This window comes from Taudactylus pleione, unplaced genomic scaffold, assembly GCF_031769625.1.
Source record: "Taudactylus pleione unplaced genomic scaffold, aTauple2 ptg000518l, whole genome shotgun sequence".
Taxonomy (NCBI): domain Eukaryota; kingdom Metazoa; phylum Chordata; class Amphibia; order Anura; family Myobatrachidae; genus Taudactylus; species Taudactylus pleione.
Window position 1 is genome coordinate 10,132,821 of NW_028284920.1, and position 144,179 is coordinate 10,276,999.

The following is a 144,179-nucleotide window of genomic DNA, read 5'->3' on the forward strand; positions in this document are numbered from 1 at the left end:
AGCATTGGCGCCCCCTCATTTTTCAAAGGGTCATGATGCAACCAAAAAAGGGGAATGGCCTCATGGGAAAGGGCCAGGGAAGAGATAGGGGAGGCCAGGAGATGCTGGGGATGAAATAAGAGGAAGTTATAAGTGAGAATAATAATAAACAGAAATTTGACAGGCCCAAACAGCGCCCCCTGACCTGTGGTGCCCTGTGCGATGGCACCGGCCGCACTACCCTAGCTACGGCCCTGGTGGAAACTGTATCAAAATCCGTCCAGTGGTTCTTGAGATTATCCCGAGCAAACAGACAGACACCTACCAGGGACTTTACATTATACTGTGTATAGAAGATGTATTCTTTGTAAACGCAAGCAACTGTCCTGTGTACTCCTCCTGTTAGTGGAGGTATTCTTCAACAACCTTACCATGGAACTGGGTTGGGTACGAGATCCCAAAGGTCAGGATGCCAACGGTCAGAATCCCAACAGATTTCTGTAAGTATTATAACCTTTACCCTTTCCCTACCCCTAATCCACCCCTCCTGCAGCCTAACTCTAACATCCCCATGGAACTTCCTTTCTGCCTTGCATCGGAAATTGCTGTCCTTGTGGAACAGATGGTATCCCATGTTCTATTCTCCTGCAATGTATTAGTGAGAGTTAAAAGTAGCTCTTTCATATAAAATATTTTTTTATCTACAGTTTTCCACTAATCACATAAATGCAACTGCAATTGCTAGAAGGTGATTGTCAGGTTGCGGCCTAGGATCGGCCGTTACTCGTGTGGTCAGATGCCAGGTGCGGCAGAGGGTGATGCGCTGAGTATTATTCTTAGTGCCATGTAGACTGCCTTGGTTGTGCTGTGCCTTGGTTACTGCGGTCACCGTCATGGACGCAGCCATGACCGTTTGCATCACCTGACTACCCTGTTACCAATGGTAGCATGATGGTGCTCAGCTGACGCTGTCCACCAATGATCTGCTACTGCAGGGTCAGTGCCAGATTAAGGTCCGCATGGGCCTGGATCTGAAAATTCTGAAGGGCCTTTTGTGTTATGCCACAGGGGGTGTGACCAACAAGGTGGGGGGGGAATGGGTCTGTACCGTGGGATGAGCATAAGGTCCAGGGTGGGTATTGAGCTTGGCAATGATTAAGGGCCTCATTTATCAATTAATGTAATCATTCACAACGAGTGGTAAAATTCATTGTGTATGATAATGGTGCTCCAGACAATCAGCTCTCAACTGTCATCTGTTTGAAAAATGACAGTTAGGAGCTGATTTGCTTGAGCACCATTTATCATACGCAACAAGATGATAAAACTTGTTGATAAATGTGGTCCTGAGTTTTTATGCATCCTGACAAAAATCTTTATCTTGCACCTGCCCCTTCCTATCTCATACAAATATTGCGCATTTATTTGTCATTGTTTCAGACATCGACAAATCATACATGCTCTCTACATATTTTTAATTTAAACACATATATATTTATGTTATATACACATACATATATTAATTGTAGGTATTATATACATATGTATATATATATATATTTATATATATATATATATATATATATAATAATAATCAGGGTACTGATCTCAGCGCTAAAGCCAATTCAAGGTGTAAAAACAGTCAATCTTAAATAGGCACTTCCACTTTCAACCACTATGTATCCCAGTTCCGGGGACAGCTGCTCGAAGTTTCCCAGACAAGGCTCTTGTTGTATGGTCCTCAGAATTTATGAAAAAAATAGAAATGGAAACAAGCGCACAATAGTGTGAATCCTTTAAAACAAACGGTGAGACGCACCACACGTATAAGTTCTGCGTACCGTATTGCTCTAATATCAGAGCATGTAGTAGGTAGTATGGATACTCTTATAGGTGTACCCCTTCTGGTATCTTCAATGGTTCAAAATACAGGGTGTCACAGATCTCAGGCAGTATGTGGAGAAACACAGAGTACTCTCATGGTTTAGTATTACACACAATTTATTTCACATACATAACACACATAAAAAAATGCACAATTGCATTAAATTAATTTGTGATAGGCTTATCTGATAGCTGACCACGTTAGTAAGCAGGGGGAAGAGTGACCCTGTGCAACGTTGTCGCTTCTGAGTGTATCCTTGGTGTTACCTCGTTCCAGGTTCCTCTGTGATTCCTTGTGAAACCAGTGTCAGATCTTTGTGCAACAGTGTGTCCAGAACATCTAGCCTGTGTGCTTCTATACCAACTCGTTGTGCTACAGTGCGTCCAGAACATCTAGCCTGTGTGCCAGCTATACCAACTCGTTGTTCAACAGTGCATTCAGAACATCTAGCCTGTGTGCCACCTATTTCTACTCTCCGTGTAGCTGTGCCTTATCATCTTGCTAGTGTACATTGCTCATACCAGATTCCGACGCAAAGTAGCGTCAAGAACCCCTTTCTGGTGTATCTATCTGTGTGCCTCTCTCAGCGCAGTATTGCGTCAAGGACCCCTTTCCGGTGTACTAGTTATAAACATCTTTTAACACAGATTAGCGTCTAGACTCCTCTCCAGTGTACTACCCTCGATTGCTCTCCTTTTCATCACAGGACACCTACCACTATCAGTATTATAGTACATATAGCTATCCTGTATTGGTGCTTCTTTTTAGAAGCATATCTCCTGGGCCATTTATATCTGTCTCTATTCCCACAGTATCAGACACCAGTCCAAAGGGCCGCGACCTGCCAGTTGGGTGCAGCTAAAACCCACATATCTGATTGGTGGGGTCACTGGAGAACACCTCCCAGCTGGTTAGACTCCGCACCTTTTGACTGGCCTCATCAATATTTGACATCCGTGGATGAGGAGATCATATATACAGGCCCCATGCCTCCGATTCTTCCCTCAACCCGAGACCTCAGCTTTCACTCCCTACAAAGGGGAATCCTCTGCGGAGGATGTGACAGTGATCAAGTAATCTGCCACCTGCATTGCTCTCTATTACATACTATTTTCTACCTCTCAACAAGTTCCTGCTACTCAAAAAATATGTCATGAAAAATTGGGGGTGTTGTTGTCACAGAACGTAGTGGGAGGGGGGACTTCGTTTTTTGGGAGATTCCTATTTGACTAGGAATTCCAGCCTTGGGCTGACCTGTCTAGGGCTGGTTGACATTATGGCAGGGGGACCCCACGCTGGCTGTCTTCCTGCTATAGAGTCACCAGCCATTGCTGGTTCAGCCTAGTGGGGTGTGGTACAAAACATTGAAATTCAGAATGTAGACATGTTCTGAATTTCGACTTTCAGCATGTCAACATGGATGGGAGGTCAAAATGTCGACAATTACATAATGTTGACATTGCTGGAATGTAGACGTTGTGAATGTTGACGGCCAGCATATTGATCATGCAGTTTTCCAATGGCAAGGTACAGCAAGTATCCCTAACACTAAGTGAAGCCTAACCCTACTCACACCCTAACCCTAAAATGTTGAATGACGGCATTCTGAATATTTATATTCTGATCATTTATCGCCTCATGTTGGTTAGTGAAAAATAGGGGGTCCTCATGCTGTTTTTCCCATCACTTACAGCCTAGGCTTAGAGGTCTAAGGTCTGGTTGTCAATCTGCGAGGGGGGGGGGGGGGGGGGGGGCGGGCCCATGCATGCATGCAATTATTTTATTATTATTATTTTTATGTTTTACGGGTTTCTTTCCTATTGATCTGTGCAATGCTTTCTTCAAACTCATGTAATTTATTCGGGTAGGTTTAACAGTATTTGGATTTTTAGTTTTTTTTGGTTTTTTTTTGGGGGTGGGGGGAGATTAGTAAATCTGAGGTTTTATTCCTGTAATAGAAAAAACATTGATGGCCATTCAATGTTTATTTCTCTTGTATAGTGTGATTCCTCTGTAGTTTCCCATAGGTTTGGGCTTTAGTAAATCTACTGATAGCAAAACCCCCGGAAATGTAAAACCGCTGCTCAGTTAACATATCCTACATTTAGTATCCAATACTGATGTATGCGGTATATTGGTGTATAAACTGACAGCATCCACCCAGTCCATAACTGTGGGTCCTGGCACGGGTCACACCCCCTCTGTATGATGTCATGTGGGGGGGCAGGGCCACAATTGGCGGGAATTACAGCAATGCCCAAAGCATCCTTAGGATGCTCTGGGGGGCTGCAAGGGCAGCGGTGTGCACGTCCTACGGATGCTCTGGATGGCACTGCACCAGAGATTCTGGCTGCAGGGTGTCGTTCCATGCACTCTGCTAGCCAGATGCAGGGACCGTGGATGAGTGGCGATGCTGCCCACAGATAAGTGGAGTCTGGGCCTGATTGAAGCGGGTCGATGGCTGGGCAGTGCGCACGAGGCCTGCGCGTGCGCGAGCCCCGGAGCGAACGAGAAATCACTCGCTCCGGGGCTTGCAACAAAACGGGGTGGCTGTCGATGTTGATCGACAGCTCACCCTGTTTTGTAGGCGGGGAGGGGGGGGTGACTGTACAAACGGGGGCATTCCCGAAGGAACGCCTGCCGTTTGAGGGCGGCCCTACTGACATCACTCGTGATGTCAGTAGTTGAGCTTCCTGCTCTATTAGAGCAGGAAGCTCACTGGGGCTTGCGGGAACGAGACCCTACCACAAGGGTCTCGTCAAAAGCCCGATGGTCGTGACCATCACCTAGCCGCTCGCAAAAGCTGTGGGTAGTCACCCACAGCCCTGCCACTTTACTGTACCTCCTCAGCTCGATCTATCCTGAGACCCCTCCTCTCTGCTGCTACCTTGTCCCCTCTTATCTCTCTCTCCTGGGACCCCGGCGCATAGTGTGCATTGAGGTTGCTGGACACCTCCCACCATATCTGGTTCCACTTAAGACAACCTATTTGGGGACTCTTCAGATAAACTTGTTTTTATTTCTTTGATCCTTACATTATTTAGGGTTAAAACATTTTTTCTTAAAACTCACTTCTTCCATATGGATGAACTGGAGATGACTTCACTGCACAGTTTTCTTTGATTGTTGATTGGCACATGGATCACACAGATAAGCACATTTATCTTTAGCTCTGGTATGAGAATATTCACCTCATTTATGTTGTTTTTATGGTCATAGGCGCACATAGGACACATGGTCTCAGAAATGTGTTGAAAATTGAGTGTTTCTGGGTGTGGGAGGCAGAGGTGGTCCTCTGCAGACATGTTGCCTCTCCAGCAGTAGCGGTGGGTACTGTGTGGGAGGCAGTTGTGCCGCTGGCTGTTAGCATCACCATGGAAGCATATCTGCAGTCCGGGTCCTCTGCGTACATGTCTAATCCAGCAGCAGTAGCGGGTACTGTTTGGGAAGCAGTAGCGCCGCTGGCTGTTAGCATTACCATAGGAGAATGTGTGTGGTCCAGGTCCTCCATTACTAAGTAACAGTTTACTAAAGCATTACATTTGTAAGAAGTAGCAGTTTAAGGGGTCTATTTACTAAGCCTTAGATGGAGATAAAATCGACGGAGATAAGGTACCAGCCAATCAGCTCCTAACTGTCATTTTTCAAAGACAGCCCGTGACATGGCAGTTAGAAGCTGATTGGCTACCTTATCTCCGTTGACTTTATCTCCATCCAAGGTTTAGTAAATAGACCCCTAAGGGCCGGATTCAATTAGATGCAAAGAGCCGAAATCGGCGAAAAAGTTTCGCCTATTGCCGCTTTTCGCATGTTTGCGTCTTATCTCCAAATTCAATTCCAGGATGTTTTCACCTAAGCGGACACTCAATGCACTGAAACAGGTTGAAAAGTTTCTCCAATGAACGGCAGGTGGAAAAAAGTGCAAAATCTCTATTTTGAGGTGCAAATGTGGGGAAATCATTCAGAACTCTTTGGACACCCCCCCCTCCCCAAAAGGACAAATCGTCAAAAAAATAAAAAATTACATTAGAACACCCCCGAAAAAGAAAAAAGTGTGGGGACAAGGATAAAAAGTATCGAAATAGGTTTCTTGGGGGGCTGTGTGGATGGGGCAGGTGTTGTTAGGATTGCAGGTACATGCAGCAGGTGGCTTTTTCAAATTTTTTAAAAGTACACTTTAGAAACACAAATATGCTAGCACCCATTTTCAAGTATCCCAAATTTGACAGGACTATTTATTTTCCACCAAAGATACTGTTTTCTATAATTTTTCACCACTTTTACAAATATGCTCCTAGAAAGCTTTTAACACTAAGTAAGGACACAAAGTACTTATATTAGGGCTAATAGTACACATCTGTAATGATTTCCAGTGTCAGTGCATCTTATTTTCTGGTACAGACTGATTACCCCAATCTCTTTAGTACTTTCCGCCTGCTATGCATTCGCCTACTTGCGTTTTCGCCTGTTCTGTAATTGAGTAGGGCGAATTGCTTGTGCAGCCTCCGTTTGGGCCCCCTCCTCTCTGACTGCGGCTCAGCGACACTGAGCGCTGTAGATTCTGGCTTCATGCTAGAATCTACAGCGCATGCACGGGTCTCCGGGAAAATGGCGCCCGCGCCTACTTTCCCAGGGATATTTCCTCTAGGCATGCGCAGATCACTGGGAAAATGGCCGCCGTCATTTTCCCAGTAAGTGTTTGCTGCTCCACAGCGTCGGTCTGGTGCTGCGGAGCAGCACTTTGGGAATCGGCGGAGAGGTAAGTATAATTACCTATGGGTGCAGGGTGTGCGGTGTGGGCCCCCCTGGACCAGGGGGCCCGTGTGCCCCACACACCCTGCACCCATTACAGATATGCCCCTGATGCTAACCCAGGGGGGCGCATGCACTGAACTCTCTCTTCCCCCCTCCCATAGGTTTACCATATCATCTCTGTAAATTGGAACACTCATGGATTACACAGGTTCTGTGCCTCATTAAAACTAAGTGAAATCCAGGCTTGCAGCCAGCCAGCCACAAAACCTGTGTAATTCATGAGTGTCCCGGTTGTATACATAGCTATATTAAACAAATTTATATGTATTTGCAATGTATGCTACACAGGCATGGCTGCTCTGAGACATAATTATCTAAATGAAAATAAAATATATATGCGAATAGGTATATACCATGTCAGAGTGACGGATGGCGGTGACGTCACCACGGGACAGGTATGTGCAGGAGCCGAGACTGTCTGGAGGGAGTGTGTGGTTACGTCATGTGGCTATCGCAATCTCTCATTGGTCCGTGAGCTGGGAGCGGCGGCCATATTGAATGTGTCAATCAGTGTGAGGCTTGGAGCTGGGCGCAGAGAGGGAGCGGCTGTGCGAGGTGACGTCCGGTCCGGTGCTCAGTGTGCGCTCCACTGAGCTACTGTACAGCCGGGTCCCGGGACACAGCGGCCGCACAGATGTGAGACGGCTCTGTACAGGTGAGTCCCCGAGCAGGTCATTGGTGATAGCGTAATGCTTTATACATGTAGCAAAGTGTGAGAGTTTCATAGGGGTGTGTAGTAAGAAAGACAGGAAGAAATAAATGTATAGGCTTTGAAGTTTAAAACCTACATAGACTTGTACGTTCACAGGCAGCTTATAAAGGAATCAAATAAACTCCCAGGCTGTCAGGGAGACAGATATGGATATAGGACCTCATTCAGAGTCGGTCGTAAGCGGCCGCTTGGTCGTACCCAGCAATGTTCACTAAACTGCGCATGCGTAAGATTCGCAATGCGCGTGTGCAAACTAGCTGTTGCGATTGGAAATTTCTCCTTGAACACAGCCAGGTCGTTAGTTTGAGTGACAGAATGAGGCGTTTGTGGGAGGTAACAGGTCAAGGTGCTTGCAGGGCCATCTCTTCCATTGGGCTTGTAGGGGCCCGCCAATCCACCGCCAGTTTGTAAATTTGTGATATTTTTTTATAAACTGGCCACCGGTGCACTGTATTCCGGTCATGCAGGAGGGTTTAATTTTATTGACCATTTGCATTTTTTTCCCATGAATGGATGGGTAGGGGCCCCAGTGCGTTGCTTCGCCCAGGGCCCACACTGCTGTTAAGACAACCCTGGGTGCTTGTGAACAGGGGGAGTGGAGATCCGAACTCAGGCGTGCCTGACTATGCCTTTACACTGGCTAGATCGTAGTGTTTGATTGAGGGTATGGTCAGCCTTAAGCTCTGCGAGTAGCTCCGATGGGTCCCGATGGTCTCGATTAATCCTTATATCCCCGGAGATGACGTGTGTTGCGATCGCAAAGGGGGCGTGTTTTTAGTCTTAAAGCCGCTTCTTACTCTCGCTCGTTCAGCTAGCGAGCCCATCTTGCTATCGCTTCATTTGCATATCCGGCCTCTTTTCCATTACGATAGAGCGGACCTAATGAGCGACTCTGAATGAGTTCATAGAGCCTTGGGTGCCAAAGTAGGCTGCAAGCGAGACCCGTGGGTGCTCGAGCAATCGGGCAGCAAGCGAGACCCGTGGGTGCCCGAGCAATCGGGCAGCAAGTGAGACCCGTGGGTGCCCGAGCAATCGGGCAGCAAGCGGGCTGCCTGAGCAATCAGACAGAATGAAAGATGGACAGTGGCTCATGGGTGCCCAAGCAAGCAGCAAGAGCGATGGATTGAGACCCATAGTTGCCCAAGCAGACTGCAAGAGTGTACAGTGAGAGTACAGTGGAATCGGTGTGGATGACCGGAGGACGGGATGCCGGCGGTCAGAAGACAGACAGTGGCATCCCGTTTTGCAAATCTTGACAGGGGCTGGCAAGTACACTAACCCCAACCTAACCCCCCCGGTGGTGCTTAACCCTAACCTCCCTGTGGTGGTGCCTAGCCCTAACCCCCCTTCCTGCACCCTAATTCTAACCCTCCCGGGGTAGTGCCTAACCCCCCCTCCCTGTAGCCTAACACTTTCTAGTTGGTCTAACCCGCATACTTACCTTCGGGATGCTGACGTCGGAATCTTGATCTCTTTGAGATAGCGGCGGCGGCTGCATTTTGAAGGGCGTCTGTATATTGATGTCCGGGATCCCGTCCGCTGGCATTCTGACCGCATCCCTGTACAGTGACCCATAGTTGCCCAAGAGGGCAGCAAAAGAGACCCATGGGTGCCCAACCAATCAGGCAGCAAGAAAGATGGATGTATATTATATACTTATAGGTGTCCAGCAAGGCAGAAAGTGTTAGGGACATAGAACCATAGGTGTTGAAGCAGGCAGCAAGAGATCTAAGCATAGCACTATAGGTGCCCAGGTAGCCAGCAAGAAAGAAATAAAGATGGACATAGACACCTATTTGTACAGGCAAGCAGCATAGGAGGTGATCAGTTAGTGTAGTGATTAGCCTCAACATCAAATCATGCAGTGTATATACAATACTGTGTGCTTCTGCAGAAGCAGACAAAGCTTTGCACATGCACACATGAGTTAAACTTCAGAGTGTCTGTAGCTGGATACAAACAGGCAGCCATTGGATAAGCAACATCCGATGGCTGGTGTCCATCAAAACCTGATATTTAATGGAAAAAACATTTCTATCGAATCGGAGTAATTGAAACCAATGGTTAGCAATTATCAGATATCCATACCTAAATAGGCAGGTAGCAAGAGAAGACCCAAAACTATAGGCTCAAAGCACTGCAGCAGTAAAGTCACACTTTCACTTGGATCGCAGTGTTGTAGCAAGTGAATCGGACAAAGGGACTAATTCAGCAGTGCACTGCTGAACGCAGATTCCCGACTCGGGAATCTGCACATGTGCAGGACCCATTCTGCGAGTGTGCAGAATGAGTCCTGCTAACACGCATGCTAGCCCTTGAATGTCTCTGCCTGATTGACAGGCAGAGGCATTTAAGTGGTTGTGCGGGGGTGGATGGTGTTCCTGGAAACGGGGGCGTGTCTGGGAGTGGTCAGCCCAGAGACACTGTGGCAGTCTGCTAGGCTCACAAGCCGGCCAACCTGAGTAAGCTGAGGCTTGCTCATCTGGCCGGCCGCATGGCGCCATCCACCATCACGGCCATCGACCACCAATGGTCACGTTGGTGATCCCAGCACTGCGACCTGTCATACACCTCCTGCTGCATTTCCATGATTGCAATGATCGCATTGCAAAGCTGCCTGTGTGCAGCTTTGCAATTGCGATCCTTGCTGAATCAGGCCCAAAGACCTCTTGGTTTACAGTTATAAAACAAGGAAGATGGACCTGTAAGTGTACAGGCATGCTGCAAGAGACATGCATCTACAGCTAGTGAGGCAAACCTAGATCCAGACGTGCACAAGCAGGCAAACACAAGCCTTTAGGCTCATAGCCCTATGGGCTCACAGCCAGGCAGCAAGATGGGCAGACTTAGCTCATTCAGACCCACTCGCTAGAGGCTTTCGCTCGCTCCCAGCGTATGCAAATCTAGCACACGTCTAGCAAGGCAGGCGATCGTACGGCAAGGCATTGGCACGCCCACAGTGTCTTGGCATGCGATCACTTTGTGCCCACCAGCCATTCATAAGATGCCCACTTGTGCACGTCATCTCCAGGAAGTGCATGAAAACATTGGTACATCGAGCACCATCGGATGTGCTCGCAGCGCTTGAGGTTGACTATACCTTGCCGCAAGCACTGCGATCACTTCAGTGTGAAATACAACCAGGTGACGTGTACTATGACCCTGCCTGTTAATTATGCACACCTCTGAAATGGCGTTGAAACACTCGGGCATGCCTGCATTCGTACCTCCACTCCTCAGTTTCTAGTGGCCTGCCCCTGTTACCACCCACAAACGGCTAGTGACTCATTCAACTGGGTTGTCTATGCTGGGCAAGCGAGCGCTTCCCGACATTTCGTAGTGGTTCGCACACGCGCATTGCAATGCATGTGCAGATTGCAAATATCGGCCAGATATGAGAGATACCATCCTAGCGAGCGCGTCTGAATCAGCTCCTTTAGGCCTAGAAGTGTACATGCAGGCAGCACAAGAGGAAGACCATGTTTGCTATATAACTAAATATTATCTATCCAACTAGTTGGCTGGTTGGATTGAAAATTTGGTAATGTGTGGGAGAGAATAACAATCATTTGCTCCCAAACACTGGAAAATGGTTAGAAATTGTCATTCAGACAAAACTGTTAAATCTATTTTATTTAACCAATTTGCCTGAACAACCATTTTTGGGAGCAAATGTTCTGTCATTTTCTCCCATACTTTACCATGTTTTTCTTTCCAACAGCCAACTAGTCGGATGGTTGGAAAGATAATCTTTAGGTGTATGACCAGCTTTAGGCTAATAACCCTACAGTAGATAAAGACCCTTGTACTTGCAGTTATACAATAAGAGGGACAGATATAGACCCATGGGTGCACAGAGAGGCAGCAAAATAGGCAGACCTAGGCGCACAGGCAGGCAGCAAGAAAGATGGACCCAGACCCATAGGTACACAGACAGGTAAACGTGGGACCCATAGCACACAGACAGCACAAGAGGCTGACGTAGACCCATAGGTAGCACAGGCAGACAGCAAGAGTGACAGACCTAGGCCTAGTGATGCACAGTCAGACATAGCCCTATAGGTGTACAGGCAAGCCGCAAGAGAGAAACACCTAGGTTATCAGCAGTTCCGTGAGAGGCAGGCTTAGACTTGCAGTCATGCAGCAAGAGAGGCAGACTTGGGGGTAAACTTACTACAGGGGCTGGCTGACCTATTTTATCCTGGGGGCAAGGCCAAAGCACTGGCCCATCCTTAAAAGATGGTTTAGAGTTTTGAATAAGAGGTGATTTATGAAACATGAATAGCAGTGTTTGCTGGCAAAAACTGATGCCTTCATTGGCACACATTCTCTTTGCCATATGGGCCTGATTCAAACAGCAGCAATTCGGAGAAAGCGGAGTTAGATCGCTGGTGAGCTACAGTTGTGGCCATGTAACATTAAAAAACTAAGGGTCGAATTCACTTAGCCACGAAAAGTGTCGTTTGGAGAAGTTTTTAGCTGATTTGCGCTTTTCGTCTGTTTTCTACTTTTCTCTATTCAATTCCAGGATGTTTTCACCTACGCGAAAACTTAACATGGAAAAATAGGCGTAAAAGTTTCTCCACAAATAGGCAGGCGAATTGGAAGTGCAAAATTGCTATTTAGGGGTGCAAATATGGTGATTTGATCCAGAACCTTTGGACACCCCCCCCCCCCCCAAATGACTAAGCAGTCAAAAACACTTTTTTTTTTTAAAAAGTCTTTGGAAAATGGGTAAACACTGGGAGGCCTGGTATTTTGGGGGGCCATATGGATGAGACAGGTGTTTTTGAGATTGCAGGAGGCTGCAACAGGTGTATTTTTAAGTTTGTTTTTTTTTTGTTTGTTTTTAAAAAATTTATTTTTTTTTTTTTTTATCTTTATTTCAGAGACCTCAAAATATACTAGTACCTATTTTTATGTACCCCAAATTTAACTACGGTACTTATTTTTCTGAAAAAACATTGCTTTCCATCATTTTTCCACACATATGCAAGTGTGCATATAACAGCCCTTTGCCTCAAAATAAGTTCACTAAATACTTTTATTAGGGCTACTACTACTATTCTATATTGATTCCCAGGGTCACTGAAGCTTTCTATGGGGTAAAGACTGATTCCTCCCCCCCTCAAAAAAAATAGTCCTTTTTCTCTAGTTTCGCTTTGTAAAACATTCGCCTATCCACGTTTTCGCCTATTTTACAATTGAATAGGGCGAAAATGCTGCTCCCACTGGCCTAAACGCCTGGGCAGACCCACGGCTGCTCCCACTGGCCTAAACGCCTGGGCAGACCCACGGCTGCTCCCACTGGCCTAAACGCCTGGGCAGACCCACGGCTGCTCCCACTGGCCTAAACGCCTGGGCAGACCCACGGCTGCTCCCACTGGCCTAAACGCCTGGGCAGACCCACGGCTGCTCCCACTGGCCTAAACGCCTGGGCAGACCCACGGCTGCTCCCACTGGCCTAAACGCCTGGGCAGACCCACGGCTGCTCCCACTGGCCTAAACGCCTGGGCAGACCCACGGCTGCTCCCACTGGCCTAAACGCCTGGGCAGACCCACGGCTGCTCCCACTGGCCTAAACGCCTGGGCAGACCCACGGCTGCTCCCACTGGCCTAAACGCCTGGGCAGACCCACGGCTGCTCCCACTGGCCTAAACGCCTGCGCAGTCGATGTGAGAGGCAGAATAGTAGACTGGCGAAAAGTCACAGATGGACATTAAACATATGCATGTAAACTCACAATGGATAGCAAGTGTGACAGGCTGTCAGTAACAGTTGATAAACTCTTTGGGATACAGACAGAACATACAGGTTACACATAGAGCTGATCTTGCAGACTGTCTGCAAGGTAGGCAACACTATATTAAAAAAAAAAAAAAAAAAGGTTGTCGGGTCTTTTAGTTCCTGTTAACGGAAACAGAAACATAATGAAAAGGCATGCAGAAGGTCATATTAAAACTGCATTTAACTTGTGAACTCTTATGGATTGCTTTAATGTAGTAGAACTGGTTTACACCTGTTGAACAGTAATTGTTTTGGTGAGATATTTTTACACGTATTATTTATTGTATTTTTTTCCAAAGCAACCCATCTAAAGTTTGACATCTGCCTATGCTTTCTGTGCAATATTCTGCAATACATATAATGGAACCTTTTATGCTTAGACCTAACATATTGCATGGATTAGAGAGTAAAAGTGCACTGATCAGCTACACTTGCATTTCGTGGGTTGAACCTTTTTGTGATATTGCAGCTTTATCCATCAAATACTTCATTCCTCAGAGCAGTCACTGGCTCCTAGTGAACTGATAGGATAAGTACTGGTTTGGCCTATGCAGTGCGGTGGGTACACTGCTGTGACTATGCTGCTAAATTCCTGAGCCAGTGTTACTGGTATATGAATAATTGTACTATTGAACCACAGTATAGTGTTCTGTTGCTTTTGTGAATGTTGTCCACTGACTCGCAGGCTTCCGTTCAATTAGTGATAGCCACACTTTTCCATGACTGCTGATAGAAATCACTCTGGTTGTTGATTTTTCGAACAGATTTATCCAGATTGGGTGTATTCAGCATAGATTCTGCATTATTACAAATGTTTCCCTCTCTGAACATTGTGGAACATTTGTAAAAAGTAAAAACTGGTTTACTGGAAAGATTCAGTAACCCGCTAGAGAGCCAAATGTGTGCTCCCCCCACCCCCTATCTGTACCGCAAAATAAAGTAAGAATGTCACTAGTGTCACCGGTTTTTATGCATGGTGTGTGCAATCTACAGACGCAGGCGGATGAACCTGACTGTGCAGGTAGTTTAGCTATTCATAAAGATTCTATTGCCCCAATAATTGAGAGAGCTATTGTAAGTTTCCTATGCAAAACATGCCTGAAAATATTGCTCGTCACATTACAAAATAATATCTTATGGCTGAATTGCTTACAGAATGCACAATGTACACTGACCCACACAGCAAGCAATTCATTATCAGTTTGTATCTGTCTAGTGGGGGTAGCTATGTTAGTGCAAATATTGCAGCTAAATGTATTATTAGTAAATTAAGCCTTTATTAAAAGTGATTTATGTAGTGCACATAAGGGGGTGATTCAGCAAGGATTACAACCGCAAAGCTGCACTCGGGTATCCTTGCAATTACGTCCTTGCTATTATGCAAATGCAGCAGGAGGCCCATCCGGTTGACATGAGAATGTTGTCATGGCCGAACTGTCGACATGCTGCATGTCGGCTTTGTCAAACTGTTGGCAGGGACCATGTCAACATTCATCATGTCTACACGGGTGATATGTCGACATGACAAACCGTCCCTGGTGGCTCAGTGGTCACATGCCTTCTCCCAGTGGCAGCAGAGTCTTCTGTGATAATCGTTTCGTGCGGGTACCTCCAATGCCAGAGCGTTCTGGTGAGTATTTTTCCCCTTAACCCTAACCGTCCTCAGCAAGTCGACATTTCACGTGGCGACAGATGTTGAATAGCCCGGTAAGGGGTTCCCAGAGCTTTCCAATTCAATTAACCACGATGTTATCCCAACTAAGGATCTCTTCTCGCGCCCTCCTGAGGGTGCGAGCATAAATCCGACTAAAGTGCCGGCCACAAGGCTGTTTTGCGGCATTCGCCGACTTAAGTCGTTATAGTCTGACTAAACGGCGCGCTAAATTGATTAGCTCCATGACCAACTTCCCAGCGCTGTTCTCTTCGCGCTTAATTAAATCGCCCTCTTTGAGTCTGCCTATCTATGTTGCAATTTCAGGGTCCTTTCATTAGACTTTGTACATATTGGGGCATAATTATTTTCAAGTCTAATGTCTAATGACAAATGATTTATAACAAATGTTATTTTGTCATTATTAAAGCAAGAAAAACAATACGCCTGCATGAAAAGCTATGTGTTAGAAAGTGAATGCACTCTCATTGCTTTCATATTAAGAAAAATGGCAATTTGATCTAGGTGCTGCTATTGAAGTACAAAAATGATTTGGTCATTAGGAAGTGCCACTTCCTTTATATAAATTAGCAGTACTGTCTGAATATTTCAGGTTTGCTTCAAGGAAGAATGTAATAATTTAAGAGAAACAATTGCTGTCCATTCTGGAAACTGTTATGAGGCCAATTGAAGTCAGTCATTCTACAGTTACATTTTTTTTTACAAATGGAGGACATTGGTGATAGCTGCCATTCTTCTCATGTACTGTATGTGGTTTTTCTGCAAGTTCACCCGAATATCACATTCCAAAGATCACCAAAGCTTAATCCAGAACCTACAGGCCTCTGGTCCACAGGGTACATGTTAAAATACACGTCATCAGTGATAGACTGAACAAATAAGATTTTCATGGAAGGGTAACCAGACAAAAAAAAAAAGTTTCTCCAATAAAAATAAATATTGCCATATGGCTTAGGTTTGTGGAGTTACACCTGTATGGAATGCAAGAATTCTGGTCAGCCCAGATCAAAGTATTCACAACACGATGGGCCTGAATCTAAACTGGGAGTAGAGCAAAAAAGAGCAAGTAAATGTGCACCTTGGCAAAACCATGTTGCACTGCAGGTGAGCTAATGTAAAATGTGCAGAGAGAATTAGTGAGAGAGGAGTGTGTCCAAACACAAATCTAAATTGCAGTGTAAAAATAAAGCTGTCCAGTATATTTGGGCTACATGCAAAAGCAGCCAGTATTTACCCTGCATGCAAAAAAATTAAATGTATTTGCACCCCTTGGTTTGTCTGGGTACACAGTAAAGGGGCCTATCCATTTAACGACATGAAAGTCTGAACGTCCAGCATTCAGACTTTCATGTCGCTGAAGTGCGGGCACCGCACTGAACGTCTTCAGTGCAGCAGCCCAACCTCCCTATCTATTAACATGCCGAACCTGACGACCGTCATGTTCGTTAAATAGTCGGGGTCGGCAAGGACCCAGCGTGCATGCGTATCGCTGGTTCTTGCCGGCTATCCACTTGCAGACTTTCTGCACGTTCCAACCAAAATCTCCTGGTTTTGGTCGCATCGTGCAGAGAGTCGGCAAATGGATAGGCCCCTTTATTTGCTCTTTTTTGCTTTACAGCCGACTCAGTCCCTATGTAGTAATGCCACAGAAAATGTCATACCAACCATCAGGGTAAGCGATGTACGGGTTTCTGATTAACCAAAGTCCAAATGTAGTAGTGTGAGAGTTTAGAAAATGTGAGAGTTTAGCAGTAAATTCTCACAATAGCCTCCCCACATAATATCAGGTTACCTCAAATGCCTTACAGATGCACCATGGCAAGTTGTAATCATATTGTCATTACTGATAATGCTTATAAATACGTTAGTTATCTTGCATAGCCAATGGGTGCAGTGCTGAGGGTAGAGAGGGGCTAAGGGTAAACAGCAGTTGGGACAGTGCAGGGGGTGGGGTCAGGTGGTAGCTTGGGCAGTACTCAGTGCAGGTAGCAGTTGGGGTAGAGCTGGAGGTGAAGGCAGGCAGCAGTTGGGGCAGGGAGGAGTGGTTAAGGACAGGCAGGTGTTGGAGCAGAAGTTGGGGTAATGCTAGGGGTATGCAGCAGTTGGGGGTAGAGGAGTGTGAGGGCATGCTGCAGTTGGGCCAGGTAGGGAGTAAAGGTAGATGGTAGTTGGGGTAGTTCTGGGTGCAAAGAGAGGGTTAGAAGCTGGCAGTGCTAGGGGTAGGGTGGGGGTAAGGGAAGATAGTAGTTGGGGAAGTACTGGGGTAAAAGGAGGGGGGTTAGCCATGAACTATCTAAGCCACCAGGGGGTCTATATACTAAGCTTTGTTAGGAGATAAAGTGAACGGTGATAACGTACCAGCCAATCAGCTCCTAACTGCCATTTTTCAAACAGCCTGTGACATGACAGTTAGGAGCTGATTGGCTGGTACCTTATCACCGTTTACTTTATCTCCTAACAAAGCTTAGTAAATAGACCCCCAGATTACATAGGAGACCCCCAGCCCTGTACAATGCACAGTATAACAGACAGCCTTAGAATGAACCAATACACTACACGTGTCCCATTTTGCCAAAGAACCTGGTTAGATACAGACCTGACCTTTGCCATTGTAATCTCAGCCCTAATGCTGGGTTATCCAAGACCCTCTGTTACGTTCACACCCCAATATTGTCAGACCAGATTTCAGGGAAGAACTATCCTAATATTGCCTGGTCAGGGGGTAGGTCATAAGTAATCCAATATTGTCACATGACCCCCCTCCTTCACCCTTCCCACATCAGTGCCCAGGAAACAGTGCTCTGCATTACCTATTAAGATGCTCTCTTTGGTGATATTTCCCCCAGAGCCTGGAGTAAAGTTGAAGCTGTGGCTGCACTGGGAATCCACGGCCAAATAAGTACATTGGCGTCCAGGGTCGCTGTGGGTCATTCCTCTGTGGCTCTCCCACTCTGGAGATGATGCGATCCTGGGCAGTGGCAGCTCCCATCCCATGGTTAGCCCTGCTCAGTAGCCGGGTTGCTCCCTTGCTTTCTGCAGTGGTCCTGGTGGCGAGGGTGGACAAGGGTACACAGCCAGATCATATATGTTAATCACAGCATGTCCTGTGGGAACTGCTTATTTTTCAAAACTGCGTGCCTCACTACCTACAGTGCATAAAAGACACGCTATAGAACGTAAATGTGATACCTGGGCAAAGGCCAGCTGCTGTAGGTGACAACCTGGTTTCTATGAGTTGGCAAGCTGTAATATACTGTACTACACACCATGACTTAGACTTCCATGGTTAAAAACCCTGAAGGTTGTCGCACAATATATATACACTGAAGTGCCAAAAGTCATAGGATAGATGCCTAGTATTGTATAGGACCCCCTCTAGACCGGCGAAGTGCAGCATCTCAACGTGGCATTGATTCCACAAGTGGACGGAAGAGACTGAGAGCTGTTGACTCATGCCGTCTGGATAGCTTCCCACACCTGATATTTGTAGGTGCAGGAACTTGGGTGCAAATGGACCTCTCGTCCCATAAATACTCTTATTTTATGTCAAGCGAATGTAATGACCACACCATTTGTCGGAACTCTGCACAATGCTCCTTGAACCAATTCTGGACAACTTGGGCCAATGACACAATGCTTTATCCTGGTGGAATATTCCATCGTTGTGGGGGCACATGAGGTCCATGAAGGGCTGCAAATGGTCATCAAGCAATACAACGTAGCGATTACTGATCAGTGACTTGTTAAAGCGGACCCAACTCATGACGTGAACAAACCCCATTATGGAACCACCACCAGCCTGCAATGTGCTTTGTCGATAACTGGGGTCTATGGCCTCATGGCATCTGCATCACACTCGAACCCTAAAATCATCCTGAGACAACTGGAACAGAGACTCATCGGACCGCGCCACATGTTGCCAGTCCTCCACGATCCAATTGGCAGCTTCACAAGCCCAGGTGAGGTTCTGTGTCCTGTGTTGTAGTGTTAACAGGGACATTCTGGTGGGTCTTCTGCTCCCATATTACATTGTAGCTAAAGAACAGTTCACTGACCTGCTGGATATGCGTCTGGTACCTCCTGCATTGAATGTGGATGTGATTTGAACCAGTGTTGCTTGTCCCTTACCAGAGACCATTCTGTTCAGATGACGCTGGTCACAATCATTAAGCACCCGTGGTCGGCCACTGCACGGTCTACGGTGGATGGTAATGCCTTCCATGAGGTAGACACTTGACACCATAGATCAAGGAATGTTGAATAACAGCGCAACTTTGTTAGTGGATGCCCATCCGTCAGGCATCCACTATCATGCCATGTTCGAACTCCACTAATTCATGTTGCCTTGCCATGAGCAGCCTAGCCAATGATCAAACTGACTCAAGATATGTCAGATTACAACTGATGCAGGTCTGGGTATTTCCAAGATATCACAGTACGATGGTGCCACCTACCATTACCTTTTACATACTGCTATCCCATGACTTTTGGCGTTTCAGTTTGTTATATTGAATTTGTATGCTAAAGAGAACAAACTATTTAACTCTAACTTAACATAAGCAACTCTTATAAAATGTAGTTGGTAAAGCATATAGATTACAAAAGCTGGAGTAATTTGTTTCTTTTTTTTTCTACCAGCTGTAAAAACAAAGCTCTATTCAAGTATCTGTCTGCGTGGGAGTGAAGACCTATCGGGAACTCAATGGTGTAAATCGGTTTAATGATTTAACTAAAACAAAAAATAAAGTGAAAAATTGCCTACATTTAGAGGTTGAGTGAACTCTTGATAGCCCTATCCCTCCAATATGTTTTTGTAGCTTAATGATAATACTTTTGGAATTGTAACTTCAAGCATATATGTGGGTTTTGGCCACAGCTCTCCAGAGACAATAATAAATGTGTGACCTGCCGTCATTGTGGCAGATATGACTACAAATTGTGTGTTTTTTAAAGGGGCATTCCATGTCACGCACGGGACATAAAGGAAACTTCTACTTGATAATTCAGCTCAACTCTTTGTATATAGAGCTTGTTATTTTAATTTTTTTAAGAAAACCGAAAGAGAGAGAGTGAGCTATAATTTAACTTAACCTATGTTGAAAACTCAAGATACACAGCTAATGATTCTTTGGAGTTTTTTCAGTGTCATGTTTGGGACATTTCATGGAATGTCCCAAAAGTGCGTTGCACCCTTCTTTGGGCTGAGCATTGGGATATAGTAATCATCATGTAAAATTTGTTGACTTTACAAGAAAAGGGGAATTTTTAGCAATTTTGCTATACCTTACAGCTTTGCAAAAAAGCCCATATTCACAGAACGGGTGAGCTGCCACAAGAGCCACTCGCCTGTACTTTTTGGCCTCCCTCATATATGTAGTGACACCTGCCTCTCCTCTACAATAGCGCATTATTCCCCCCCACCACCACCACCACCACCACTACACACACTCACCTGTAGCAGCACATTCCCTCCAACCCCATGATGACACTGCTGAATACTGGGAGACAGTACTGTGTTTAGCCGCCTTGGGGGTGATCCAATTCATCGCAATGCACATAGCATCGAGAAGGAGTTCTTGGAGCTATTCAACTGACCGCGCTGTTAAGTCCGACAAGAGAATTTCTGCTCAAGTTCATCTTAATTGCCGGCAGCGATGCTATTTTCCTGCTTAACGCAGCGCTAACAGCATCTCCAGACTAATGCCGCGTATCCACTATGTGACATTACTGAGCGGTTGCACAATTACGACTTCGTAATCGTGCAATCGCTCAGTAATCAGTCGCAAATTGTGTAAATTAATATCGGAAACAACCAGCGATGCGCGCTCCTGTTGGTCGTTTCCAACATCAATCATCGCTAAAACAAATTGAATCACGCTCCCATTGGAGTGAGTGAGCCAGTTCAATGGGGGGGGGGGGGAGAGACTATGACTGATGTAGGATACCTGAGATCGCAGAACCTATACCGTTAGTCCCTGGACTGAAGTATAATGGTGCCCACACACATACCGACTTGCTCCCAATCAGCCGATGTACACTATTTCCCCTGAACTCTCCCCAGGCAGTCGTGGTCACGATTTGGAGTTAAAAAGTCCAATCTGACTAAAGATCTATCTTGCAGCCAATGCATTGTATCCCAGATTGGCTAATCTGCCCTACAGCACGGCAGATCTGAAGATGCGAGGTACGACGAGTGGGGACGCGCATCGGCATCGTGATCAAGAGTAGAAACTCACGATTTTACCATTTTTTTACATGATCTGTCGTCACGATTCGTCGAAATCGGCAAACTTGGATGAAAAGTCGGTATGTGTGTGGGCACCTTTACAGCTGTATCTTTGTCTCTGTATCCTATGTCTACCTGTATCTGTTCTGCTTCTCCTGGGCCACAAACAATGTCCTTGACGCCAACAATTTGGGCCATCAATTTTTTTCCTGCCATTGATACAAACCACTGATGGCACCATTGATAGCAGACCTGTCAATGGGGCCATCCCTACTCCCTCCTGGGATCCCTCCTCTCTGCCATGGTGCTTTGTCCCTTCCTTTCTCTCGCTCTACCCATGCACCTTGTCCCCTCCCTTTTTTTTTTTTTTTCTCTTATGGGACTTTTTCTCTCCAACACAGGCACCTTGTCTCCTCTCCTCTGCCTTGGCCCCTCTTTTTGCACTCTCCTGGGACCTCTTCTCTCTACACAGCCACCTTGTTTCCTCTCCTCTGCCCTAGCACCTTGGCCCCTCTTTTCGCGCTCTTCTCTCTAAACAGGCACCTTTGCTCTCTCTCCCCCTCACCGGCACCTTGTCCCCTCTCCTAGCTGATGATTCAACATAGAAGAATGAAGGAAAGCAGTTGGTCAGAGATGCAGAGAGGCATACACAAGGCAATGCATATAAAGTCCTCTGCTAAAAGTGTGATTCCCCTTTTTTAAGTTATCAGTAGGAATAACAAAAAACCTAGAAATTGTGGGCATGAACATGCAAACTGTTGTATTTGCGTCTCCCTACTAGCTGTTCCATTAATGTCTGATGTTTTTGCACCTTTAAACGTTTGACCATTAATTCATGCATCGATGACAAGATGTCCAACCAAGTAAGGCATTGGCTTTACCTTTATTAAGAGCCAGGAAAATTGTTTTTCTTTTAGCCAATTAAGTTTGGCCTTAGTTGACAACACTATGTTGTAATGCCAAAAGAATCTCATATCAGCCTTAAATACGATGGAAGGGTTATGATATGGGGCAGTTACAGCCACGGGATGCAGTCGGGAAACTGACGGTCGAAATGTCGACTACCGGCTTCCCGACTGTGCAATCCGAGCAGGGGTCTAATAATGGGCGTCGAAATCCCGACGCCTATCATTATCCCTACGCTGGGAGCCCGACGCCCGGCATACGAATGAAGGTAAGCCGGGCGGCTGACGCGGGGAGGGCTAGGTTAGGGGCTCCCGCGGGGGACTTGGGGTTAGGCATCTCCCCCCCCCCCCCGAAAGGGTTAGGCTAGGGGAAGAGGGGGTTAGCCACCCCCCTTGGGAGACTTAGATTTAGGTTGCGGGGATGGGAGGGTTAGGGTTAGGCGCTAGGGGGAGGTTAAAGTTAGGCACCCTTAAGGGCGGGTTAGGTTTAGTTATACTTACCTTTTTTTACCTGTCGGGATCTTCACTGCTAACGGTCCTCCGGTGTCCGGATTTGAACCGCCGGACATACAGATCCTGTAGCCACAGTACCAGGTGCCTTGAAGTCATTCATAAAGGTGGATGTTAAACGTCAAAAATGGTTAAAAAAAAAAAATTATAATTTATTTCTGCAGTAGATACTCTTTTGTGTTTCTGTAAGTTCTTTTATAGTGGAAAGTTAAATATATCTTTGAAGTTGTTGTATAGCTTTTTGTGACTTTTTATTGCCATATGTAACCAAATGATTAAATAACACCACCGTATGCTGTCACCTTTAGGTCAGAGATGCACATTCTGTGGTTTGGAGCACAAGATTCCCAAAATCTGGTTCCCTGAATGTCTGATATGGAACACATTTTATTGGGTTTTGCCTTTTTGTTTTTGTTTCCCAGGAACATGTTGGCTCATACTGCTCAAATTTGTAAGCTAGCTGACACTAGTTTTAAGTTGGCAATTAATGTTAAAATGCAGTCCCACTATTGTCGAACAAGCCCTTCTGATCCATTGTCAATGGAAAAATTGATCTTTTGTGGCAAATTGTCATCTAAAAGTGTCAGGATTAAGGTGCTTTCATTGTATTTGTACAATCCATGTACAGTATGTCTGGCAGGACAGCTGCAGTAGGTGTGCTGTATCGCTTTGACCAGAACCGTTTCCTAACTTTTTCCCTGTCTAAATGTTTACAAAGGACCAATAATGTGCTTGCGCTTATTCACAGCACCCCCCCCTAATCAGAGTCTGTTTTAGAATGGGTTTGTGTTTGTTTAACAAGTAAATGAGAGCCCTCCTTCTTTCTAGTTTATTTTATTAATTGCTCATAAATGTGATTTCATGAGTTATAATTAATAAGAGACTAAAATAGTAAGTGTCCCTTGAGGTTACCGAGTCACAAATTTAGATCCTAGAACTACAACTGTCCGGCTTCTTTTACTAGAAGGGCATGCAGGAAATTGTAGTTCCACAGCTGTCTGAGTGGTCTACATTTCCTATATATGCACTGGTCTTACAAACAGCTGTTTGGAGCACTGGTAATCTTGACCAGTTCACTCATCACATCGTATGAATGTGTAAAGATCTAAAATTGTTGGTGACTGTTCCAGTTTATATAGAACTATTGATGCCCATACAGTCAATGACTTGAAGCAATGTGTGTTTTTTTTAACCTTTGACCCACCAAGGCGATGATCCCTTTTTCCCCAAAAAATCCCCGGTCTGACCCGGGATTTACCCCGTTTCCCGGGTTGACACCGTTCACAGTGCACCCAGGTGCAGTGCTGGCGCTTGCCGATTTTGTTATCACGAAGCACCGGAAACTCCAGGTCTCCCCTGAACGCCGGGCCGGCGACCAGGGGAGATAGTCCTTCCCTGGGGGAGGCTGTTTGTGACAGCTGTCACCGGGCAGGGAGGAATTGCAGGCTCCATATATGAAGCGGAGATGGGGTAAAACCCGTAACAGTCCGGACCGGGCTGTAATCTCCCCCTCCCCGGTGATAAACAGCCTCCCAAATGACAGCCAATCACCATGCGGGAAACTGGTTCCAGGTTGGAAGACCGGGTAACCCGTTTCCACTGAGCCTGAGCAGGATTTTACCCGCATAAAACCCTGCTCGAATCTTGGGAAGAAATGTCGGGTCAATCAACCTGGGATTTTTTCCTAGGACCCTTTTCCACTGAGCCTCTACCCGGGTTGACACGGCAATAACCCCAGGTATTTTGGCCAGTAGAAAAGGGGTACTAGATAACTGGTGTGCCATTTGTACCATGAGAAATAATAGGAAGCTGTCTTTTGTGTCAAGCCATTAGAAATATGCAAAGTCATATTGTGTCAGTGTTTGGGCAAGAACTTGCATGTTTGAAATTGCAATGAGACCGATGCCTATGTGACTGATCAGCTACAGTTTGTAAATCTCTTTTGGTGAGAAAACATCAAGCTAACATCCTGATATAGCATTTGCAGTCTAGGGCTCATTCACGCCCAGAGTGGTTCTCAGTTATGTAGCATTTACATGTTGTACCTGCCTAAATAATAACACACATTTGGCTGGGACATTTTTTTTTTTTTTTTTCAAATATATTTTTTATTGAATGCATCAAAGGCATAAAAATCAATGAACTCAGTAGTATGGGTACAGAATGTGAAGACAAACAAGAACCATGAACAAAACCATCTGATGGCTTTGTACATACGACTGAAATGGTTTAAAGGCAATGAGAGTCAAAGGGGGAAACTCAATCGTGTTTTTTTTTTTTTTTTTTTTTGGGGGGGGGGGGGCGCCCGACTAAGCTACTCAATTGTTGTGCCATTCCCTCCTGAGAAGTGTGCAAAAAGTCTGACTGTTGAGCACCCGAACTGCATTTTCCACTACGCGGCCCATAGTTTCAACTGGTCTAGTCGCTTTACGCTTCTATGCGCTATGCATTTGGGCGCGAAAAGTAATGATTGTAAAAAATAATTGAATATCCCAACCTTCAATCTCTTGCCACTCTAGACTGAGAGAGGGTGCGAAAAATCAATTGAATTGCCCCCAAAACATGAAAATTGTCTCTATGGCATGCGGGTGGGACCTGCGGTCTCTGGTCCGATTAAGCGGAGGTTGAATTGTGGGGGCATTTATAAAATAACTGCGCAGTAAATGTTCAAAATTTGAGAAGCAGAAACTTTAAACAAAAATGTCCTACATTTACAGAACCTATACTAACCATTTACACAAATGCCTGGTCCCCCTCCTAAATGTCACCTTGTAATGACTGTAGTACATATCCGCAGTTTCCCCTTACACCACTGTGAATACACTTTATAAATGTGCTTTTACAGGGAACGTTTAATCCCTCTCAGTAATCCATGCCCTGTTGGGGGTTGCAGTCTGACTTCTCCACCTACAGCACACATGGTTACATTTAGGGGTAGATTTACAAAAACATTTCAACTATTTGAATATTTCTTTATCAACTACTTCTATTGAACTTGCTCGATATAAATCGACCTTTAGTAAATTTGCCACTGTTACCAGTAGGCCGGTGCTGTGGTACTCTGGCAGGGCACAGGAGTTGAATTTGGAAATAAGGGGAGCAATTCAATTGAATGTGATGTTTAATAGTGACTGAAAATACTGTTTACCGTGACCAAACTCCCAGCACTAGGTGCTGTAAACTGCATCCCCCCCACTCAAGTGCTGGATGCGATAGGGGCAATTGAATGGCTCCTGGCGCTATTCAACATTGCATTTAATGGAATTGCCACCAAGAAGCTGGTTTGCATAAAGCAAGTGCCTCTCTCCTTTAAGCGCTGGTCAGCTGCTAACACCATTAGAAAGACAGGGACAGACCAGCTTCTGAACATGTATAAATATTGATGAGACAACATCCCATGGCAACTGCCTCACTGATGAACTTTGTGGCATACGCAGACTTATGGTATGCACAGACTTTAGTAATGATGTAGCTTTCAAGACTGGCTCTTAATGATCACATGAGTTTTGTGACTGCAGTTATCTGAAATTCAGTGTATGGCATGATAACGGGGTGTTTAAAGATGGATTTTAGAAATTATTTTTATCAAGGATGGTCTGTTAATTCTTTTTTTTTTTTTCATTGCAATTCGGCTTTTGCTCCAACTCTACTATTGATGTTGAGTAACTTACATGAAACACACAAAACTGAGTGATGTAGCGGTCTGCTCTTATCTGCTGTCAGACGCTGTGTTTCTATTCCAAGTGAATGAGCTATTGTTTGTCGTTCTCCAGCACTGTACACAGGATAGGTTTCATTTAGCAGTTTTGCCTCTGAAATTTGAAATGTTATGAATATTCATAGTGCTTTTCAGAAAACCCGCTTTGTTCCCTATGGAACCATATCAGAATGAAGGGAAGTGACTATGTGCCTGTTTTCCATATCCTCCATCCAATTCCTAGCTGCGCCCCCAGTTTCTCCAGCATGGACTGCCGGTCTTGAAGCCTTGTCTCTAAGGGGTAATTATCTGTAGCTGTGTGCTGGAGGAAAGCCCCAGGATGAAGGGGGAGAGAGTTGCGTGTCCTGCAATTGTTTCCTTGAGTCGGAACAATGAGCCTAATGTATGGTGCGCTAATAGTATTCAGTTGCAGAAAGAAATTCATTGATGGAGGGTCTTTGTCCTAGTGTGGCCCTTTAAACGGAGGATACATGTGCATGTTTCTAATGAAGGTCTGTTCTCTCACCCATGGTGTGTTTTGTGGCTACTTTTCCTGGAAGTAGATTAAGGCATCGATTGTTCTTGCTGTATAAAATACATATCATTTTAAATGTTTGGATGAAGCTTAAACATTGACTTCAGTGGAAAGAAAATAAATATCTTATTTTGAGGAAGTTGTAATGTTAATTATGTTTTTTTTTTTTTTTTCTTCATTTGCTGGAACATTTCTATTTAGTACTTTAAATAGTGTCTTCCTGCATTGATTGCTTCTGCAGCATTTCTTTTTAACTTTGTGTTTCTTCTTCTCCTATAATCAAGAATATTTTCTTTTCTAACATCATACACTACATAGTATGAGGGAATCTGTATGAAATACTGATGGACGGGATGCTGGCTGTCAATACACTAACAGCGGCATCCCGATGGTTGAAATCCCTACAGGGGAACAGTAAGTAATGTTCCCCTGTCCTATTTACCCCCTAACCCTCCTTTCCTGTACCCTAATACTAACCCTCCCTACCCCGCACCCTAACCCTCCCCCGGTGGTGCCTGGCCCTAACCCCTCCTGCCCGGATCCTAACTCTAACTTCCCCCGGGGAGCCTAAACCTAAGCCCTCCCCCCGTGGCTGATATGTTTCCTAGTGATGTTGGGATTCAGGATTCCGATGCCGTGGTTCCGGCAGACGGCATCCCACTTGTTGGGATCCTCACCGCATCCCAGTATGAGACATAGGGGAATACTGAATACACCTTTTATCACTCGCTAGACAGTAACCGAGTTATCTCTTACAGAATTCTTTACTTTGTGTAAAGCTTACCTGTACCAAGAATTGGAGTCTGCTGTTTTGAGGAAATATTCAGTATTCAGCTTTTCAATATAATAAGAAATTGTGGCTTCACTGAGGCAGGAGGCACATGGTTCAATGGCTCTGACCAGAGCGCTCGCTCTGAATGAGGGCCCACCTCCATAAATATGGAGCGTCCTCCTGGACGCTCGTATAGCTGTGGGTCATCACCCACAGCATATACGAGCGTGCCGGATGATTGTCGCGATGGTCTTGACCATCGCGACCATCGCCACTGCGAGCAGAAGCCTGCGGTTGAGTTTCTCAACCGCAAGGCCAGGAGTGATTTTGGCTCTATCAGAGCCAAAATCACTCCCACTGAAATCACTAGTGATGTCAGTGGGGCCGGCTTCTGACGGTAGGCGTTCCCTTGGGAACGCCTCCATCTGGCAGGCACGCCCCTGGCACGCCCACCAAAGGGGGCGTGCTGTCAATCAACATCGACAGCACGCCCCCTTTGATCAGACACTACGAGCGAAGGAAAGTCCTTCGCTCGTCGCGTCTCGCGCATGCGCACGACGGAGCTCCCTCCGTCGTGCGCATGCGCAGTGCAGACCATCGACCCACTTGCGAGCGGACAGCCACTCGCGAGTGGGTCTGAATCAGGGCCAATGTGCATTGATCTTAGGGCCTAATTCTGAGTGTTGTACGATATTGCTGCCGCAGCTGCAAATTTTTTATTTCTTTTAGCTGAGGATGTGTGAAAAAAGATGCTAATGGCAAAGCTACTGAAATTTGTGTCAGATGTACAGTCACAATTAGTCAATTGGCGAATAAGAAGCCATTCGCTAGTCCTGGAGAGACTGTTGTCATCACTGTGTATATGCTCCAGCCCTTAGCCACCCACAAATGATACTGCTTGAACAGGCATAGAGTTGCAATGGCTGCCCCTTTGGCCAAGCTGCAGTAGCTGAAGCTTGCCGCAGCCTGACCGGGTCTTGGCAGCTTTTGAGGCTAGGAAATCTGTGTGCACTGACGCAGACCCTGGCCTCGTCGCTCCCAGAAAACTAGGGTAACACCGCCTCTGTTTCCGAGCACGGTGGCCAGCCTTGCCCGGTCCCCCCCAAACGATGTGGCTTGGGAGGGTTTGCGGGCGGGATGGCAGGACCCGTTCTGCACATGAGCAGAATAGGTCCTGCTCATGCACAGACCACTCTCCATCGGAGATGTGAGCTAGACATCAATTCGGGACTCCAGTGAGGTAAGTATTGAATAAATGGGTGTAGGGTGTGCGGTGTGGGCCCCCTTGGCCCATTTTCACTGCACTTCCTTCACTCATTATAGATACGCCCCCTGATTGTAGACATGATGAATGTCGACATTGTAAGTGTTGACATGAACATGTTGACAATTTGACTTATGAATGTCTACTTGCATCCACATATTGAATGTCAACATTCTGACTATATCCCGTTAAAAAATAGTCCTACACATGCAAGGTGATCTATCTATGTGCCTTCATGGAGCTGATGCTGTGTTGAATGCTTATTGGTGGAGTGTAAGCTGCGTGTTGTTGCACTGTGCATGTGCCAAACCCGAGCGCATGCAAGCACGGACATTGCAGAGCTGTACGCATTTCGATCATATTCACACTTACGATTGAAGCTCCTCACCCGGACTGTATTGGTCAAGGAAATTGCATGCAATGGAGAGTTGGAAAGTGCACACTTGTATCTATCCTATAACTGTTTGTAGACCTAGCTTTTGCTCCTGGCCAAGTGTAGATACAAGTGCACAGTGATGACTAATCCCAACCCAAGCATTGGGGGTGAGCACTCCCAAAATGTATGCAACTCTGCATTTGGTTGAAACACATTATTTCTGTGGACGCAGTTTAGGAGCAATATATTCCCAATTTACTTCCTACTTTATTTTGGTTATTGAACAGGTCATCGTGACGTGTGCAAACAATGTTTGCTTGCTATTCTTTTTTTTCTGATATTTCCAAATACTGTATAAAAGTATTATGTGGGCACTTATTGCCTAACCTAGGGTACATAACTTATTGTTGAGAACCAAGAAAGCTTAGGACAAATTACTATGCTCATTAATACAAATTGATATAGTAAGAAATAATTCATCATATGTCAGAAGCATAAATTTACTTACAGAAAGTTATACTTCGTGCAGGTGTCCACTTTGGATAACTTTTTCCCCCAAACTAGCCATTGAATCCAGCTGCAAATGACATGCTGCTTTTATTAGTGTCTAAACCAGTGGTTCCCAAGCTCTGTCCTCAAGGCACCCTAACAGTCCAGGTGTTAAGGATATCCATGCTTGGGCACACATGGTATAATCAAAATGAATGAGGTACTAATGAAGTCACCTGTGCTCAGGCATGGATTCCCTTAAAATCTGGACTGTTAGGGTGCATTGTGGTCTAAGCCCTTATGCAGGCATTAAGGTCTTTAGCTGAGGTCTAGGTTCAAGCTGAGGAGCTAATTATCTATCACCTATGTTCCCCTTTATTCTGTTGGCTTGGGGAAGGCGAAACCTGTGGTAAAACTTTGGTTGTAACACCTCCATTAGTTTGTAAACCATGTTAAAGTAACTTAATATGTAATTCAAATCTGTACCCATCACAAAGATGAGTTTAAGACCTAGAGAAGATGAAGTTCAGCTTGAGCCTCCTGCTTGGATGACTCCTTATTCTGTGTTCATCCTATTGCCCTGCTGCTCCATGTCAGGAGAGTATGGTTCCCAGTGACGCAGAGATAATCAGCTTGAAGAAAGCGAGAACAATTTCTGCTTATAGTGACTGGGAAAAGGATAATCTTTGTGGACCAGTAACTTGTGATGCAGCTCCAGCGAAGATCTGCCTTTACCCATCACTCACTTGCCTTACCCCTGACACTAGCCTGTGTTTGCTCTTGATACTAGGATTATTTTAGTTTCTGGTGCTTTTCTTCAATCTGAAAGCTAGATTTATCTACACTTCCCCTGAATAGCTGATAAATATGATTAATTCAAGGGGAAGTCTATTATCTGTAATGTCACAAATATTTTTTGAACTGTATACATAATCCAAACCTGTATACATTAATTTGGAGGTTTTTTTGCAATTGGGGGAATTAAATTGGCTGTACACATCGTCCAAGTACAGTAGTGCTGACATCACAGTTTTTCCTGCGCATCTCTGTGGAGTGGATGCGATGTGCTGTTACGGAATGGCACATTGAATTGATGTCTGAAATTGAATTCCACCCAATGACTTTTAAAGTGCAAGTATCACATTTGTGTTTTTTTTTTGTCTTTTCTTGTTTTTCTTGTCCTTCTGCCTGTAGCAGAAAGGCGATTTAATCCCATCCACAATTATATTAGTGGCAGGTGACTGCCTCCTGCATGATCAGGTTCTTCTCTCCTGGAATATACCTGTTATCATATACCAAGAGCAATACAAAAAGCACCTTTTTTTCACCAGTGTGTCTGGATTGTCTACCGAGCTCCGATTACGGTGCACAGTTAGGTGGGGATTAAATTAGCTGTAGGATTTACCCATGCAGCTAATTGATCGTTCAATTTAGGGAATAGCTCTAAGTTTCATGACTGGTGCTATTCAATTTAATTAGCCTTTCCCCGCAAGGTAAAACCTCTATTAACACGCAGAACCCACTGATTACTCATAAAATGTGGCATCCAATAGGTTCCGCTGCAGAATCTGCATTTTTATCATGGATTTTGCCTTGCAGCTCCTGTGGCTGCAAGGAAAAATCCTACCACTGGGAATTAGCGTGTGGGGTTCCCGCAGCTGATTGAATTTTCCACTTAACGGCTGATTCAGAGATGGGACCAAAATAAATAAATGAGCACATTTTCACCTTGGAAAAACCATGTTGCACTGCTGGTGGGATAGATTTAAATGGAGCAAAATTAGAAATGTAACAAAAATATGTCCAGCATTTGTGGGCTACATGCAAAAGCAGACAGTATTTACCCTGCAGGCAAAAACCATTAAATGTATTTGCACCCATTGCATTGCAACATAGTTTATCCAGGGGCAAAGTTGCTCTTCTTCCCTTTTTTCTTTTGTCATTTCTTTTTTAGTCCTTTCTGTCTGCTCTGGGAAGATGCCTCGGTAAACTTGAAGTGCATTTGGTTGTGTACATCAAAAGTCCTTTCTACCACTTTAGTTCCACCATTTTCGATAGATAAAACCTTTCTAGTTTTTCCCTCCTATATTGCAGGGTTCAGCCTGTCTTACGTCATTAACAAATCACATGCATGCAATTTTCAGTCCATTTGGCACTTTGTGTTTGTGCAAAGCCTCTGCCTGCCAGCTCTGAGCTTCTGTTAAATTCATTTTCTTATGAAATTTTTTTTTCCTACCTCATACACAATGATGAAATAGACGAGCGTAAATTCCCGCAGCAAGAAACGCCTCTAAAAATATGCTCCCTCGTCACTTTATCTAGTTTCAATCTGTCAGCACTAAGGATGGGTACACACAGTACGATGTGCACCCACAGATGCGACCGACGATCCGAGGGCTGACTTATCGAGCAGTCCCTACACACGGGGCGATCTGGTGCCCGACATGCCACCCCCCCTCCGCACAGCGCTGCATGGGATCGTCAGATCGTCAGCCATTGTGCCTCATCTGTTCAAGATCAGGCGAAGCAACTGCCGACCCCACGAGAGCGCGCAATATCGTGCAGAGACATGGTACGATATTGTTGTTTTATCGTTCGGTGTGTAAGGGCCTTAACTCTCTATTTTGTATGAAAGTCCTTACTGCGCTCATGTTTTCCTTTCTGTCTGTGCAAACTTCCTTTAGAAATGCAGCCACCTTTCTCTGATAACAACCTATGCGATCTGGCTGAGATTCAGGCGCCGTTGTGCGAACAGATGCGCACAATGGCAATAAATCTGATTTTTCACTGTCAATTTTGGACTTTGAATGATCACATCTGCGTTGCTGTAAGTATTCTGGTTATATGGATGGTTACAGGTCTCCAACTCGAGCTGGGCAACATTTGTATCAGAAGAAGTTGACTGTTAATTACAAGTAGTCTGACATTAGTCAAACGCACCATATTTAAAAATAAATAAATATGAATAAAGCATGCTAGCGTTACATGAAGAGACGACTGTCGTCTGTATTTCAGGAAGTGGGTGTGTTTTGAGCTTGAAAAAGAGGTGATTGTTCTCTTTTCATAATGCTGAATCTATTTGCAGTGATGTTCAGCAGGTGTTAGAGGTTGTGGCTTGGGGAAGTTAGGATGTTAACCTCGCATGACGTAAGTAGTGTTCTGTGGATTTGGAGAAACAGAAAATAGCGGCTAACTAAATAGTTTAGCCAAATGCTTGTTTTTTCAGTTGGCATGCTCTATTAGCAAATTATTATTCAGTTGTACTTTTATAATATCACTGTTTTCTAATTTATTAAATATCTTGTTTCCAATGAAATGAGCGACACTATAAATTGTTGCATCCATTTTCATTTAATTGTGCAGAAGGATGTTTTTTTGACACCCTGTAATCTCCTGTTCAGTTATTTGAAGGGAATTACAGGCAGTGACTCTATAATCACCTTTTGTAGAAAATGTCTAGCAGCAGAGAACAATAACATGCACTTGCATACATGGCAAATACAATAGACTGTTTAACCTCTAGTGTTTTGTCAAGGTTTGGCGACCTTTACATGTAGTTGTAAATGGTTTTTAGTGTCTAATATGTAGGTTACTGTAATTTTGTGTTTTAGGGTTGATGGTGTATGTCCCCCCCCCCCCCTTCCTCCCTCCCTTGAGCTTTTTCACATTTTGCTGGGTTACAGCATGGAACCATGATTAATTGACATTTATTCCCAATATTCAACACCAAGTACTTGATAATAAAGTGCCAAAAAAATATTATCCAAATATTTCTAAATGAATTAGAAAGAAAAACTGATAAGTGATTACATTAGGGCTAGTATTCACTTCCCTTGCTATACCCATACTTAGTGTTAACTCTAGCTCCAGCGGCAGGCAGGGCGCCGGAGCTAGAGAGGGCAAGTTTATGCGCGCGCCTGAAAAGGGGGCGTGTCTATAAGATGCGTCCCCTTTTCGTCATACTTGGGGGCGTGCCCGGCGCTTACGGACTTGCCGGGCAGCGCCAAGCGCAGCAGAAAGGGAGAATAGATGACGGGCGCATGCGCCCGGCGTCTATTCTCCGGCGGTGACCGGGACACCGCATGTTTCTCCACCCGCGGGACACTGCGTTCCGCGGGTGAGAACGGCACCCGCAGGCTGAGGGCAGGGCGCTTTTTGCCCTCCTCCTGGAGGGCAGGATGCTTTTTACCCTCCAGAAGGAGGGCAGGGCGCCGCGCCCCGCTAAAACAGCCTAGCGGGAACGCTACATACTAATTTGCATTAGTATTCACTCCCCTTGCTATACCCATACAGGTTGAGTCTCCCATATCCAAAATGCTTGGGACCAGGGGTATTTTGGATAACGGAATATTCCGTATTATGGAATAATTGCATACCATATTGAAATATCTTGGGAATAGGACCCAAATATACACACAGAATGCATTTATGTGTTATATACACCTTATACACACATCCTGCAGGTAATTTTATACAATATTTTCAATAATTTTGTGGCTCAAAGTTTTGTGTACAGACATTTAAATTCATTTTATGTTTCATATACACCTTATACACACAGCCTGAGGGTAATTTTGTACAATATTTTTAATAATTTGTGCCTTAGACAAAGTTTGTGTACATTGAACCATCAAAAATCAAAGGTTTCACTATCTCAGGCATGCCAAAAATATTCCGTATTTCGGAATATTTGGATATGGGAGACTCAACCTGTACTACATTGCATTAGTATTCACTCCCTTTGCTATACCCATACTACATTTCCCTCTGAAGTAAGCAACTTTCTTTACAAATCTGTGTGCAGGTGTCACAGTTTAGTGTGTGTATATGTATGTTATGTATGATATATATATATATATATATATATATATATATATATATATATATATATATATATATATATATTGGGCCAGAAGTGTTGTGGTAAAGGAGGACAATAACCATGATGGAGATGAGAGTAACCGTGCATGGGTCATCCCTAGCAGGCACGTTTTATAAATCTGATTTGTTTGGTATGGTGGCAAGAAGAAGGCCCTATTTGAAACAAACTTGCATCAGAACTCTTCTACAATTTGCCTAAAGACATGTGGGAAACATGACCATGTTGGTGATTACCAATGCAGTCACTTACCTGATGACCAGTGGGTTCTCCCTAGCCTACCATGGTCTTGAATGCTTTCCCTGCTCTTGCTGAAGCTGCTCATCTTTTTGGTCCTATTACCTTTCTTCCATATGGAAAGACTCCTCATCCTACGTATACCCAAGTCTGTGGAGTGTGTGACTCTTACCCCCCAACATACAAATATACAGCTGTAGAATATAAAATCATTATTTTCTCTTTAGCACCATATTTATTTAGTTTCTTCTAATGTTAAACTAAAGTTTCAAAGTTTGCCTTTGATAGCATTCAGAAAAATTGTAGTCTTCATTCTAAACATGGTACAGTACTTTTTATTTTTTTATTTTTTAGAAAGGTTGAAAGATAAAAGGCAACGCAGACAATTTAGTCATCATTCTAGCACCCTGCACTTGTCGCAACCCGTGTAGTTTCGCTTTCCTACCTGGGCTATTGCTCTAACACACGCACTGCTGAATCTCCGCAGTTTGTTGCATAAGCTAAAAGCACCAGAGCGGAGAGTAACTGCACGGGTTGTGACTGCTGCAGGGTGATTAGAATGAAGACTGAATTGTCAACCTTTCTGAAAAGTATCATGTTTTATTGTATGGGACTTCCTTGTGTATTTCATCAAAGCCTTTATAGTATGTAGGCAGAGTTACTGTGAGAGACTTGGGGACAATCTGCGCTTCCTTATTTCTTGGTGCTGCGAAGTTGGCACAGTGGCGTATGGGAATATATATAAATATATAAATGCTGTGTAGGCAGAGGCAATGGTAATCTAGAACGTAGAAATAGGCAGGGTGTTTATTGTGTTGTGAATAATTTTAAAAGTGCTATTCATGTATTTAAGGACTGCACTGTCAGAGGACTATAAAGGAAAATCTCTACTAACCTTAACCTTCGGTAGAATTTGGAACTTTACACAAGAGATTTTTATCTGAACTCTTATGACCATATTAACTGAATTTCTTCAGTGTTTTTAATATCTCTGCACTACACTATAAATTTTTGATTGTAGGTTTTGCTAATCGTTTATATATTGCGCACTAAGCATGTATCCATTTTCAACTTTATGTGATATATAACTTTAGCAACAAATCTCTTTACTGTAATTTAAAAAATATTTTTTACTTTTTTTTTTTTTTTTGAGGTATTAATTTTACAACTATATACACATACCATTTTTGAATGATTTACAATCCAATAAAAGACTTATTTACTCCTATTACCTCTGCCTGCTCAGCATTTTATTATTATTATTATTATATATATATATATATATATATATATATATATTTTTTTTATATGGCGCCACAAATGTTCCGCAGCGCCTTACAAAGTACATAAACAAATTGTAGACAAGCGACTTACAGAAGAATACAATACAGGGCCAGGACATGGATAATATATATTGCTACATTAGCAACCATAACACCCAGATAAGCAACAGAGCATAAGCAACTAAGTGTTAGGTGCCCTAGTGGTGAGTAAGAAGTAGATGAAACTAAAGTAGGGAGAAGCACAAGAGGGTAGAGGGCCCTGCTCGTAAGAGCATACATTCTAAAAGGGAGGGGAAGACAAACAGGTTCGACACAGATGGGGTAGATTGGGAGGAAGGAGCATGTTGCAGGGAGTTAGAATGATAGCTGGATGGCTTTGATGAAGTAATGGGTCTTGAGAGCCCATTTGAAGGATTGGAAAGAGGTGGAGAGTCTGATGGGGAGTGGGAGAGAGTTCCAGAGGTGGGGAGCAGTGCGGGCAAAATGTTGGAGGTGGGAGGAAATAATCAGCTGGCATGAAAGGTGGCATGCATTAGTTAAACGAAGAGAGCAGAGAGGAGAGTGAAGGGAGATGAGATCAGAGCTGTATATGGGAGAAGATTGGGTGAAGGCTTTGTATGTGAGCGTGAGAACCTTAAATTGGGTTCTAAAAGGGAAGGGGAGCCAGTGGAGGGCTTGTAGGGGAGGCAGGTGTAGAGCGTTTGGAGAGGAAGATAAGCCGTGCAGCAGCATTAAGCATAGACTGGAGAGGCTGTGGTAAGTATTACCGCCGGACGCATGGCCGGCGGTACAAATCCCGGCAAGGGTGAAAATCCTGATCGTCCGTCCTAAAGTAAGTATCGCTAACCTAATTCCCTACCCTAACCCTCCCTTAGGGGTGCCTAACCCCCCCCCCCCTGTAAGTGCCTAAACTTAACCCCCCCCCCCCTCCCCCCTTCCCCGCAGCCTAAACCTAAGTCTCCCGGGGGGTGCCTAACCCTTCGTTCGGTATGCCGGGCGTCGGTCTTCCGGCGTCTGGTTAATGACAGGCGGCGAGTTTTCAACAGTGCCTGATGAGCATTTCTCTTCAGCCATACTCAACAGAATCAATTTATCTTCTTCAGGTAGTAACTTTGTTGCCTTTTTAAATTCGGGGTTGGATAAAAAATAAAGTTTTTAAAAGAAAAAACAACAAACAATAAAACCCGCAGGATTTTTGGTTTAAACCATATTTTTTATTTTGCATTCATGTTTAAATAAAAAAAAAAATGGAATCCTGCTTGTTATATTAATACTGTGAAACATTGCTATGTATTATAAACCTTGATGTATTATAAACCTTGATCAATCACGTGTTTAATGCTCTCTCACATTAACAATTCAAAGTAATTAGGGTTTGATATGATTTATTTGACCTCTTTCAACAAAACCAATTTTAGCCTAAACATAATAAAAACATGCAAAAGCGCTTTTCAGAGAAACACTCAAACACAAACACAAAAAAAGGCGTTAAACATTAGAGCTGGAAATGTCACTGGCATTAAACAATTTTTGGAATAAAAATGGTAGTTTAGAGGCCTTTTCGGTTCCCAGTCTGCTTTTGAATGAACTAAACCAGAAGAAAAAATTCTTTCTACACCAGCTGATGATGCTTGAGCAGTCAGAAGTTGTTCAATAATGGGAAATACATTAGGGTTAACTTTTTCAATTGTGCTTTTTTTGCTCGTCTGCCATTCATAAGATGACAATTGTGACACCACAGAGTCTGTCCTTGTACCACTCCTCTCAATAGGACTGAAGGCTTTGAATTTAAATAAAAAGGTAAACCTGAAGATTAAACCATGAGGTGTTTATCTGTGTATTGCCTGTTTTATGTATTGGTGATGTGTAAGGGACCTATCCATTAGCAGATGTGTTTCTGAAAGATGAAAGACTAGATATCTATTAAATTCCGGTGGCTGTGCTGAAAGATATCTGTCATGTACATGACAGATTTTGGCAAAAGATGAACGATATCGCATGACATCATTCAGGGAGTGGATTTTCTTCTCTGCAGCGCTCTGTAGCTGCTGCTAATATCTTTTGTCGTTTACCGCATTTAAGCTGCCAGATATTTCTAATATCTGGCAGCAATATGTGATAATTGACCAACATGTTGGAGAGATGAAAGATTAAATTTATCGGCCGCGGGAGTACGCATCTCATCGTTCTGGGCCTATCCATAGCAGATAAATTGAACAATAGAACGATAATTCATTCAATTTATCTGCTAATGGATAGGCCCCTTTACTCGTTAAGATTGAGAATGTTAGCTGTTTTTTTTTTTTTTTCCCTGCCCTATGGGTTTGACGGGGGAGAAGTCTTTAGCTTGATGCAAGGCAGATTTAGTACCTCTCACCTGGTTCACTCTACCTATATCTTTATAGTGTGTGATTTACTGCATTGATTCAGCTTATTCCGATAAAGACCTCAAGCAACAAGAATGTGGAATAATGCCAGTCATGGAGTTGTGCCTGTAGTCACAGCATAATTAAAGAAAAAAAAAAAAAATATATATATATATAATATAAAAAAATTTTTTAAACCCATTTTGTTTTTCCAACCCTGCTTTTCATACAATTTACGGCAGCTTAACCTGTAACTTATTTACACATATCAGTTACTTCGTTTTAATCTTCCTTCCTTGATCACATGTGGCCTGTATAGACCTAGCATTGTATATTATTATTATTATTATTATTATTATTATTAGTTCTTAAATGGCACCAGCATTTTCCCTTTCACTTTACATTTGGGAACAAACAGTAATAGAACAAGACTGGGTAATGGCAGACAGCCATAGAGGTAATGGGGCCTTGCTCGCAAGCTTACATGCTGTACGATATGCACTTCTTATATGGCATTAGAAGTGCCATTATAATGGAGAACTTCCTGAACACAGGGATCAACCAAATGGGGTCTAAAGTAGTTTATTTTTTCCCCCATTATTTTCCATGTTTTTATCAATCTCCATATTAATTTGGCAAATGGTGGTGTTCATTTCAATTATCTGTTACAAAATGTAAATTTCTCCTTATTTTTGCACCTGCTGTATGTTTTTAAATAAGAATATGTAGATACATTTTTTCGTTTTTTTTTTTTTGCAAAAAAAAAGAAACCGAAATAAAGTACACTCCAGCACATTACTTTATTTACCATACGGTAAGTTGTTAGATAAATTGATGATAGAACCTCCTGATCATATGTACAGTGTATGAGATATACCTCGGAGAGGTCATTGTATAATGAGTGGGAATGATGTATTCTACTCAGGCAGTGGTTTCTCTAATAAATCCCACACAGTGATGACTAGAGCGGTGACTCATTTCTCCAGGGTAATGTTCCAGTACAGACATGCCTTACGTGGATCGTCAGAATCGCATTTGTGGCTTCCTGGACATCGAGGAGCATGAAAACAGCGGCAAGTTCCTGCGGAGGTATTTCATCTTGGACACTAGCCAGAATAGCCTACTATGGTACATGGACAATCCTCAGGTGAGACATGCCATCTATAGTGGTAACAGGGCGGAGCCATTGCTGACATGTTTATGGGGCAGACTGTTTAATAATTACTGTACCTACGCAGTGACTACTGCTGCCTTCTGTTCTAATGCGGTGAAACTGTAGGCAGGAGGCTGATAGTCCATGTAGATTAGTCAGTATGTAAATATTTTCTTTTGACATGTTTGTTTTACTATTTTCTGACTCTCTTCCCCAACCCCCCCCCCCCCCTTTTTTTTTCTTTCTCCATTTTTGCAGAATCTCCCAGCAGGATCCCCTTCTGTAGGGTGTCTCAAGCTCACCTATATCTCGAAGGTAAGCTTTTTCTTCATTTAAAACTTTCAAAAAGCCCAGGTCACATCCAACCCATGGAATTATGAGTTATCTAATCCTCTCTTTTTCACAATGTAGGTGAGCGATGCCACCAAAATTCGACCAAAAGCTGAATTTTGTTTTGGTGAGTGAATGATCAATTATGTTGGCTCATTTTATTTTCTGCACTGTATATCTTGTAGATCATAGTAAAGGTTGCTTTTTTTTCTTTTATATGAACAAAGATCCAAATAGTCTATTTAAGAAATGATCCACTTGATATTGGACAAACTCCATTCCACGAATTGTCTTCCGTGGCATTGCAGGGCAGTGAAACCATGGGCCTGGTTCAGAGATTGACGTTGGTGGCTAAAATATGCGAAAGTCACAGGGGGCATCTGAAGTAAAAAGACCACCACTGCCAGCTTCTTGACCCGATGGTTGCGTCCAATGATGCAGCATGGTATCCTCTGCATGAACATCGGCCATCTAAGTAACCCTCGGGTTACTCAGGATGTCTGGGCAAAATCACGCTGCTGGGATCAGTAAAGATGCGTCAAAAGACACAGCCACTGGCTTTGGCACTCCCAGAAAATGGGGCTGAAGCACCCCCCCCCCCATTTTCTGGAACGCTCCCTCTCGCCACTACCAAATGACAGCAGCATGTCAATCATGCTACAGCTTTTGGGGCACTGCGACCGATATCACAGGACCAGATCTGCATATCCGCAGATCATTAAACCTCAAAGATTTGCGTAAATCAGGTCCCATAAACAGTGGCTTGCAAAAGTATTCAACTCCCTAAAAAACGATAAATCGCACAGCTATACAAGTGGGTTCCATACAGCAGATTTATCTGTATTACAATTGACAGATTGTTCCAGTCAGTATTATTATTATTATGACCAATTAGGCTTTTAAAGTCATATTTTAATCTTCACAATCCATTTTGTTTGCAGACTTTTTTTTATTTGTAATTAAAAATGTAGATACGCAGCTTGCATATGTATTCAGCCCCTGCAGACTAGTACTTGTTAGAACCACCTTCTGCTCAGGATAATTAATTGAAAGGTGAACTTTCTACCAGACCAAACCAGATTGTATTGCATTCGCTCCTTGTATTTTGCACCATCCATTGGTCCTTCCATTTTAACAAGATGCCCACTCCTCTCTGAGTAACAGCATCCCTACAACATCATGATGCTGCCACCCCCATACTTCTCTGTTAGGATGGTGTTTGCTGAGGAATGAGCAGTGTTAGGTTTGCACCACACACAGCATTTGGAACCAGAAAGCTCAATCTTTGCCCCATCTGGCCACAAAACCTTATCCCACATTTTAGCTGGGCCACTTGGATGTTTTCTGGCAATCTAGACGTGCTTTGATGTGTGTTTTTTTTTCAGTAATGACTTCTTTCTAGCCACCTCCCAGAGGTTCGTTGTATCTAGAGCTTTTGATATGGTTGAATGATGTGCATTTAGTCCAGTCCCAACCATCAAATTGATAGTTGCCTTTTGTGATGTCCATCACAAGTCTCCTTTTTAACTGGACTCTGTTTTGAGAGACGGCCTACTCTAGGCAGTACCTGGGTGGTATGATCAGTTCCATTTTCTCACAATTGATCTGACAGTGCTGACTGGGATCTGGGCCGGCTCTAGGAGGAGCGGCGCCCTGGGCAGCCATGGAATGTGACGTCCCTGCAATATGCGTGCGTCCGAAAAGGGGGCGTGGTCTAATTACCATAGGCCCCCCCCCTACATGATGTTGTTTGGGGGTGTGCCCACATTGGCATGCCTCCTGTGTAATGTCGGGCTGGGGGCGAGCCCAGCACTCCCTCAGTAGCTGGGCTGCCCCCAGCCTTTTCCCTGAACTGAATGGATGCCGCGCACATGTGTGCAGCATCCATTCAGCTTCTCCGGGGTCCGGCACAGCTGCTGCGGTGGGGGTGCCCAACTTCCCGACCACCCGCGGGACACTTCGGCCCACAGGTAGAACAGCGGGACAGTGCACGAAAAGTGGGACTGTCCCACTGAAATTGGGAGGGGTGCGTCCTCTATGGGGTGGCACCCCTGTTTGACCGCACCGGTCGAACATGCCTTGAGCCACCCCTGACTGGGATATCCAAGCAATTTGATAATATTTTGTATATCTATAACTTTATCTTTCATTTTTGGTAGAATGCTCTTTGCTCTTCATATTCAGATTTCTTACAGATTCACAGTATGACCAATGTTGTTTGAACTATCCCTAAAAAATGACCCTTTTTTTATTGATTCAAAGGTAGAGCTTAATTGAAAGTCAATTGTTAGGGCAATATATGTCATCTGTGTAAGCTTGGAGCGTCTATAGCTCAGTGGGTGAATACTTATGCCAACAGCATTTTTCAGTTTTATGTTTTTAATCTGCAGACAAATAATGGATTAGGAGTCTGAAAATTTGCTTTAAGAGCCTACTGCTTTCACAATACTGTCTGTAACAATCTGTGTAAGTGTCATTTGCAATCAGTTGACATTTTTAGAGTGTTAAATACTTTTACAAGCCTCTGTATGTCCTTTATCAGACCACTATGTCCGTTTTCTTGAGGGGTCATTGAACACTCCATACTGCTTCTGGGAGGGTGGGCAAGTATGCCTACAGTGCAACATGGTTTTGCCTTTCTCCCAACTCAGGATTAGCCCATAGAGGAGCAATTAAGTTTAAAAAAATGTGACATTTACAGCACTGTTGATGGCATGCTACCACATCTCCCACATTTGGCATTTGCCTGGTTCAGTATTTTCTTACGTCTGTTTCTGGCAAGTTAACTAGTTGTGCAATGCTTTGTTTAGTGATGGCTTATTGGCAGCATCCGTTTTTCAACAACCAATCTAAATCCCTTGTTATACCATCTAGAAGTATCCTGAATTTGGGGGTAGGTATCTCCTACTTTGAAACAAACGTGGAAATCCTTTAGGTATTGTCAATATAAAGCCCTTTATACGGGATGTAGTTTAAATCCTACCTGATTGGATGCTGGCACTCAGAATACCGGCGCAGGAATCCCGTTGCCAGCTTCCCGACCGCTGGCATCCTGATGGTGGTTAGGGGGAGTCTTCCTTTTTTTCCTGGAGACCTTCTCATTTGTGCCCTGGCTATTTCTTTGATTTTCCTTCTTAGCGTTATATTGACAAAGGAGGGGCCGAGTGTTTTTAAGGCAATTGAAGTGGAATGCAGAGAAATTCTTTATACCTGATATTTGGAAAACACTCTCTCCCATAAAGGACATTAAGAAGAACGCTGAGTTTTCTTGGTACAAGCTGTGTGAGATAGGCTTAGTGTGCTTTACCCTAGTTTCTGGTTCTGCTTTATTCACATCACCTTTTAGTGTTGTGGTAATATTAGGAAAGTAGTTGAACTACAAAATGAAACACTCTTACAGGAACGTACAAATGTAAAGAAAACCCACACAGTTTCATACATTTTTTTTTAAACTATAAATCCAATGTACGAATGACCTGCTGAGAGATCCTGGGTATAAACTATTATTAAAGAAGCACTCTATGGGAAAATGGTTGGGAGACCTGCTTTAGTTTGGGTCAGCAGATGATAAATAGACAGTCACTGTATTATGAGCTACCAAAAATGTGCTTCTGACCATAGTGGATAGCTGTGTATGGGGTTTCCTGGATTGGGTTCTATGGTTTGGGAATCTGAGCTGGCATTAAGGTAAAATTGACTTATTTTAAGAATCCCTGTGTCCTGTCAGATGTCACTTTGCTAATGTTAAAATATCAGATGATCTGAGTGTATATATTCATCCTTGCTGCTGTTTCCAGTCTGAATTCAGTCCAGCCGACCGTCCTGAGATCAGCTATTTTCAGTTTGCTTCCTGTGTAGATGTGCTTTATTTTCCCCTCTTCCTGGCTGGCTTCCTTGCTATCTAGCTCCTTTTCTTCACAGCTGAAACAGCCGTACCATGGAGTGCAGTTCATGTTAGTTGTGTGATACTAACATTCAGAGTAAATTTTGAGCCTTGCTATAGTTGCTCACTTTCTCTGTCTCCGTTTTATACCATAATGCGTGTCATAACTGTATATAGTAACAGTATTTTATGTAGTAACAATACAGCATTTCACAGTCTGTTACTTCTAGTTTAAGAATAGTAATACAACAGATGGAGAATATTGGACTTTAGCAATATATCTCTCCTGTTAACATGTTTTTACAGTCATACCCTGAATCACATGACGTCCTTGCTATTTATCAGTCCTACCTCTACAAACAAATGGGATGCCTTCCTCAATGGCAGATCTCAACCTGTCCCCTGAATTCCTGATGTCCGACAACTACTTTCACTTCCCAGACATTCCATTCTGTGTAACAGCCATCACCCTTGCAGTTTGTTCTATGAACAGTTCAGTATCCTGAGCTGTTTTGTGTTTTCATTTATAATATTATATATTTAATATCGATTTGTAATGTTTTGCTTTGATATTATTTTTTCCCATAAATGAAGATCTTTTATGGCAGACCAGAAAGAGTTAATGTGCTCAGGACCTGGAAGTGATCTAATTATTTTTTCAGATTTTGTGTTAAGCCTTGGGGGAGGGGGGGGAATTGAAATCCGTGCGATGGGCGCAAAGTGCCTTTCGAACAGTTGGAAGAAGACATTTTGCGGCCAGTAACATTTCTAAATTCCCCTCCATCCCCATAGCCTTGTGCAAGAAAATGATTGTTGACTTCCATATGTGCGCAACAGAACATAGAAGCAGCACATCGCGATGAACTGAGTTCCCGCCTTGTATCTACGGGTGTTGCAGTCCAGTGTCGTTTTGGCAGACCCCACTGTTCCATTTTAAGAGCTGTTCTGTAAGAATGCACCTGGCTGCAGATGATGTACAGTCTAGCTGCCAAGCACAATGGGATGTTTGAAATGCCCCTTATACATTAAATCATCCTCTTGATGTGGTTGCATCAATTACCTACAGGAAACTTCTTTTCGCCTCCACTGAGGCGTAACTGAAATAGTTTGATAGATTGCTAGCTGCATGATCTACTATAAATTCGCAAAACATAACTCCACGTCAACTTTCCTGGACACAGAATAGAAGTATTTCATAAGTTTCTATATTTAAAATGTTCTGTGCTATGTCTCATACTGCAACCATAAACACAAGGTGGATTATCTAACGTGTGTTTATTTCCCGAAGATAAAATCTATTAATGATGCTATATGTTGAAAGACCAAAGTGCTGAAACACCCTGTGTCTGTTCTCCTCCAGTAATGAATGCCGGCATGAGAAAATACTTTATGCAAGCCAACGATCAGCAAGACCTAGTAGAGTGGGTGAATGTCCTGAACAAAGCTACCAAAATTACAGTGAGTATCTCACTCACTAACTGTAGCACAAATGTCTGTACTGTTCTTTCATTTAGTCTCTAACATTTTATTTTTTAAAACGATCGCAGCAATATGTGAAATACTGTGTATTTTAGTTACATGTACAAAAGGCGCAGGCACTGTTAGCTGGCTGACCATTGTGTTGTCCGTGTTGAATGTTTAATGTTGTCGTGTAGGAAAACCGTGCACCGATTGGTCATAGGAGCATAATGTTAAGCCGAAGATATGCAGTGATGCTGCTTCGGGTTTAGTGTGGTAGATCTTTCCCAGCAGTTACAGTAAAGTCTACTTCACAAGTCACAGGTGAAACTACAGCTATATATTCTGTACGCTCCTTATTTTCTAATATTTTTGGCCTGTAGCATTCAACTATAAGCTATTACAATTCATTTGGATTTCTTTTAAGTTGTAATTTTGCTCCCCATTTACGTTGTATTATTTTTGCCATGTGCCAGTTCTGGGAGTTTTCTACATTTTGCATTTATTAACGAAGATGTTGCACCAGACCCTGTGAGATCTTCTGTAGCCTTCAGTGTATTCCTCATAGAGCCTTCATGGACCATTTTAGTGCATAATCTGAATAGTTGCTGCATATCTGTCACAATGCTTGTGGCAAAACAGTTGAATGGACCGCAGGGGCAAATGCTTCTGCCCTGGTCTAATACGAGGGTGTGCAATAAGTTTCCGGATGCACAAAAAAGTATTATATTTACAAAGTGAACATTGCATTTTTTCAAAGTATTCGCCAGAGGAGTCTATGCAAAGTTTTATGTGCTCAAACCACTTGGTGAAGCAGCTGGACCAGTCCGAAGCAGGTATGTATACTACATGCTGGATGAAGGTCTCCACTGCAACTTCCAGTGACTCAAAATGAATCCCAAGCATCTTATGCTTGATTTGTGGGACCGTGAAGTAATTGCAGGGGCCAGGTCTTGACTGTCCGATGAATGACCAAGCTCCTGGATGCGTTCACGGGCCGGAAGATCCACCACTATCCTGGACTTGTGGGTAGGTGCATTTCATGATGGAGAAGGACATCATAAGCGCGAGTTCTTGGACGGTGTCTGGAAATGGCTTCCAGCACTTGGCTTGCGGCAGCAATTGGCGTACCTGTCTTCAGTGACTGTGCTCTGCTGTACGAGTGGTACTGTAGCTACATGACCAGTCTTGGCCACAAAAACTGCCACCATCTGCTTGGTCTCCCTGCACTCGCGTTGGAACTTCTGTGGTGGTGCACCTCCAAAATGGGACCACTGAACCAACTGTTTAGTCTACGGGTCGAAACTATATCCAGGATTAATCTCCACCGATGATCTTTCAAATAGGGTTAAAAAAAATCAATTAGCAACTGTCACGGTCCTGCGGGCCGACCCTCCAGATACTCCAATCTGAGAATCACCGCAGTGACATTTACAGGTTACCTCAGCACGTGTGGTTAACTAAACCTGGTAACTGCCACCAGCAAAGAAGAATATAATGCTAAAGCATAAGGTGATCATCTTCTCTTACCTGCATCCACAATTATCAATACTTAGAAAAATAGGTAACATGAGCCACAGGGTTTGCAAAATACGCGCTATAGGGCATTTTTACGTGCTACAGCAGCTTTGGGACCCGGTTTTTTAAACTGAGCGGGTCCTACAGGACCCGCTCAGTTTGTCCTGTGTAGCGCTGCAGCATCCAATCACCACCGGTCGGCTTCTCAACCAATCGCCGCCGGCACATTCTCCTCACTACAGCTCCCAGAATCCCCAGTGCTTGCGGCTCCCCCTCCCTTTGTGTCCACGTTCTGCAGCGTGCCGTGCTGCCCGCTCCTCTGAGTCTCAGTTAGACAGACTGTCACTCTTCCTCTTATGCCCCCATGTGCTCCCGGCTCACTCAGCCACACTCCGGTCTCCCTCTCCCACACACTCTGCTGCCGCCGCCACTCTTTCACTGTGCCTCAGTGGGGAGCTCGGACCCGAGGAAGGGGGAGGAGTGTCTGTGGGGATGTCGGACCCAGGTGGGGAAATTATTGGCTGTGGGCGGGAGAGGTATCGGCCGCAGTGCAGAACACTTCAGACCTGTTGGTGCTGCAGAAACAGATGAACATGTTGCTGATGGAGAGGAGCGCTCTGAAGGGTGAGGACCCCTGTACCTGGTGTTACTTACTCACTGGCCGGCTGTGTGGCCCTTCCCCTACTAGTATTACTGGCCGGCTGTGCGCTCCCCCCACTAATCCAGACTAACTATGCACGCCTTCACTATCCCGAACTGTGTAGCTGTGTTTCCCATTTACCCTGACTGACTGCTAACTGTGTGCAGCCCTGACCTTACCCCCAGCATTGCCTGTCCCTAACCTCCTCCTTGCCCACAATAATGCCCCAGCTATCTACTCTTGTACCCTCCCTACACCCAGCAGTCCCTGACCACCTCCTTACCACCAGTACTGCCCCAGCTATCTACACTTGCCCCCTCCCTACACCCAGCACTGCCTGTCCCTAACCTCCTCCTTGCCCCAGTACTGCCCCAGCTGCTATCTATCCTTACCCCCTCCTTAGTACTGCCCCAGCTGCAATCTACCCTTGCCCCCTTACTACCTGCCCTAGCACTGTCACAACTACGGTCTGCACTGGTCCCCCCTCCCTGCCCCCAACTCTGCCCGCCCTAACTCCCTATCTAGCCACAGCTCTACCACAACTTCTCCATGCCTTTACCCCCTACAGCTGATTGCCCTTAACCTCCTATATCCCAACTGCTGCCTGCCCTCACCCCCCATAATATGTAATGGGACCCAAAAACAGTGGATTAGGACCCCAATTTTTGAAAGTGAGGGGTCCCTGAGACCCACAATGTTTTTCACTCACTGCAATCACTGAGCCATTTGAGGCCTTGGATCCTAAAAAACAGATCCAGAACTAGAATTAATATTTAATTCAAGAATGTCTTCAAAGCTTATGTACAAAAGGTTACAAAAAATATAATAATGTTAAAAAGTCACAGTTACTCTCCACTTTCCAGAAAATGAAAAAATAATAAAAGGGGAAACAAACCATTCGGGTCACTGCGGATTAAAAGGTTCTGGGACGAGCCCTTCCCAATAACGAACTTTGGATCATCTGTATCCTTCAATAGCCTCATGCAGGATGAACAATGAGCCAGGGTTGACTCACATATTTATGCCTGCTTTTTCCAGGCACCCCCCTCACTGGGGATGATTTTAACCCTGTTCAGTTCAGAGTGGATTGTTTAGTTGGCTGAAGCTCAGGGTTTCCTGGCCACCTGAGAAGGGGTTCTTTAATTACACATTCAGCTCTATTTGAAGTTTGGGAAACCGGCCTGGGTCAAGGTGAGGAGATTCACACCTGGTCCATCCATTCTTTTGATCACTGTCCCCAAACAGAACAAAGGGCTCTTAATGACGGTTTTTGGAAGGGTCTGGCCAGCTGTCATATAATTCTACAGACCAATTTCTTCTATGCTATTTACAGTGGGACATATTTATGGCTGAATCAGACCTGAGACAGACCTTCTTACAACCTCTTGCCCAGCTTCAAAGGGGACTAGTCAAGAAGGGTTTTGTCACCTTTCCACACGCCAGACCTCATGCTGATTAGGGTACATAATCCCTAACAAAGGATTCTTACATACAACTGTACAAGAGGGGAAAAATGCATGTTATTACCAATACAATATAATTGCAGTTATGCCCATTCTGATGTGAAATGAGCTTTTCTGCCACAGCTTGCGCCATGGAATGTGTCTGTTGCTTAGTCCACTTCAAGTGTACACCAACACCACAATACAGATTTAAAAAAACCGGAATAGTGAACACTAGCTCTGAGTCCAAAATTACACAATAAAAACATTAAAAAAGTAACCCTGTATATCAATACATAACACCGCTTATTCTTGTCACAGTCCTGATACATTTGTTAATTATTCTGACAGGTGTCTCTGTGTGGTAATAGTTTGTTCTCATAACTGTTTCTTTAAGCATGAATGGTCCTGCTGCTTGCACCATGGTCATACTTCCCACTTTTCATTTAGCCCAGGTAAGTATGCGGCTTCATCAATTCTCACATGCAAGGATGTATTAAAAAAAGGTGGAAAAGAGGAAACTTTTGTATAGTTTCACTATTTAATAAAATAACCCCTTGCGGGGACAGATACGGCAGAGTGAGAGTGTACGATACCTGCTATTGTGCTCAAGTAGGAGGCTGCGCACTGAGTCTGAAAACGTCCCGGGTAGTTTCAGAGTGGATGGATTGGCTGCAGCCTCAAGGTAAGTCAGTGTCCGTGCCTGTGTCTCCCTCTGCGGTCACATGATCGGCAGCATGAACGCACATTTCACACAGTTCTTCTTTTTCAAGATGAGCGAACGCCATCAAACCTGGAAAGCATGTTGCAGCACCAAGTCACCCGAGCCGCCTCCTTCTGCTCACGAGTCAGCTGATGGGGTACCCAGCATGCCAAAACCTTGCTCAGGCCAAGCTTTTCATGGAGTATCAAGTGGAAGGATCCTGATGAGATGCCGATTGTCTCTAACTGGGCCACAGTCACCCAGACATCCACCTCAGCTATGGCCCAGTGTTCTCAACTGTGGCAGCAACATTATCTTCTGTGATGGTGGACACAGATCGTCTGCAGCGCACCTACTCTTCCGGGGACAGTCTCCCGCGCCAAAATTCTGCAAACCACTCAAACACAGTGGTTCGAGACAGTGCTTCCTCCCGAAAAGCAGCTCGTAGTCAGTCAAAACTCTCCTGCTGTTGCAAACCACTTTTGACTTGTAGTCGTAGAAGATCATGGCTCTCCAGTGGCCTCCATAACATGTTTGTGCAGGAAGTGAGCAATCTGACTTCTTCAGTATACAGTGCTGCTTCTATACGCTTCTGTGCACTGAAATTTCACAAGAATTTGAGTCTGAGCTTACAGTTCACAACCACACAGTGAGATTGTCTACTCTACCTATACACTGCACATCCGGAAACTTATTGCACACCTCTCATAAATAGCACATGCTACCAGTGATCCTTAAAACATGATACATTTTTTATAACTTTTTTTCTAAATTGACAATTACTGTTGCCCCAGCAGAGCAGTTTGTCATCTAGCATAAGTTTATTTCATTCATTCATTCATTCATTCATTCATTCATTCATTCATTCAGATTGTAGGATACCGATTAGAAGGTTAGAGGGGAGAGGGTAATACTCTGTGGGACAGCTTTATCTGGAGATTTTCAAGTAATCTGTTTTCATTACTCAAATGTATTTTCTGAAAAGTAGTCACTTTTGTCCTGAGACATTCCCACATCCTGTCATTGTCTTTGGGCACAGTATCTGTAGTGTGTGAATAATTAGATGTGTATGGATGAGAGAGGGAGGGTGCCCTGAGAACATTGCTATCATTTCTCAATCCACTTCTGTATTTGCCTGGCTTAAGTTTTTAATGTGGTTTTATAAAGATAGCAGGGGGGAGATGTATCAATTGGTGTTAAGAGTGGAGAAGTTGCCCAAAGCAACCATTCTGCTTTTAGTAAGCACTTATCAAGTACATTCTATCAAATGATAGGTAGAACTTGATTTGATTACTACTCCACTCGTTTTTCACTTATCCACTATTTACATCGCTCCCCCAGGTCTCTCGTGTAGAGTTATGCATTTAGATCTCATCTGCTAACCTTCTTATTTAGGACACTTTAATAACTGCTGTCAATTAAATGTGAAAACCTCTTTGAAACATCGGAAATAAACCACTTTGCATCATTTTGACCGATGACACTTAATTAAAATGTGGAAGGTCTGATCAGCACCAGTGCCATTAGCTGAATATTGCTCCTTTTTACCTAGTCTTAATGATTCAGTTACTGTATGTGTCTAGTATAAGCATTAAACAAGAAAAATGTTCGTCTGATCGTCTTGCACAGGAAGTGGCCCGTGGAAAGGTTTCTACAGTGCGCTCATAATGCAGAGGACGGTCTTTGTATTTAGCTCCCATCTCGAGACATGAAGTGATGCCTATTAAAAGCACAGAGCTGTGGGAGGCTCGGCTTCCTGCCAGAAGCTATCTTCCCACCCACACACATGTCATTGGCTGCAGAATAATCACTTTCTTATGAGCCCTTTGGTTGAGTTGTAGAGACAAGACTCCTACTAATTGCAGAGCGATGTGAATGGAACATTGGAAGTGGCTTTTATGACCGCTCCGTGCTCTCGGCTGCTTGAGTTTATTTTATCTAAGAGCACACCTAGCAAGTTCAATGACGCTCGGTGTAGCCACGGCCAGAATTACTCCTCTACTCTGCAGTTTGGCTCAACTCCTAAGTGGTTTAGGTCATGGAGAATTCGTTGGCACAAACTATAACACTTCCTACAGATCAAAGTTAGGCAACCTGTGCATCTGCAAGTCTTGTAGCACCAACTCCTGTGACATTTAATGTTTTTTAAGGTGTTTTTTTTTTTTTTTTTTTTTTTACTTTTAAAAACTGCTTTATTGTCACAATCGGAAAGATTGTGCTCTGTGAGCTAAATGTACTTAGTGAACAACATGGAATGCTTTAACCTTTGTAAACATTAGAATACAAACACCTAAAAATAAACATTTCTGTATATGTGCTGTAAATTAAATTTGGCCATTATTATTGTAGCTACAACATTTGCTCTAGACTGACTGTGTTTTTGGGAACAGTTTAATATGGTTACCTGCACGGACAGAGCTAGAACTTAATGCCATGTTATGTATAGATAGCAAAGAGACAATTTGGGACATATTCAATTGGGAGCTATGTTTTGCAAGGAAAAAACCTTGCACCCAATTTTGGATTACCGCAGGTATGCGCGCTCCCGATACCTGCAGTATCCAATTCAAAGAAAAAAGTGGTTGCGGGGTTTTCAGAGCTGAAAACCCCGCGCCATGTAAAAAAATTAATTAAAAAAATTACACTTGGCTGCCCGGGGTCTCCAGTGGTCTCTGCGGCTGCCGGTGGCCTCCCCTCCATCTTCTCACTGGGGAGGGGGCTGCTGGGAGTTCCGGGGCTGCAGGGAGGCACAATCGCTGCTGGGAGATGTAGTTCTCCCAGCACTCTTTACGGGGGGGAGAGGGGCGACACACCGGTGGGTCACACACTCACAGCTGCTGCAGGAGATTGGGTCCCGACGCTGGATGTAAAAGACAGCACTTCGGAAGATGAGTGTTACTGACTGACTAAGCTAATTGGAAACTTCCAATTGCTTAATTAGTCATTAGGAGGGGTATCTCCGGGGTCCCAGAGCAAGTACCGACCATTTTTCCTAATATTGTGGATTTTAGGAAAAATTGGTCGTGCTCTGGAGGTGTGCAAAAAAAAAAAAAAGGAAAAAAAACCTCCTGGCGCTCATAAAATCAAAAACTCCACTCCTAATTGAATAGCAAAAATCCCGAACCTGCAGGCAAAACCCTGCAGGTGCGGGATTTTTGCTATTCTTGCCCCCTTTTGTGAGTGAACCACTGTTCATGAGAGTGCATCCTATCCACTCACTGGGTGCCAATGACATAACAGATTATAGTGAATGAATATGCTGCAGTTACAGCTGATGACACTAGTTACTAGTGATTAGGCTGAATTGAAATAAATAAAAGTTTACTTATTCTGCCTACATTCGCTGTCATTGTGCGCAAGTAAAAGCGGTGTATAATTCCAATTTAAATGTCAGAATTTTTAACCATTGCACATGACACAGCGTTAGAAAGTCGATAGTATGCAATTTGTATGGCATCACTGTGACTCATATAGAGTGAAACCTGATAGTATAAATTAGAACGGCACATACAGATGTGTGCACATACATCTAGCCTCCTTGCGCATTAAACAGCCCTTCTAGTCACGCCACGCTGGGGCATGTATCTGTAGCACCGAGCCTCTCTTCGTGCAACTTTTTGCCTTTCAATGCATTATTCGCATCCCTATGTGAATAGGATGCACAAGCCTCTGTTGATTAAAGTTATATGCGGCATGCCTACAGTATAGTGTATGCAACTGCGGGTGTACATAGAATATGACGGCAGATAAGAACCACTTGGCCCATCTAGTCTGCCCTTTTGTTTACCTTTTGGTAACCTCAACCCTATGTGATCCTCTGTTCTTTGTAAGGATATTCTTATACCTATCCAAAGACGACGACTGCTGGGGGGGAGGGGGCACGACGACGACTGCTGAGGAGCCGGGCTGGGCTGAGGGGGGGTGGGGGGGCACGACGACGACTGCTGAGGAGCTTGCCTGCAACTGTTTCCAACAGTCAGCAGCTGGGGGCAGCAGTGGTTCTAGAACCACTGACACTGCACACGGAGCACAGCAGGCAGCAGAACGTGACATCCCCCTCCACAGTGCAAAGTGAGAGCATACCCAGATGTCAATCACACTCCCCTTCCTCCCCGAGACTTCTTTCCTGTCTGAAGCTCCGCCCCCTCCCAGCGTTAGCCTCTCTCTCATTTTCATCTCCCTGAGATCCCATTCCTTCACTCTCTCCCTCTGTTTCTACAAGTGTCTTCCCCCTCATTTCGCTAGCATGCACTGCTGAATAAGGCCCTTAAGCCGTCTTTGGGGGAGCATGTTAGTGAACCAGCTCCTACTTTTTTTTTGTTTTTGCTGCCTGGCAAAGACAGTTTGGCCAAAAGAGGAGGCTCCAGCAGTCACCATTCAGTGACAGGCTGCCTGTCATTCCACATGCAGAGTGCAGCCCACGGATCTGTCTGGTCTCATGAGATGTTATGTTGTGTCCTTTGTGGGATGGCCACACCCCTCTAATTGACCAAACCTACCCACTGGGTGGCCACGTCCCTGCAGGCCCCTTCCATTGCGTTCCCCTGGTGGGCCCTTCATTCCCCAGTCAAACAATGGTCACAGCTGCTGGCACTGTAACGTAGCGTTTCACATGCAGATACACCTGCAGTAGCACACACAATATAGGCATGCTGCATATCATTTTAATCTGCAGTATTTACTTGTGCGCCCTATTCACATCGTGACTGCGAATAAGACTCATTGGAAGGTAAAAAGTCGCATGGACAATGACTCTGTAGCGCCAAGTGTGAGTACTCACGCGTTGTGTAACACGACTTGTCGCGCAGGGACACATCTGTAGTTCTATATATATTTTTCTCTTTAATATGTTGCCACTTGTGTGTTAGTTATTCAGGCAAGTAACAAAGACTCCTGGTTGTTCCTTTTGCAGGTACCAAAAAATTGTGACCATCCATGTCCTACTGACAACGCGCAAAACCAGTTTGAAAATGCAGGCAGCAAAAAGCAGATCTCCTATAGGACTGAAATAGTTGGAGGTGTCCCAATTATTACGCCAACACAGGTGAGAGCCTATGTAGTGTTCAACTGTGGCCATTGTTACATGGGTTTCTGTATGATGGTACATCTGCCATCTAGGTGGCCACTGTTCCTTCATTATGAAGCACTGGGGATATCACTTGTTCCCAGTGATTTTAATGGGCTGCATATTGTTTCAGCCTTCAAAATATCTATAAAATGTCTGGCAGTAGATTTACAGTTTGAACAGTGTGATGTGCTTAGGTCGTCGCCATAGAGCCTTAGTTGGCTGGTACTTGGAGGCTTCTGGCTCTCATGTGTCTGTAGTGGTCAGGTGCCCAACACACCCGAATGCATGTTTAAATAGGGAAAGTGAGATCAGAATTCCTAAATACATGTTGGTGAGTACCCTGGGGACATGCAGAAAGCACCAGTAACATTGATTGGCATTGTTTACTACATGAAACACATTACCTTCATCCTAGCAATCTACCCATATCACGTCTGGCACATTGCTCCTACAGTAAGGCTGGGTACACACCTAAAGATTTTCTGTCCAACCATCCAACTAGTTGATTTTTTGGAATTAAAAACCTTTTAAGGGATGAAAGTAAATCACAATCAGCAATTTGCTCCCAAATGCCAGAAAATGGACAAAAACTATTATTTGAACAAACTGTTTAGTTCAAACATTTAACAAATTTGTCTTACCGACCATTTTCATCTGTTTTCTGGCTTCTAGGAGCAAATTGCTGATCATCATGTATTCCCATACTTACCAGATTTTCATTATTTATTACCAGTTATTTATATAGCGCACACATATTCTGCAGCGCTTAACAGAGAATATTTGGCCATTCACATCAGTGCCTGCCCCAGTGGAGCTTACACTCGATGTTCCCTATCACCTGCACACACACACATACACACTAGGGTTAATATTTTTGTGGGGAGCCAATCAACCTACCAGTATATTTGTGGAGTGTGGGAGGAAACCAGAGTACCCGGAGGAAACCCACGCAAGCACAGGGAGAATATACAAACTCCACACAGTTAGGGCCGTGGTGGGAATTGAACCCACGACCTCAGTGCTGTGAGGCAGTAATGCTAACCATTACACTGTCTGTGCTGCCCAATCAACTATAGTTGGATGGTTGGAGAGAAAATCTTTAGGTGTGTATGCAGCTTATGAGTAGAGTAACATCAGTGAATGGGAAAAATGGAGTAAGCCTTACATCCTGAGCTAATAGTTTCATGATTGTACCCTTACCCTCGTAAATATTGTCCTAGCTATGTGATTGTATTTGTTTGACCATACCTCATAAGCTATTATTTTGCCCTAAGCAGCAAGAACTGAGCGAGTGCGCTACCACGGGGGACAGAGGGAATCTAAAACGCACCCAGAGCCAGCTCCCGTCTCCTCCCTTACGGATCCCTGAAGGCAGCATCATAAAAGCCGGGTTCTGCGTCAAGCAAGGGGCTGTGGTAAGATTCAAATCAAATTGTGTTCTAGGCAATGGGCTGGCAGTCCTTTTAGCATACTAGTTATCTTCAGTTCTATGGGCTGTATTTGTTAGAAAAAGGCTTTTTGAGAATTTGTTGCTGCTAACAGGACAATTTATTTATTTAGTCGCTCCAAGACATAAGGAACCTGGCTCTGATAGAAGTGTGGCTGATATATAGCTGATCAGTTTGGGAATTAGTATACAGTTATTTTGACATCTAGGTAAATGTAAGATGACACAACCTGTAATCTGCTACAAAATATCAAGACAAAAGAAAAAAAATCCATTATAAAACACAGGGGATTTTTGTTACTGAGGGGGAAATCACCTTTGTGATTAAGTACCTAAATTATCCATATTAGTCACTGCAGCAGTGTCAGGTGGGAGCATTGGAATGTTGCGGTTCTTTGACCAGGGAACCGCAAAGTCATTCTTGGTGAAAGTGGATTGGGGGAACTCTGTACCTCCTTTCACCCCAAAGTGCTGCATTGTTACCTGCCTAAAATGTGTTGGCCCACTGTGTCTGCAGGGCCAGATTATCTACATTCTAAATTAACCTTTTACAGGAGATTAAGTATTTCATTAATTTATTTAAGTAAGGAATAGGGGAGAGGACAGTAGAACACTGTTTCCAGATTAGAAGAGAAAACTGACAGAAAGGCAGTCTTCCGCAACTTAAAACACTTCAAGCTGTTCCTATATGAAAAAGATATTGTACCTTTTCACTCCAAGTGCAGAACTGACCAAATTTTTACATATCTTCATAAGCCTCTGTGACCACTCGCCTACAAGCCCAGCTTTCTAAAAACCAATGATGCATTACTTGATTTAAGTCCATTACAGGGCAGCAAACACCTGTCCTAATTACAAACAAGAATGAGATTGCAAAACCACACAAAGTAACCAACCCTGTTGCTCGCTGTTCTCTTTCGCTTATAGATGAAGAACTGGAAAAGAAGATTTTTTCTCCTAGATGACAACACAATAGGATACTTTAAGTCTCAATCGGTAGGAGAACATCTTTGATTTTCACATACTGAAGTATTTTTAAGATGTTTGAGCATTGTCATAATCCGTCTGTCCTGTGAATTTTCCTGCCTTTGTGGTAGGACCGGGATCCACTCCGAGTGATACAGCTGAGAGAGGTGCTGAAAGTGCAGGAGTGCAAACAGAGGTGAGATTAGCCCACACATGACTCTTACTACTACTTATCATATTATTCTTATTTACTGTTGTGTTCAATCCCCATTAACTACAATGTCTGGTACACACTGGCAGATATATTGGGCGATCAATTGATCGCGCAATATATCTTGTGTGCATCGACCAGCGATATGTCTGTGAACAATGGCGTTCACAGACATATCACACTGACTGTGCTGCACAGCCAATGCCCAACATATCAGCAAATGTATTGGGGCATCGTGCTGTGTGTATGGGCGGTCAGACAACCGCCCATACATTTCCAGCGGAGGCCGTGGGGAGGGGTACGCGACACTCCCACCCTACCCCCCACCCGGCCAGCGGGACCCCTGGCCAGAAGAGAGAGGATGGTTGTTCAGTATGTATGAACAACCATCATCTGCAGATCACTCGATCTGTAAAGGCTCATACACACTAGGCGATAAATTTAACGATGGCGTTTAATATCGTCCAGTGTATATGCAAGATATCGTTAACAATGCGCGCTCCCGCAAATCGTTAAAGATGTCTTTCATCGCCTGACCTTGCAGGTCAACCTGACGATATCATCAGGATGTGCATGTTCAGGGATGAGGGAGGGTGCTGTTACTGAACGATATCGTTCAGTGTGTATGCTCAATGTCCTTCCTGATATTGAGCCCGGCAGTTCAGGGAAAACACTTAACGATATCGCTCATGGAGCATATTCAGTGTATATGCGGCTTAAGGTTTGTACCCAGCTTTAGAGCCAATCTCAAATAATGAGGTGCTTGGCAATCTAATCAAACAACCACTGTCTAGCACCAAAGTAACAGTCTCTGGTGTATATTTACTAAAGATAAATTTGAATATATTATGATTGATTTTAATATTGATCAAACTCGATCAGCATTGATGATGTATTTCTGGTGCTAAATAACACATTTAATAACAGACAATTTTTTGATTTGGTGTTTTAAAGTACCGTATATACTCGAGTATAAGCCGAGTTTTTCAGCACATTTTTTGTGCTGAAAAAGTACACCCTCGGCTTATACTCTAGTGAAGTGTAGCGCTGACTGGACGGAGTTCGGTCAGCGCTACACAGCACAAACACACAGCCGCCGGAGTCGGCAGCTGTGTGTTTGCTGTAATCAGCAGCCGCTGAGAGTCTGTCAGACTCTCAGTGGCTGCTGCTGCTCCCACTGCGGGAGCCATCTTCCGGCTCCCGCAGTGGGTAATGGGAGACGTCTCTCTCATGCAAAGCGGCCGGAGGAGCGGATAGCGGCGGGACCAGGAGCGGGAGTTTCAGGTAAGTGATTTTTTTTTTTTATTATTCTTATCACGTCTCTCTCTACTGGGGGGGGGGGGACTACAGGGGGCGATTACTACAGGGGGCACTAAAAGGGGGGGATTACTACAGGGGGAACTACCAGGGGGGGATTACTACAAGGGGCACTATAAGGGGTGATTACCACTGGGGGTACTACCAGGGGGGGATTACCACTGGAGGCATTGAAAGGGGGGATTACTACTGGGTGCACTACCAGGAGGGATTACTACTGGGGGCACTGAAAGGGGGGGATTACCACTGGAGGCACTGAAAGGAGGGATTACTACTGGGAGCACAACCAGGGGGAATTACTACTGGGGGCACTACCAGCTGCTGCCATTTCCCACACTAGGCTTATACTCGAGTCAATAAGTTTTCCCAGTTTTTTGGGGTAAAAGTAGGTACCTTGGCTTATATTCGGGTCGGCTTATACTAGAGTATATACGGTATTAGTAAATGTGTGATTCAGCTCCAGAAACACATCGATGTTGATCTTCATTAAAAAAAAATAAATAAAAAGAATTAAAATCGACTTTTAGTAAATATACTCCTTTCACTTCATTTTGGTTCATGTTGGGTTATGTTCTTTTTCTTTCCTTTCTATTGTTGTGCACACGGTGTGTTCTCGCTTGTATACAATTCAAGAATTTACACACACGCTAAGATCTTGTACGCATGGACGTAGAGAAATGCAGGCTAAAACATAGATAAAACATTGTGCTTGCTGTTAAAGCATTTGAAGTGTCAAAGCCTCGCTGCCGCATTGTGTACTATTTACTAAACAATTCTGAGTATAACGATTATAATGAAAGTGAAGCAAAGTAAATGCTGTGCACAAGCTTTATCTCTGAGCTATTACTTAAATAAATTATCCTTCCTGAGTAACAACCTTTCACTTTCTCTAATAGGCTGAACTATCACGTTAGGGGGGTGCCTTTGAAACATACTTTCCTTGTTGGTAGTAACAGCATTAATAGAAAACAGTTACTCGCTCATTCTTTCATTTATTTTTTTTATTGCTTCTGTTTTTTTTAATTGTTACTTTTATTATGCTTACAAATAGCATTGCTTTATAAATTGTTTTATTTTTCTTTTGCATGACATACTCATTTTGAAGAATCTTTACATGATGAAATGTATGGAATAACCTGTTCCTTGTTTCTCTCCCTGCAGTGACATAATGATGAGGGACAATTTGTTTGAAATTGTAACAACTTCTCGAACATTTTTTGTACAGGTACATATTTGTCTTGTGTTTATGAGATACGGGTTACTCTTGCTGTGTAGGAAAAGTCTAAAGGCGCATACACACGTAACGATTTTTTGAACGATTTGTCAATAACTACGTCGTTATCGTTAAATCGTTCAAAAAAATCGTTCAGTTTGAGTTATAACGAATGATCACAAATGCGCGCTCCCGTTTGTAGTTATCATTCACCGTCGATTTCAGACTGTCCAACATGATGATTTTCATTAAGGGAAGGAACATTGGCCCTGATTCAGAGCTGGACGCTCTGAAGGAGCGTTCGCTCTGAATCAGGGCGTTTTTTTTTTTTTTTTTTTTTGTGCGGCCTCCTGGCCGCTCGCATAGCTGTGGGTGACCACCCACAGCTATTGCGAGCGGCCAGGATGATGGTCGCGATGGTCAAGACCATCGGGGCTTGCGACGAGACCCTTGTGGTAGGGTCTCGTGGCCACAAGCCCCAGAGAGTTCTGGCTCTAATAGAGCTGGAAGCTCTCCCACTGACATCACTGGGAACGCCTCCGTTTGTGAAGCCACGCCTACAAAACGGGGCGAGCTGTCGATCAACATCGACAGCCGCCCCTTTTGTAGTGAGTCATGGAGCGAGTGCTTTTTGCGCATGTGCACTGGGCCACCATCGACCCGCTGGTGAGCGCTATGCGCTTGCGAGCGGGTCTGAATCATTATTCGTTCATTGTTCAAAAAATCATTCACTTTTTCAAGGGAAAATCTGATAGAAAATCGTTGGTTACAAAATCGTTACGTGTGTATGCACCTTTAGACTGCATACACACGTAACGATTTGTTACCAACAATTTTCGTTAACTATTTTCTTTCCGATTTTTCCTTTGAAATAAATGATTTTGGGGTTTTGTAGTGAACGATTTTGTTAGCATGTATACAGTGACTGGCCATCGTTCACGTTCTGGTTCTGACCGAAAATCGTTATGTTGGACAGTCAGAAGGGACGATGAACGATAACTACCAACTACAAACGGAAGCGCGCATTGGTAGTTATCGTTCATCGTTTGGTGCTTTAAAACTGAACATTTTTTGAACGACTTAATGATAACAATGTCGTTAACGACAAATCATTCAAAATTGTTTAATTATCCTAAGAGAGACACTTACGGAAAGATCTCGTATAACGTCGGCAGCTAATGTTGCAGCTTTATCTGCCAGTTTCAGTTGGCAGATTCTGCCCACACCACCATAGGCTTCGGGCAGAACCTGCCTTCTGAAGCGAATGCGCACAAGCCATCGGAACAGCAACTTCCTTTCTTTCTATAACTGCCCCTTAAAAATTTACATGAACCAGCAAACTTTTTATTACATTTGGAAATAATTGTGCACTCCTCTGGAACAGTATTTTAAATATATAAAATAAGATACCTCTTGTTTGAATGTACAGGTAAATAACATAGAACACAACATTTGCAAAAATTATTTTAGTACTATGAATACATCTGAGGACCAGGCAAAAACCCTTAGCTGCTAATTGGTTACAGCATTTGTTCTATTTCAGGTGATTAGCATCCAGTTTCTTTATTTCTTTTTTTCTATTGGACACATAGTAAGGTGTCGGGGTAGGGAATTTTTCTACTCATTGAATCTTGAGTTCCTTTGTGTGTTATCCATTGTAGCATCATGGATGCTTAAGACCATAGTAACTATTACACAGCTGTAGCACTGTATATTGACTGGTACCTTTTTGGGACTTACGATTTATTACAAGCCGAACTGCAGCTGGAGGATGGAGCTGGCTCCTGAGCTCCGCCTTCCGGCTCTCCCAGTGGCTGTTGGGAAAGACGTCATGACGTCTCTCCCACAGTGCTGAGCGGGGCTTCCACCTGACACCCCCTCAAAAGATGCACTGACATTGGGGATCACTATAGATACCCCCGAATAGGCCTACTGAAGGTATTTGGGTCCTTAAATGCTCTCAATAGCTAATTAGGGGTTTTTTTTGGAAAATAAGTAGTCCCAGCAAATTTGGGTACTTGAAAATGGCTGCTAGCATATTTTAAAGTTGCCAAAGTAAAGTTTTAAACTTAAACTCGCTTGCTGCAACCTTAAAAACACCTGGGGCATACTTGTCGACCCCCCTGGAGTCTATTTCGCTAGTTTTTAAGTTTGTCCCCCAACTTTGTACTTTTTTGCCCCCTTTTTTACAGGCATTTTTTTGGGTGTTGAGGAATTTTCAAAACTTTTCTTTGCCACAGTTACCTTTTGGGGGGCTTTCCCAAGGGTGCATTGTGGTTCCTGCAAGTTTGCACCCCAAAACCCCAATTCTGCAATTTTTTTTTCGACAGCTTTCATGGGCTTATCCTTTTCGCCTATTCCAATGCATTGACTTTCCGCACCGGTGAAAAGCCTTTAGAATTGAAGTCGGGGATGTGTTTTCGCCTGGCGAAATTACGTCTCCGGCGATACTTTTCCGCAGAAACGGAGTTTTCGCAGCTAATTGAATATGGCCCTTAGTCTACATCTGTATACAAAGTGCTCCGATACAGCGCCTTTTTTTCAGCTCCATTGTGCTTTGTACAGACTCTGGGCGCACACAGATATATACAAGTGTGGCATATGAAATTATTCAGTGCAATCTTGTCACGCGGTTTGTTGCATCCGATTGCGACTAAGAAGGAAAAAGATGCTTGGCGCAAGCCAAGTTGCACAGGACCTACACTCGTACTCGGCTTCTCGCACCCCATGGCGTATTGAGGCTAGGTGTAAGAGGATACATCTCTATATAATTCTTGATCTAATTTATTTTAGCAACTATATCCCAATCAGGTTCTCTAGGACCCCACACAGTTCACTTTTTGCAGGTCACCCAGCAGGTGCACAAGTGTATTCATTACTCACTGACACATTTTAAAAGATCTACAGGTGCAGTTAACTATTTCACTAGTAATTATGTGAGGAGATCTGCAAAACATGCACTGTTTGGGGTCCTGAGGACCGAGTTTGAGAACCTGTGCTCTAGAGCAATGCTTCTCAAATTCTGTCCTGAAGACACACAGTCCAGGTTTTAAGGATATCCATGTTTTAGCAGAAATGGTTAAATTAAAATGAGTAAGGTACTAATTAAGTCACCTGTATGATATCCTTTAAAACCTGGACTATTAGGGGTAAATTTACTAAAGTGAGCGTTTTTAGAAGTGAGTTTTAAAAGTGATATTGCCCATAGCTACCAATCAGCTTCTAGCTATTATTTTCTAGAAGGTTATGACACCCCCTGATACATTTGCGATCCCAGCACTTTGATGGAGGTCGCAGTCTGGGATGTCAATCATGACCACCGGTGGTTGATGGTCATGATGGTGGACAGCGCCGGGCCACCAGCCAGCTGAGTAAGCCTCGGCTTGCCTAGGCTGGCCGGCTTGCGAGCCCAGGACACTGCGTCAGTCGTCGCAGTCCCTGGGCTTGGCACTCCTGGAAAACGAGGCGGATACACCCCAGCACTGCCCCTTAAATGCCTCTGCCTATCAATCGGGCAGAGGCATACAAGGGTCTGGGTGCGACTACGCAGGACCCATTCTGCACACTCGCAGAATGGGTCCTGCACACGCGCAGATTCCCAATAATTGCGAATCTGCGATCAGCAGTGCACTTGTGTGCACTGCTGCATCAGTCCCTGTGTGTGATATTTGGCAAGGGGAACACAACCACAGGTTGTTTCAACTATAAGTAGGTGCCAGGTACAGTAAGCGCACAATAGCTTGGCTTCCCTTTTGTTAATATGGGTGTTTATCATTAAATTGTGTTTTATGTTAAGCTGTCCTTATCAATTGTGTTTATATGGTGATGTAAAGTAACACACTGCATTCTGTATACACCTAATCTAGGCTAAAAAGGCCGTATTAAAATGTATTTATTACCAGTTATTTATATAGCGCACACATTCAACAGCACTTTATAGAGAATATATTTAGCCATTCACATCAGTCCCTGCCCCAGTGGAGCTTTACACTCTTTTCCGTACCACATGCTCACACACACACATACACACAGGTTAATTTTTGTTGGGAGCCAGTTAACCTACCAGTATATTATAGGAGTGTGGGAGAAAACTGGAGTACCCGGAGGAAACCCACGCAAGCACAGGGAGAATATACAAACTCAACACAAGGCCATAGTGGGAATGGAACCCACAACCTCAGTGCTATGAGGCATGCCAGTGAAAGTGAATTTTAATGCTTCTGGAATCTGTCCTATCCTTTTCTAGTGCTGAAATGAACTAGTAACTGAAATTGGTTACAATGTATAAGGCAACTTTACCTGTGTGAACCAGTGTTGCAGAGTGGTTAGAAGCTGTGGGCCTGATTCAGCAAGGAACGCAGTTGCTTATACGCACACAATCGGCCGATAGTTGCGTTCTGCGCATGCATCAAAGTGCGCGATCCAGTCATTGCGATTGGGACTACGATCACAGTGACTATGCAGACCCATTTCAGAGTGATTGACAGTGCCGTTTGTGGGTGGTGACGCAGGGGTGGTCGGCTGATCGCGGGCGTGCCAGTGTGTTTCAACGCAGTTGCATGGGCGTGCATAAACTATCCACTGCAATACCATACGCAGCCTGAGGCCTCATAATGTGCGCTGTAGTGAGCAATTCCTGAGTAAGGTCTGACTTTTTTTCACTGTACGTATGGGTACGGTGGTACTCGATTGTATCAATGTTTTTCGCAGTCTTGCTAAACATTACGGATGTGGGCGTCCTTATGTTGTTGTAGTGCGGTGGCATTGCGTTCGCTATGGATTAGCATTTATTCGGAGTAAAACTGCGTGCGTATGCTATATTGCGATCCTTGCTGAATCAGGCCCTGTGTTTTTTTAAATAAAGTATAATATTGATCTATGTATGTTGGATGCGAAGGCACAGTAACATTTGTAGAAAACAAGATCTAAGGCTGAGATCTTAACTCTTATTTTTTTGTATCTTTCACCTATATCCTCCTTTTCACCCTTTTTGATAGGCTGACAGTCCTGAAGACATGCATAGCTGGATCCGAGCCATATCCGGTGCAATTGTGGCACAGCGTGGGCCAGCCAGATCTGCGGCTTCTGTAGGTGTTACACTCCCCACATACTGTAACACTGGGACAGACGTATGCTACTGACAACTATAGCAGAACAAAGCCACATTGTAAATCTATGGGTTATCAACAAGACATGTATGCAAACAGGTTATTTATGGCCATATGGTGTTCTTTGGTTTCCGGGATTCTTTCCTACATTTATAATGACTTTAGAGCACATGTTTTTGTCCCTTCGGAGTATCAAAGTAGTGTTTTACTGTATGTAAATTTCTCAACACCCCCCCCCCTCTCCAATCCCATGAGAAAATTCCATGGGTGACATTCCAAAACGTGATCGAGTGTGCACATTTGTGCACCGGTCTTAAGGAGGGTACACAATGGGTGATATGTAGGGCCGACATATCGTACCGTGGGTAGACATCAGAACTATGTAATGAACAATGGGACGATCATTCGTTCCATCTTTCGTTAACATAAATGGGGCCACATGCGGTATCAGGTTTGCGGCACCTCAAACCTGACTACGCTGCATGCGACTGCATAAGCATTGTACGATTTGTTTTGATTTGGACACATGAGATCATCCCAGTGTGTACCTGGCATCAGAAGCTGTCATTTTTTTTGGTTGTCCTGATGTGAAGTTCTAAACTCCCACAATGCTGTTTCAGTTACTGAAATGGCCATGCCTGGCGCTGCGTTCTGAGAGTTGTCCTTCAATACATGGAGCCTGGACATTGAGGACATTAAATACACATTATGGCCATAGTGTGTTAATCTATATTGGATGGACTTGTATAGCATTCTTGTGTAAACCCAAGTGGTTAATAACGGAATACCTTTTCCTGCTGGTAAGGCAGTCTGTGGGTACATTTCGTCAAGGGAGCAACATGAGGATTTCTCTGTATACTATTTTTATGTGTGTGGCTTAAATGTTTGTGTATAAATTAGAACTTTACCTTTTATTCTAGGCCACAGACCTCTTCAATAATGGCTGTTTATGTAAATCTCTTGTTTCCTCTACTATGCTGAACTCAGTCCATCTCTTGTTTCAAAGTCTTTCCCTCTCTCCTGCTCTCGCATCCTTCATATGCTGTGTTCTTGCTGATAGAAACTCCAGTTAGGTGGCCCCTGCCTTGTACAAGCACAATGTTTTATGTTTTTTTTTGTTTTGTTTTTTTTTCTGTGTTGACCATTTTATTTGCACTCCCCACTTTATTATGAGCTCGAGCACACTTATTGAAATGCTTTTAGATAAAGAATTTTACCTGTCAAAATGCTTAATCCCAAAGACGGCACGTCCCAACTATTAATCAGTATGCACCCCTTATTAAGCAAGGATGTGCTTCATAGATTAACACTGGATTTACATTAAGATACAGTCAGGCGCATAAATATTGGGACATTGACAGCATTTTCATATTTTGGCCTCTATTCAAACCACAATGGCTTTGAAATGAAACAAACAAGATGTTCTTTAACTGCAGACTTTCAGATTTAATTTGAGGGTAATTGTAGGAATTACAACGGTTTCTAGATGTGCCTCCCACTTTTTAAGGGGCCAAAAGTAATGGGACTATCAACTCAAAAGCTATTTCATGGACAGGTGTGGGCTATTCCCTCGTTTATTTAATTATCAATTAAGCAGGTTAAAGGTCTGGAGTTGATTCTAGGTGTGACATTTGCATTTGGAATCAGTTGCTGTCGACTCTCAATATGAGATCCAAAGAGCTGTCACTATCAGTGAAGCAAGCCATCATTAGGCTGAAAAATCAAAACAAACCCATCAGAGAGATAGCAAAAACATTAGGTGTGGCCAAAACAACTGTTAGGAACATTCTTAAAAAGAAAGAACGCATCGGAGAGCTCAGCAACACCAAAAGACCCAGAAGACCATGGAAAACAATTGTGGTGGGTGACAGAACCCCTTCACAACAGTTGGCCAAATCAAGAACACTCTCCAGGAGGTAGGTGTATGTGTTTCAAAGTCAACAATCAAGAGAAGACTTCACAAGAGTGAATATAGAGGGTTCACCACAAGATGTAAACCATTGGTGAGCCACAAAAACAGGAAGACCAGATTAGAGTTTGCCAAACAACATCTAAAAAAGCCATTACAGTTCTGGAACAACATCCTATGGACAGATGAGACAAAGATCAACTTGTACCAGAGTGATGGGAAGAGAAGAGTATGGCGAAGGAAAGGAACTGCTCATGATCCAAAACATACCACCTCATCAGTGAAGCATGGTGGTGGCAGTGTCATGGCGTGGGCATGTATGGCTGCCAATGGAACTGGTTCCCTTGTATTTATTGATGATGTGACTGCTGACAAAAGCAGCAGAATGAATTCTGAAGTGTTTCGGGCAATATTATATGCTCATATTCAGTCAAATGCTTCAGAACTCATTGGACGGCGCTTCACAGTGCAGATGGACAATGACCTGAAGCATACTGCAAAAGCAACCAAAACGTTTTTTAAGGCTAAAAAGTGAAATGTTATGCAATGGCCAAGTCAATCCCCTGACCTGAATCCGATTTGAGCATGCATTTCACTTGATGAAGACAAAACTGAAGGGAAAATGCCCCAAGAACAAGCAGGAACTGAAGACCTTTGCAGTAGAGGCCTGGCAGAGCATCTCCAGGGATGAAACCCAGTGTCTGGTGATGTCTATGCGTTCCAGACTTCAGGCTGTAATTGCCTGCAAAGGATTTGCAACACAAAGTATTAAAAAGTGAAAGTTAGATTTAGGATTGTTTTAGTTTGTCCCATTACTTTTGGCCCCTTAAAAAGTGGGAAGCACATTATAGAAACTGCTGTAATTCCTACACCGTTCACCTGATTTGGATGTAATTACCCCCAAATTAAATCTGAAAGTCTGCAGTTAAAGCACATCTTGTTTGTTTCATTTCAAAGCCATTGTGGTGGTGAATAGAGGCCAGAATATGAAAATTCTGTCAATGTCCCAATATTTATGCACCTGACTGTACATTGTTAAATGTCCACTAAACTGAACATTCAAGTGGATACAGTATGAAAAGCCGTCTTAAACTTCTCCAGATATATAATAGTGATTCAATATGCATGTATGCTTTACAGTTTGCTGGTTCTAAACTGAAGTGCTCTGAAATTTTCCATTTCCATCTCCATGTAGAGTGCTTCAGTCGACTTGCAAAAAGCAAGTCAAGGGTGCATAGGAATAAAGCTTTCCTGCATGAATCGGTCAGCATTTAAGCCTAAAGCTCCTGAAACAACTGCTTGTGTATGTACAGTAAATGTCCTAGTCCTTTGACACACAGCTTGTTTTCACATTTTAGTTTGTCCTGGTGTTAAATAATATAGCACGTTTGCCTTTTCACAGCCTTCTGCAGTGTGCATCTTCCAGTCTCCTTCTCTCATTCTGTTCTTTTCTTCTTTCTTATGTTACTATATTTATTTAAGGTGTTTTTAATTCCCACCCTGCCCTGTCTCCCTGCAGATGCGACAGGTCAGACGCCTTTCAAACCCCTGTATTCCGAGGTACATGGGCAGCAGTGCATGCCCACAATACTGACCAATTGCTGCCACCTTCTACCATGTAACCTGCTCCACAACCCCATAACTACCATTCACTTACTTGAACTCCTCAGTCCCCACAGTGTAATCTGTGTACATGGCTGCACTGCACTCTATTGTTGTACTTGCATGCTACATGTTTAGACGGCGACGGAGCATGCCTCATCTCAGGAAGATACGGAGACAATAGCTTGTATAAATAGTCTGCTTTGTGTTACTTATAACCTTAACAACCTTCTGCAGTTCTGCCTCAGCGTGTCTTAAGCTAGTAATTAAGGATTGCAGAACAATTCAGTGTGTCAAACTGTAAGTACTCATTCAAGTATTTTATGGTTCCATTCCGGTCAGGGGATGATGAATTCCCTTCATCTTTAGCCCATTCATGTAAGGACAGGAGAGCATAATCCTCATGCCATTGCAGACTGAGCTTTTTTGATTTTACAGTTGCTGACTCACTCTCTGGCTGTTTTTTAAAGGCTGACACTAACTAACATGCTCACAATAACTATTACTGTCTCATCACCTTCTTTTTGTAATTTTCAGGAGGCCCCCTCATACACAGAGCTCAACTCCTCTAATCTCTCCTTCACTTCCCCTCACTCGGCCGCCCGACTTCAATACTCTGACCCCGGGCCTCCGTATCGGAACTGGGAAGACACTAGTGCCGTTACCAAGAACCAGCCAGGACACCTCAAGATGTCGGTTGTCTCTGCAGGAAACCAGTCTAGCAAAGTGACCTCTTCTGTGTCACCCGTTGCCCTATTGGAAACCGGATTGGTTGACATAGACGATGCCAGCCTACCAGTCACTGATGTCTGAGGCAAGCGTAAGAACTCGAATCTGGACCATGTATTGCTTCAGCCCTGGTTTCTGGCTATGTATTGCACAAATTGCACCATGTGACCTGTCATGTACCTTTCTGTCAGTGGCGAGGAATTTCGCCAGATCTGTAGGACCATGCTGTAAGATAATACACATTCCCAACACAAAGCTCATTAACCTTCCTCTGCAGCCAAAGTGAGAAAAGACTGACCATATTTTTTCCTTTGCTATAACTTTGTGACTCCGGTCACTAAATGAAAGCATGCCATATTTGGCATGGGAGTGCCTTTCTTACTGTAGTGGTTTTATACTCGAAGCTGAGCTAGTCTGTACAGCTGTCATTGTAACCCAAGTGGGACACAGAATTTGGTGCTTTTAACTGTTTTGAGCTTTTTTTTTTTTTTTTTTTTTTTTAACTATAATACAGTATTTTCATTTGAATTCTAACCCTTCGCTACAAAGCAATAAAGGCCTCTATGCAAGCAGAGCAAGCTGGACCACTCCAGGATCTATATTAGTTTTGACCTCCTAGCCACCATTCCGTGAGCCCCGTCCTAATTTGCACATTCAGTTTCAGTGCCACTAACAGGGAAAATACACTCTGAATAACATGGGAATTAATTTTACCTATAATTTAATATTTTTTTTTTTTTTTTTTTTTCCTATTTTTTAAATTGCCTTACTGATGTCACATTTCCCGTTAGATATCTTGTTTTGTAGTTCCACTTTCCTCTCACTGGCGTTAATGTATCGAGCAATGAAAAGAGTGGCATAGTGGACCATTGAAGAAGATGCCAATAGCAACCAGTCAGCTTTGATGTAGTATTTATCAATTACATTCTATAAAATGATAGGTAGAAGCTGATTGGTTGCTCTGGGTAACTTCTCCACTGGTCCACTTCTCCACTCTTATCACAGCTTGATTAATCAAGCTCACTCTGCCCTATTGTAAATCTCAAGGTATAACTGCTTATCCTGTGATGTTTTTGGAGAGCGTGCTGTGACTGCACGGTTTCTGTCTCCGTGTCTCAAGTGCCTGCTGACTCCTCGCGTTGGATCTCCTGTGCTGTAAGACTGTTTGTCTTGTGAACTGCTGATACTAACAAGTCTGCTGTATCCTCGTGCTTCCGTCTGACACCTGTTAAAATAACAAAACCCAAAGCTTTTTTTTTTTTTTTTTTTTTTTTTTTTTTAGGTGATGGGTTCTAATTTTATATGAGACTTTTCGATGATGTACATGAAATGCACCCATTTGAAATACTATATATATATCACTTGAAATAAATGTATCTGTTTTCATTAAAGTAATGTTTCGTCTTTAAAAATGAATGAAGCCAAGTTTAATTCATCGAAAGGCTCCTAATATTATGAGGGATAAGTTTTACGAATGTCTTGTTGATTTAACAAAATCTAAGGATTGCATTAAGTACTACACTACAGCTCATCTTGGTGACTATAAGGGACGAATGTTTCTATTTTTTTTTTGCAGTTTAAAGTATCCCAACCTCCCATTTTTTTCTTATCTCACCTACTGGTTTCTTATGATAGTGTTTGATTTCTTCTACAAGGAACTTGCCTACTGCAAACTTTTTTGCCTGCTTCCCCCACCAGACTACCCGTAGAGTAGCCCACCCTCCTGGATCCAGGTAAAGATGCCACAGGAAGAAGAAACTTAAAATAAAAATGGTGCTTTATATGTCTTCAGAAAACCAGTTTGCCCTAAAGTGATTTACATTATCTGTGTTGATGATCTTTTAGAATGGATACATTTTGAATCTGCCTGAACGAGCTTTTCCATTGTTTTTGCATTGTGCCGGTCTTCCTTTTAGCTTTCCTTCAATACATGGCTTTATCGTTCTGGCTTCATGCTGTGCTTATTCGTGTTGCCCTGGGTTATGAGCAGATTCTGCTTTGCTTTATACATTCAGAACAGTTTTCTGAAGCTTTGTTTTGTATTTTGGGTCAACACAAATAAAACAAATCCGCATGGTGATAAAAAAGGCATGCAAAAAGTAAAGTATCGTATTCAGTAGATGTTGACTGAAAGGCAGTACAGCCAATGAAATAAAGAGCTGCAACGGTTGAAAATCCCACTACCACATCCCCATTCATTCATTCATTCATACATACAGATAAGATGAATTAATAAACACACAAGGGAGCGCTATAGTAAAAAGTTACAAATTAATTTAATATAACACAATTGTTAGAATATATTTTACACCTTACATGTAATAAACCACTTAATATGGCCAAAAATAATTTTAAATATATAAAAATCTAGTATAGAGTAGGGCAAAATAGCCTCAAGAAGAACAGATATAGAGTCCACTATGCCTTTAGAAATACGTTTAAAATGCATGGATCCACTTTGTGAAATAACAACATGTACATTTATCCAGGTATACAATATAAGGATCAATCAGCCCAAATACTGGCTTTTCAAGCTCAACCTCCTCACCGTGAATCAACCTCACCACCTTGCAGATCTTGATCCCCAGTACTCTGTCCCGGAGTAGCAGTGGTGGGAGGGCAATACCTCAGTGAATTACGCACCCCGTGAGATGTACACTCATCCACCTGATGTTGAAGATGGAGCTGTGTCAGCGGGAGCTCATCGGCCGGTGTTTAGGGAGGGAGACACAGATGGAGTAGCGTAATGGAGCTAAATTGCTTGTATCCACGGGGGTCCCGTTCTAATATAAATCACCGGAATCTGTGGCAATAGTGAGCAAGCCTGCAGATTAGTCTTTGACTGGTTTCTCTTATAAACGTGTAATGGTTTCTTCAGAAGAGTATAAGATGTACCAGGGCTGCCATCAGAAATTGTGGGGCCTGGGACTGACAAAATTGGCAGGGCCCCCTTCCCCCACTACCTTATTCCTACAGACAAAATTGGGCAAAAAATATCAAGTCTGCCCTCGTGTGTAAAACCAGGCCCCCCTCGTGTGTGTCTAGCCAGGCCCCCCTTCTGTGTGTGTCCAGCCAGGCCCCCCTTCTGTGTGTGTGTGTCCAGCCAGGCCCCCCTTCTGTGTGTGTGTGTCCAGCCAGGCCCCCCTTCTGTGTGTGTGTCCAGCCAGGCCCCCCTTCTGTGTGTGTGTGTCCAGCCAGGCCCCCCTTCTGTGTGTGTGTGTGTCCAGCCAGGCCCCCCTTCTGTGTGTGTGTGTCCAGCCAGGCCCCCCTTCTGTGTGTGTCCGTCCAGCCAGGCCCCCCTTCTGTGTGTGTCCAACCAGCCCCCCTCTCCTCTGCTTTCACAAGCACAGCACATGTAAACTTGCCATCTGCTGCTGTGCTGTCTCCTCTGCTGAGTCTCGGTCCCCGAACACTGACGTGCCTGTATGTGTTCCCGGGCAGCCGAAGCAAGACTGATAGAGATGCGGCGGGTCCTAGTGCCTGCTGGCTGAATTTGGAGACAAAAATGCTAGAAACAGGGTGGATGGAGCTGCCCCCCCACCCTTTCTGCCAGGTGTCCGGGCCCGGGACTCCAGTCCCGGCAGTCCCCCCCTGATGGCGACCCTGAGCTGTATTTTGTCATCGCTGATGTACTTTAGACCAACATCTGGTCATGTTGTGTTAGCACATATCAACATTAGAATTCTTTAGGATTTATGTGCTATTTGTGTTTACAGGAAGTGACCAGACGTGACCCATACATGTTATGTAGAAGATAGGAAAACACATCTTGTTGTCTAGTTTCTGCATTGCCGAACACTAATATATCTGTTCTTGACATGCGAATTGTAGCAGTTGTGTCTGATAGACTGTTATGTCATTCAAACTTTTGATGGATTAACCTATCTATGCCTCAAGCCTTAAACATAGGCAGGACAGGACAGTCTGCAAGTTTTGTACATGTTGCAGTTTTTGTTAGAAGTGAAACTAATATGTATGCCTAACCCTGTTTGCCTACTTTCCCAATATTTTTGTAAGGGGCAAATGTATTGATTTGCCAAAAATAGCAGCTTTTTGCAGCAGATTTTAACAGTGCAATTTTATTAAAGGCAAAACATGCCAGGATTTGCCTTTAGTAAAATCGTCCCTTTTAAATTTTGCTGCAAAATCGCCTTTCATTACATTTCCACCCCAATTCTTATATTTAGTCTGTTGCTTATACAGAGTATTTCACTTGCAATTGGCCCCAAAGTTTTTTTTTTTTTTTTTTTTTTATAACTTTTAAACAAATTGACGTAATTTAGTGAAATGTGACACAGACATACCTTGGTGTATGAGAAACCTGATGAATTCATAGCAAGTGTTCTCCATTAGCATCCAGGCCAGCTGTTCATGCATGCGTTTTAACATTATGGGACTAACTGTCTGCCATTTTGAGGCTTCACATGGGGCTGGTTAGTTGGTTGGCAGATGGCTGCATACACAAGCGGATGCTGGCGGTATTCCAACCTGTTACCGTTAATATTCCGATTGCAATCGATGGGATATAATCAGGATAATTTATGGGATACATGCTACAGTGTTGCAGCTTGTCACCAGTTCAACCCTCACTTTTAAGGGTTTAATTTTGCTTCCTCATGTCTGTAGTACTGGAGGAAAGTGGAGCTTCTTTAGGGGAGCGCACATGCTATGGATTCCAAATTTGAAGAGCAATATTTTTATTGTTAATAGGAAAAAAAAAAAAATTGCAGAAATTCCACTTATTTATCGCACGTAGCATTTATGTGATTTTTTAGGAAAGAGTCAGGTGACTGCTGCAGAGAAGAGCGACTGCCATTTAGAGTTTGTATGTGAGAGGTTGAAAGAAAGACGTAGGGTTACATCATTGGAGGGCAAAAGAAGGAAGGGAAATATAGGTGAGGTGCAGATCATATGTAGGTACAAAGGTTCTGAGAGTACTGAAAGCGTGTGTGTATATGTACGATATAGGTCTGATTAAGAACACCAGCTGGTTACAACCTAAGAAGGGGGTATTCAAATGTCACGGGTGTGTCAATTGTCAATATGTTTGCATTGGGGACTCTTTTATCGATCCCAGGAAGGGAACTAAATATAATATTCACCACCATCTGGACTGTGATAGCCGTTATGTGGTGTATTTAATCAAATGCCCATGCAATCTGATTTATGTAGGTAAGACTATGCGTTCATTAAAAGAGCGCATAGCACTACATCGGTCTTTAATAAAAAAGCCTTGCTAACCTTGGATTCCAACACACCACCTGTAGCCAGACACTTTATATTATTTAAGCATTCTTTAAAGGATTTTCGCTGTATGCCATTTGACTGTATCCCACCGCTTAGGAGAGGTGGGGATCGCAATAAATTACTCCTGCAAAGGGAGTGCCAGTGGATTGACTGTTTGGATACCATTGTTCCCAAGGGGCTGAATGAGGGACAGAATTTGAGTTATCTATAAATGACCCACTGAACAATATTGTTGTGTTATGATACTAATATGTTTTTCAAGGAATTTCACCTGTTCCGTATCTGTTTTTGTCCCATCGTGTCTATGTATGGATTTGTTGATGTTTGAATCTTATGCTCACGGCCATCACTTTGACTGCCCACATGCTTTTTCTAGTATTTTTTCTAAGTTGGCTGACATGCGCAGGATCCTATTTTGTTTGGCTTGTGTGCTGCCTAGTGATGTTCTCCTGCGACGGCTGGATCAGTGTAGCGTCTGTGTTGCTAGTCAACTTGTTGCCGAACAGCGATGACTCATTCTGAGGCTTGCCGGGTTTGCACTTCCGGCTAGCTGACTGGCGTGTCACGCGGTCTCTGGAGGGTTAGGTGAAGTTGGCGCTCTTACAGGTGAGTGCATTCTTATTGATGGTTGTGGGTATAAGTTTAGCCTCTAAAGTCCTCTTAAGTTGCAATGAATAGTACCGAAACAGCTGTCGGACTGAGAGTGACATCTACACGAGGACGATATGATGTATTGAATAGTTACTCCTGTGTTCTACATGACCACCCTGACATTCATGCTGAGTACCCTCGTTATTTATGTGTTTATGCTGCTACATTTTCATGTCTTTATAATAAGATATCTTTTTTGCATTTAACCTGGATGTGCTGGCCCTTTTTTGGATTTCTTTAACACTGCATATGTGCCATGCACTCCTTATTATCTGGACTGTAGTGTGTGCGTTGGGCCTCCTTTTATCATATATATATATATATATATATATATATATATATATATATATATATATATACACACACATACATACACATATAAAATTAGCAGTGCCTACCCATAGTTGCCAAGTGAGTTATTAATTTTGTTCAATGATACTGAATGGACGATTGAAGTATTATGTGGAAGGGGACTTTCTCACCTGGTTATCAGCGAGACCAGTATAGAAACAAAGTTGTGGAAATCGCACAGGACTGATATGTTATACCAAGCTAAGATCAACAGGATCATAGTTGGTAACTATTCCACAATATTATTTAAGACCAGCTTGATTTGTATAGTTGCCAGCGAGACCAGTCAGTCTGTCTGCTCAGAGCCATGCAGACATTCCTCTCCTGCAGTGAGGTTTTCCAGAGCCTGTAAGTTACCAGCTCTGCCAGCCCCCCCCCTCCCCCCCAGATTACATGATGAGCTGCTGCTGGAAGAAGCTCAATAAATTATAAAAAAATTTAGGCAAACATATTTTTTCGGTGCCCCAAGGGGTACGGATGCACCCAGACAAACTAAAGGGGTGTGGTCTGGTGGGAAAGTCACGCCCCCCCATTTTCGTCACACTGGGTGCATGCACAGTACTCTGGGCATGCCCCCAGTCCCTCTCCCCAGTCACCAGATGCCTATGAAAAGATGTTTGTCTAGGTGAAATACCAGGGTATCGGCACCATGGGAAAAAATATGTATAGAAAATATCATCCAAACTTGGCACTCACAGACTGTAATTTGTTTGAATACAGGGAATGTTGGTTCCAAGCTGACCAACCACTTCACGGTCTTCCGTCTGGCCATTCCCTACAGTGACAATCAGATATATGATCTTTGATCTGCCACATTTGGATAAAGCTTGTACACATTTTAAACATGAATATGGGTCCTGACTTAGAGACTTGACAAATTAGTGCAATATTTTGGAACTAAAATTCCCTGTATTAAAAGAAATTCATTTGAAAAGTAAGTGAGTGCCGAGTTTGTATGGTATTTTTTTTATGTAGACGGTGTGGTCACATACCAAGGGCACCCCAGATGGTTGAGTATCGTGGATTAAGCCTGTTTATATCTATCTATCCCTAAAGTCTGGACACATAGGTAAAAAAGCTGATTTTTCCAAAAATTAAATGACGTGCATTAAATTCATCTGCTATCTTTCGATATGACCATCCTTCATGTCAACTGAGAAGTACCACGTCAATTATTTCTTCTTTCCACAAAGCCATATTTAATCTGTGTTGGTAAAAACAATATATTTAAATGAGATTTCCTATGTGACCAGACTTTAGAGACACTGTGTGTGTGTGTGTATAATCTTTTGAATTAAACAATAAATTGAGTAATTAAACAAATAATGCATGCCCACCATTTGTAGGATTCAAGTATTTTTGTTGATATTGCTGCAGTGTGCTGGAGGGAATATCCCTTTTTGTTTTCTGTGGTTCAGTGTAAACCCTGCCCTGTACAAGCACCTGTGCAATGTCATTAAGCTGATGTGAGCGACCACCATACTTTTTGTTATTAGTTGAGTAGTAGCCTGCGTGCTCTTGGAACTAGTCATACAAATGGCGTTTGAAGTGCCAATCCCGGGAAATCACCACATGGCACTGCAGTATTGTTAAAAATCAGCTGTATTCACTTCAATGTTTCGAAGATAGCATGCCCTGTCCTCAGGAAGACTTTTATATGAGAAAATAAACCAGCAGCTTACCTTATATCCCCACTGAAGACATGACTGTTAGTGTGAATGCAGCAACAGGGCCACGTGCACGAGACCAGGGGGTGTGACGCGTCCCGATGACGTCCTAGCCTCTATCCCCAGCGGTTGTCATGGTAACCTGAGACGCTACCCTGACTGCTGACCACACAGGAAACTGTGTAGAAGAGAAAGTATGAGCGTGCTTGCAATATATAGATTAAAACAGTAATCATATTAAGTAGGAAAAGCACCGCATAAACATCGATCCTCTATAACAATCATGCATGACAATATATAGCAATCAATGGAGTGGTTATCGACTGATCTGACGTTCCACTCTGGTTTGCTGGTGAATGTATGTGGCTAATATTCTTCAAAATGATCAAATTGGTAATTGCACATATTGAACAGTGATATGAAAATTAATTCCAGAAAACCCCCCTTGAAAGTATTAGAACCATCCTTCTATACTATCATTTAACTTTTATATGAACCTTATTAACCTATTCTTATAAATCTGAATATATATTAGAGATGAGTGGGTCCGGTTCTCAGGTTCCCAAACGTCCAGATCTGAGCTGAGCTAAGCTTAGGTTTTCCAACGTGACATTGATCTCAAAACGAGGCAAAACGTCATCCACCCGTTGTCGGATTCTCCCAGTGATCGGTGCCATTTTCACTCCGGGTGTGGATGGTGAACTGAATAGACGTGTTGCTGTCAATGTGTTGACCAACTTGTCCTGTCTGGGTCTGGGGCTTTTTTTTTTTGTGCGTTTGGGACTTAGCTGCGCTATTATTGTTTGGTGACACTGCCGGCTAGACCGCAGTTTATCGTCCACGTATTTGTGACTCTGCAGGTAGTCTGTCCGCACTCGGCAGGGGTGCTTTGTTGTTCATCAAAAAGGGATTTAGAGCAGGAACCACATACCCAGAGCCGTAACCAGGGTTGGACTGGCCCACATGGGTACAGGGGAATCCCCCGGTGGGCCCCACTGCCTGTGGGCCCACCCCCTCCTCTAGGGCTCAGGTGCAAGACTGCACTTGAACTAAACATTATTGTGTATTTTCTACAATGCTTTGCTATTATTAATCTGGTACATTATCATGTATGCACTAGCAGTATTTACTATATATACATTTTAAGGAACCCAGTCCATGCACTCTCTAATGGTTAGCCAAGCTTCTGTGTAGGATGGCCACACTCCTAACTATGGGCCCCTATCACTGTATTCCCCCTGTGGGCCCTTCATGCCCCAGTCTGATACTGGCCATAACTAGTCATTCTTGTGCCCTGTGCGAGAAAGAGCATCGACCCCCCCCCCCAAAAAAAAATAAATAAATATATATATATATATATATATATATATGGGACATCATTTTTATTTTTAGTTTTTCAGTATCTGTTATGTTGGGTTCACTGTGTGCATGGAATGACTGCTCCAGCCAGAAGGCACAGACTTATGGACTGACTTTGTCACGGCACACACACACACATGTAGTCTCTGTAACCTCAGCACATATGCATACACACACCCATGTAGTCTCAGGACACATGCACACACCATGCACTTTCAGCAGACTGACATGCACACACCATGCAGTCTTAGCGCATATGCACACACCATGTTCTCTCAGCAGAGTGACATGCACACCATGCAGTCTCATCAAACATGCACACACCATGCAGTCTCATCAAACATGCACACACCATGCACTTTCAGCAGACTGACATGCACACACCATGCAGTCTTAGCGCATATGCACACACCATGTTCTCTCAGCAGAGTGACATGCACACCATGCAGTCTCATCAAACATGCACACACCATGCAGTCTCAGTGCATATGCACACTCCATGCACTCTCAGCAGACTGACATGCACACACCATGCACTCTCAGCACATATGCAAACACCATGCGCTCTCAGCAGACTGACATGCACACAATATACACTCTCAGCAGACATGCACACACCATGCAGTCTCAGTAAACAAACATAGATACATAGGTAGGTTCAGCACAGATACATACAAACACACACATGTAGCCTCAGCACATCCACATGACAGAATTATCAGCAGGGGGAAACAGAAGCACTGCTGGGGAGTTACTGTTGTCAGTACTTACCCATTAGCACTGCCGAGTCTCTGCATGCAGGAGAAGAGAGAGGTGGCCAGACGGGAGCTCACTGAAGAGAGACCTGCTGCCCTTGTATATATTAATGCATGCTGCTGGTCCCTGCCTGCCCCCGACTACACCAGCCACCCAACATCCTTTGCATTAGCCAAAGTACGTTCTGCAGTGGCTGCTGGGAAACATAGTCCCTTCCACCTCTGTGACACTGGTCACAGAGGTGGAAGGGACTACATTTCCCAGCAGCCCCTGCGGAACGTCCTTTGACTGATGCAAAAAATGCCGGCAGTTCACATAGTCCCCTGCTAGATAACTGCAAGGACCTGCCCTCCCGTGCTGTTGGGGGACCTGCTGTCACTGTGCACTGCACCTTTATTAAAATAAAGCAGTTGCCACTTGCCTGCCGTATAGTGATTACGGTGGGTGGGCGGCCGGCCGGTACTGCCTTCAGGGCTGTTGTGCTCTGTGCAGCGGCATTGGCCGCACCACCCTAGCTACGGCCCTGCACATACCAGTCTTGCAGCTGCTGCCAGCAGCCATGATGACGATGCAAGGCCGTCAACATCGTCTACGAGGGCCGATTCCCAAGGGCTTTATTCAAAATCAAAAAAGCAATGTTTTACAGTGTTAAAAAAAATGTAAAGCTGTTAGCTGCAGAGAAACAAAAAATTGGCAATATACCATTTACTACACGAAGTGGCAAGGAAAGGATAAGGTGAGGATGAGCAGCACAAGTCAACATGGTGACGTAAAAATCGAGGATGCTTCTGTGGAATTGCACCAGGAGGATGAGGAGGATATTTCTGTAGTTGGCGCTAACAAGGATGATGAATATGTTGATGCCGAGGATGATGTTCGTGTAAATCCGGCAACAGTTGTTGCCCATGGTATGAAAAAGCCCATTGTTGTCATGCCAGGGTAAAAAACAAAAAAAAATCCACTTCTCATGTGTGGAATTATTTCCACCCAAATCCGGATAACAGTTGTCAAGCCATCTGTAATGTTTGCCAAGCAAGAGTGAGTAGATGTAAGGACCTTAACCATCTAGGAACCTCCTCCCTGTTACGTCACTTGCAGCGCTTTCATAAATTCAAAAGTTCAGAAAACTTTGGCTAAAAACGTAAAAATCAGTCCAGTGTCACCTAGCTGCTTCCTTCTCTGTTAGATCCAAGCACCTGCAATCTCCACCACCAATACCTGCATCATCATCAACATCCTCAATAGTGATCGGAAGTAGTCCTGCATCCAATTTCATAAGAATGACTGACTGATTCTTCACCTATCCGTGATTCCTCAGTAGGATCCTTGAGTTCTATGCCTGTTGCTGCTGCTGTCAGTGGATTTTCATCCCAGAAGGGGACCAGGAAGAAGACTACTTTTAGTAGTTTAACAAAACAATTGACTGTCAAACAATCCTTTGCATTGGGGAACAAGTATGATAGCAGTCACCCAGTTGCACAGTGGATTACTGACGCCATAACAGCTATGCTGGTATTAGATGTGCGTCCAGTATCCGCCATTAATGCAGTGGGTTTTAGACAGTTCACTGAGGTCCTATGTCTCCACTACCATGTCCCTTCTAGATTCCACTTCACTGGAACAGCAATTTCCAGTCTGTACAAGGACATTAAAAAACTTTATTAGTGTCCTCTGAAATGTCGTTGTGCCCACTGTCCACTTAACCACAGATATGTAGACAACTAACAAATGCCAGCTCATTCAGAGGCAGACTACTCCGTGTATCATCGGTTTCACTAAGCGGCATACCGCTGAGAACCTCTTAGAAAAACTCAGGGAAATCATTGCAAAATGGCTTACCCCGTTTGGACTCTCCTCAGGATTTGTGATTTCTTACAATGCTACCAATATTGTGAAAGCATTACATCTGGGAGAATTCGAACACGTCCCATGTTTTGCTCACACAATTAATTTGGTGGTGCAACATTTTTAAAAAAATGACAGGGGCGTGCAGGAGATGCTCTTGGTGGTCTGAAAGATTTCGGGACATTTTCGCCATTCAGCAACTGCGTGTCGAAATAGCACCAGCAAGTACTGTTGAATTTGTCCTGCCATGAGCTGAAGCAAGAGGTAGTAACTAGGTGGAATTCTACCATCTATATGCTTCAGCTGATGGAGGAGCAGCAAAAGGCCATCCAAGGCTACACAATGGCCTGTGACATAGGGAAATGAGCGGGAATGCACCTTAGTCAAGCGCAGTGGAGAATTATTTCCATGTTGTGCAAGGTTCTCAAACCCTTTGAACTTGCCACATGTGAAGTTAGTTCAGATACTGCCAGCTTGAGTCAGGTCATTTCCTAATCCTAATCAGACTTTTGCAAAAGCAGCTGGAGAAAATGAAGGAGCTGAATCTGAATGATTCCGCTATGTATGTCGGACTTGTAGATCAAGCCCTTCATTCACTTCGCCAGGATCCAAGCGTCGTCAATCTCTTTGAAATCAGGTCACTATATTTTGGCGACCATACTTGATCCTAGGTTTAAGTCATACCTTGTGTCTTTCTGACAGACATAATTCTGAAGAGATGCAAAGAGCTGTTGGTGAAAGTATTCAGTTTCTGCGACTGCCATGAAAAAACTAAATTTTCCTAAGAGACCCACTGCTTGTGATGCAGATCAGTCAGCAAAACCTAATGACATCTGGTTGGGTCTGAAAGAACTGTCTATAATTAGTGACATATCTGCCATGACTTTGTCTGATATGGTCACCATTCAGAGAATGGTGGATGATTATTTTCGGGATAGCATCCAAATAGGCATGTCAGACAGTCTGTTTCACTACTGGGAGGAAAAAGAGGCAATTTGGAGTCCCTTACACAAACTGGCTTTGCTGTACTTCAGTTGCCCACCCTCCAGTGTGTACTCTGAAAGAGTTTTTAGCACAGCCGGGAACCTTGTCAGTGATCAGTGTAGGAGGTTACTTCCCCAAAATGTGGAAAAGATGATGTTCATCAAAATGAATTACAAATTCCACGGGGAAGACCTTTACCAGCAATTAAGTAAAAAAAAAAATAAAAAAAATACAGAGGCGCCTGTAATGGTGGATTCCAGCGGGGACGAATTAATATTGTGTTAAGAAGCGGATGTACACACTGATGGGGATGACATCTGATCTAACCTATGTTGTAAAGCTAGTTTGTGTATGGGATCACTGCCATCAATGTCCACTGCGCATTAGCAGCTTGTTTTGTGGGGGTCCAAACAAACCAATAATTTCAGCCACAAGTGGCTGTCCCTGTTGCTGAAGTGATTGGTTTGTTAAACTGTGAATGTCCTTTTTCATATATACAACAAAACATAAGGGTGGGTGGGAGTGCCCAAGGACAATTCCATCTTGCACCTATTTTCTTTGCATTATGTGCTGTTTGGGGCATTGCTGAATGACCGTTTTAATTTTATGGTTTATGAATGTCCATAAATTGTAATGGCCACAGACAGTATCTCCTGTATGCCCCTTTCATTTATGAAAAAAAATTTTTTTTTTGAATCACCAAGTTGATGGGGTGGGCACATATGAGCAACAGCACAGAGCATCTTCCTGCCAGGATGTGTGCAATAAAGTGCAAATATGTTTAATACAAAAATTAGTTGTGTATAGTGGTCACATACATACATATTTACATGGTACATACAGTGCGTAAAGCAGGCTGAGGTAACCTGAAGCACGCCACCTGTTGTTGACAAATAACTTCCAGTAGGCCCAGCAAACATCACAGATGCTGGGAGTTGTAGTTCAGCTGGAGAACTACAGGCTGCTTTCCTCTGATGTTAACAGCAAGTCTTGGTCCCATTATCCCTAACAACCTTCCTGAGTACAAAGTAAATGTCTGTTTTCTAGCAGCACCTCCACAAGCAAGGTCACCTCATATCTATTAGATGTATAAAAAATTTAAAAAATCTCCAGATCAAAGATGTATTTTAGGAATTGAAGAACTTGATCCTAGATTGATCTTCCGTCATAATTGTTTGAAAGAATCAAAACATTAAAATAAATAAATTAAATTAAAAATTAATCAATCCTTCCATCCTTTCCCTGTCTTCAGTCCATAAACATATTCCAAGTCTGTCGGGCCTGTGACCTAGTTAAGGAAAACATTTTTGGTTTTTAAAATTCCTAGGGGTTATATCGTTTATTAAATTGCCATCCTGTCTACCACTGCAATGCCACTCTGTGCTATGTTGGAAGCTGAACTGCCACATGTTAGTGCCGCCCACTGGTGTCCCTTTGCATCCAGCTAACTGGCTGACTAAGCTATCTTTTGACCCTAAAGTAAATGAAAAAAAATCAATATTGTGACCTGTGAGGTGGTCAAAATTCACTGGAAATGACAGGAAATAAATGTTATTGAGGTTAATAATACTGTAGGAACAAAAACAGAACCAAATTATGTGATGTAAGCTGTTTTTATAATTTAAAAAAAAATAAAAAATACAGATCCAAAACCAAAACACGCAAGGGGCAGTTTTGGCAAAACCAAGTCCAGATCCAAAAAACAAGGAGATAGACACAAAACCAAAACACGGGGCTCGGCCCACATCCCTATTATATATATATATATATATATATATATATATATATATATATATATATATATATATATATATATATATATATATATATATATATATATATATATATATATATATATGTGTATATTTTATATGGTTTAGGAAAAATAGAAAAATCTCTTGTGAAATAGCCAGTAAGATCAGAGCCAAAATATACTGTGGTAATGTTTAACCTAATTTCACTGCAAAATGTATTTCTTGTCAAAGAGCCTGATGTGACCTATACATTTCTATAACCCTCTTATGTGTTTCTCATGGAAACTGTCCAACTATTTAAAATGTTCTTGATTTTTTTTATTCCTATCTAAACTTTACATTAAGTTTAATTTCCAGGCCATGCGACTGTATATAATAGACATGATCGGTGGAAGACTTCAGGGCTTTGTGGGTTACACTCTTTAGAAACGAGGTCATTTTCATAGACTTTTGACCCTCCAGTTTGGAGGATGGGATAAGGAGACATTAATATACAACTGCACAAGATAAGTTTATAGGCTTAAATCCCCTAATATATTTACATTTGAGCATGAGACAATGCTTGGTACACTTATATGCAAGCTGGGGTTATATTAAGGGCATTAGGTCAGGGATCATAATATATTCACGTCCACTTTTTGAGACTGGCTTCATCCCAAAACAATACATTAAACTGCAATGCATTAATTATACTCATCAATGTAATATAGGGGGCTATTAAGCTAAATATTGAAATTAATGTTCCAAAAATGTATGTATCTAGAGGATTGCCACATTTAGTGTAATTGTGGTGTAGCTTGCATATACACACACACACCAATTGATGGTTGCCCATATTCCTCAAACTCATGGCTGGGAGCTGCAGGCTGCCGGAGACCCTGAGAGAACCACTGCTTAGGAGCAAAGTTTTCACCGGGGTTCCTAGATGAGGCTCTGATTGATTTAAATAGGAGGCGAACTGCGCTCTGTATTGCTGCAAAATGTGGTGATACAAAGCTCATCCACTGGCACACTGATGGTAAATAGGTCCTTGGTGTCTAGACTTTGTATACTTTTAACTGTAAACTTTTTTTCCTTTTTGATTTTCTGCCTTTAACCAGTTCCCTTCTCATTAGTTACCAAGAACAGCCCTATTTATATTGTTTTAATGTATCATACGAGATGCTAATCCTGTATAATAATATGCCTGTTTTTGTTACATATTGTTGGAAAACTAATTTTTGCTTCTCTTGTTCTTGGAGTGCCCTGTATTTAGCTACAGTCTGACATACTTGAATTTGCCTGTTCAAAAGCACGTTGGCACTGGGCACTTGGAAATTATACATTTACCAGTGTTTACTTTTACATTTTCGCTGGCAGATAAATTAAATTTGTTTTTATACAAAACACATACACAATTTGTTCTGAATCTGACTAGAAAGAGTAAAAAATAACGTTTATCTGTCTTTAGCAGAGGGTGTAATTATACATACACATGTAGTGACAGGATAAGTGATTTTTAACGTGCACTGAAGGTCAATATTTTCTTTGGACCCACTGTTTTGTGAGTCATTATTGGATGAGAAATCTTTCCTATCCTGGGAGGATATTCCTGTTTTCAGGTTGTCTGCGTGCCCCTTAATGCACACAAGGTGCTCACATTTTTGCAGACCTCTGATTTTAATGAAAATAGCTTGTGTAATAGTTGGACTTATATTGACACTTTTGCATTGCTATTATATATAATTTTGCTAACCGGTGATGTTACGAGACTGAGCCCAGTAACCACATCTTAAGTCACTCCAGCTATGCGTCATTGACGACATCACTTTCGCCTGCTGAGATCTTTCTTCCAAAAACGGACAATATTGCTGTAGTTACTTTTCTTTACTTACCCATCCATTAAATCTATATTCAACAAGACTGAGGTGCCACTAGAGCCACCCCCCTACTATTGTACCATGTTAAAATAAGGAAAATTGCTATAGTGCACAACCACACAGGGACACATTTGCAGGGGATGTATACTCTTCTAGGCCCCTTTTTTAATAATGATCACACTTGCAATGCAATCTGGGCATGCCAGTACTGCCCATGATTGCATTGCAAGATGTATTAGCTGGCACATGCAGGGAGAGGGGCTCTGAAAGGAGCCTGTACCTGTGATATGCTGGAGAGCTGCGTCGCATGTGCAGTCCCGCTGACTGCACATTTGTGGCGGCCATTGCGTGTGTAGCCTGTAGGCTACTGCAGCTAACGCCATCTTCAGCATTCCGAATATTGGTAAATCTGGCAGCACTGCATCCCTCATAGAACCTATGGGAGACATAGCTGCAAATATATATTTGATAAATGGACTCCCTAGACCAGTAACTATATGTGGAGCTAACTTAGGGCCTGATCTAGAGATATAGGTAAATCTGATGGTTGTAATGACTCCGGCGGCTGATTACTTCCGACTTACATTCTGAGCAACCATAGGTTTACTCAGAGGATCGATGGTGCGTCTTAGGGTCTATATGGATATAGCTATAAATTACTTGACACCGTTGTATTTATTATAATTGTCCCTATATTATTATAGCTGTGTATTATAGGAATAGGCTGCATGACCCCTGCACTGCACATAGGAAGTGTAACTTAAAAGACCACACATTACACCACCTGCCTCTGATGGTGGTCCTGTCGTCCTCCTCTTCCATGGCACCGGCCTCATCCCTTGCCCGTGGTATCTCCTCCGTGACAGAGAAGACCCAAGTTGAGGTGTGTTGCCGTGACAACCGGCTAGACCGAACATATTCAGACCATGCAACAGGTAAATTGGAATGGGGGAGGGAGTGCCAAAATTAATTTATATCTTGCCCCACTCAACATTAAAACATTCGGATGCCCCTAATCCTTAACAATCTAATACAGAAGGATGGTGGGTGGAATTCGGTTGGCATTTTTCCCCCTCGGCCACTTTACTGATCATTGCCTCAGATTGTTTGAACAGTCCAGTCTTTCCTGTACTACTTTTTATTGCTATTTTTAACACCACCACCACGCCCTGTGTGTTCAGTTTTAAAGCTGTTCATGTAAAAAGCAATTTCTAAGCTCTATGCGCACGTCCTTCTGCATTTGTAGCCAGGAGTTGTTGGCCATATGTCTTATGATGGGTTAGGTATAAAATACCGGTGGTTCAAATCCCGATCCCAGAAGCCCAAATATAAATTTTCCTGGCGGAGGCTGGTAAGTACCCTACCCTCCCCTCCTGCCCCTAACCCTCCCTTAGTGGTGCGTGACCATAAGCTCCCGTGCGGGGCCTAAAACTACCCCCCCTCCCACACCCCAAACCTCCGGGGGGGTTTCTAACATTGACTGTCAGAATGTCAACATGGACTTTAAGTTGACAACCAATATGTCCACATTAAAAAATGTTGACATGGTCATAGTGCCGGCATTTAACATGATGACATACAGTTTTAGCTTATGTTATCCTGACACTAGACCTAACCCCTACCCTACCCTACCCCTAAATGTAAGAAAATATTATGAACATTGTCATTTTATCCATACTGAAATTTTTTAATGTCAACATATTGGTTGTTGGCCTGAAGTCCATGTCGACATTTTGTATGGATCCCCAGCAAATGTATGTCAAGGTAATTTGTAGGTTTATGTAGCCCCCTAGCAGCAAATGATATAAAGGAGAATTACAGCTAATATAAGGCTATATCCTAAAGAATAGAAGTTGAAATTATGTTTTAAATATACTACTTTGCCTTATTTTGGTTGTCTGATCAATTCCATTGTTTCATGAAATGTCATTGTTTCGTAACCCACCCTTTCTTTCGTGAGTGATATACAATAAACAAAAATAATACTTCTCACATTTCATGCCAGTAACTTGGCTGTGTGTACCTAGTCAATAACTAACTTAGAGATTGTAATCTAAATAAAGAAACAAAATCTCTAAGTGCACACTGTAATCCAGAGGTTCCCATATGTGGTCCTCAAGGCACCCCAACAGTTTAGGTTTCACAGATATCCAGGGTTGAGCACAGGTGGTTAAATCAAATTGACTGAGGTACTAAATAAGTCACCTGTGGTCAAGCATGGATATTCTTAATACCTAGGCTATTAGGGTGCCCTGAGGACCGAGTTTGGGAACCTCTGCTGTAATCAATTAGGGGGCATATGTATTAATCTCTGGAAAGTGATACATTGGAGAGTGATAAACTAACAACCAATCAGCTCCTAACTGTCATTTTTAAAATACAGCCTGTAACATAGAATTTGACGGCAGATAAGAATCACTTGGCCCATCTAGTCTGCCCCATTTTTAAACATATTGTTACCTCAACCCTTATTGATCCTTACTTCTTCTGAAGGATATCCTTATGTCTATCCCATGCATGTTTAAATTGCTCTACTGCCTAAAGGTGCACACACACTAGGCGATGTGGTCATGATGCAATGTTGTGTCCGATTTCCCCTTGAACTCTCCCCGGCAGTCGTGGGCACGATTTAGTGTTAAAAACTGTCCAATGTGACAAACGATCTATCGTGGCTCCTAACTATTCCAGTGAATCGTGACTGAGATTGTCAGATCTTGCCCGCAGCAGGCAAGATCTGAAGATGCGATGTACGACCAGCGGGTACGTTCATCGGCATCGTGATCGTGAGTGGACACTCACGGTTATAACATAATTTACACGATCTGTCATCCTGATGCGTCGGAATCGGGCTGTGTAAAATATTGCCTAGTGTGTGGGGACCTTTAGCCTCTACCACCTTTGATGGGAGGCTATTCTACTTGTCCACTACCCTTTCTGTGAAGTAATTTTTCCTCACATTTCCCCTGAACCTACCATCCTCCAGTTTCAGAACATGTCCTCTTGTTCTACTTCTCTTTCTATGAAGAATGTCTCCTGAAGAATGTCTGAGTGGCTGGTAGTGTATCACTTTTCAATTTATTACTTTCCGGAGCTTAGTACATCTCCCCCAGATGTCTTTTGTAATAGGAACATATTACTGCTCCGCGTTAGGAAATTAATGCATTTCCTTTTACATTGATTAACCCAAATATGTAACAACCAGATAAGAGATCAAAATCAATAACATGGGGGAGCCTAATTATTATTTTTTTCAAAATAAAAGTGTGAGATGGCACTGGAAGCATTGCTTGTGCACTGGCAGTAATGCCGACACGTAAAATACTTTGAGTGCCTTTGTTGACCTTACGTTTTTTTGCATTCCAGGGTCCCCATGCTGTCCCCGCAGGGGATGTGTACAGGGAAATACTTTACCCCCACATGAAATCATAAATATGACTCAGGACTTCTTTTGAAAAGAAAATAATCAGCTATACACATTGAAAGCAGCCACTTGGGAATAACGAATAATTAAGAGAATGCTTTCTGTTAATGCCTCGTGTCTCAGTGATGTCAGTAACTCCCAGTGAATTGATCAGCTGGATAGAAGAAAAATGAATTCACTGCAATAATTTTAATGCGCATTATTATCTGTTTACCCTGAATTTTCTGGATCAACATGTATAAAAAAATATACTTACCATAGAACAAAGCGTAACTCTCCTATAACTTGGCCCTTGTTTCAGCAGCTTGTTGCATCCTGTGTATTGCTGCCTCAGGGCATGGATAAACCTGCTTTTAGTCTGGCAGTGTTTATGCCAAGCAAGTAGGATTATCAATGGGAATAATCTTATTTTAAAGAGCTTTCTGGGACTGTAAAGTTATACAACAGTCTGTGCATTGTGTAATGTTATAATATGCACCCCCTCTGTACATATGTATCAGATCTGTGTTCAATCGTCCGTTCCCTCTATGGCACTGTAATTTACTGTTATGAAATGACAGACTGGAATGTTACATAAAGCGGAAGAATCTCTCCTAATATGTAACTTATGTTACATACAGCCTAATGCAGAACCAGGCTAGCATACTCATTGCCAGTGTATTATCTAAAAAGTAATTCTGTTTAGAACATAGTATGATATATAATATGCAACTTGCTTATGCTAATGGTACCATATTTTAATGTTACAATGTAGCAGTTTTACTTGCTAGCCAGAGTTGTGCAATCTGTGGGTCAGGAGTACAGGGTTTGTTTTTGAGGTCTCTTTATTGTGAAATATGTAATATACTCTCTACTGAAACCACCTATTTTGGGTCCAAGAATAAGGGTAAACCTACAAATTGCCTTGACATACAGTTGCTGGGAATCCAGACTTTTGTATAAATTATTGGGGCCATTCATTATAAAGGTAATGCAAGAGATATCACAGATAACCCCTGCTTACCTTTCAGCCCCGATGTGGCCCGCTGGCCCATGCACTAGTATGGGGGACCTAAATTCATCAAGCTACAAAAATTCTATATATTTTCGGAGCTTCACTGCCGGAATTTACACTATCTTCAGATGACGTTTCTTCCTGTGGGAATGAGTTCCGGGTTGCGAAGAGGGATCCATTTAGATCCCTCCGCCCCTATTCGGCTCCTTCCGCCAAAAGGGTCACGCATATGTGAACTAATAACAATATGAAATATTTGTGTGTTAGACTCTACAGTATTGATCTATAGCATAATATCTGAAATATGCGGTTCTTAGTGCACATTTTGATCAGTCTGCGACTGCCCATCTAATGTGACAAGGTGACCTCCTTACAAATAGCTCTATTTTTTTTATTTTTTTTTTACAAAACTCGCTAAACCTGATCCCTGACCATGTACAGTATATATTGTTGGGGAATCTACAGTTACAGAGTGTTTATTTCATGTAATAGTATGAAATGCATAGAAAAAATGGGGTTCTAAACAATCTGGTAATTTACACATAAAACAAGTATTTTTCTTTTTGTGAGCTACTTGTTTGTGTCATACTTGAAGGTTTGCTCATATCTGTCTATAAATAGCAGTACTAATGTTTCCAGGAAAGGTGAGAAACATACAAAAACAGCCAGCTACTAGTAACTCATCATATAAAAGCGTGACCACACCTACACACTGTGCAGACAGCCATTTCCTGAGCTTAATCAATATTCACCCTATCCATTCAGTGGAAACTAGGGACATCACTGAAGCAAAACACTAATTTAGGCCAGTTTAGGGGGCATATGTATCAAAGCTTTGATGCAAGATAAAATTGTGAAATATATATCACCAACCAATCAGCTCCAAACTATCATTTCTTAAACACAGCCTGCAAAATGTAAGTTAGAAGCTGATTGGTTGGTGATATATATCGCATAATTTTATCTCACTTCAAGCTTTGATACATATGCCCCTATGTGTATACTTCTCAGCATACTATACTATTTTTGGTACCTGCCCTTCAGGAATTCCCTAGCGTAAAGGGCCAAGTGGCAAGTGTATGGGGTGTGTAGCGATTCATGTTGTCATGTCCCCTTCCCATGTAAAATGCCATGAATTGCGGCGTCATATATCAGGGCAGGAAGGACATGATAATGTAGTGTTCTTCAAATCAATCTTCCAGCCCACCCACTTCATTAGGAAAGTTAGAGGGTTCCTTGCTGTCCTGAGAGTCCAGGAGGACTTTATATTCTGGGAGAAAGGCCAAGAATGCTTTACAGTTGTCCTGATTGTAACCAATTTATTCATTATTTGGTTTTATCACTGCTATTTACGGCAATAGGAAATTCTGAACCGTCCGGTTGTATGAAGAATCGCTTCCATGGACAGGGGCTTTGAGAGGAGCTGATGCAATCATTTTATGCTGCGGGACCCTGGGCGGCCTACTGCACATGCTCTGTCCTTAGACCACGTGTACGCAAGTGACTATTACAAGGGGGAGGTCCCTTTCCCGGTAAATTCTGTGATATGTAGTTTATAGGCTACATTGTCTGGACAAAGCCTATGGAGGATGCTATTGCGATCAGAAACCGGGGGAACCGCAGCAGATATTATTATGGGGGTGTCCAGGGATGCTTACGTTTTGCGGGTATCCACCGAAAATGGACAGTTTCTGGGTATTTCCCACAAAATGTTTAAAATATGTTTAATAAATAAATATATACCTAAGTTGTATATTTACTAAAGTGCGTTTTTTTAACTGTAGATGTTGCCCATAGCAACCAATCAGATTGTACTTAACATTTATCTAGCATCTTCTAGAAGATAATAGCTAGAATCTGATTGGTGGTTATGGGCAACATCTCCACTTGTGAAAAGCCGCACTGTAGTAAATATACCCCCAAGTGCGGATAGCTCTCATCAGGGAGATTTGGGGCCAGACTAGGTTGATTTTGCTTTTATATTTTTTGGGACTTTCCCTCTATTTAAATCCTCTCTTTTGTACTCTGTAAATATGCTTTTCTTTTTATAATGGAAAAATTATTATATTTTAGGTTTTCCTTAAACTAGAGCTGGGCTCAGGTCTTTTCCAGTCCAATAATTGAGGTAACATTTGTGATAAACAAAATTTTATATATAAAAAAGATAGTAAGCCAACTTATTAAAATCAATAAAATATTTCATAATATTTAAAAAGATAAATAAAGTATATATCATGTATTGCAAAATTAATAAAAATATAAGTAAAAAGATAAACAAACTAAACCATGTACCTAGAGACACTTTCCAGGAAATCGTATGTTATTTCTGGCTGGGACAGACGATCTCCACAGATCCCAAACTGTATGGAAATATAAATTCATCCTCCAGGTTAATCCTCAGCCTCTGCTGACATAGGAGTACATTAACTAAGGATTGGTTTTTCCGTCTTTTGCAATCCGATGGACATGGCATAAATATTGGGGTCTAAAAATCCTGTATTTACTAACCATCAGATTAGAGCATCAATAGAAGTCTGACGGCGATAATATTTTTTTGTGTAAAACTCTGTTGATAGTATCCACCGTGAAATATGAGTTTATTTCCGATGGAAACTGATGAACACTTCCTTTCGGTTTAACCAACCACATGCATTTGACATCACAAACCCCTTTATAAAAGCTAGGGATGTGCAGCCTCGGATTAGTTCGGATTTTCTCACCAAATTCAGAATTTTTCCGGCCAAAAATCGGGTCTCAGAAAGAGGCAAAACATCATCTTTCATGGACAAACATCATCTTTCATGGACTTTTGTCCAGGAATGATGATGATTGTCCATGAAAGATGACGTTTTGCCTCTTTCTAAGACCTGATTTTTGGCGGGGGAAAAAAAAAAATCTAATTTTGACGGGAAAATCCGAGCATGCACATCCCTAATAAAAACACCCCAAACTGTGCCAACACATTGAGAGTGTTTTGAGGTGGTTGGTGTTGGAGATAGGATAGAATTTGGAGGATTGAAAACAATTGCTGTAAATTGTGTTGTTGTCTTGTATCTGTTTTCTTGTATATTTTAAAAGTTTGTTCTATATTATGTCACTTTTGTCATTATTATTTCTGTCTTGACAGTGTGCCTGTTATATGAGTGTAGCGTTAGGGATATATATATATACTAAAGTGAAGGTTTTTAGAAGTGGAGTTGTTGCCCATAGCAACCAATCAGATTCTACTTATTTATCTAGCACCTAGATAATAGCTAGAATCTGATTGGTTGCTATGGGCAACAACTCTATTTCTAAAAACCCGCACTTTAGTAAATATACCTTTATAGTGTAGGTTTTCTTTTTCTCTGTTTGTCTTGTGTGTCTTATTTGTTTTGTGTTACTATGGAGGGGGGAAGGGAGGAGGAGAGGGAGCCAGAGATAGGGGAGGAAGCACAGGAGGTGGATTTGGAGTCAGAGGAGGATGGGAGTGAGCCCACCAAGACCAAAGCAGTGCAGGACATTCGGTTTAGCTTTGATGATATGACCCCTCAATCCTGAGGTAAAAAAACTATGGAGAACTGTATAGAAGACTGGTGGCATGTAAAGTGGGTTCTAAAGTCCTGCAAGAAATGCTTAGTGACATAAAGCAGAAAGTAATATCTAAAATGGCAGACTGCAAAGCAAACTAGTTGTGGGTCCCCTCTGCAAATGTACTACTTGGAGTATGATGATCTGGTCCATCCTGCCAAAATAGTTCAGGGACTGAATGTCCATGACTCCGATGCACCTCCACGTTCTGGTGAGTGAAAATAATGTTTTCTATGCTCATTTTATAATCGTCTGCGCACACAAGGTGAAAGGTGCATTTGTCCCCCTTATCAATAGTCAGTAATGGGCCCTATGTTACAGCTACAGTGTTTAATTGCACACAAACTGGGCCCATAGCAGCTGCAGCACATGCACCTGTGTAAGTTATGCTACAGATACATTTGTTGTTTTTTGCATAATCATTTTGCAAATGAGTCAATACCAGATATGGATTTTGCAAAAAATGTTTTACTTAAATTAATGATTGTTTGCTATTTATTCACTGCATCTCAAAAGAAGAAAGCCAAGACCACCTCAACCATTATAGGGGATGATAAAGTGGCAGTTTCATTATATTTTACAATGTAGTACGCATAGTGCCAACATTATACATTTTCACAAGATTAATGTTAAATACGTTTTTTTGTAGGTCCATCAAGTGCTGTGGCCCCACCTCTAGCAATGGTGCATCGTCCTATGGAAAGCCAAACACCTTCTCTGATCACTTACGCTACGATAGCAACATCCACTCCAGTTATTGTGCTGGCAATTGGTGAGGTCCTGTTTATAATAAAAAAAAAAAAAAAAAATGGTTAAAAAATTAGATTTTAAAAGTCAAGTGTACCTTTCCCCTCAAATAGCAAGCACAAGGATCTGCCACAGATCGAAACGCGTTGTTGGGGATGGTCTGCATTGGTGAGCTGTCTGCCATATGATCGGAGTGAATTAAGGTGTGGAACCCGAGTACAATGGTGACCTTTAGACTGCACCATATATTCTCTGTGCTTGTCCTGATTCATTGTGGTATGAGTCCAGCAATTTTTTTATTTGCTGGAATTTGTGTACGTTTTTATTTTGTCTATCTGCATATGTGTAAATAAAAAGGGTTTTACACTATGAAATTAATTTTCATATATTTTTGGGTACGCCAGGGATTAAATTAAAGAACAGTAGAGATACTGATTTCGTTTCACTATTACTGTGAGAATATACCTGACTACATGCCTATTCAAAGCATTTTTCCTGTAGACAATACAACTGGGAGGACTTCAGACAATGTTGCAATACCTGTCACAAGGAACGTTGTGTAGTATTTGATATTCTTCATCTAAGCACCATTATCTACATCCACCTTGTTTTTTTATTGTTTATTTGATGTTTTGGTGATGTATGATACAGGCTGCTTATTGCGAATTCTGTGATATTCGGCTTTTATTCCATGATAGATTTACCTCTTGTTTCTCAACAGATCCAGCAGATTTCAGAACACTTATGACAACAGTAGATCATACATGCCTACTCTCCCGGGAGTTGCGGGAGGATTTCTGATTTTTTGGGTAACCCCCCTGCACCCCCGAAAGAGTAGGTAGATCTCCTGCATCCCGCTCACTTCCTAATGAAGTGGGTATGTAGTTGCCACCGATCACAATCTCGATGGCAGAATGCCGGCTAGGCATTCATGACCGGTGTCAAGATACCGAATCCAGGAATCCAGGCCGACACGGGCCCGAACAAGGTAAGTCCGGGGTCCTCTTACCTGCGGGGGGGGGTTAGGTTTAGGGCACCCGGGGGGACTTAGGGTTAGTCACCCCCTGGGGAGTGTTAGGCTAATGTAAGTGGGGGTTAGGGTTAGGCACCCCCCCAGTAGGGTTAGGTTTAGGGTGCGGGGAGGGGGGGTTAAGTTTAGGCACCCCTGGGGGGAGGTTAGGCACTAGGGGGGGGTGTTAGGGTTAGGCACCCCTAAAGGAGGGTTAGGGTAAGGGGAGGCAGCCGCTGTTGGGAATTTGAACCGGTGGCTAAACAATTCCAGTGAAGTGGACAGGTTTCGGAGTTTTTCTGAGAAGGTTGCGGGTCCGTAGGGAGGGGGTGGGGCTAAATGCCATGAGTCGCATTTGCGGGCTTTTTCTGTAAAGGGGGTGGGGCCTAATTATGGCTCTAGTCTGGCCCCACCCCCCAAAGCTGAGCGTAACTCTCCTCTCTGGGCTGCTCCCGAAACAGATTCATAAAAAGTCATCAGCAGATCCTTTTGAAGGCCTTGGTGATAGAGGTGAGGAATACATGATAAGTTCACACTCACCACCAACTGCACCAAGTCCTACAACTACTGCCACAAGTGCTACAGATCAATTGAGTGCTCTATCTGCATTTGAAGAAAGAAAGGTAGATCTGGTGGGTGCTCAATTATGTCAAATAGTACACCTGTCTAGGCAAATGAGGAAGAGAAACCATATATTGTCTGCCATGGAATCCGTATGAAATACCGCCGGCAGCGGCAGCCCAACAGATGGACAGATCTCGGCAGTGGCAGCCCGACAATGCTGGAAATCCTGATCGTCCTCAGGTTAGTATATGCTAACCTAACCTAACCCTCCTTAGGGGTGCCTAACCCTAATCCCCCATGTAAGTGCCTAACCCTAACCCCCCCTTCCCCGCTGTCTAAACGTCCCCCGGGGGGTGCCTAACCCTAAGTCTCCCCCGGGGGTGGCCTAATCCTAACCCTCCCTCCCCCTAGCCTAACCCCAACCCTCCAAGGGGGGTGTCTAACCCTAAGTCCCCCCCGGGAGCCCTGAACCTAACCCTCCCCACCGTGCCTGTCCACTCGCGGCGCCCGGCATCCCTTCGATGGGGATGCCGGGCGCCTGTCTCCCGGCGTCGGGAAAATGACAGGCGTCTAGATATAGACGCCTGTCATTTAACCCACGCCGGGATAAAGCAGTCGGGAAGCCGGCTGTCGGGATCACGTCAGCCGGTTTTCCGATTGCATCCCATCTGCCATGAATGTGAACATTAACCACTTAACTGGCTAATATATCTTTTTTTTTTTATTTTTTTTTTTTATAATTGAATTAGGTCAAGAACATCTAATTAAAACTTATCCAGCACCATTTTTTTTAAAACACACTATACAAAACAAATAGCAATTAGTATGGTATACTGTAGTAATGGCCAATGATGGGTGTCCCATCAATGGCCAATGTTTGTAAACTATTTTTAGAAAACAAAGGTCTGCACATGTGCAGACTGTGGCCATCAGGTTGCCATCGATGGAAAAAAACAACAGATTTTTTTCCTGGTACATAGGGATAGAAATCTATAAACATCTATCCTTCTGCTCTAGGGAGAGGAGGTTGGGGGGGAGAAAACAGGCTTTACTAAATGTGTGTGTGTGTGTGTGTATGTATATATATATATATATATATATATATATATCACACACACACACACACGACAGGCTTAATCCACGGCACTCAACCATCTGGGGTGCCCTTGACATGTGACCACACCATCTACATAAAAAATATGGATTTTCCGGGGGTGGGCGGCAGACAGTGGTGACTGTACCCAGTGTCTGCAGCTGCCTGGTGTACGGGAGGTGGTGGGGGGAGTGATGGGCAGTGGTGACTGTTCCCAGTGGCTGCTCCTCTATGCAGCTCCCGGGTGTTTGGGGTGGGGGTTAGTCGGGCAGTGGTAAAAGGTTGTGTTCAGATGTTGAAAGTCAAAATAGGACACTCAGCAGAATGCATGATTCTAACCTTAGGATGCATATAGCCTATCTTATGTTGCAAGAAGAATTTCTTAGGATGCAAGTATCACAGATCAATATATTAAGATATTAGGGGCTCAATTAGTAGCATGCACACCTGAGACACATACAATCATATCTGCAAGCAGCACTCCACAAACTGATTCTGACCCATCATCACCACCCAGACGAGGCTTCCACACTAGAGGTGGTTATGCGCGAAGAAGCCTTGAAGGACTTCCTCCAAGTTGACATCCTAAAAGTAGAAAACAAATAATGCATTACACATTTCTTATTGGCACAGACATTGATAGATATGAATATTGCACATGATGACTGATATTTTTCTTATGTTTGTATGATGTTTGCTCAATTTCTTTGATAATTGTACACTGTTACATACTAAAACTACACACCATTTAGCCCAGCCCCCTCCCTACGGATATGCAATTCTCGATATCTCCACATCCTGTCCGATATCAGTATGAAGTAGTTGGGATTTGGGAGTTCTACCTACTCTTCCAGAGGTGCGGGGGACTACCTAAAAAATTGGGAGTTCCCTACACCTTCCGGGAGAGTAGAGGAATTTGTATTTAGCACATAAGACAAATAGTGGAAGGGAAGGTTGTTTACAAATGTAATTATGACAACACTACATTATGGTCCAGTCATTTGAACTACAAGGTGAAAAACAATTGATACAGAACAACACCTGCTGCATATAACGGGAGGAATGATTTTGAACACATATACAGTACTATCACATTATGCAGGTTGCATTTGGACAATTGGTATATGCTTACTTTTACATATGACACCTTAGTTAAAGGGTATGTGTAGATATAATTAAATATTTGGGGCTTTTACATTCAAAAAGTTTTGCCAATTATGGTTTTCTTCAGAATCCCTGATGATGTGAAATATACTTACAGGAGAAAAAGTTGTTGATTAGTGCCTGCCTGACTTGTCTGCCACTTTCCGTGCTCTGAGAGTAACTAGTTGGTAACAAGACCCCTACTTGCTCACTGCCTATACTATAGCATAATCTGAGAAGGAGGCTGATGTAATGACCGTTTATGCAATAGACAGTAGTAGGGCACAATGTCAGATGCTTTAACAGAACTATATAACAATACACCACCAGATTTGTCAAGACACCTGAACCTACATTTTAATAGCCCAAAAGTGCATTCTATCACCAATCTAGTGGATTTGTGTATCTCATTATACTTATGCTCAGCAGGAGTCTGCGAACAGGGCCATCTTAACATATGGGCACACTGGGCAGTTGCCCAGCGCTCCACAATTCTAGGACCTTCGAGCAGGAGGGTGCTGGGCTGGTGGCATCTACATAGTGTGCGGCAGCGTGCTCCGTGCATAGGGCAGCTGGCTGAGAGTCAGGCAGAGAATGATGCTCCCCAGCTTCTCTGATTGTGAATTACACACAGAGTGGTCAGGCAGCATTCTCATACAAAAGAAAAGAAAAACAATGCTGCGTTAAGGATACCTTATATGTGACCAACAACAAAATAATATATATAAAAAACAACTGCAATTGTGCAGATATACAGTATGTATAAACATTCAAAACTTTTATTTATATTATAAATTAATGCAGAAATTGAGACAATTCTTAAAAAAGAAGTTAAACTGGTAAATACATATGTTTAGTTATAGCTGTATATTTTATAGGACCATATTGCACAGTACTCCTTGAGTCAATGCATTAATAAATAATTAGTATCAGCATGTGTCCACTTTCAAATAGCAACACATTTGTAAGTTTTAATATGAAACGTTAACTTCACTGTCAAAGTTAACATTTCATATCGGAGTTTTTACCTGCGTTAAAGTATCGGGCGCGCTCCCGCTTATACCTGTATTCAATATAAAATTAACGAAAACGGGAAACTCCGAAGTTGGATTTGCGTAAAGTTACAAATTTTTCCTTAAAAAAATTGTAAGACCCCCCTAAAGTAGTAAAAACATGGGGGATCACTATGGGTACCCCCGTTTTAGCCTTTAATTGAAAGTCGGGGATTTAAATAGCCGCAGCGGGTGTTTTTTTCCCGACATTGAAGAAGTGATGCAGAAGAGCACTCAGGTTATTTTTTTCATTTTTTTAAGTGGTCCCATCAAATTTGGGGTACATGAAAATAGGTACTAGCATATTTTTATATCCCTAAAGTAAGTTTTTAAAAATTCTGCATTTGTGCACCTGCCGCTATAATTCTATTCTAGAAAACATCTGCCGCATACTTGCAGAATAGCCCTGAACCTATTTCCCTATTGTTAAACAATTTTTTCCCATTTTTTTTTCCACCCCAATTTTTAAATACATTTTTTGGGGTGTCCCTATTTTTTTTAAAACTTTTTTTTGACACAGTTCTTTTTTAAATGTCTTTCCCAGGGGTGTAGGCTTTTTTTTTTAAGCCTGCACCCCTAAACCCCAATTCTGCACTTTTTTTTCGACACCTATTCAATGGTGAAAACTTATCCCCGTTTTTTTATCAAAGACTTTTCAAAACTGCGATAAGTCTTTGAAATTGAATACGGTGTAAAACTAAAACCTGCGATAATAACGTCATACCTCCGATATTAACGCAAAAACGATGTTATCGCTCCCATATTGAATACCCCTGTAGTCTTTGTAGTAAACAGTGGGTTTAAAGGTGCATAAGCAGCTCTGGCTGCACGTAATCAAATCTCCGAACATTGTACATGGATTTAATCAACTGTTGTATAGAATCCTGTAGCTGCATCTGGCTGCAAAAAAAAAAGAAAAGATGAGTCTCACTTCTTTATATCATTAGAGGGATGAGTACTCACTTTATAATGTATTTGGTCTCACCTCATGTTAATCAATAGGTAGGGGGGTGAGTACTTAGTGGTGTATTGTCAGCGCAACCGATGGGTTAAATTACACTTAGATAGGTCCAGCACCCCGCCGATGCAGTATAGTGCTCCCACTTGCCGCTGCAGCTATATCCTCTCCGGCTTGAGGGCCTTCGCTAACTTTGGCCACTGCAGTCAGAGCAAGTGTCCAGGCCCATGTCAATGCGGCAATGATATCCCAGTACCTGGTGCAGCTCTATCCTTTCTTACTTGAGGGTCCACCTCTGACTTTGGCCGCCGCAGTCAGAACGTGCGGCGTCTTTGTAGAGCGTGCTAATTTGCAGGAATTCCGGAGCTCATTCAGACCCTCTCGCTTGATGCGTTCGCTTGCACCCTGCGTATGCAAATCCAGCACACGCCCAGCAAGGCAGGCGATTACGCGGCAAGGCATTAGCACACCCACTATGTCTTGGTGTACGATCACTTAGTGTATGCAGACTCCCATTCACCATTCATAAGACGCCCACTTGTGCACGTCATCTCCTGGAAGTGCATGAAAACATTGGTACATCAACCACCATCGGATGCGATCGCAGCGCTTGAGGTTGACTATACCCTCCCGCAAGCAATGCGATCACTTCAGTGTGAAATACAACCCAGTGACGTGTACTATGACGCTGCCTTTTAATTATGCACGCCTATGAAACTGCATTGAAACACTCAGGCACGCCTGCATTTGCACCTCCACTCCCCCATTTCTAGTGGACTGCCCCTGTTACCACCCACAAACGGCCTCTCCTGTCACTCACTCTGCTGGGCTGTCTATGCGCAGCGAGTGATTGCTTCCCGAGCGTTCTCACTGGTTCGCGCACGTGCATTGCGATGCATTCGCAAGCGCAGATTGCAACTATCGGCCAGCTACGAGCATTCGCATCATAGCGAGAGGGTCTGAATGAGCTCCTCAGTGCAATGTGCCAGATGACAGGCAATTACTGCTGATACCATCAAAGCAATGAATGCATAGTGGTCTTTTTTTTTTTTACTGACATGTTTCTTCCTATCAGGCATTTCCTCTGTTTCTGCCATTCGGTGCTCTTTCAGTCAGCTGGTGGAGCGCTGTGTATCTCAGGTAAATGGTGTGCACTGACAAACTTCCTATTGCCATATTTCCTACAGCCACATTGCTGCAGGTACTTCTGTCCCTTTGTATAGGCATCATGATAAAGCTTGGACAAACAGAACCTCTTTTTAAATACAAACTTGCCGCTGAATTGGTAGTCTATTATTTCTTTTTTTTTTTTTTACATATCTTCTGCGAGTTCTATCAGTTTTCCAAAACCGATGGTTAGTAAATCCAAGGGTTTCTATTATTTGTGTAAAATAATTGTCTGACTGATTTTTCATCTAATTTGCACATCAGAGATTAATTAAAGATAAATCTGACAGAAATTCAATTTTTTTTTTTTACTTTAGACGCCAATAGACCATCGGCAAAAAACCAAAACCAAATCAACGCTTAGTAAATTTACCTTATAGTGTCATTTATTATTGCAAGGCCTCATTGAATCCATTTCTGTCACTTGTAGGCAATGTTCATTTTGCAGGAAATAGAATGCACACTCCCAGGGATTGTCCCTCAATAGGCTGTACACATGCTGTAAGAGTAATCTGATGTTCCAGGTCTGTCCAAAGTCTGTTTCCAGAAATCTGCTACCATCAGACAACACCACCAGATACGTCTCATATTCCCTAACCTTACTGCAACCACTAAACCACAGAAGGGAGGAGGTGGTGCATAATCTGTGAATGTGGTGATGGCTAAAGTGCCAATTTTGTGAGGTTCCTTATAAGGTGGGACACTTAGAAATATTCAGATTATCTGGAAATTAGTTTGAGCGTGCAGGTCTGCCTCCCATACAGCATATGTGACATAAGGTATTGTCAGGTCATTTTCAAGATAAACTTAATGGAGTTTGAGCACCTTGTATTATTATTTAACTGCCATCTTCTACTCCTCCAAAATGTCCCCAGTTTTGAAGTACAGATGTGTCCTCATACATTATTGCCGCAGTCGCGCCAAAGAGCCCTTCCCAGTGTGCCAGCTTCCATGTGACCCGCGCTGAGCATCTTTTATGCTTCTATTTCGTTAAAATGTACATCTTAGTTGCAACGCCATGTGACAAAATGGGTTTCTCTTTCACATGTGCAATTCAGGAGCAGTGTTTAACGCCAGTGTAGAAGTACCCTTATACAGCAGAAGAAGCATGCATTGAGTAGTGAGAGGCTCCTGTCAATGTTATCCAGGAAAAGACTGTGGTGTCAAACACATATTATTCTCATACATTGAACTCATTAAATACAACTAAAGTTAGGCAAAAACAAAATAAAAAACAAAATAAAAATGTGTTATATTGTACGTGGTGTACTATATGCAGTTGCCTGTTACTCTCCATGAAGTATTATCCTGTGTAGCATGAGCTTGGCTGTGATCTGGCCGGCACACCGAGTTGTCACAGCAAATATTTAGTATCTGAATCTATGGACCACAGCAGATATCTCCGATACCTGCTGTGATCCCCCCATTCCCGTTGGCAGCTGTAATCCCCATGGGGTATGCAATGCTGCCATATTTACCATAGGAAATGGCCATGAAATGGCAATGGCCGCAGCACACTGGCTGTGTAGTCTTTCTATCATTGGTGGCACTGGGTTCTTTCAAGGTTTCTATTGTGTATCTCAGCATATCAGATTAATTATGGATGATTGCAGGATAATAATTAGACCCCTGTGGACGGGAAGTACGCGCTACATCCAGCCTCTCTTCGGGTACTTACCGTGGTATGTACTTAGAGTAACGATAGGACAGCTCTCCTGATAAAAGCTGTCCTTTGCGATGCCCCCAGACAGAGGGAATTCCAGGTTTAACACCCAGAAGTCCCTCTGGCATCCTTCTGTGCATGCGTAAGGACGCGGGGGGAGATGGGAGGGATCCAATTGGATCCCTCTCAGGGGGAGCATCTCAGAAAGAAGCTCACAGGCTTCTATTGTGTAACGCCACCTGGATATGGCGTTACCCACCGGGACAAAGCGTTGCTTTGAACTTATGGGGTATGCAATAAAACCCCCGAAAACTGAATTTTTGGGGGGTTCACCGCATTTTCCCCTTTAGAACATCCTGCCCTGTGTGCTGTACTTGGTGCTCTAATGTTTTGTGCTCTCTATACTATGTTTGTAATGAGTTGTGTTCAGGGCCTGGTCAAGGGCAAGACTCAAAAGTTTTAAATACTGTGAGACGACATTATTCTGTAATTTGCAAGATAGCATGAGCCCACCTTGTAAGGTTAGAGTTATGGGGAGCACCCATAAGACCTTTTCACAGATTGTATTGAGTTACCCCTGGATGTGCTCTATGCTGTACTTGTTAGTGCTGTGCCTTGTGCTTCTGTAACTGTAAATATGTTGTATTTGGTACTGTATTGACTGTGTGGTGCTCTGTGCTGTTCTCTGTGTTGTGCCGGCTAATTGTTCTCAGTGTTGTGCTCTGGGCTCTTCTGCTGTGTTACATTGAGTCATGCTCTGTGTTTTACTTACTATCAGTATGTTGTGACCTGTACTGTACTGACTGTGGTGCTGGTGCTCTGCTTTCTGTTGTAATGTAGTATGTTGTGCTCTATTTTACTGTGTTGTGCTCTGTACTGTACTGACTGCAGTGTGCTTTGGGTTATATGGACTGTGGGCCTGATTCTGAGATTTATGCTAATGCCATCACAACTGCGATCTCCTACGGAGAGCAGTTGCTAAAATATGCTAATGCCTTCCAAAGCACAGCCACGCATAGGGACGCCCACTGCTGCCTTCTCATGTCCGACCACGTACAACAGCGTTAACATCATTAACATAGACACAGACTGGGCAGCATGTCAGTCAAGTCTGACCTGCCTCACTGTGGCTCTCCTGACACCCTGGGAGCTCTCATGCTGTGGAGGAGGTCGCAATGGCTAATTTATGCACACCCATGAAACAGAGTTTAAACCGTCCCGACAGGTCTGCGTTTGCCTAGCCACCACCCGTTACCTCCCCTAAACGCTGACTACCTTTCACCCACTTTGTGAGTGAATCCTGTTTGCAAGCGTAATCGCAATACAATCACTGCGCGTGGGCAGTGTGGCATTTGCACATGTGCAATCGCTAACAATCACTTGATCTGCGTAAATATCGCCATTGTGTAAATCTCTGAATCGGGCTCTGTGCTATTTTTACTGTAACTATTTTGTGCTCTGTGCTGTACTGACTGTAACTGTTGTTGTTCTGTGCTGTACTGACCGTGTTGTGCTCTGTGTTGTACAAAATGTATGTCGTGCTCTGTGCTGTGTTGCACTGACTGTAACTGTTATGTGCTGTACTGACAATGTTGTCCTCTGTGCTGTACTGACTGTAGCCATGTTATGCACTATGTTACTGTGCTGTGCTCTGTGCTGTACTGACTGTAGCCATGTTATGCACTATGTTACTGTGCTGAGCTCTGTGCTGTACTGTGTAACTATACTGTACTGACACAGACACTGGTGTGGTCTGTGCTGTCTGTAACTATATGGTGCTTTGTGCAGTACTGACTGTAACTGTTGTGCTTTGTGCAGTACTTATTGTAACTATGTTGTGCTCAGTACTGTAATGACTGTTGTGCTCTCTGCACTGTGCAGCGCACTGTGCTTTGGCTGGGTGCCCTTGTCTCTCACATGGGATGCGGGGGTGGAGTAATACTGTTTTGGGGCTTTTCCAAATAAAAGCCGCTGAATCAGTGCAGGGCTGTGAGGACAGAGAGCTGAGCCGGCATACTGTAGCATCATCATCTCCCAGTGGAAATTGCAGAGCTGGGCACTTGGGCAGGGTGTAGGGATCAGCGCTGGGAGATAACGGACTGTACAGGGATTAGTTCTTCTCTCCTGGGATAAACCCTCTGCCTGGAGTACAGCCGGCCTGTATCTACCTAGGTGCCAAGCAAGCAAGGGGACTCTGCCAGGTAAATGTGCTGCTCATACCGTACCCCATTCCAGATAGGTGGGACCACTGTGCAGATTAGAACACGTCTGTGTTAAGGCCCCCATACATCAGCAATTGATTGCAGCAATCGTGCAATTTGCAATCGATTTTGTGTAAAAATATTTCCCTTTTTAAATCGATTGTGGCAATTCTGCAATCGATTGAAAAAGGGAAAGATTTTTATACAAAATCGATTGCAAATTGCACGATTGCTGCAATCAATTGCTGATGTATGGGGGCCTTTAGTAATGTTGGTGTTTTTCTAGTCCATGGGAAATAGTGCATGTAGACTATATGGTATGTAATACCATTGATGGGGGGCTATTATCAGAGTAACAAATACCCAGCATGTATGTTATAATCTTAGCCATTTCTGACTGTGTGGATAACACAATTTGTGCTATTTTCCATCTCTATATTACAATGAAGAAAAGTAATGTGTATGCGTGTTTATGCGTTAGGGCAGGGGTACCAAGTCTCATAATGGTAAATATTATAATTAGACTATGGGGTTATGTGTATGCGTGTTTTATGCGTTAGGACAGGGGTACCTAAGTATCATAATGGTAAATATTATAATTAGACTATGGGGTAATGTGTAGACAACGCACTGATTTGTGATGTTTGTATCTCTATAGGTATAATTGTTGCGCCCTCTAGTGTTGTGCACGGTATTGCCATGCTGTGGATCGTGGCACTGCTCTCCTTAGGCGTCCCCGCTGCTCTCATCCCTTCCCCCGGCTCCCGGTGCCCAGCGCGCTGTGACCCATCTTCCTGCCCACCTGCGCCCACCAACTGCCCATCTGGAGAGACCGCTGTGCGGTGCGGCTGCTGCACGGTGTGCGCGGCTGATGAAGGGGAGCGGTGCGGAGACGGACCCGCGGAACAGATCTGCGCCTCCGCGCTGCGCTGTGTGAAGAACGAGGTCGTGGGTGGCCCCCGGACGTGTCAGTGTCCATCTCCCCAGCCTGTGTGTGGGAGCGACGGCAACACCTACAGTAGCCTGTGCAAACTGCAGGCAGCCAATAAAGCTGTGCAGGGCCAGGGATCAATAGCCATCATCCCCATCCAGAGGGGGGACTGCCTGCTAGGTAAGGACATCCACATAACCAGTACCATCCATCCTGTACCACTTTGCCTTTTGTTGCAAATCATTTTCTTGTAATATTGCTTTTTGCACTGGTCGGTAAAATGTTCCCTTAGTCTATGTCCAAGAAATGTTGCTAGTTTGACAGGTCAATACAGCTGCAGTTTTAAGAGAAGTCTGTTCCTGGAAATTTTTTCTTAGAGGAACTTTACTTTCCCCCTATTCACGTGTCTCTGAATATACTATACAGAGGGCTCTATTTATGAACATAGTGACATGGGTACTGGAAAATATAAATTTATATCGCATCATTTTGATGCGATATATAGTAATGTTTTGTAGCCAATCAGTAATACTTACCTGTCTGGCAAAATCCTCTGATAAACGACCCTTCCGCGATTCTGGTAAGCAGTGCGGCGACTGCCATTTCTATAGTCCAGAGGTTCTCAAACGCGGTCCTCAATGCTCCTCAATAGTTCAGATTTTTTAGATATCCCTGCTTGAGCACAGGTGACTTAATTAGTACCTCAGTCAATTTGATTTAACTACCTGTGCTCAACCATGGATATCTCTAAAACCTGAACTGTTGGAGAGCCTTGCGGACCGCGTTTAGGATCCTTTGCGGTAGTCTTCCCACTACACATGCGCCGGCGGTGCGTTGAGCTCCAGCGTCCACCCATGTCACAGGACGGGCACTGGATACAAAGGGGCAGAGAGACTGAGAAGGAGCTCCTCTCCCCCTAATGAGGTAAGCTTCAGCTTCCCCCCGGGCGCCTAAACCTAACCTTCCCCCCCCCATGCGGCTAACCGCTATCTGGCCCTGCTGTACTTACGATCGGGATGCCGGTTGTCTGGATTCTGACGTCAGCATCTCCAGCCATTTTGGGTTTACGTTGCCGGTCCTCCCACGCTGATCGGGATTCCGGCGCCGGAATTTCAGCAGTAAGCATCCTGGCCATCTGTCAATTGACCGCATCCTGTGTATGGGGAAGCGATTCTAACACTAATCGGGCACTGCTGGAGAAATCTTAGACTTTGCCACGGTATACCTCTTCTTGAATATGAGGAATCGGTGAAAAACCCTGTTTTCTGAAGTGCTTGGTGAAACAGGGATTTTCACTGCTACATGAATAGACCTCAGTTTGTTCTCTATTTTGCCTACTTACTATACAGTATTGTTTTATATCTGCGCACTACATTTTGGAGTCCTCTTACATTGTAAAAAATTAAGCCAAACTCAATTAAGTAGACTAGACCAAGAGAAGGTGCACTGATAATCCCTTTCTCTATTATAGGCCAGACTGACCCCGATAGCCCCCGCTACAAGTACAACTTCATTGCCGATGTGGTGGAGAAGATTGCCCCAGCTGTTGTGCATATCGAGATGTTTCGCATGTAAATCAAAGCAGTGTTATGTATTGTGTATAACATGGTTTACACAGGGACGATCTAACTACCAGTGACTTTCAGGATGTTTTCAATTTAGTCACCATAAGGAATAAGTTAGCATTGGGTCTTTACATTTTCAGTTTAAAAAATGGTTGTTCTATACAGTGTACACATATAGTATGTAAGGCTCATGATTTATAGCTGTAGACATCAGTTTGTATGTGTTACATTATATTGTTTACTCTGAGTTATTGTTAGTGGATTTGCCACTTTTATTATTCTTCCTTGATAATTAATTTGCATTGGGAAATATTTATTTCCAGAAAGACATAATTTTTTGTTATATTGCTTGATAACCACTGTATTTTGCTGTCATGTCCAGGCTACAAAGGCTGCATTTCATTACTATTAATCTTCACGTCATAGGCAGGTACATTGAAAGACTGAATAGCTGAAAGCTTATATATGTAATCTATAGTAGCATCGCATTACACTCCTATCTCTGCTCCCTCTGCTCTTTCTTTCTCTACTCTCTCCCTCTCCTTCTGGCTTTCTCCCTCAATCCCTATTCCCCCTTTCTCCTCACACCTTCTCTTCATTCTCTGCCGAGAACAAGCGCCATCTTCAGACTGCGCTTGTTCTCACATCCCCGCTCCTTCCGATGGGATGGAGTTCCGGGGATGCGCAAATGATGAATTGCTCCGGTGTCATGCTTCTCCCGCTGCGAGTTGGATACTTAAGTGAGTTCAATCCTTCATCATCGGATTTCATACGGCCTATGATGTATAGGCCCCTCTCTCTCTCTCTCTCTCTCTCTCTCTCTCTCTCTCTCTCTCTCTCTCTCTCTCTCTCTCTCTCTCTCTCTCTCTCTCTCTCTCTCTCTCTCTCTCTCTCTCCTCCCTCTCCAAACGTCCTTCCTCTTCCTTTATGCCTTTTCTTCATTTCTCTCTCCACATAAATTTCTCCCCCTTTCCCTCTCTACTCATACATTTCTCCCCCTCCTTTCCCTCTCTCATCACTTTCTCCCCTCACCATCGTCTTCTTTCCCTCCCCCCTTTCAGTCTCACCCAATCCCTTACTCATTCCCTTTCCTCCCCTTGACCCTCTTTTAGTCTCCTTCTTCGCCCTAAACTTTCTCCCTCTCTTTCTTTCCCCCAACGCTCTCTTCTTTCACTCTCCCTCATAGTACATAAATTAGTTTTGTGTAAAAGTGCATTTTTAATAATAATTAAAAACTTATATCAGATAAAACAATGATAAATCTAGACTTTGCTGGTTATAGGATTTATCACTGTCACCATATACGGTGACTCTGTGGTGTATAAGGTCCAGCTTCAGGACACTTATAAGGTCCAGCTTCAGGACACTTATAAGGTCCAGCTTCAGGACACTTATAAGGTCCAGCTTCAGGACACTTTTAAGGTCCAGCTTCAGGACACTTTTAAGGTCCAGCTTCAGGACACTTATAAGGTCCAGCTTCAGGACACTTATAAGGTCCAGCTTCAGGACACTTTTAAGGTCCAGCTTCAGGACACTTTTAAGGTCCAGCTTCAGGACACTTTTAAGGTCCAGCTTCAGGACACTTTTAAGGTCCAGCTTCAGGACACTTTTAAGGTCCAGCTTCAGGACACTTTTAAGGTCCAGCTTCAGGACACTTTTAAGGTCCAGCTTCAGGACACTTTTAAGGTCCAGCTTCAGGACACTTTTAAGGTCCAGCTTCAGGACACTTTTAAGGTCCAGCTTCAGGACACTTTTAAGGTCCAGCTTCAGGACACTTTTAAGGTCCAGCTTCAGGACACTTGCCCCAAACCACGGCTTTAAAGAGTGAGGAATCCTGTGTTCAGGGAAAACACTTTCTACTTTTGTTTAAATCTGGCACAAGGATGTAATTGCTAACAAAGAAACACTTTGGGAGTAAAATAGTTTTATGGTCTATAATTCGTCCCCTCTTTATTCTTCATGTAGATAATTGACCCATGACAACTGGGTAACAGGGGAAGTAGCAGACCTCCATCTGATTTTAATGCCTGACAGTGAGGAGCATCTTCTAGGAATATTACCTGGATTGTTTTAAGCACTTCTGGCATTGTATGTAGACTATGAGGGACTGTTTTTTTTCTTCTTGTTCTAGTAATGGAAAAAGTGAAGTGCACACCACATTGTATTTATTATATATATTTATATAGACTACTTCTAAACATCACTAATGAATGAATTCCTACATTGAGCGTGAAATGCGTGAGCCTGGACTACCTGGGTATATTTAGGTTCCTGTAAAGATTAGAAGATATCCCCCGAAGGAACTAACAATCTAAGGGGTATATTTACTAAAGGTCGATAAAATCGATTAAAATCGGTTTTGGGTTTCTGGGGGATAATCACACATTTACTAACAGACAATTTTTTATTTAGTTTTTTAAGTATTAGTAAATGTGTGATTTAGCTTCAGAAACACAACATCGATGTTAATCAATTTTGATTGATTTTAAATCGATTAAAATCGACCTTTAGTAAATATACCTCTAAATCTTTATTAGTACTCACATGTGAAAAGCATGACAACTGGAGATTGCTATAATGTCAATGTGATCCAGACAAATAATGAAAATGCACTACATTACTATCGGTACCGATGGAATGAAAACTTCATAGCACTTGTAGTAAAAACAAAATGCTGTATAAATGCACAAGCATAAGAAATTAGAAAGTAACAAAACACATTTAATGGAGATTTCCACTTCTAGATGATAATGTTTCACGGATTTTACACGTTCCTTGGCAACTTTTGCTGACTACACTGTGTGATGTAACCAAGATTTGTGTAGTTGTCCAAAATCTGCCTTTTGCTCCTCCTAATGACTTTCTGGTCTCAGTGCTGAAACCCATCCCCTGACAAACATTTCTACTCTCCAGGCTCAATTTCTTTGGGAAAAGAGAAGTGCCGTCAGCCAGCGGCTCTGGCTTCATTGTGTCGGAAGACGGGTTGATTCTCACAAGTGCCCATGTGGTGACCAACAAGCACAGATTAAAGGTGGAACGCAGCGACGGGACCACATATGATGCCAAGATCATAGATGTGGATGAGAAAGCAGATATTGCCTTAATTAAAATCAAAGCAAAGGTATTTAGACATTTCCACAAATTTTACTATACTAATTGCAATGTTTGATATTTATAAATATTAAAGACTGGGGGGGGGGGATATGTAATATTTATGTATCAAACCTTCGAAAAGTGGACATGTAATGAATGGTGAGTGACAGTCTGCGGTAGGTGGTTTGGGGACGCGGAGGTGTCAGGGAATGTTCTACAAAACGGATGTGTCTGCCCCGTTTTTTAGGCGTGCTGAGTCCAGGGTATGCGTCCTCAGATGCAATGTAACGAAGCGCCCTTAGTTACTATTGTCACCAGACAATTACAACCCTATGTTTTCCAAAGATGTAGTGGTGGTTTTTAAATGGCCATATCTCCACCATATTGTATCATATCATTCATCATCACTCTTTTAATGTGTTAGGTTTTCTAGTTTTCAGAAAAGTATGCCTTCTCGGGCTACCATATTATTCCTACGCACAGTGAGTGTTTAGTTCTGTGTGGTAGAATATTGCTTTTTGCTGCTCATGAAAGACTAATTAATGCCGAAGTAATAGCCACAAAGTATTTCATGGTGGTCTTTAAAAAAATTTGATATGCAAAATGGCCAAGAAAATATTTTTCTTAAGTTTTATTTACTGTGTTATAAAGCGTAAACAGTCTAACGTTTTGGTATAATTTATGTGGCTAGTGGCTACCGCATAAGAAATAATATATACCGATATTGGTGTTGGATTGTAACCAGCTCAAAAAGTGCCAAAATAGGCTCAGCACTGGGGCGAGAAAACCCTCAGCGTCGAAGGGATTCATTTTATATGATTCAAAACAATAAAATCAACTTGTAGTAGGACGCCTATAACATAATTGTCAGCATGTCTGGGTAACGGACCACTGACTATCCCTGAATTTGGGCTTTTTGATACTTGAAGGTTAAATTATTCAATGTTACAGACATTCATTTATGCTGCTCTGTTAAAAAATAAAATGACTATCATTTCTAGTTACCATTGAATCCACATCCAACGCCTTAAGAATAGTGGAAGTTATGTATGAAATGCAAAGCGTGTGCGCCTACAGTGCTATTTAGGGTTTATGACTTAGGGCCTGTTTCAGAGATGTATGCTAATGTGCGAATCCGCCGGTGGGCGTCTCAATGCAAATCCCACCGGCTGCCACATTTGCGTATTTTCTCACAGCCGCGGCGTACAGATTTGCTGCTGCTGTGCGAAAATAGGCAAATATCGCAGCCGCTGGGATTTGTACTGAGACGCCCACTGGTGGCTTCGCACGTCCAAGCGACTGTGTATAGATGCAGCATTGGTCGCAGATAAGTCGATTAAAGGACTTCCGAGTAACCCTATAGTCATACAGAATTGCCCTCGGAACTAAGACACCGGAGCCAATTTTACCGCGTAAAGGGATCACAGTTGTAAGCTGAGACACGTCCTGAAAACGGTCGCCACACGCCTCCATTTTCATTGTCCCCCCGCACCCTGTTGCCGCCCACAAGCAGTCCCTGCCTGTCATTCACTTTGCGAATAAAACGTCTGACAACTAAAATGAAACTTGATGAATGCGCAGTTCGACTCTGACGCACATACAGACCACCGCTAATCGCTCACCTGCGTACACATGCGCATTGCATCCATCTCTGTATCAGGCCGTAGTGCTCCTATTTTGCAGAAATGCACCTTATTTATAGCAGTCTGCAAAGGCACCAAATGTAGCATCTTCCACTAGGAATAGCAGGGAGCATTGGGGGTGTTGCTTGGTGAATGTGGGCTGGGTACAATCATGCGTCTTTCTTTGCACCATATGTTAAAATTAGATTTTGTGTTGTGACATAACATTATTTCAATGAGATTCAAGGGGTTCAGTGGTACCTGTATAAAGAGGTCCCGTGATTCGCGGTGGAGGAAATCAGGCCTCCTTGCAATGGGACACATTGTAATGGAAAGCACATTTCAACCAATGTAATAAAAACATTTAAATATACTATAGTTAGCCATGTAATATATACAGTCTTAATCATCAGTGGCTCCTGCCCTCTTACCTGAGGGGGGCTGCCGCTGCTGCTGGTCTGACCGGGTCCCGACACCTGCGCAATGAATCTGGCAGGTGCCAGGACAGGCACATGTACGGTGGTGGCGCCGTGCATGCACATAACACTGGCTTCTGGGGGATGCATTGGTTGCAGTCCCGAGAAACCCCGTAGGAATGCGCGAAAGGCAGAGCAGCGGCTTTCACTGAAAAGCGCTCTCTGCTAATCGCAGCCCGGACTGGCAGTCCCAGGGGGAGGAGACATCTCCCCGTAGGGCTGCCTGTCCTTTGCATGACTGGCAGGTGGCGCTTCCAATGGGAAGCCACCTCCAGTCACAGTGAAGCCAGTGCAGTCACGGACAAGGGGCGTGGTTTTGCAGCAAGGGAAGTGTCCACGCATCACGCTCCCGTTTTTCATAATGCTGAGGACATTCCCAGATCTTCCCAAGCTGTTGGATTGAGCACAGTCCCTCTCTGGTGTTTATGTGCACCCGGCATCCATTCACCGCTGTTCTGCTAAGAGCTCCCAATCCTCCCGTCAACACGAGACACTGCGACCCATGGGTGGGACTGTACTGGAAATATCCTAGTATTGTTCTCATTCACGAGCGTCTTTACACCATATGGCGTGAGATGCCCAGCACTGGTGAGACCCTCCAAGATTTCAGCTAACTGTATTTTCTTAAACTTTTGCGTCATAGTCACTTTGCAGATGCAGCAAGGATGCTGGGCTGCACAGGAATTAGATTTACACACGTACAAAGTACAACAGAACCTAGCGTGATGAGAAGCCGCAGCTGCTCGCATCGGAGTCCTTTTACACAGATTCAGACTCAGTCGCACACCAATGTAGAAATGTTGCAAGACCCAGTAGTTTGTGTACACTTGCAAGTACTTTCTTTTATATATGACACTTGCAATACTGTTTTGTTGCTTCCAGTTGTTTTATTTATCCAAGTAAGATGCACATTTTGAGCAAAAAAAGATGTTCTGGGCGGTTGAATCACTGAGGACCTGATGCTCGAGAGGAGATAAATTTAATGTGACTGAGGCCACAGTATAAAACAGGGATGGGGAACCTTTTTTCTGCCGAGGGAAATTTTTATATATATATATCATTATTTACCGTCCCGTTGCAGGTCACGTCCCCTCAATGTGATGTCACAAGTGGGCGGGGCCGCAATGCCAGTGATTACAGCAATGCCTGGAGCATCCTGAGGATGCTCGGGGGAGCTGTAAGGGCAGTGGTGTGACCGTCTGAAGCGTCCTAAGGACGCCATTCTAGGCACCCTGCTAGCCAGATGAGGCTAACAGAAAAAAGCTCCAAGGGCCAGACCAAATGATTCTGGGGGCCTTATACGGCCCTCGGGCCTGAGGTTCCCCATCCCTGGTATAAAAGGACACATCTGTATGGTTTTTATATAATACAAAAAGTTAACATTTCAGCAGGTAAACCGTTATGACGTAACTGACCATGTTAGTCTTCCAGCCTGACACTCACTGTCTGATGGCTCAGAATGACACCAGATAGAGAAGCACCTTACCGAAAAATTTAGCCTGCTGTAAAATAGAAAAGAGACTAGAGGCTGTCTATTATTCAGCTCAGTAATAAGCAACTTTTGATATATTGGTTTTGCAAATATTGACTTGAATTGTTGTTTAAATAAGGACACAATGATTTTGCCCATTTTATTTTGCAAACCATTTGTAAAATTTTATGACATTACTGAATATTATACGATCCACATCTGATTTGAAACTATGGGCCAAATGTAATAGGGTAATAGAGTTTAGCAGTAATCTTTCACACTATTACATTGGTCGAGTTGTATCTTCAAAATGGGAAAACATCTGGATGAAAGTTTAAACCGTTAATTTTTTGAGTCTCAAAAACATGCGAGTTTAATAAGTGTGAGAGTTTTCTCTGACATTTCCTAAACTCACACTCTATTACATTTCACTCTATATCTCCGATTTAGAAAAAAAAGAAGACTCCATCTTCCAGATAAGACACTGATTGGATTTCATAACTTCTTTTAAAGTGTAATTGATTCAGTACATACAGATGGAGCAGATTTTAATGCTTCACTGTTGTGTTTCATTGGGGAGAGCGTGTTGTTTTAACCTAATTGGTGAGACAATGGGCCTGGTTCAGAGGTGAACGCTAATGCCACAGTCAATGGGATTCGTACAGAGATGCCCGCTGGCTGCAATACTAATCCGCTGCTTTGGGTAAAAAGTTGCGCATCAGTTGTACAATTGAACATTGCACAAGCTCTGTGTAGGTGCAGAATGTCCATTTGAACATGGTCGCTGGAATCCGTGCAACTGTGAAGAAAGCCGCAGTCGCTGACCGAGACACTGTGTCTGGCTAGCCAACCTACGTTACCACTCAAACGCCCACTGAAATTCCACCTCTCTCTGTCCAAATGCGTCATCATTGGGACGCATGCACAGGGCAGCTCAGACTGCAAACATTGGCCGCTTGCATCTGACATCAAATCTGCATCCTCCAATTAATCTGGCCCATTGGGGGGATATGTAAGCCACGTGAGGCAATACATGCTCATTCTGTAGGTGCTTAAATTGTGGTTTATCGAAGGAGCTTGGGGTTTAGAGTTGAGAAACGTTGCTTTATTCTTAATATCATTAGGGATTTGGGAATATTGACTTATGTTACTATATACTGTAGGTCATTTTTATATTAAATTGTACAAAGCCAGCTGTGAATCAAACTGTGGAATTGGATTCAGGCTCCTTAGTCTACATTGTTTTGATGGATAAATTCCAAAAGTTAATCTGCCTCTAAATCCAATCTGCTATTGTTTGTAAATATAGATAGTTAGACTTTGTGACTAATCCAAGGATATAATAGCTGGCTCAATTACAGTTATTGCAAGAACCAGATTCAGATAGACATCATAAAAATGGTAAATAATATAGCTCTTCCCTTGTGAGGTTCTGCAATAATTCAGCTTTGACATTACAAAGCTCACCGCGTATTGATATATGAAATAACTGGCATTTAGTCCTAACCAGGTGTCTGATTAGATTTTCAGTAAAGCTTCCCTTTATTTAGATGTTTGATAGCTCTGTGACTCATCTGCAGCTGTCTTGGGCTGAAGACAACGGGAGCAGTTAGAGAATGGAGATTGATTGCGTGTCCCAAGCTTTGGCCCAGCTCTGCACCCTTGTTCTTGGTAAAGGCAGGAACATTGATGTGGTGCATCCTCTGTTATAAGAACAATATGTGTATGTTTCGTGAGATTTCATGTTGCCCAGCAACAGTGACATAATAAAACACCATCTTTTTCTTATTATTCAAAATCTTGGGATATCGCTTCCAAATGACAGGCTTACATGTGTTTAAATTGAATCTATCTTCTACACAAAATGGAAGACTCTTTTCTGGTTGGAGACAGTTTTCATGTGGATGCAGTTTGTGGTCTACCAGGCGCTAAGGACTCATACCTTAGCGATGTCACTAGTGTCCGGTGACTTGATAGGCTGAATCTTGGTTCATCTGACAAAATGGCTACCTGCATTGTGTGAATACAATATGTACACTTTAAGTTGGACATGTGGAATCAGTATGATTTACCGCCGGCGCATGACTGGCGGTTCTAATCCCGACAGCGGCAGCCCGACAGACAAGGAAATCCTGATCTAACCCTATTCTATACCCTAACCCTCCTTTAGGGGTGCCTAAAGCTAACCTCCACCCCAAGTGCCTAACCCTAATCCCCCTCTAAGTGCCTAAACCTAACCCCCCCTTCCCCGCAGCCTGACCCTAAGTCTCCCAGGGGGTTGCCTAACCCTAACCTACCCCCGGGGGTGCCTAACCCTACCCCCCCTTCCCCTAGCCTAACCCTAACCTCCTGGGGGGGTGCCTAGCCACAAGTTCCCCCGGGAGCCCCTAACCTAACCCCCTCCCGCGGCTGTCCGCGCCGGCACCTGGCTTACCTTCGATCGGTAAGCCGGGTGTCGAGCTCCCGGTGTAGGGCTAATGACAGGCATAGGGATCTCGACGCCTGTCATTTGACACTTGCCGGGATTAGACAGTCGGGAAGCCGGCAGTCGGCATTGCGTCCGCAGGCTTCCCGACTGCTTCCTGGACATGTTTATGGAAGCAAATCAGCTACATAAAAAAAAAACCTGTCCCCATTTTGTAAATAAATTAGGTATCATTCAAATTAGCTATTGTGTTAGCAGTAGTTCTGATTATACTGATCTTGTACATAGCCAGATAATACATTAGGCTCCTGACTAGTGCCATGGTTACTCTAACCCATAAGTTCCAAACTCTGCCATTACAGTCCAGGTTTTAAGGATATCCATGCTTAGAGTTCAGATGGTTAAATCAAAGTGACCGAAGTACTAATTAAGTCACCTGTGCTCGAGAATGGATATTCTTAAAGCGTTGACTGTAATGACGGAGTTTGGGAACTGCTCTGACCCATCTAGATGTTTTTTTTTTTTGTCTTAATCTGTGTCTCATATATGATCATTCAAAGCTAATGTGCTAATACAGGCAGGGGCGCCATGAGAGATTTCAGGTCCCGGATTTTGTGGCCTAGCCTGGTGTGCACCATTTTGAATATCTGGCACCTTTATACGTGGCCACACCATCTTGGCGGTGTAGTTGTGCCTCCATGGGTGCTCGGAATGGCTGGGTTGGCTCTTCTCGGCTTCCCTGAAAACTGCCCTCTTTGATGTCACAGAATGCCTCTCATTAGTACAATGAGCATGCTCCTGCCAGTACATGGGCTCTACACACTCTCATTCATACTCATTTGTAGTCATAGTTGCTAAGAAGGTGGCTACCATTAAGCTTGCATGTAGAAAAGCCGATAAAGAAGAAACCAAAAAACCAAAAAATGTTACATCCCCTTAGCTGTTATTAATCACTGTGCAGGCTAAAAAGAATCTTTATATTTACAATCCCTTGCTGTAATTTTACAACCAGTTACCAGGGGCGCCGAGAATGGGAGGGGCTGGTACTAATTACCCAGGTCCGTTTCTTGTTAGAAGAGCCCGGCGGGGGCCTGGGTCCGATGCCGCCGCCCTCCATCTTACCTGTCAGCAGCCCATTACATGACACATGATTAGTGAGCAGAGATGCTTTGGAATGCTTCTCTTGGCTCTACCTGCACTGTGACCTCCACCTCTTTCTCCCACGTCAGTCATTACATGACATGCTGAGAACTAAGTGAGCTTGTTTCTGGAAGCCATATTTGTTTTCCTTCCAGGGAAATATTGAATAGAGATAATATTGTTTATAACTGAGAAAAATTACATAGGTACTTAACTTGCTATTTAGAAAAAATATATATTCTCCTATGTTGGACTGCTGCCTTATCAAAAATAATGGTGAGGTGGTCTTCATTCTTCTGTCTTATTAATGTGACATCTCTCTCCATAGGTTAAGTTACCTGTGCTGCTCTTGGGCCGATCTGAAGATCTTCGTCCTGGAGAGTTTGTCATTGCTATAGGAAGTCCCTTCTCCCTTCAGAATACAGTTACGACCGGTATTGTGAGCACTGCACAACGTGGTGGGAAGGAACTAGGGCTGAAAAACTCTGATATGGACTACATCCAGACAGATGCCATCATTAATGTGAGTAGTCCATTAGCAATCTTCTCCCGCTACCAGCTAGATCTAGTACACATAGAAACAGTTTATCTGTGACGGGTGAACAAATAGAGCTCTTTTAATGTGGATCTACAGCAGTGGGGGTACGGCGGTTTATATCTATATGTCTGTCTATCCGTGTCTGTCTCGCTGTCTATATTAAGGCATAGCATTTTCAAAGTAATGTTCAAAAAAGAAAGCATGATGTCTGAATTTAAAACTGCCATAGTGTTAAATAATGGAAACATTGATGTATCCCAAAGCCTCAGACCAGTAAGAAGCAGCACAGAGCTTAGATGTAGAGGATGGAGACTGTACCGTAGCTGGAGAAATATACTGTAACTCGGCTTACTTTACTCTACTTTTGGAATATTAAATTTACTGAACTGTGTTCAGACTTACTCCAGTAGGCCTACTCCTAGGGGCAGATTCAATTAAGCATGATGCAATATGTCTCCGTGTACACATCAGGTTAATATTGTGGAAAATCTTGCTGTTTTTTGCTTGCCACAGAAATGAGCAAGGACTTCCTGGCCAGATATCCTGTGTAGTATTAGCTCACAGGCTTCAGAACAGACCTCGTGGCTAATTTTCTTCTCAATCAACAAGTAATTATTACTGGTGCTGCACAGATATATAGTAGGGAGCTGGATAGATTATTCATCTTACTGGTATGCTGCACAGACATACAGTAGGGAGCTGGCTACATTATTCAGTTTACTGGTCTGCTGCACAGACATATAGTAGGGAGCTGGCTAGATTATTCAGCTTACTGGTATGCTGCTCAGACATATAGTAGGGAGCTGGCTAGATTATTCAGCTTACTGGTATGCTGCTCAGACATATAGTAGGGAGCTGGCTAGATTATTCAGTTTACTAGTATGCTGCACAGACATATAGTAGGGAGCTGGCTATGCTATTTATTACTGGTGTGCTGTAAAGATATATAGTAGGGAGCTGGATAGATTATTCCGTTTACTGGTGTGCTGCACAGATAAATAGTAGGGAGCTGGCTAGACTATTCTGCTTACTGGTGTGCTGCACAGACATATACTAGGGAGCTGGCTAGGCTATTCAGCTTACTAGTTTGCTTCACAGATATAAAGTAGGTGGCTGGCTATGCTATTTATTACTGGTGTGGTGCACAGACATATAGTAGGGAGCTGGCTAGACTATTCAGCTTACTGGTGTGCTGCACAGACATATAGTAGGGAGCTGGCTAGACTATTCAGCTTACTGGTATGCTGCACAGACATATAGTAGGGAGCTGGCTATGCTATTTATTACTGGTGTGCTGCACAGATATATATAGTAGGGAGCTGACTAGGCCAGTGGTTCCCAAACTGTGCGCCGTGGCACCCTCGGGTGCCTCTGGACACTTGCAGGGGTGCCTCTGGTTGGTGGTCCTGCACCAAATCAAATTATTTATGGTCAATGTAATGTAAATATGTGGACAAACAGAATTGCTAACCTGTCCCCCACCACATAACTGAGCCTAAGGATGGCAGGTCAGCACAATTGACTTTAATAAACCTGAATTTCTCAATAACAAACTTTTGGCTTAGGGATGCCGTGAAAACAATGTTGATACTCTAGAGTGCCGTGATTCCAAAAAGTTAGGAACCACTGGGCTAGGGTATTCAGCTTACTGGTGTGCTGCACAGATATATAGGGCGGGATGCAGCAACAGGAGAAATGCGGTCAAACCCAAAAAATCCGGGTTGACCGCGTTTCTCATATTTCCCAAGCCCTGGAACACACTTCTTACAAATATTGTTTCATTCTTAAAATAATGTACTATTGTTTCTAATGTTCTTCAATAATTTGTATAGTTGTATGTTCTATTTAGTACCACTAGTTGTATCCATATTATATAGAAAATAGAATCTGCCATAAAGCTTTAAGGAAAATTATACTGAACTCCTCATTTTGGAAACATGGTGTAACAGGTATTGACATATGTCAGAGTCGCCATGTTTTTAATGTGGCATAGCACTGTTCTATTGTATCTATTTATATTGTATATTCCCTCTGCAGTGGCATCAGAATTGCAGCTTCCGCTCCCTTTAATAAATACAGCATAATAATAATAGGACAAATATTACAGAAATATAGCAATAAAAATGGTCTTTGCTTCTAAACTCAACTATCTTGAAAAAAAAAAAGCAATCTAAATAAAAGCTGTATATGGAATTTACTCTAGAGCAGCATGGTTGCACAGTGGGTAGTGCTACTGTCTTGCAGCGCATGAGTTTGATCCCCAACCAGGGCCTTATCTGTGTGAAACTTGTATAATCTCCCCGTGTTTGCTCGTGTTTCCTCCCAGTGCTCCGGCTTCCTCCCACACTCCAAAAACTCATTGACAGGGTAACTGGCTGCTTGCAAAGTATACCCTATTGTCTGCATGTGCTCGAGTGTTAGGGAATTTACACTGTAAGATCCAATGGGGCAGGGACTGATGTGAATAATTTATATTCTCTGTACAGCACTGCATACTGGCGCTACATAAGTAATCAATAATACTAATTCTCTAATGATATCTAATGACACATTTTGTTTCTTACAGTACGGGAACTCAGGAGGGCCGCTTGTGAATTTGGTAAGAGATTCTGCCCTTAGGTACTGGGTGTGTGTGAGGCTGTGAGCTCATGCTGAACGCATTGACTGGTATGGCCTGGCATGAGGTTTTTGCGGTCGGCATTTCATTATTACATGAGACAATATGTATGGTTGGCAATACTAATAGAGGGTGGTGGTGTTAGTGACTGGCTGACTAACCACCTACAGTTTTTATACTTAACATTCACATTAAGTTTAGATTTATTGAACTTTTAAGTCATTGAGTGAAAGGAACGTTTTCATGTTCCAGGAAGATACGGTAAAAAGCTGCATGATTTAGAGCTACACCAGGTCAGTAATAGCCAAATATGGGAGGTAAACACTGAACTAGATACATAGGACACAGAATAGTGCAACTACTGACTAGATCCATGCTTCCCTTTGCATATGACTCAGAATCAGGCCTATAGCTAATGCAGATCCTAAGTGCTATACACATGTATCCCCCATTATGGGACAAGTAATCCTTTCTAAAGTTTTTTTGCATTTAGAAATATATGTGCAATGTGTCAGTGGGGGCGATTCAATTCAGCGGGAATTCAGCGCGCTGTTTAGTCCGACTAATAATTTCTTCTCTCACCCTCCTGATGGTGCAAGTAGAAATCCGATTAAAGTGTCAGCCACGAGGTCCCAGGTCAGGAGAAAAAAAATGCTAAATCCCTATTTTTGGCAAAAAATGTGGGGATTTCTTTCAGAACCCCCCCCTAATGATAATTTACCCAAAATTTTTATCGTAACTTGCGTATTTTGGTGAAAAACGGCAGCGCAATCTTCGGGTAAAAAAAAAAAAAAATCGTTGGAAATGGTTTTAACGTATTGATCTGATTTTTTGGGGGGCGTTATGGATGCGTCACGTGTTTTAAACATTGCACGTGGTCGTAGCAGGCAGTTTTTTAACGGTTTTTAAAATCGCGTTTTGAAGACCCGAAAATATGCTTGCACCCATTTTAACGTAACCCCAATTTACAAGGAATACTAATTTTCTGGGAAAAAAAATAGCTTTCTATAATTTCCAACAATTTTTTTTTTCTTCACCCAAAAAATTGCGCGTTCCTTTTTTGCCAAAGTACGCAACTTAATTTTTTTGGGGGTAATTTATCATTAGGGGAGGGGGTGTCCAAAGGGTTCTGAAAGAAATCCCCACATTTTTAGCCAAAAATAGAGATTTTGCATTTTTTTCCTCCTGGTCTGGGATGGAGAAAACTTTTCTCCAGTTTTTTTTTCTCCTTTTTCGCCTGTTTGCCGTTTTTGCAGTTTTTTGGCGAAAATTACACCTTTTTTTGGTGAAAAACTTCCGTTTTCGCCAATGGAGAAAAAAACGTCCGTTTTCGCCGCTAATTGAATACGGCATCGCGGCTGGTACTAGTAGAGTAAACATTGAACTGAATTGAATCACTCCGGGAGCTCCCTCCTGGCACTATTGAACTCCCGGTGAATTGAATCGTCCCCATTGTACTTAACAGGTTGCTATTATGCAATAAAAAGCAGCTATTAGACACAAAAAATAAAAATAGTAATATATGCAAATGCACAAAAGTAAAATTGGGCAAAATGAAAGTTTTGAAAAAATTATATGGGCGGCACAATTTTATTTCCTCTAGAGAAAAAGAAGAAACAATATTGTGTTTGGTTTGGACACTGTAGCACTCATGTTAGGGCTTGCTTCCTGGAAAAATAAGGCTTACAAAATTCAACCACGCAGGATAGTATTTCTATTTGTTTATCACAGGACGGTGAAGTGATTGGAATAAACACGCTGAAAGTTACCGCTGGCATCTCCTTTGCTATTCCATCAGATAAAGTCCGCAAGTTTCTTGCAGAGTCACACAGCAGACAGTCCGCAGGTAACTTTGTAGTTACTGTTCTTTCATTTGCAGGCTTGTAGTGAATAGACACCATTTATTATCACTGATAAAAACCACTTGTAGATAATGCCAGCACACAACCTACAGACTGAAGGAAAATGAATCTAAGAACATGGCACAAAGCCATAAAGAAGCACACCCAGGTTGTGACGCAGTCACTTGACACTGCTGCCAAACCGCTGGATAAGACCCTGTGCTGAACAAACAGATATTGCATAAAATGACCCCACACACACAGTTTTGATCTATTTTCCACCGATACGTAGGATTTTGATCAGTTATAGTAAAGTGGTTGGTCAACTTTGTAGAATTTACTAAATTCACAGTATATGTGCTACAAAGATGCACCCAAGTTCATTGTGTCTGATCGTGCCACAAACGCAATTTCTGTTTAATACGTTTTTAAATGGAGATTATTTACCTAATTAATTCATATAAAATTTGACGACGATGAATAGCATTTTGAAAAACCATTTAAAAAAAAATATATATATTTTTTGTAAAAAAATATTCAAGATCCCTACCCAAAAAAATCCAAGTGGTTAAAGAAGACAAGGCATGACTTCCCCAAGTGGTTGGTTATGTCCAGGAGCGTATGTGGAACGAGTGCAAGATCCCCACCCAAAACAACACTTATTTACCTTCTCATCAACCACACAGATATTTCATCCTGATTGGAACTCTGTTGTTGTTGCTACGTGCCGTCAAGTCGATTTCCACTTATGGCGGCCATATGGATAGCTGCCATAAAATTTTTTCGATCATCAGTCAAGCGGCTCAATGTTGATAGTGTGGTATCCATAGTTGTTGGGATTGTAACAAGCCACCTTGCTGCTGGTCTTCCCCTTTTTCGGTGGTCTTTAACTTTTCCGAGCATAATGTCTTTTTGTAGGGAACCTCTTCTTTGCACGATATGTCCAAAGTAGGAAATGAGCAGTCTTGTAATTTGTACTTCTAGGGAGAGCTTAGGTTTATCCCGTCTAATACCGATTGATTGGTTCTTCAGGCAGCCCATGGTATACGTAATATTCGTCTCCAGCACCATAATTCAAAAGCATCTATAGTCTTCCTATCTTTCTTCTTGACTGACCAGCTTTTCTACCCATACGATGTTACTCAAAAAAACGAGTTGTGTATTTATGTATAAAGAGTGAGACACATGTTTGCACTTGAAAATCTTATCAAGATCCCTCATGGCTGTTTTTTCATGAGTAACACAGTGAAAGGCCTTACTGTAGTCAATAAAACACATGTAGGTATCTTTATGATATTCTTTGCTCTTTTCAAGCAGCCACCTTACATCTGCTATAATGTATCTTGTGTCTCTCCCTATTCTGAACCCTGCTTGTATCTCAAGCAATTCACGTTCCACATACAGTCTCCATTGGATGATCTCGAGCAGGATCTTTCTAGCATGTGGAATAAGAGCAATTGTTCGATAATGTCCACAGTCAGTTAGATCTCCCTGGGCAGCACAGACGGTGTAGATCTGGGCAGCACAGACGGTGTAATGGTTAGCGTTACTGCCTCACAGCACTGAGGTCATGAGTTCAATTCCCACTACGGCCCTAACTGTGTAGAGTTTGTATATTCTCCCTGTGCTTGCGTGGGTTTCCTCCGGGAACTCCGGTTTCCTCCCACACTCCAAAAATATACTGGTAGGTTAATTGGCTCCCCACAAAATTGACCATAGTGTGTATATGTGCGTGTACATGTGGTAGGGAATATAGATTCCACTGGGGCAGGGACGGATGTGAATGGCCAAATATTCTCTGTAAAACGCTGCGGAATATGCGTGCGCTATATAAATAACTGGTAATAATAACTGGTGATAATCTCCCTTCTTCAGTATTGGTATGAGCTCAGATCTTTTTTAATGCTGCTTCAACTTCTTCCCTAATTATTACTGATGGTTCCTGATAATATGGTACATGTTGTAAATGCTGTCGCACAGCTTGATCTTTGCAGTACAAAGACTCAGTATATTCTTTCCATCTGCTCTTCAACATGGATCGTAGAACATATTTTAGTAGACCTATTCAAGTTTGGAATTTTCTCTTTAGCTCTTTTAGCTTTTTGAAGGCTGATCTTTTTTCTGACTTAACTTCCTTGCATGCATCATTATATTAGTTTATTTGTGTTTGCCTCGCAGCATATGGGAAATTCCGATTTAGGCCCGTATACAATTAGAGGCGAAAAGTCAGAATCCGCGGAAAAGTATCACGGATGACGTAATTTCGCCAGGTGGAAAATTTCCGCTGTATTCAATTCCAAAGACTTTTCGCGTACATGAAAAGTCAATGCAATGTAATCGGCAAAAAAGTTTTGCCTATGAATAGCAAGCGGAAAAAAGTGCAGAATTGCAGTTTTGGGGTGCAAACTTCGGGAATCCCCCCTGCACCCTTGGGACAGTCCCCAAAGATAAAAAGGTGTAAAAAAAAAATATATACTTTAGAACACCCCAAAAAAGTACTTTCATTTTGGGGGCGAAAAAATTTAAAGTTTTGAGGACAAACTTAAAAACTAGCGAAATAGACTTCTGGGGGGCCCCCAAGTATGGCGCGGTTGTTTTTTGGATTGCAGGTGCTTGCGGCAGGTGGATTTTTTACGTCATTTAAATCTTCACTTTAGCAACTTAAAAATATGCTAGCCCCCATTTCAAGTACCCCAAATTTGCTCGGAGTACTTATTTTCACAAAAAAATACTGCTTAATGCTATTCTTCACCACTTCTGTTAATGCGCTAATTGGCACCAATTGACACAACTTAAGTACCCCAAATACCTTCATTAGGTCTAATCAGGGGCATCTATAGTGATCCCTATGTTAGTGCATCTTTTGGGGGTGTCAGATGGTGTTCCCAATTTTTCACTGGACGTTTTGCCGGTTTCCGTTTTCGCATCCTTTCTAATTGAATATGACGAATACTGGGGGCGCGCCCGATACTTTTCCGCATGCAAAACACGCAATGTAGGCGAAAAGTCCAGCAGGCGGAAAAGTGTCGCGGGTGCGAAACTAATTGAATACGGGCCTAAATATCATAACTGCATCTGTCACCCTGAGCCTTTGCAGCTCTGCGTTTTTGGGCGATTTGTAAAGCTTCCTCCGACATCCATTTTAGTCTTTTCCATTTTTTACTTTTTGCAGGTTATTTTCACCCTCATTAAGTACAACTGTCTTGATGTCTTCCATAACTCGTCTGGTGCCTCGTTGTTTGTGTCTAAGATGATGAAACGATTGTGCTAGTGATCTTTGAATTCTGGTGGTTTGTTTTCAAAATCATAATTTGTTCTTTTTTATGTTTATGTCTTTCACAGTTGTAATCAATGGTATCTACACCAGTTGCTGGTGCAAGGGCACAGTCATGGGTCAGGCTCCCTTGGAACCTCTTTCCATTTAGCAGACATGACTGCTGTGACCTCAGCAAGCGGGTTGTTTTGATGTTTATGTGCACAGACATTGAGCTATAGATCTGTTTAGTCACCAGAGTAATTTGTATAGATCTGGTAACTCACAGTGACGGGCATTGGTTAACCACGCACATTGGGCAGAAGCAGTGACACCCTAATGACTGATTATAAACATGTATATGCCCACATGCTGAAAAGACTAATATGAATTAAAATGTGATTTTTTTTAATTAGAATGTATAAAATGTAAGATAACTGACTTGTGCGAGTTTTTACTTTACATTTCAGACCATGTTACTTTATTTCCTTAAATCAGTACTTTATTAATTTGTATGGACCTTGTCCTTGATCTTCTATGCTTGCAGGTCAGGGACTTAAGAAGAAGAGGTACTTGGGAATAAGGATGCTGTCCCTCAGTCCAGGGTGAGAACCATCATTTTTCATTATAATTAATGGAGATTGTTCACATACAGTATAGATGGTTCTAATTTACTGGCTTGTACATGTCCTCCTGTAACTATGTATCAACTGGTGGTGTAGCCAGATTTTTAAGTGTGTTTGTGTGAGGGGGAGAATAAAAATCGGTGCTGTCATGGGGGCATGGTTACATCAGAGTGTGCGTACAGCCCAGCCACCCCGCACATAAGGTCCAACATCGGACGGACTCTGGTGTAGAGACTACTCCTCCATGGGACTTTACCATACTCAGCATTATTAAAATTAGAAAAAAAATGTTCTTACCTGCCATCCCTAGGTTTGGTTACGAGGTGGTGGACATGGTATCACCTCTGTTTGTCCCAGTCACCTCTAATCAGCAACTGCCAGAACTGATTTATATATATTTTTTTTTTTGGGAGGGGATTATTAAATTAAAACCAGAAGTGGTCGGTGGCTTTGTCTCTATGTTCAGGATAATAGAATTCAGTTACTTGCAATGAGAAGATTGTGCGGCATGGCACCAGTGTGTTATTCCATTCTCCACCCAACACTGCGCAACTAAAATGGACTTTTTCATTGCAGCAAAGTGAAGGAACTCCGGGAGCAGCTGAAGGATTTCCCTGATGTGAACTCTGGAGCTTATATAGTAGAAGTCCTTCCAGATACGCCGGCAGAAGAGTAGGTGGAGGATAGTTGACCTGTTTCCTGCACATTGTGGAGACAACAATTTTAACAGCTGATCCAGTAATTTTAACCAGTGCTGATTCCCTAAAAAGCGTGATGCCGTTCCATGCTGGTGCTTGATGGAGGCATAGCTAATATGCTTCAAATAATGGCCCACTAGTTACAGAAAAAGTCTGATTACCCCTATCACAATTCTCTTTAATGTATTTATAAACGTTAATTCATACTCCTGATGTCAAGTGACTTTACCATGCAGACCCTTAAAACTCTGGTGGCTTTACAATGCAGGACCCAAGAGTTTAATTGGTTTTCTGTACCATGTCTTTCTTGTGGGTCTCATCAAATAGGCCCACTTATTAGTGAATGGCTTGTGCCAGTTACCATTCTCAGCACCGTAATTGGTGAATGGATAGTGGTATCCACCTATCAGAGAATCATGAAGTGAACTTTGACACCTGACTCTATTTGGGACATGTGGCACCCCTAAGACTCTCTAATTATTGGATCATCCAGCAAATTGGCTAAATTGATGAGAGCAACAGTGGCAATGAGGCCACAGGTGTCTAAAAAATTGGCTTTGAGCTCTGAAAGCTTTATACTTTTCTTTAGTGTATTAGCTATTATAGACAGACACTACAGTGATAGGTGCCAGCTGTGTGCAAATGGAGTTTAGTTCACATGGGAGATTGGCTTTACTAGAGGATGGTTTATGTGCCAGGTACAAAACAGGTCGCAAGACAACACAGGGTTAAAGAAATGCAGCAGGTACAGGATGCAGAGATATCCCAGCTACAGCCAGGAGCGTACATGTTATGCTGGACATTGTAGTGCAACCGGTGTACTCACACACAAGATGCTGCTTATACAGTGGTGACAATAGTGGGGTCTATATATTGTACTGCGGTGGTGACATAGTGGAGTATGGGGTCTGTATACTGCCTCCGGTAATGAAGGATCTCAGTGGCACATCCGTATACGCAGGACGCCGCAGAAGAAAGACTAGCGCTGTAGCAGTGGATACGCAGAAGCTGATGTCGGAGATTGTGCCTCTGGCTAAACGCTGGGTCCTAGTGTCTGGCGGCTGTTGCACCCTGTAAAATCCAGGGCTGCCATGAGCACTGTTGACCCCCAATGCTATAGGGGTGTGGCCACACCCAGTTGTGGAGCTTCTTGTATTAGCTTGTGGAAAGCTGCACTGAGAGGGCGTGACCATGCCAGCCTAGGGGTGTGGTTATACCTCCCCTGCATTCCTGGGCCCCTAGAGAGGCTATTGTAATTAGTCCCCACCTCTTCTCTTTGCCCCGGCTAGTACCCAACATTCCAGTTGCACCAGTTTTACCAATTATACATGTAATTAGGTCTTTATATAGGCAAAACATTCTTATATTTACAAAGGCTAATAAGATGATGTAGCCAGAAAGTTAAACATGGTATTTGAGAGAGGGTGCAGCTGCCTGACAAGGGGAGGGGGGTCCTGTTATATCTATGCTAACCTCTATTATTTTTTAGCTATATATTCCTGAACTATCCATTCTTTGCTTTATACAACTTCATCTTTGGTTTGTGTCTCAGGGCCGGACTGAAGGAAAGTGATGTGATAATCAGTATCGGGAGTCAGACAGTAACGTCCAGCAATGATGTCAGTGAGGCTATTAAACAAGAAGGATCTTTACGTATGGTGGTACGTCGCGGGAATGAGGATATCGCCATCACAGTGACACCAAAAGAAATCAATTTATAATGGGAGAATGAGCTGGTTTCATAGGTCTTCCAATATACCGATCCACAAGATGACACTGTCACTGAGAGGACATTGTGTTTAAGCACTGTGTATTAGTGATCCCCACCCACGAGACCCCTTTAGCTTTTGAATACTGAATCCTCTGTCTCTGAACTTCCAACACCAGTATATGCTCTTCTCCAAAATATCATGTTGGTTCCCGTGTCTCTTTACTGGTGGAGCAGTAGAAGGAATGGTAAAATAAAGATCTAACGTGGTGATCTAGGTTACATATTTACATTTATTTTCACATGTTTTGCATTGTTTTGTAATCTGTATGTTGTTTCTATTTAATTTACTTTTTCATTTAGATTTATTTAGAAAAACAGTCAAGTTCAAAATCACTCCCATACACTTTCAGGTAGCCATTTTGTTATCTGTAACTTTTACCACATGGTATGAACCCATGGTAAGTGACCAAATAATGGACCAGTAATCAATAATAATACACTATGACTGGCAGATTTGTTATTATTGCCAGCTTGTACAATGCACTAGTCAGGTCACAGGTGTATCTTATGTATACACCATACTTCTCAACAGTTACATAGGCAAAATCCACCCACCGTGACCTGTACAAACTCCACCACCATTTTCCCAAATCCTAACCACAAGTCCGCGCAGAAAGCCACGTATCTTCCAAACCCACCGCTTCCAAGGTTTGTGGATTTTCCCGCAAAATTAGGACAAGTGGGAGGTTTGAGCTTGACACATTTTGGGCCTGTACCGTTATTTGTGAAAATGCAGCCTATCCATTTGCTAAGAAAGACCAATTGGATGAATTAATAGGTTTCATTCTCATTCAAGCTGGTTCAGCTTATAAAATATCTACTTACACTGTATGTTGAATTTGTGTCACTTTATTGGATCCCTAGATCTGAAAGGTCACCCGGAGTGGCCATTGTTTCTTTATTTCTTGTACTAAAGGTAAATTTATATACTAAAATAAGTTGATTGTTGTCCCTTTACTACTGCTTCTGTCTTTTTTGTTTCTACCTGTTTGTTGTTGCTTTAACAAAATGCCACCATTTTATACATGAGAACGGTGCAGGCACTGATCTATCCATTCTGAGGCACTGATCACCACTAAACCTTTGTGTGTACAGCAGTACATTGGGACATGGAGCACCATATAGGGCAGACTTGCCATTTCCCTGGTAAATATCCATATAAATGTGGATTTCTCATGGGAAATTGGCTTGAGCTGTATTTGTCTTACTGTAGGAAGAATGCAGAGTTGCTGATAGGCAGCTGGCACAGGGTTTCTCTTGCTGATACAGGCCCAGATATTGTGTGTTGGAAGGAGCTTTGGATTCTTTACAGTGCAAAGTTTGATAAAATCAGAAATGCCATAAAACATCAAGTATTATCACGTATGGACTGGAGCCTTTTCTGGTTATTTTTTACCATACTAAAATGAGTAGGAGATGCTTTATAAGCAATATTAAAAATGTTTAGCAGACGTGAACATCATGTGCAGTGGGAAAACAAATCCTGTCCCATCATGTTACAACAACAGTCGTTTTCAGGCCATGTTAGAATTTAGGACCTCATTCAGAGCTGGACGCTATTTGCGCTCGCTCGTTCAGAAAAAAGGGGTGGCTATTCAAATGAACCGTTCGCTCTTTGCGGTCTGTTCACGCCTCTAGGTTTGAATGAGCGTACAAAACATGCGGTTGTTTTTTGGAAAACTACTCCCCCTGGCTGCTCGCATCCTACGTCATGTCCGCTAATTATTAGATTAATCGAGTACATCGACCAGCGTATGAACTGCTCGCTATTCTTGTGGTTGGTTTTTCCTACCGCAATCTTGCGAGCAGTTCTGACTATAAATAACCCAGTGACGTGGTCAATGACGTTGCTGTATTAATTATGCACACCCATAAAACGCCCGTTTTAACCTTTAAGCACGCCTGCGTTCGGATTAGGGGTGTGCACCGGCCACTTTTCGTGTTTTGTGTTTTGGTTTTGGATCTGGATCTTTCTTCGTGTTTTGGATCTGGATTGGTTTTGCCAAAACCATCCTTCCGTGTTTTGGGTTCTGGGTTTTGTGTTTTGGATCTGTATTTTTTTGAAAAAAAGTATAAAAACAGCTAAAATCACAGAATTTGTAGGTTTTTCTGCTCCTATGCTATTATTAACCTCAATAACCTTAATTTCCACTCATTTCCAGTCTATTCTGAACACCTCACACCTCACAATAGTGTTTTTATGTCCAAAAGGTTGCACCGAGGTAGCTGGATGACTATGCTAAGCGACACGAGTGGGCGGCACAAACACGTGACCCATCTAGGCGTGAAACTGCAGTGGCAGACAGGATGGCAGTTTGAAAAACTAGGCCCCAAACTGTACATAATGCAAAGAAAAAAAAGAGGTGCAAGATGGAATTGTCCTTGGGCCCTCCCACCCACCCTTATGTTGTATAAACAGGACATGCACACTTTAACAAACCAATCATTTCAGCGCCAGGGTCTGCCACACAACTGTGGCTGAAATGATTGGTTCGTTTGGGCCCCCACAAAACAAGCTGGCAATTAATCTGTCCCTGCACAAACTGGCTCTACGGAGGCAAGATGTCATCCTCATCCTCCTCATCCACCGATTCCTCACCCTCTTCAGTGTGTACATCCTCATCCTCACAGAGTATTAACTCGTCCCTGCTGGAACCACAGGTCCCTCTGTACGTTCTGGAGGCTGGTCTCCCTGGAAGAGTTGATAATTCATTTTATGAACATCATCTTCTCCACATTTTGTGGAAGCAACCTCCTACGCCTTTCGCTGACAAGGTTCCCGGCTGCACTAAACACTCTTTCGGAGTACACACTGGAGGGGGGGCAACTCAGGTAAAATAGAGCCAGTTTGTACAGGGACCTCCAAATTGCTTCTTTTTCCTGCCAGTACAGGTACGGACTGTCTGACATGCCTACTTGGATGCTGTCACCGATGTAATCCTTTAACAGACAGACGCACGCTTGTCGCTGCTGCTTTGAGGATGCAGGTACGGCTACAGCCCACACATTTCACAAAGACCGAAAAAAAAAGAACAATATTTTAATTGTTTGTGTAGCACACTTTGAGGGTGTTACCACCCTTTAACAGACAGACACACGCTTGTCGCTGCTGCTTTAAGGATGCAGGTGCGGCTACAGCCCACACAATTCACAAAGACAGAAAAAAGAAGAAGAATATTTTTATTGTTTGTGTAGCACACTTTGAGGGTGTCACCACCCTTTAACAGACAGACGCACGCTTGTCGCTGCTGCTTTGAGGATGCAGGTGGAATCTAGACGGGATTTGGAACAGAGGACACACTACCTCCATCAATTGTCTAAATCCCACTGCACTAATGTCGGATACCGGACGCACGTCTAACACCAACATAGCAGTCAAGGCCTCAGTTATACGTTTTGCTTCAGGATGACTGCTGTCGTACTTCATCCTCATCGCTAGGGACTGTTGGAGGGTCAATTGTTTAGTAAAAGTAGTGATGTTCCTACTTCCTCTCTGGGATGATGAACAACCCCCAGCAGCAGCAACAGCACTAGGAGGAAGTGGTTCTTGATCTTTCCCTATTTTATTTTTATCGGAGAAAGTTTGGTCCTCCATTTATGTTATATTGATATATACGTGCGGCTAAAGCGCACACAAACACAGAAAATATTTTTTTATTTTTGCTGGAGAGTAGTGCACTTTGTGGGTTACACCACCCTTTAAGAAATGAGCCAGCCGGCTCTTTACTTATGGGACACAGGCGCACGCTTGGCGCTGCTCCTTTGTTGATGCACGTGCGGCTACTGCGCACACAATTCACAAACACAGAAAATAATTTTTTTTTTGGTTTGGACTGGAGTGTACTTTCGGGGGTTACAGCACCCTTTAACGGTCAAGCCAGCCGGCCCTTTACTTATGACACAAGCGCACGCTTGGCACTACTTTGTTGATGCACGTGCGGCTACTGCGCACACAATTCACAAACACAGAAAATAATTTTTTTTTTGGTTTGGACTGGAGTGTACTTTCGGGGGTTACAGCACCCTTTAACGGTCAAGCCAGCCGGCCCTTTACTTATGACACAGGCGCACGCTTGGCACTACTTTGTTGATGCACGTGCGGCTACTGCGCACACAATTCACAAACACAGAAAATATATTATTTTTTTAGCACTTGGGGGGAGCACCCCTGATGGACAGAGCACCCCCTGGACAACACTACAGCACCCCTTTAGGACTGGGACACTGCACAGGACTTTGGAGTGGACACAGCCCCTATGGAGAACTGACTGCACAACACAGTCCAGCCAGCCCCTATGGACTTTGAAGTAGTGGACACAGCCCCTATTAACAACAGCAGCACAGCACAACACAGCCAGCCCCTATGGACTTTGAAGTAGTGGACAACAGCAGCACTACACTACACTACACTACACAGCCCTAACTCCCACCCTCCCTCTTCACTGTCCACAGCCGAGTGAGAAAATGGCGCAGACGCGGGTACCTTATATAGGATCCAAAACCCGCGAGACTCGGAAGGCGGGATGATGACGTTTTGCCTCGATTTCAGATCCGAGTCAGGCGGGAAAAGTCGAGCCTGACTCGGATCGGACTCGGATCGGGGGGGCTCGGGGGGGTTCGGATTTCAGAAATCCGAACCCGCTCACCCCTAGTTCGGATCTCCACTCCCCGTTTTCAAGCACCTTCCCCTGTTACCACCCACATACGCCTCCTCCTGTCACTCAAAATAGCAGGCATTCGCTATTTAGCGAACAAACGATTTTCAGCCACACTGACTGGTTCGCACATGCGTATTACGATCCGTATGCATGCGCAGTTGTGCAAACATCACTCGGAACGAACGAGCGGCCGCTTACGAGCGGCTCTGAATCAGGCCCTTAGTTCCACAGCAGCTGGTTGCAAGAGGTTACCTAAACTAGATCTATAGGCAAACAGCTCCACCTAGTGACCAAATTCAGAAATGTTTCTTTACATTGGTGAAAAAAACATTGTGAATGACGGGCCTAATACAGAATTGTGCAATATTCCGATGTTCCTGCCGTTAAGCAAATTACGGTGAACTGTGCATACGTGCCAGCTGCATTGCACATGTGCAGTGATTGCATTAAGATTACGGTTTGTAGTGAGGGTTCAATCGCTAGTGATTGACAGGAATCAAATATTTTCTGGCAGGTTACGGGGAGTGATGGCTAAAACAAAGACGTTTTTGGGGCGTGTTTCTGGCCGTGTCTCTGCGAGGTACCAAGGTACCAGCCTCTCAGATACATCGGCATACGCAGTTGCAGATTAGCTTCGAAGGCTCCGGTTGGCGTCTCAGTACAAGTTTCTGAGGCTGTTGCATTTGCATATTTTCGCACAACCGTAGATGTGGAAGCTTAATCGGGCCCAATGCATGGGAATGGTGATCATGCTGATTTAGTTGTTTAGAAAAGTGAAGGCAGATTATATTAGCATCTTCCACTGGGGGAGATGTATCAAGCCTTGGAGATTATGTATAAAGTGGAGAAGTTCCCCAAAGCCACTAATCCGCTTCTAACTGTAATATATCTAGTACAGTCTTTGAAATGACAGTGACTGGTTGCTTTGGGCAACTTCACCACATCTCTCTCCAAGGCTTGGTACATCTCCCCCTGTGTTTCTGTGGATGGAACAAATGTGAAAGTGAGTGTACTGATATAACTCCTCTATTTACTTCCACCGAGGGCTAGTCAGTTGATTGCGATGCCGGTGGAATGAACGCTGATATCGGAGGCACATTGCAGGCACAACAACGCACATTTTACCTTGCAACCCCACAATCGGCGAAGTTGCTTTCTCATAATTATCTGTGATGTACACAGCCTCTGCCGCCGCACATCTGGGTGATGCTAATTGCTACCTCAATGTCATAACTCCCTCCTCAGGTACAAAATAAATGTCATGTACTAAAGATCAGGTGTAAAATAATATATGGAATATTTACTGACTTACTGGTTTGGTTAAATACATTTTGTTTACCAAGGACCATACAGATGACAAGGGGACATCAACAATAATTGAACATAAGACAGTTTAACCATCTGCATTGGAAGGGATCTTTACTGTAAAAGTGGTTGAGCTGTGGAATCTCATACAAGGTGCTGATAGTAAATTCACTGATGGGATTTAAAAATGTGTTTATATCATTAGTGGAGACCACTGTAAAGTTTGATCCAGGTAATCTGTACAAATGCTATTTTTTGGGGATTCGGGAAGGATTTGTTCCTATCTGAGGATAAATTGCCAATGGTCACCATTGTGACATCTTTTTTTTTTTTTTTTAAATTTCCTCTTATTACCCTGGGGCCGGAGCAGCAGGAAGAATACATGTGGGGAATGGATTGGATGGACACGGGCAGGGGATGGGGGATGGACACGGGCGGCACGAGTGCATGGGATGTGACCCTGTCAGTGAAACCTAGCTGGCTGTGATTGCATCCCATGCGAACGTGTCTCGTATGTAAGTGGTTAAGTGGGAGGGTGAAAGTCTAATTGGATGAGGGTGAGCACTCAAGTGGTTGGGAGCAGTATGGAGAAATCCTGAGTGGCAAGAGGTGACCAGGCAAGCTGGCAGAAGTCATTGACAGGGAAATGTGGGTGGGAAAGAAAGTATATACCCAGCGGCGGTTCTAGGGGCGGGCAAGCAGGGCTATCGACAGGTCATCCCTCCCCAGGCTTGTCTAATCTGATGGCGCCTGCTCACTCTTGCCCGCCTCCATATATAAGCTGCGGAGGTCATGGCACCATAATTAAAAACAGCTGCCACGCCATGCCACTGGGAATCCCAGTCTGCCAGTATGCCGGGCGTGGGACATCGTTGTCATGCATGGCACTCTGGTAGTGGCCAGTGGAGAGAGAAGAGCAGCAACAAGGAGGAGGGACCTGTCAGCTTTCAGAAGGTAAGACCTGGGCAAGCTCCCACCCCCTGAAGAAAATGACGGCCCCCCCTGCAAACTGAAATTACTATTTTTTAAATGTATTTTTTTGTTGCCCATGGCCACAGTCCCTGAGCTCAGGGCGCCAAAGGAAACTCTTGCCCTGAGCTCGGCAAACTCTAGAACCGCCATGTAAACTGTATACCCAATCATGGAATCTTTGTTTGAAGATTTGCAGATTTAATTAACTGGTTTTCATGGTAAGAAATTGAATGGGCTGTGATACAGTTGAATATTAGCGTTTTATGTAATTAAGGATAATAAATAGTTCCAAAGAGGATGGCTGAAATAAGGATTAGGGTGGGATGTACTAACCTAGCGGATTACATCCCGCCAATCTCCGCATCCATACTGATAGCATATGTACTAATCAGTACCGCAAAGTACAGCTCTTCCGATTAGATCTGTCTTTTACGATCACAATTACGATTGCGTTTATGACCCAGGAGTTCACCTGCGAATGCACAGATAGATGCGGTGGCCGCGGGGCATGCTGGGAGGGATCCGATCGGATCCCTCATACCAGCGTGATGCGGTAGAAGCCCAAAAGCTGGCGTTACTTTCCATGTCAGAGCCCCAATGGCCAACCAATAGTGCATATGGAAAATGTGGTAAAACCCAGAATACAGGATTTTTATTGCATTTTCCTTTTAGTACATCCTGCCCTTAGTGAGGTTAAGGGGCATATACAGTCAGGTGCATAAATATTGGGACATTGACAGAATTTTCATATTTTGGCCTCTATTCACCACCACAATGGCTTTGAAATGAAACAAACAAGATGTGCTTTAACTACAGACTTTCAGATTTAATTTGAGGGTAATTACATCCAAATCAGGTGAACGGTGTAGGAATTACAACGGTTTCTATATGTGCCTCCTACTTTTTAAGGGACCAAAAGTAATGGGGCAAACTAAACAATCCTAAATCTAACTTTCACTTTTTAATACTTTGTTGCAAATCCTTTGCAGGCAATTACAGACTGAAGTCTGGAACGCATAGACATCACCAGACGCTGGGTTTCATCCCTGGTGATGCTCTGCCAGGCCTCTACTGCAAATGTCTTCAGTTCCTGCTTGTTCTAGGGGCATTTTCCCTTCAGTTTTGTCTTCATCAAGTGATATGCATGCTCAATTGGATTTAGGTCAGGGGATTGACTTGGCCATTGCATAACATTCCACTTTTTAGCCTTAAAAAACTCTTTGGTTGCTTTTGCAGTATGCTTTCGGGTCATTGTCCATCTGCACTGTGAAGCGCCGTCCAATGAGTTCTGAAGCATTTGACTGAATATGAGCATATAATATTGCCCGAAACACTTCAGAATTCATTCTGCTGCTTTTGTTGGCAGTCACATCATCAATAAATACAAGGGAACCAGTTCCATTGGCAGCCATACATGCCCACGCCATGACACTACCACCACCATGCTTCACTGATGAGGTGGTATGTTTTGGATCATGAGCAGTTCCTTTCCTTCTCCATACTCTTCTCTTCCCATCACTCTGGTACAAGTTGATCTTTGTCCCATCTATTCATAGGATGTTGTTCCAGAACTGTAATGGCTTTTTTAGATGTTGTTTGGCAAACTCTAATCTGGTCTTCCTGTTTTTGTGGCTCACCAATGGTTTACATCTTGTGGTGAACCCTCTATATTCACTCTTGTGAAGTCTTCTCTTGATTGTTGACTTAGACACATATACACCTACCTCCTGGAGAGTGTTCTTGATTTGGCCAATTGTTGTGAAGGGGTCTTTCTTCACCAGGGAAATAATTCTTCTGTCATCCACCACAGTTGTTTTCCGTGGTCTTCCGGGTCTTTTGGTGTTGCTGAGCTCTCCGGTGCATTCTTTCTTTTTAAGAATGTTCCAAACAGATTTGGCCACACCTAATGTTTTTGCTATCTCTCTGATGGGTTTGTTTTGATTTTTCAGCCTAATGATGGCTTGCTTCACTGATAGTGACAGCTCTTTGGATCTGATATTGAGTGTCGACAGCAACTGATTCCAAATGCAAATGTCACACCTAGAATCAACTCCAGACCTTTTACCTGCTTAATTGATAATGAAATAATGAGGGAATAGCCCACACCTGTCCATGAAATAGCTTTTGAGTTGATAGTCCCATTACTTTTGGCCCCTTAAAAAGTGGGAGGCACATATAGAAACCGTAGTAATTCCTACACCGTTCACCTGATTTGGATGTAATTACCCTCAAATTAAATATGAAAGTCTGCAGTTAAAGCACATCTTGTTTGTTTCATTTCAAAGCCATTGTGGTGGTGAATAGAAGCCAAAATATGAAAATTCTGTCAATGTCCCAATATTTATGCACCTGACTGTATATCAAATAATGGGCCTGATTTAGACTTGGGAATAAAGTAAGATAGAGCAAGTAACTGTGCACCTGGACAAACCATGCTGCACTGCAGGGGGTGCAAATACATACATTTAATTTTTTTTGCATATGGGGTAAACAATGGCTGGACAGATTTATTTTTACACTGCAATTTAGATGTGAGTTTGGACACACCCCTCCCAAATCTAAAGCAGGCCATACTATAGACCAACTTTCCTCCAACTAGTTGGCTGGTTGGAATGAAAATCCATTAATGCATGGAAGCAAATGAGAATCAGCAATTTGCTTGAAAAACAGACAAATGGACGAAAGCTGCTGTGCAGACAAGTTGTTTCTATCAAACGGATTTAACCAACTTCCCTGAACGACCTTTTTTGTGTTTTCTGGTGTTTGGGAGCATGTACTCTGTAAGGCGCTGCAGAACATTTGTGGTGCCATATAAATAAACCCTAATGCTGCCCATCCACTAGCAGACTTGTCCCTGAAAGATCAAAAGATCTTCACAAATCGTTCATCAATTCCTGATGATAGTCATCGTTCATGTGCATGAATGATTTGTGAACGATTGCACAAAACGACCAAAGACCATAGACCAATGATTTTCCAACCAGTTGTTAATAAAAGTGGGCTGAAATATTTATTTCAATCTATATATGTTTATATGTTTTTTTTTAAGCTGTGGGCGGTGCTTTCTATTGAAAATAAAGAGCAGGCATCCATTTTAAAACACTGCATTTATTCTTTGTGGCTAGTTTGGTTTGGTGTATACCGGCTGATCGTTGTTGCTTGGATAATTGCTTTGGTTTGTTTTCTGGCTTGCCTATTATCAAACTGCGCTTATTGTCTGACTATCATGGATGATTACCGCTACCGTGTGATAACTGCATATGCAGGAGTCGCAGTGTTAGTGGATAGTGAGGGAGCTGAGAGGAGGAGGAGACAGGTTCACTTGCGCTGGACCAAGGAGTGGCTGCTGCAGAGGGATTCTCCGTCGCACATGCCACTGCTTGCTGAAATCCGCGAGAACAACCCGGATGATTTCCGTAATTTTATGAGCATGGATGACATCACCTTTAGTGAATTGTTGCGTTTGGTGACAGCCCTCATCCAGCGCCAGGATACCAAGTTTCGCAGAGCCATACCTGCTGAGGAGAGGCTGGTTGCTACCCTGAGATTCTTGGCAACCAGCAGATCATATGAGGATTTGAAGTTCGGCAGCTTTATTTCTGCCCAAGCTTTGGGGCGCATAATTCCGGAGACGTGCCGGGCGATCTTCACTGTCCTAAAGCCTCAATATTTCAAGGTATTTACTCATTAGAAATAGACTATAAATGTTAGACATTGCTGTACTCCTCTGTATATTCCCTTAGTGTTCATATGCTTTATACTGATGTAGCCCACATTACCTGTATAATCTGCTAATTTTTATTGTGTAATATGCTTGCAGTATGTGCCCCCCTTGTATGTCCCTTTTTCTGTAATATTGCTGGTTATATCATTTTTGCTGCTGCATGTCCCTTATGTCAGATCTTCAGTATGTATGTCCCTTTTTCTGTAATATTGCTGGGTATATCATTTATACTGCTATAAGTCCCTTTGTCTAATCTCCAGTATGTATGTCCCTTTTCTGTAATATTGCTGGGTATATCATTGTTGCTGCTGCACCATCCTGAAAACCTTTCTTAAGTTTAATTTAATTTACATAAAGAAATATGTAGATGTCCGTTGTACTGTTTTAATTGTTTTTTCTTTTTAGAAACATAAATTTATATGTAATAATTTTTTTTTTTACTTTTCTAGTTCCCGTCTTCCCTTGGCTGTTGCAAAGGAATTTGCGAAGAGGTGGAATTTTCCAAATTGTGGAGGGGCTATAGACGGCAAACATGTCCGGATCATACCACTAGCCCACCTTGGTTCTTTATTTTTTTAATTCTAAAGGTTTTTTCAGCGTCGTAATGATGGCTGTAGTAAATGCCAATTATGAGTTTCTGTATGTTGATATAGGGAAAAACGGACGTTACTCAGATGGGGGCTCATTCAAGGACACTGTCTTTTATGAAAGATTCATATCAGGCCAGCTGCACTTACCCACCGTCTCTTAGTGCAAGCATAATTTAAATTTTGTTTTTGTGGCTGATGAGGCCTTTGCCCTTCATGAAAATTTAATGAAGCCCTTTCCTCAAAGAGGGCTGTGTAGAGAAAAACACATTTTAATTATAGACTTTCCCGGGCTAGACGAACTGTAGAAAATGCATTTGGAATATTGAGCCATTGCTTTAGAATTTTCACCACTGCTTAGAAATTTACAAGTACCAAAAATAGAATGGATTGTGCTGGCATCATGTGCCCTACATAATATGCTGCGTATAAAAGCAACGCAACAAACTACACCAACCTCCATGAGTGACTGTGACATAACAGAGGAGAGTCGCATGTGGACATCTCTTAACTGCGCACGGATCCCAACACCACACTCTGGAAGAGCCAAGGAAGTGAGGAACCAATACATGGCCTACTTCAATGGCGTGGGAGTGGTACCTTGGCAGGGAAATAGCATTTGCTAATGCCCTTTTTCCCTAATAGTTCTTCATCCTATTAATAAAAATTAGGTGATTGCACGAAACGATCCTGTTTTTTTTTTCCAAAAATAGGTTAATAATATATATATGCTCCTAAACATGAAACTACTGTAATAACCATTCCAAAATACTGATATATAGATGAAGGTATTTAAACAGGTTTCATAAGTGCAGTTTGCCAGATCCAGTGTTCAAATAGGAATAGCTATGCTTCACCCAACACTGAAAGGATGGACAGATGGTTTCCCTTCAGTGTCGGTAAGCATACCAAGGTTCCCCTCTCCCTACCCTTCCCCTCCCTTTTAGGTTCCTTGCCCTAACTACCCTTCCTAGTACCAAACCTAAACTGCATACAGGCGGACCTAAAACAAAAACCCCCTTTTCTCTACCCTAAAGTGGTTATTTAAACCTTTGTCCCGCAAGGGGGCCCAAATCCCAATCCTCTAGCAAGCATACCAACGAGTTGTCGTACAGTTGCTGTAGAGCTAATGAGAGTTGTTGGTACTTCCACACCGATCATTAGTCCATTTAGGGAGATAGGGCACCAGTTTCTCAAATAATTCCCGCTCAAAATTTTGTCATATTCCTTTATGGTGAATTACTCCACATTAGAATTAAAAAGTAAAAAATATCATACAAATATTTTTAAAGTTAAATAAAGATTCACAAATATGTCACTGTGGTTTTTATTACATTTTTGCAATAATCGTGGGTTTAAGTCTTTGGCTACACCACATGTGTAGTGCTAGCCATAGGGCCCCCACACCCTAACAATATATGTAGAGGCAGCAGCAGTGCCGCCAATTCCCTTGCCCCCCCCCCATGGAATACCCCTAGCGATTGGATAATCCCCCTCCCCACATGTAAATGTCCTCAGGAAAGGCCTCTCCTCAGCGTGTCAAAAGCAGGATTTTGAAAGGGAGGCTTTCAAACCCTTGACTAACCAACCAATGAAATTAGTAACCAAACAGTCAAGTCAGGTAGCCAACCAGTCAGCAACGCCATCTAGGTGGCTGCGAGAAGGTAATCTTCCCACTGCCACCTATGACAGAGGGACCTAGTGGTCCCTCTACACCCACACCTATCCCTCCTTTGGATCCTTATCGTTTTCGTTCATTTATTTAGTTATGGGCTAGACAATCTGTGCCTTTATGTAAAATGTATTGTCATTTAAAAAAAACTAAAATAAAAAATAAATGAAATAAAAAAATATTACCAGTCTAAAAAACCCCCATAAACCCCTGGAATCAAACATTGAACAAACCCCAAGCCCTACCTAACAACCTCTAAAAACACCTTTTCATGTAATTTTATTTGCAAAATACCATAAAAACATTAAATAAGGAGACCACACGTTTGTTTGTTTTTTTTAAACATTTTATATTATTAAAACTTATTTCTCTGGACACGATTAATTAAAATTTACCAGGCCAATGAGGGAGTCGATACCAAGGACTATTCAAATCGTGATCGAATCAGGCACTTCAACAATTGGTCACATACAGTAAGGACCATTTTAGTGATGCCAACATCAACAGTGTTAAGGGAAAGACCCAGAATGTCTGAACTGTGGGCCTGATTCAGACCCGCTCGCCAGCGCATATCGCTCGCAAGCGGGTCGATGGTCCTTCCCTGCGCATGCGCGAGACCCGGCCAGCGACGGGCGATCCGTCGCTACGGGTCTCGCACCAAAAGGAGGCGGCTGTCAATTTTGATTGATAGCTTGCCCCGTTTTGGAGGCGGGCAGGGGGGTGGCTACACAAATGGAGGCGTTGCCATTTGTGGGAGGCACCACTGACATCACCAGTGATGTCAGTCGAGAGCTTCCTGCTCTGTTAGCAGGAAGCTCTCTGGGGCTTGCGACGGACGAGACCCTACCACAAGCTGTGGTCACCCACAGCATAACGAGTGGCCAGGAGGCAACAACAACAAAAAAAAAATGCCCTGATGCAGAGCGAGCGCTCTTCAAGAGTGTCCAACTCTGAATCAGACCCTGTGTCCCAAAAAACAGCACAATACGGACCAAACAATGTTCTGAATGCAGGGGTAAATGAGGTAAAAAAGCCCACCAATGGCACTATAACCCCACTGAAGTTCATTCTGGTGAAGGAAACCAAAGTAAAAGGAATGAACGAAACTTTTGCAACATTGAAAAAAAAACCCCGCAAACAAAAATAACTATTTAAAAAAAGTAACATCGCCCTGTAGAGTGGTCTGTGCGGAATTGGTATCAAATACCGCCGGCCGTAGGGCCGATTCCCGGAAGCGCCTGGCCAACAAAAGCAGAGTTCCCAGCAGCGGAAGCCAGACAGCACTGGAAATCCCGATCGTCGCTAAGGTAAGTATAAACTAACCTAACCCCCTAACCCTCCTTAGGGGTGCCTAACCCTAACCTCCCCCCAAGTGCCTAACCCTAATCCCCCCTCTAAGTGCCTAACCCTAACCCCCCCTTCCCCACTGCCTAAACCTAAGTCCCCTGGGGGGGTGCCTAACCTAAAGTCCCCCCCGGGGATGCCTAACCCTAACCCTCCCCGGGGGGGTGCCTAACCCTAAGTCCCCCCGGGTGCCCTAAACCTAACACTCCCCCCACGGCTGTCCGCTCACGGCGCCTGGCATCCCTTCGATTGGGATGCCGGGCGCCGGTCTTCCGGCGTCAGGGAAATGACAGGCGTCTAGATATAGACGCCGGTCATTTATCCCACGCCAGGATAAAGCAGTCGGGAAGCCCGCTGTCGGGATTCTGGCAGCCGGCTTCATGATTGTATACTGTCGGTGCACTCTGCCAAACAAAATGCACACCACTCGTGGAGGTACTGGGATAGGGATGTGGTGGTGCTGGGCTAAACAATGCTTCATAGGTGTGGGGAACTGACAGAGGAGGAATACGACGGTCTGTGTCCAGGGTCTGGGAAAGTGCCTGAGGCTGAGGGGGTGGGCCGACACTATGTTAGTGTCTTTTTCCAAATCACCCTCAAGACCACTAACCATAGCATTATATTCTATCTTCATGAAATTAAGTTTCTTGTCAGGGGCCATGGCCTTCATTTCATGACTGATTTTTATGCCAAAAGCCATATCTGCATC

The 144,179-nt window shown here is 43.2% G+C and overlaps 2 protein-coding genes across 4 annotated transcripts; both read left to right on the forward strand.

Annotated features, from left to right (window-relative positions):
• The first annotated feature begins 7,221 nt into the window (after positions 1–7,221).
• On the forward strand, positions 7,222–69,585 carry PLEKHA1 (pleckstrin homology domain containing A1). 3 transcript variants are annotated; one of them, XM_088450521.1, is made up of 13 exons: positions 7,222–7,334; positions 39,376–39,536; positions 39,801–39,857; positions 39,954–39,999; positions 45,116–45,213; positions 54,429–54,560; positions 55,862–55,999; positions 56,959–57,027; positions 57,129–57,193; positions 59,687–59,750; positions 64,736–64,825; positions 67,951–68,058; positions 68,895–69,585. In XM_088450521.1, the coding sequence occupies exons 2-13, from the start codon at positions 39,396–39,398 to the stop codon at positions 69,168–69,170; spliced, it is 1,284 nt and encodes a 427-aa protein (XP_088306647.1). In that variant the 5' UTR covers positions 7,222–7,334; positions 39,376–39,395; the 3' UTR covers positions 69,171–69,585. The 3 variants fall into 3 exon arrangements, with proteins under 3 accessions (XP_088306647.1, XP_088306649.1, XP_088306648.1); XM_088450523.1 differs by lacking the exon at positions 67,951–68,058 and adding an exon at positions 68,275–68,315 and having other exon boundaries at positions 68,895–69,185; XM_088450522.1 differs by lacking the exon at positions 67,951–68,058.
• Positions 69,586–104,911: 35,326 nt separating this feature from the next.
• Positions 104,912–130,165, forward strand: HTRA1 (HtrA serine peptidase 1). Its single transcript, XM_088450524.1, has 10 exons — positions 104,912–105,141; positions 105,800–106,252; positions 107,544–107,643; positions 110,551–110,758; positions 118,193–118,387; positions 120,969–121,001; positions 122,751–122,865; positions 126,661–126,718; positions 127,316–127,411; positions 128,990–130,165. Exons 2-10 carry the CDS (start codon positions 105,841–105,843, stop codon positions 129,156–129,158), a joined length of 1,386 nt encoding a protein of 461 aa, XP_088306650.1. The 5' UTR covers positions 104,912–105,141; positions 105,800–105,840; the 3' UTR covers positions 129,159–130,165.
• Positions 130,166–144,179: the final 14,014 nt, after the last annotated feature.

Coding starts and splice junctions, on each gene's coding strand:
- PLEKHA1 (XM_088450521.1), top strand. CDS start 39,396: ATGCCTTACGTGGATCGTCAGAATCGCATTTGTGGCTTCCTGGACATC. Junction 39,537..39,800: donor GGTACATGGACAATCCTCAG/GTGAGACATGCC, acceptor CCATTTTTGCAG/AATCTCCCAGCAGGATCCCC. Junction 57,194..59,686: donor GTGCAGGAGTGCAAACAGAG/GTGAGATTAGCC, acceptor CTCTCCCTGCAG/TGACATAATGATGAGGGACA.
- HTRA1 (XM_088450524.1), top strand. CDS start 105,841: ATGCTGTGGATCGTGGCACTGCTCTCCTTAGGCGTCCCCGCTGCTCTC. Junction 110,759..118,192: donor TAATTAAAATCAAAGCAAAG/GTATTTAGACAT, acceptor CTCTCTCCATAG/GTTAAGTTACCTGTGCTGCT. Junction 127,412..128,989: donor CCAGATACGCCGGCAGAAGA/GTAGGTGGAGGA, acceptor TTTGTGTCTCAG/GGCCGGACTGAAGGAAAGTG.